Genomic DNA, 141505 nt, shown 5'->3' on the forward strand with positions numbered 1-141505 from the left:
CCTCCCTCCAGATGTAGCTGAACAGGCCTGGGCGACTCTGGGCCCCCACCCCAGCCTGTCCTCAAGGACAGAAGGGGGAGGGAGGGGAGTGAGGAGGCCTGGTTATTAATTAAAAAGCAAGTCATGTGCAGGTCCTGCTTCATTCCAATAAAAACCGTCAAGGGTATTAATTACCAGATCTGGTGATAGACATGGGGTAGGTTTACTCAGCCTGGGTACGGAGCCTGGTGGTCAGAATGTCAATGAGCACCCAGCCTCTGAGGCTCAGTCTCGGCTGAACAGGGGCTGAGAGGTGAGGGCACCTGGCGTGATGACCGATAATAAATAGAACACCACCACCCGTTACCTCCTGCCCAGCAGTGACAGAGTACTAGACAGGGGCCACGTGACCACCTTTTTCACGTGACTTCTGTCATCTCACTCCCAATATCCTCTTGAGACTGGTCCTATTTTTATCCCCATTTTGCAGCTGGGGACATTTGGGAGCAGAGAGGTTTTATCACTTGGCAAGGTCACACGGCTAGCAAGTAGCAGCCTGTGCTCTTAATCAGGGAGCCAAGGACCTAGACGTGCTGGCTGGCGTCATCAAAGCAGCCCTTCATGACAGGCGGGGAAACCGTGGCAGGAGAGGGCATCACCTGCCAAAATCATACTTCACATTGGTGGAACATAAATCATGTCTCCTCCTCACCAGCTAAGTGTGTGTGTTAGGACAGGGTGTGAGGCCCCAGATGAGCCAGGGTTTGGGGGCTGAGGCCACCTGCTCCTGCCTCCCTCCTCACCTCCTCACCGCCTCCCCTCCTCCGTCTGCCAAACTCTCAGCAGCCCAGCTGGGCTGAACCAACCCAGTACTTCTCTGTGTCAGCCCCGGAAAGCGGTCTCAGCCCAGCATTAGTCCCAGTGGAATTAAAATAGGCCTGACCTAAATACGAACACAGTGCCAGCGCTGAAAATACGGCTGTGCCAGCAGAAATGCTGACTGGGAAGGAAACCAGTGCACTGTGGGATGAACAACCCCCACCTGGGAAGGGGGCCAGGCTGCCCCAGGCCCGGGGCCAGTGAAGTCTGTGGGACTGAACACTGACAGTTCACTAAAATGTCCCCAAGTGTGGCAAAGAGGTGGATGAGAGAGGACAACTGCCCCCCCCCCCCCCCCCGTCCCCCACCAGCCTGGCCAATGGCAAGCTCTTAGAGCAAGTCAGGGAGCCCGTGGCATCGCTGCTGTCTGAGACTCACAGAGGGGAGCTAGCCACCCAAGGCCGCACAACTCCTGAGTGGCAGGGGTGGGGAGAAAGGTTTCTGGTTTCTAGTTTCTGGGAGAGAGGAGTGAGTGGGGGATAGCAAATGGGCTCCTGAAGCTGAAACTTGGGCCCATGACCCAGGGAGACCATGCTGGGGGCAATGGCTTTGACTGGCCTTCGGTGGAGTGGGGAGGGAGGCAAGCCTGAGCTTGGCCCCTAGGATTCTGGCAGAAAAAAGCAACAGCGCTGCGGGTCGATGTGCAAACAGGCAATGAGCGAACTGCTCTCGCTGGCAGGGGCAGCTTCTTGGGCCACACAAGGTCCTGTGCTCAGGGTTCCACGCTTGGTTTAATGCTCTGCAGTTGCCATCTTGAAATTCTTAATCATTTTATCTTTGAATGTGTGTTCTGTAAGTGAATCCAACGTGACAGCGAGCAGGAGCAGGACCAGGGCAGGTACTCAGGACATGTTTGTCCCTTCCGTGCCGTCATATTCACATACAGCGTTGGTGAGGCCCCATGGGCAGGGAATTTCGGTGGACCCAGGATGGGCAGTTCAGTAAGACTCAAGCAAATACAAGGTAAGTATCTCATATCAAGGAACCACTGGGGGCCGTGAGAGGCCCTGCTTTCTCTTCAAACCAAACCTTGCTCCAAATGCAGAAGGAAGGCAATGGCTTTCTAAGAAACACAGAGAACCAAGGCACCCCACCATATCCTTTCTTACTTGTTACTTCCCCGTATTAGCCAAAATGATGACACTGAAGGAAAAGGAAAGATAGGGCAACTCATAGTTTCTTTTCCTCTTAGTCCTTCCTCACATATCATAAGCCAAAGGCGGAGGAATAGTTGTGTATCAAGAAGTGAAATAAAAACAGTCGAGTTACTTGTGTGCAGTGTTTCCACTGTTGGGGTGAGAATGAAATATATATATGCACATACAAGCCACAATATGAATTGTGTAAATTTGGTGATTCTACATACAAGTTAAATGTTCTTATAGCTGCATTCAAGACTGGCATTGAACTACATAAAAATGAATGGTAAAGAATGAGATGTCGGGGCGGCCGGTTAGCTCAGTTGGTTAGAGCGTGGTGCTCTTAACAACAAGGTTGCTGGTTCGATCCCCACATGGGCCACTGTGAGCTGCGCCCTCCACAACTAGACTGAAACAACTACTTGACTTGGAGATGATGGGTCCTGGAAAAACACACTTAAAATAAATAAAAGTTAAAAAAAAAAAAGAGATGTCAAAATGTGAATAATTGAAATTTTTAATTTTTCTGTACTTAGAATGACATCAAATAGCAAATTAAAAAACAAACAAAACACCACGAGAAGTCAAAAGAGAGACCACAGAAGGAAAACGTTTTATGTTTTAGTACTTTTAAGGACACATTTTTCCTGCTTCTTGAACAGTGTACCCCACGTTTTTGTTCTGGAGTTATATAGCTGGCCCCAGCCCTGGGGCTGAACCATTCAGGGACCAGGCAGGAGAAGCGTGTCTCGTGTGGTATTTTCTTCTTTTCCCAGTTCTCTGCAAAGCAGATTGAGCAGGGGTACTGGGGGCCTGCAGGGGCCCAGCCAGGCGGCTGACCAGCCTGAGATTAGAGACTCCTTCCTGGAGGTGGAGACAAGAGAGCTGGGCCTGGAGAAGGGAACAGAATGTTGGCAGACAAGGGGGCTTTGAGGACACCTGGTGGTCATCTGTCCAGGAACCTTAGGGTTCTCCGAGTGCCGGGCTGGCCCTGGCAAGTGTGACCACCTGAGCAGCAGTTCCAGGAGGCCTTTGGCACCGGTCCCAAAGGAGCCAGAGCAGGAGAGGGTGGAAGACCATGCCTCAGAGAGGGGGTCCTCAGTGCTCCCGGTCCAGGCCCTAGACAGGCCCCTACCCCCTCATTCAATGAACACACATCTACTGAGCTTCTTCTTGCAGTGCTCTGGGTACAGGACATAGAGCAGAGAACAAGACAGGCCAGAGCCCTGGCCTGTGGGGGACAGCTAACTGGAAATGACCAGGAGCTTAGGGAGAGACGATCTCGGCCATCATGGGGGACAGGAAGTTCCAGGTTCAGCGGGGTTTGGGATAGGTTGGGCCTGGACAAACTGTTTCTCCGAGCTGGACAGTGCTGTCAGGGAGCCTGGGCAGGAGGCTAAGATGTCCAGAAGTGTTAAAGGGCACCTCTCAGGAGAGCCCAGTGGGCAGGGGGCTAGCGGCCTTGAGCGGGTGGGCTCTGAACAAATTAGAAAGTGGCTCTGCTCTGGGCAGATGCTGTGCTGGGGTCCTAGGGGTGATGGGCTGCCTGTGGAGGCAATCCCGTGCCACAGGCCTGGTGAGCTCAGTGTGGCCTGCACTTCAGCCTGGCTCACCCGCCCACAGCCTGCCAGACCACTGAAGCCTCGCATGGCCGGTCTAGATGTCCAGTGTGTCTGTGTTCTCAGGTGTCTGGCCCACCACCCCACTAGGGTCCCTCAGGCTACAGTGGGATGGGGCCCAGGCCAGGGAGTAGGGGCCTCGCAGCTAATGCCCTGGATCCTTCTACATGCCACACACCATTCTGATCCTTTAGCACTCAGGAACTCACTTCGTTCTCATGGCACCTCCTCCAGGTGGGCAAACTCCTCATCCCATGTGATCAGTGAGGTCACTGATGCACAGAGAGATGAGGTTATTTGCCCAAAGACACACAGTTAGAAAGGGCTTAGCTAGAATTTGTATTCTTAACCAGTGGGCCAATGAGCTTTCTCTTTATCTCTGGGTTCCCTTTGGTTCTGGTTAGCTGGCCCCTTTTAGACCATTTAGAATGAAGATGAGATAAATTTATCAAAATGTTAGCTCAAGTCCTCATGTTTTATTAAAACAATTGCAAAAACTGCCATTACTTTTGCACCAGCCTAACACAAATGAATGAACTGAGGTGCAGAGAGAAGGGACTTGCCTGCACTTGCTCAGCAATGCCTGCCTCCCTGCTCCGGAGGGGACCAAACAGTCCCGTTCTGTCACCTGAATGCCCTCGGAGATCTCAAAGGGTCCCAGCCTTCAGTCTTGGGGGACATGACAGGCGAGGGCCTCAGTGATTGGGCGGTTTGTACCAAGAGGCAGAAGAGGGCTGAAATCCAGCCCAAACTCAGCTCCCTGGTGCAGGGTGGGGCCCTGGGATGGGACCTGCGGTTATGGGGCTTTGGAAAGGACGTGCAGAGGGTGAGCCCCTGGCTCCTTGCATCGGTATACTGCACCCCTTTGTCACCCGGGGAACAAGGACACACGCTTTGCCCATCTCCTTGGGGACCTGAGCTGATGAGTTAGTTGAATGTATTCTCCTACATTTTCCACCTGGGTTACTTTCCCCTCTCCTCCCTCATCTCAGCAGCCCAGTTGAAGGTGCAGCTCCCACCCACCCCTGACCACTTGACAACCCCTCTTGAACTTCAAATGGACAGTTTGCAATTTGCCCTCTTGCTATTGAAACCAAGGTCATTTTCTGTGACCTTGGTCCAGAGCACTAATCTTTTTAAGATCAATGTTGATTTAACTAAATCAACATCCCTCTGGGAGGCCCACCCTGGAGTTCCGGGCACACGGAGGTGCGGAGGCCTTCCTGTGTGACATGCTTCTCTGGAGATGTGTGGGGGCGGGTCGGGGAGGGGGCTTCAGGGCATCTTCCAGGTGATGGGGACAGCGGAGTGGTGCCTCTTATTTTTTCAGGCCACAATAGTGCCTGTTAAGGGTGTATCAGCCTGATTCTAGCAAGGAGCTGAGGCTTTCTCTGGGCCTGATCAGCTTCCCAGTTCATGGAGGTTGTACCAACTGCCCAGAACCCAACAACTCCCAAGGACCACAGTCACGTGGGATGTTGGGGGCTGGTCTGTCCCCAGGGCCAGGACAGGGAAAGTAGGCAGAGAGGGGCTTCAGGCCCTCTCTGGGCTCTGCCCAGTTAGCCAAGCTCATGGGTCTCTGGCCCCACCATTCAGCAGCCCCAGGTGAGGGGACAGAAAGAGGCCATCTGTGAGCTTTCCAGGGCTCTGAGGAGTCTGGGCCCACTGCCTCCATGAGCACCAGCATTCTCTGCTCATTTATTTATTTTCAGAGCAGGCAAGTGGATTTGAAACGCTCCTTCTGAATGTTTAGCCCAGGGGGGAACGTCAGGCTTATGAATAATGCAGCACATCAGGGACTAGGGCTTGGCTGGCTCGTCCTGTCCGGGAGGCTCCAAGTCACCACAAATGGGCCCTGGACAAATCCTGCCCTGCCACTTGCTGCTCTGTGCAGTTGGGCAAGACTCTCTGAGCCTCAGAGTCCCCAGACAGAACATGGGGCTGCTGAGCTTCTCCTCATTGCTGCCTTGGCCCTCCCCTGGGGCACTGCTGTCCTTGCTCACGGCCTCATAGACTATCAGAGCCCACCAGCCTTTTCTAAACACGGACCCCATAACAGCAGAGACTGACGGGGATTCCAGGCTGTTGGGGGGCACAGGTGGAGTGAGTGGGGCTGTTGGGTGGCAGCAGCGGGCACGTCTCACCCCGTCCTTGGAGTATCTGGGTGGGCTCTCTTAAAGGGACTGTTTTTACATAGGCAGGTTGCAGTCCTTGCTCCTAGCCTAGGCCTCCAGCCTCACTTCTCCTGGGCAGAAAGGGGGTCTCTGGATGCCAGGAATGTCCTGCCTCCCAGGACCTGTGCCTACAGCAGTGGTGCTGTCCTGCTCCTTAGCCCTCTGCCAAGACCCCTCAGACCACCTCTGAGCTCCTGGGGCACTAAGTCACCAGTGAAATCCAACTCAGGTGTGGAAGAACCATCCTCTCTAGGCTGCCTCACCTCCCCGTGGAAGTCACACCACAGCTCTGGAGTGCCCTCTGTTGGTGGGGCGACAGATGATGTGCCCCACAGCCCTCAGGCATCTAAGTGGCTACTGCCTAGGCTGCAGCAGGGATGGTTTCAGTTAGACATGGGGAGGATTGTTGGGTGTTAAAATGGATGAGCAAATGGTCAATCAGCGAGTTGTCTGCAGAGGAGTGGGTGGCTTGGCGGGAAGCAGGGGAGGGACATGCAACCCTGTGGCACTCCTATTCCCCACGCGTCCCTCAAGCTCTGGGAGGCAGTGACCTCATGCTACTCTCTATCATAATATTTACCAACAGCACTGCAATTGAGCCAGGCAGCTTGGCAATTATAATCATGTTATCATTATTGCTGATAATTCTGATCATAAGCATAAATTATAAACAGAAGCGGGGCACAGTCGGTGGGAGCAGAGGCAGGAAAACCTCTGGGAGGGTGTGCGGGGGGTGAGACTGGCTCCCTCCCCACTCACTCGATCCCACCCCCTTCTGTTTCTAGCCAAGGCCAAGTGTCCTCTCCAGAGGTTGGCCCAGGGATACTGGGGGCTCCGGGTGGCATTTCCCTGCCAGAGTCCCAGAGCGGTCCTGGCCACCTCACACAGAGCCCCACTATGCCTCACAGAAACTATTAAGGCACAATTATTACAGAGACAGTCATTCCAAATTGATCTTTCAGTTACTCCACAGCTGCAACCATGGAGACGGCCCTAGCTCAATTACATGCCTCTCGCTGTTCTTGAAAGATTCCAGCGGACAGAATCAGAGGAAGAGACAGAGAGCAGAGACGACGGAGACAGAGGCACACGGAGAGAGAGAGAGAGAGATGCAGAGAGCAATGGACACAGAGACCCCCAGAGACAGAGTCCCAGAGGCAGAGACAAATAGACCTGAGTGAGATAGCTGAGAGAGATAAAGGCTGAGAGAGAGAGAAAGAAAGAGAGAAATGACAGCGAGATCACAGGAAAGACAGAGCTGATTTAGACAGAGACAGAGACAATCGAGAGAGACAGCTGGGATCAGACACGGAGAGAGTATGGGAGGGGAGACAGAGGCCAAGCCACAAACAAGGACATAGAAACAGACCCACGCACACATTGTACTGGAACTACCTAAAAAGAGCAACAAACAGATGGAGAGAAATAGAGACCAACAAGTCACCTGAAAGCAGACAGATGATGTCCATTTTCTTTCCTTCATTCATTCAGCAAACGTTTGTAGAACTCTACTGTGTGCCCGGCTGGACACTGGGGTTGCCGAGGTGCACAAGCTCCCCCAACCCGCCCCCAACTTCTGCCCTCACATGAGCTTAGAATGTAATCAGTTAGACAGGGATGAAATAATCTCTCACCCCATGTAAAGTTTTGAACAGGCCAGGTGCTCTCTGAGGGCCTGGGTGGGGTGGGTGGCCCGGTCAGTGCACTCAGGAAGGCTGAGATCTGCAGCACAAGCTGCGCTTGGGGGGCAGGCAGGTTTAGGACTGTGCATGCAAAGGCGCCATGCAAAGGCCTCCCTGATGCAAAAGCAAGGACTTGGTTCCAAGGCCTGGGCCAGACCTTCCCTTGGAGGGGGTGGGGGCTAGAAAAGGCTGGTGGGGAAAAAAGGGAGATCTGTGTGATGTCTTCTCCTGGGGTGGGGAGTGGGGGTGCAGCAGGGTCTTGGGTTCCCAGATAATCCTGGGGTGGGAGAGAACTATTTTAGCACGTGCTGGGGCCCTGAACCAGTGGGTCTTTGGCATGGAGGCTGGAGGGGGCTGTCCAGTTGGTTCACCATTCCCAGGGGCCTCTGCAATCCCCATTCCCTCCTCAGGCTGAGTCGTGTGCCCCTTCCGGCTCCAGGGCCCAGGGCCCCTTCATTGCTGTACATATAACTGCTGGCCCAGAGTTCCCAGCAACAGGGACACAGTGTACATGACGCCTGGGGCAGAGGGGCACTTTGGCATGGAATCAGGGCCCTACCTCCTCAGGGCTAGTCTGGCAGCCTGTGACAGAGGAGCCAGCCTTGAGTGCCCTGTGGCATAAGGGAGGTGGCTGTGGGCCGGTGCCGCATGGCTGTGTGGTTAGACCACAGATGCCAGAGCTCAAACGGCTCTGAGAGCATGAAGCTCAATACTCCTGAATTGGCATGTGAGTCACAAAGAGCTGGGGACTCTGTACAAATGCAAAGTCCCAGACCTCTGTACCCCTCACGTCTGAGCCAATGCACCTCCTAGAAGGATCTGGACCTGTGCGTTTAACAAGCATACAAGTGAGAAAACTGAGGCCCAGGTCCCCCAAGGTCAACAGCTGGGCTGAGATGGAAGATGCTCTCACATGACCCCCAGTTCCAGCTCGTCCACTTGCCACATCCGATCCCTATCTGTGTGCCAAGCTCTAGGCTGGGGCTGAACTCACTGTAGGCCTTGGGCTGTAACACAACCTCTTCTGCAGGTGAGAAAACTGAGGCTCAGAGAAGAAACCACCCTAAAGATGCAGCTGAGTTTCAGCTTCTTGCCGTGCTAGACTTCTAGCAGGTAGAGGGTGCCTGGCTGTTTGGTGTCCCCTCTCCGCCCAGCCCTCCACTGAGACACACACCAAGCAGAAGTCCCCCCATAGCTCTCCAACAGACCTTGTTTTTCTGAGTGTCTGGGGAAGTTGCTTTGAAGTGCTTTTCCCTTCTTTTTCCTTTTTTGGCCCTGAAGTTGTCCTAAATCTTCACTGATTTATAACTAAATTTGCTTAGCAGAGCAGCTGCCTGGTGTTTGCTAGAAAATAAAGCCTGCTGGTTCCTGCTGTGGTTGGGAGGCTATGGTGGGGGGGAGAGGGGAGGTGCTGGGCCCAGGTAAGAGGCTGGAGGTGCTGGGACCTGGAAAGCAGGGGTCCCTTGTGGGGGGCTACATAAGAGGCAATGCCTTTGTCCCCCCTGTCCCAGGCCCTCCCAGCTAGGGGTCAGGGAGGCCTCACCGCAGCCTCAGTAATACCCGCTTCTGGACAGCATGTTAGACATGACCTCAGGCACCTATCTGAGCCTATTTCTTCCATAGAAGGGGCCTGATGTGAAACGTTAAGCACCACACCTGGCTTAGAGTAAGGAGTCAATAAATGTCAGTTATTGTTATTAGTCATATTCATAAGGGCGGCTCCAGGACCCTCACTCCTGCTCCCACCCAGTGCAGCACCATGTGCACCTCTTATATCTGAGCTTCTATATGAGAATCAACTGGAAAAAGGCTCTGTGGCTTAAAAAGAGTTGGAAAACTATCCCCCAGACCTGCATGATCCAATAAGTAGCCACGAGTCACATAATAAAGTCTGTTTCATCCAAATTGAGATGTGCTGCAAGTGTGAAACAAACACTGGATTTCGAAGACTTAGTGTAAGGAAAAGAATGTAAGGTATCTTAATTTTTTAAAATATTACACGTTGAAATGAGCACATTTTGGATAGGTTGAGTTAAATAAAATACGTTATTAAAATTAATTTCACCTGTTTCTTTTTAATTTTTTAATGTGGCTACAAGGAAATTTAAAATTTCCTCTGTGGCGTGCATTTGTGGGTCACTTATTTCTTTTGGCCAGCAGTCCCCTCAACTACTCACCAGGGCCAAGCCGAGTGCCTGCGAGGCTGGCTGCAGACCTGCCCACATCTGAAAGGAAGACCTCCCTGCGTCCCAGTTGTCCCGCTCCAGTTTGCCAGGGTGCCTAAAATCCCAACACTAGGGCTTTATTTTGGGGGTTCTGGAAGGTTTGGAGGACTCTAAGCGGTCACTCTGCTGATCAAAGACCTCAGTGAAGGAAATGGTTTGTCCTCAGCAGCCTAGATAAGCCATGGAGACAAAGGTCCAGGAGAACAGAGCCCAGACGGATGAAAGGAGATGCCAGGAGGCCTGGGGTGGCCCTTCGTAGGGAAAGGGGGCTGGAGATTTAAGTCACAGATTCTGGGGCCCCCAAACAAGCCCATCCCCTACCCTTTGCCCCTGTGCAGCCCACACGACACCTACGCGCCCTGGCCGGTAGAGACAGTTAACATGGAGGCTACCACCTATGGCCACCTCGTCTGCCCTTGTCTCATGGATCCTGCATGCTATGCTGTCTTTGAAAGCATACTTCCAAATATCGAATTTTATTTTCCCTTTGGTTTCTATGATGGAATAAGAGATATGCTGCTCTGAAAATAAATATGGGTAGTTGATTCCAGAGCCATTCATCTCATTTTTAAAGGATAAATAGCAATTACCAGATAAAATCATATTGACGAAAATACAAGGAAAGCCATCGAGATGGTGAAAAGGAGTGGCAGGTGGGGTAAAGAGTCCTGAGGTCTACCCCAGCCGCTCACCCTGAGCTCCTGCAGGCAGTCTTTCACCTCTCGGTACAGCAGTGCACTTACCCAAAAGATGAGGGTGTCGGGTTCACTGTCCTCATCGTTAGTCCCTTGTGGTCACATACAGGGCATCACAGCTCCAGGCTCCCTCTGGGCTTGCCCTAATGTTCAGAGAAGGGTTACCTTGTTAGGGATGGCTGGGTTGTCTCTCTATTTCCTATCCCCATGGAGTCTTACCTTCAAGGAACAAAGAGCCAGAATTGGCCCAGAATCGTGGGAAAGGAAATGATACATGGAGGAGATCAGGGACCCAGGTCTGGGCCCAAACCGCAGGGGAGCAGGGGGTTGAGTCCATATGGACAGTTCTCCCTGGCACCCAGTTTGCTGGTCAGAGAACCTGGAACATACATGGCCAGGAAGAAGAGACCAGCTCCTTTTTCGGTCATTCCTGGGCTGATGGGGAAACAGGACGCCCCATTACATAATCATTCACTTCTGCAAATGACCCTACATTCTACATTCCCATCTGTGAAATGGGTACTGTTAGGCACACATGGTTAAGTGAACACGGGCATGGAAAGGACTTTGTAACAGGAGAAGTCCTGTGGCTTCAAGGCTGTTAAGAAGAAGGCAGCGAGAGGAGCCTCAGTTTCCACACCTGCATAGTAGGCGGGGACCTGGATTGGTGTGGGGCAGGATGTGGCAGGGCCAGTGCAAATGGGCTTCATAAGCCTGGCAGGAGAAATTCCTGAGGGTGAGGAGTAGCCACTTGCAAGTACTTCTCAACCAAACTCTCCTTGCAGCTGAGGGAGCAACTGCTGCCCATCCCAGAACAGTTCAAGCAGACTCTGAGCCTGACGTCCCTAGATGAAGCAACAAATATACTCCAGGCACCACGCTAAACATTTTTGCTGTATTATATGTCATTTAATCCTCACAGCAATTTTATGAAGGACTATTTTAGCTCCATTTTACAGATGAGGAAGCTGAGGCCCAGAGAGGCCAATTGATTTGGCTGAGGACACACAGCCAGTGAATGTGGAGCCATTCGTTATACCCCAGTTACATGCGGCTGAACGGAGCCTAGACATGCCAAGCCAGGGCCTTCTGCTGTGCCACACTGCCCACAGTCTCTGCCTGGACAAGGTTCGGTCAGGCGGGCTGTTCCCACTGGGAAGACAGCCCAGAGGCAGGAGGGTGGAGGCATCCACCCCTGGTGCTCCACTTGTATTACTGCTGCTCTGGATTTTGCATGCAGAGGGCAGTACTGACCACACAGCAAGCCTCAGCTGTCTAGGCCTTTGGCTCCAGAGGCTTCTGGCACTCTGCCCCAGGATTTAGGGTCCAGGAAGCTTTCTGTCCAGAAACCAACAGCCTAGTCAGCCAGCTCTTTCTGAGACCAGCTTCCCCCGGCCAGGCCCACTGAGGCCATGCCTTACCATCAGCACCTCATGGGCAGGTACAGATGTGATGGAGGGACCACAGGACAATGGGCAAAATGAGGACTATAGAGCCAATCCCAACAGTGTCACTCACATGTTGTATGTCCCTAAGCAAGTCACTTCACCTCATTGTAAAACGAGGCCAATAGGACCCCTCTTCTAGGCTTAGTGTAAGAACAGCTATTTGATACACACTCTGCCCAGCACCTAGTAGACGCTTAACAAGGGAGCCCATCACCACTGTCATCCACCCTGGGGCCACGCTACAGTTGACTGAGAGGCTGCAGGAAGGGGGAAGTGGAGACTCAGAGAGATGAACTGCCTTGCCCTAGGTCACACAGTGGTGAAAGGAAGAGCCAGGAGGTGAACATGAACAGTCAGGCTCCCAGCCTTGGCTCTTCCCCTCGGCCATATTGCCATACCAAGGCCAGCACAGGGCGGGTGGGGATGTGGGTCTAAGGACCACACAACAAGGTGCCTCCTGGTGATGAGGGAGAACAGGAGGTACTCCAAGGGGGCAGGGGGGCGGCGCGGGATAGAGTGAGTGTACCTCATTCTTAATCCCCACTTCTCTGGTCAATACTCTCTGTGGGCAAGCCATCCAGGGGACACCAGAGCCCCTCTGGGCTCAGCCTTGGCCTGGGCATTGCCAACATGGCCTGCCAGGGAAAAGCTCAGTCTGGTAGGCTTGTGGGCTTGCCAGGAGGAGCCCTGGCCAGCCAAGGTTAGCCTTAACCAAGTGCCCACCATGTGTTCAACAGGGACCCAGGGGGCTGGGGGGAGACCCTGCGGGTTTTGCTAGGACAGAGTAGATTCCCAATCCACATTTGGCTCTCTCCATCCAGGCCAGGAGCTCCCTGGGGTTGGGGCCTGCCTGGTTTGTGTCCCTCCCTGCAATGTCCGGCACAGCAAGGGCTTAGCACAGGGCTCAGGGCACTCCTTGTGCTGAGTTAACATGTATGGCCTTGGAGAGATGGGAAGTGTGCTTCCTGATTCCGAAGGACGCCTGGTATGGTGGGGGAAAGTGGTGGCAAAAACCTGGGTCAGGGGATCAGGAGGAGGGCTGCCCAGAGACAAGATGGGACCTGCGGTGTCCAACTGGATCTGCTGCGACCTTGGGCATGTCACTGCCTTCCTTCACATGCCAGGGGACAAAGGCTGAAAGAGGTACCTGGGCCACGCCACCGGAAGATAACCTGGGCAAGGCAGGAGTGACCAGCCGTGCTGACTTCAGTTTCCCCAGACGACGCGCGCCGGCCTACGGTCACTCCAGGCCCCGGTCTCTTCTCCTGGGATCCTCCCCGCGCCCGCTGAGTGACCTTGACCCTCCAGCCTGGTCTCTGAGCCCCGGCTTCCTAATCCGTCCGTGGCCAGCACTGAAGCTACGGAGGGGCCTCGCCGGGCAGCCAGGGGGCGCCGAGGTCGCAGCGCCCCTCCCGCAGGCCCCCTTAGTGGCGGGCGCTGGGGCGGCGCGAGCGCGCGCGCGGGGCGCGGGGCGGGGGCGCAGCACTCCCCCCGCGGTGCCCAGGCCAGGGCGCGGGGCGGGCCGGGCGGGCTAATCCCGTATGTAAATGGCAGCCAATGGAGGGTGGTGTTGCGCGGGGCTGGGATTAGGGCCGGGGCGAATGGCTGGCAATCTTACTGGGATTACAGAACAAAGAGCCTCCCCGCGCTCCCGCTCTCGGCTCCGCTCCCCGCGTCGCGCCCCGCCCTCCGCCGCAGCCCGCGCCGGGGGTGGGGGCCGCCGAGCGCCAGCCCCCCGGCCGGCCGAGAGCCCCCGCCGCGGCCCCCTCCCCGGCCCGCGCCCCGCGCCCGCCCGCCCCCGCCGCGCGCGCCGCCCCGCGCCTCCTCTGCCGCGCCGTCCCCCATTCTCCCGGATTAATTAAGGAGGCAGCGGCAGGAGGCTGCGTCCTGGCCGCGGGCCGGGGCCGGGGCGCCGCTGGCAGGAGCGCTTGGGGATCCTCCAAGGTAGGAGAAACTTTTGCGGGAGGCGGGCGCCCAGGCCCTTCTCCCCTCTCCTCCAACCTCCGTGGCCCCCGCCCCTCCCCCTCAAGGTGTTACAGAATCTGGGTCCGGCTTTTGGGTGCATTGCGAGGCACGTGACTGGGATTATAATTCGGGCCGGGGGAGGGGAGGCACGGCCGCCCCCACCTGCCGGGAGGGTGTGGGAATAGGGAGCTGTCACCCCCGGCCCTTCCGGAGGTGGGGGGCGTCCCAGGCGGGCAGCGGGCGCCCGCAGGCTGCTGCAGTTGGCGAATGAGGTCAGTTGTGCTGCCCGTGAGGCGGTCGCTCCCGTGTGGGAGCCGAGGGGGCTGGGAAGGCCGCGGTCCCCCCACCTCTGCCTTCCTCGGGCTGGGCCATCCCCTGGCCCGTGCCCCCCATTCGCAGGCTGAGTCTAACACAGCGAGTACTGGCCCAGCACACTGTTTGGGTCTTCGGGGAGGGGGCTGGCCTGAGCGGTAACATCTGAACCACTGGTGGGGGGCAGGAGTCTCAGAGGATGGCAGTGTGTGTGGGGGGGACAAAGGGTTCAGAGGAGCAAGTTGGGGCGCCCCGTCTGTGGGCAGTGTCTGAGTTTTGCAGATGGGTGGGGAGGCCAGGCAGTGGAGGAGCCACAGGGTGCGTGATGCCCACCCCCCATCCTGAATCCCTGGGAATGATGGGCTTCACACCTCTCCTGGGCTCCCCAGTCCCACCTTCAGCTAGGGAAAGGGATGATGCCCTGGGTCCAGAGGATGACCATGCATCTGAGAGTGCCCTCTCTGCGGTGCTGGAGGGGGCTCGAGCTCTGGAGGTCTGGCCCTGTGACCCAGCCTCCCAGGACCAGACCTGGGGTTGGAGGCTCCCAATCACAGCCAGAGTCAGGGAGCACAGTTTGTAGGGGTCTCCCTGCTGGGCACGTGGGGGAAGCACTAGCCTTGGATCCTTGGATGGAGGGTGGCACTGGTGATGTGGGGTGTGGGGCTGCCCTGTGATTGCTCTGGGCCTGGCAGCAGGGTGAGGGGTAGGCCCGGACAGCAGGCACCTGCCAGAGCTTCTCTTACTGCTCACGGCAGAAGGAAGGGGTGGCCAGAAGCTGTTCTCACCCTCTCCAGCCATCGTGTTCCTCTGTGTGTTTGGTGGCCGGGTGGCTAGGACTGCTCGCTCCTCAGTACTGGCCTTGGGTTTCGGGGCTTGGGAGGTGCCTCAGAGCAGCCCATTTATTTCAGCAGCGTCATTCCCAAAGGGAAAGGGCACCAGCATCGATTATTTATTCGGAGCAGGAGGCAGCGGTGGCTGGGAGGCTGGTGGCTGCTGGCTGCTGGCTGGGAGGGGATGGGCACAGAACAGCGACAGCAAGGATGGGGTCAGTAAGGTGGCCCTCTTGAGCCACCCAGTGCAGGGCCCAGGATGGTTTGAGGTGGACTTACCTCTCCTGAACAGGGACAGGTGGACCATGGGACAGGCCTGGCCCAAGGCGATAGGATGTTGGAACCCCCAACCTGCTTTTGGGATGTGGGAGGCTTAAGACCACACCCCATTCTGGAGCCTGCTCTGAGAGTGACCTAGAAAGTCGCAGCTCTGACTCAGTGGGTCCCAGAGGGCCCCAGCAGCGGAAACCAGGAGGATTGGCACTCTAGCCGCTCATCCAAAATGTGGGAGAACTTGGGGGGGGGAAGGTTGTAAAATTGGGCCTTACAGACAGCATTATAGGGGTGCACTTAACCTACTTAAGAGGGCTGTTCTCTAGATGCTGGAGGAAGGGACATTTATTGCAATGTGCTAATCACAGATACTTTTTATGTGTTCATTTAAGGCAGTCTCCCAGAGCTGGGCTAGCCCCTGACACGGTGACAGTGCTTGAAATAGTTGGGAAGGCAGATGTGAACATAGGGGGCTCGGCTCGGAGGCAGCTGTTTTTGCAGCCAGCCTGTCTCCAGCAGCCAGGGTGGCTCAGTTTGGTCGTGGCCTGGTTATCAGAGACCCTAGGTGAGGATCTCAGGGTGACATGGTGGGTGATGGTTTGGGGCGATCATGCCCTAAGTGCGACCTTGGAACCACAGACCGCAACTGCTTCATCCCCATTCTCGGTCTGGTTCATCTCCTCCAGCTCTCATCTGCCCACGCAGGCTTCCTCGGTCCCCTCATTGAATCCTGTGGTTTTCCTGAAGTGCCTTTGCACATGCTGTTCTTACCTGGAAGGTTCTTCCCACCCTTCCCCTGAGGTGAACTTCCTGTAATGGCCGTGTCTGGCGAGGGTTGGGGGGCAGGGGTTATAGAATTTGTTTTTTTCCTCTCGTTGGTCTGGTCTTAGCTGGCTGTCACGTCCTCAGGCTAGAAGCCTGAGTTGGTCCCCAGAGCTGGCCAAGGTGCTACCTCTGTGTCCCCGTGCTATCCTGTCCTTCCTCTGTCCCAACATTGATCTCACTCAGAGGTTACATGACTATCTCCTCAGTTGCCCTAGGGACAGGGCAGGAACTGAGACTTGCTTTTGATTCCTTGGTGCCCCAGGGCTGGTACCCAAATACTTGGTGAATGGCTGCTTGAGTGAGTGAATGAATGAATGAATGAAGTCCTGCTCCAGAGCCTTGGCCCACATTGCTAAGCAGACTCTCCTGTTGTTCCTCAATTCCGGTCTCTGGGGCAGGTCCCCCACAGTGGTAGGAATCCCAGGGTCTTTGTCTGAGCTTCCTGCTCATCATCTTCCCAGGGCCTCCTCGTTCCCTGTGTCTTCTGAACCTGAGCTGGGCTTTGCTGCCCAGGTATCACCATCCATCCCACTTCTCTCAGTTCTCTGACTCTTGGCCATTCACGTGCATCTCTGTTTGATGGCCGGCAGCCAGGGACGCAGTCAGTTTCTTTGGGACAATCCAGGTGCGTGTGCCCAGCATGATGGGGCCCACAGAGGCCTTAGGGGGTACCCAGGAACAAGACCTGCAGGGTCAATTCACAAACACCGGAGAGCAGAGCAGGACCCTGGGCCAAGGGCTCAGGACCTCCCAGGATGTGGGGAGCCGTGGACCTTGGGGAGACTGGAAGGGAATTCCCAGCAGGAATTCATAAGCAGGGGCAGAGTGGGGGGGGAGGGTTTGACTGTGGGGGAGAAGGAGGAGGTGAACCTGGTCAGTTTACCTCCAGTGGGATGGATGTGGCCCTTGGTGGCAGGATAACCATGGAGACGTCTGTGTGTAGGTGTTGGTGGGTCCCAGCACTGGGCCCCCAGCTTCCTCCGTGTGGTGATGTCTGGCTGGGACTATCTGATCCTGCTGCTCACCGGGGCCGGTGTTGTGTCCTTTCAGACTTTGTGCTGTGGGTTATAGTGATGACAGCAGAAGCTCAGAGACCTGGGGGGAGGGTGCTGCCAGGGGCTGAGCCTCTGTTCTCTGGGGTGAGTTAGATTTCCTGAAGGAGCTGGTGGGCTGTACTTGGTTCATACCAGACTTGGGGTGACTGGTGGCAGTGTCTCAGGCAGAGAGGAGAGCTCTTCTTCCAAACGCCATTCCTCTTGGGCTGGAGCTGGGCCTGGCTGACCCAGAGCTGTTTGCGTGCCCACCTGTCTCCCTCCTTCAGGACCACCTGCTTCGGGTTGCCAGATTTAGCTAATAAAAATAGGGACGCCCAGTTAAATTTGGATTTCAGATAAGCAACGGATAATGCGGTGTTGGGGACATCACTTATACTGAAAAGTTAACTCATCGTTTATCTAAAGTTCAGACTGAACCGGGGGTCTTGTGTTATCTGGCAACCCTACAGCTGCGGTCTGTTGAGGACGGGGGAGGGAGAGGCTCGGGGTGGCTGGGGCCTGAGCTGGGGTCAGGGCTCCATGGGAGGCTGCGGGGGGAGGGTATGGAGTGCGATTGAGTCTAATTTCCTTGGTCAGGCATTCTCCAGTCTGTGGTCCAAGGTGCAGATCTCCTGTTAGGCCTGGTGGTGTGGGGGGCTCAGGGTCCCCAGTCTGTGCAGCCCTGCTTTTGTCTTCTGTGCCACTGGTTCATACGGCACAATAAGAGATGCTGGGAAGAGGGAAGTTGCCAGGGCCAGCCTGTCAGAAACGAACTCAGGATTTGCAGTCAAGATTTGCAGAGCCAGACCTGATCACCGGAAGGCTGCTTCTCGGATGCCCACCTTCAGTGTTTGGAGGTTCTGTCCCTGGCGCCCCTGGTAGGAGAAGGTCCTTGCTGGGCCTGTCACAGGTGTGAGGGGCTATCCCTTTGGAGGGACGCTAGGTGGTTGCTGGGAATTGCTGCCATGCTGCCATCTGAGGTAGGGCCCTCCTCCCCGCACCCTCCTCCCTTAGCGCCTGTGCTGTGCTGAGGTCCCTGGAATGTGGGAGGATGGGGCCCATGGCCAGGAAATGAGGGGCGGGGTCTCATGGCTCATGCCCTTGCCACCAGTCCAGCCGTATGCTCACATGTAACATGGAGTTGATACCCCTGTCCTGCCTGAGCCCCAAGGTGGCACTGTGGTTTGAGGGGCTCAGTGTTGCATTGTGGGGACTCTGCAGCTGCTCTTGGGTATGTGGGTCACTCTGGTGCAGGTGTGGAGTGGAGACAGGCTGGGAAGCCAGAGGTAAGAGGTCCCAGCTTGAGGGCGCTCAGCCAGGCTGTGGTTGGGGAGGGCAGGGGAGTTGAGAGCGGGAGCAGCTGGGCCCACAGCTGGAAGAGACCCTTCAGGCTTCTCTCCTGGAGGCTTGGACAGGACCAGGCCTGTTTGCTGGTTGGGGTCTATGGAGGCGGGGGGTCTGTGTCTGTCTGTCCATCTGCCTGTCAATCCAGCAGCAGTGAGACTTGCAGAGGCAGCACATCTAGGGCTCTGAGGTGCTGGCATCCCACCGCAGGTGGCAGGTAGGCGGGGCTCACCTGCCTGTTGTTACATAGTTGCTGAAATGCCCAGGTCTCAAGTATGCCATCCAAGGAGATCGACCAATGCATGCTCATGTGGCCCAGCCCCTGTCAAGACGTAGAACATTCCATCTCCTCCTAAAGTTTCCTCAAGCCCGTTTATAGCCAGACCCCTCTGCTCCCCACCTCCAGCCCCTACACCCTCTGGCCTGTTTTCTGTCTCTATAGCATCTTCCAGAGTATCACATGAATGCAATCACAGTTTGCAGCCTGTTTGGCTTGGTTCATGGGGCATAATGCACCTCTCACATTGTCTCAGGTTCCTTTTGCTTGCTGAGTAGTATTCCATCGTGTGGACCCACCACATAGCTGCACCCGCTCTCCTGGGGTGGAGATCTAGCACACCTGGCTTGACAAGCCCAGCTCTGGCTCAGGACCACCCAGAGGAGCGGGTGCCCTTTTCTCATTTTCACAAAGTCACTGCCTGCACCCTACCCCCATCCAGAGCTGACCTGAACCAGGAGAACTGCATGCCTCTGTCCGCAGAGCTGGAATTTCATCCTCCGGTTCTGGTGACTCACATACAGTGAGGCCCGATGAAATTACACCTGCCTGTGGCTGCCCTCAGGGCTGAATCGTCCGCCATGCTGGTGGGCTCCTGGACAGCTGGGGGGCGGGGGCTGGCCTGAAGGGAGGGGAGCTGTCTGTGCCCTGGGGTGTCTTGCCCTTCTCTGTGTGCCCCACTCCCCTGGGAAGCTGGGGGTCTCTGGCCATGTGTTTCTGGTCTCCACTCCTGTGGCTTGTTAGCTTGGGCTAAAACTCTTTTCCTGAAACAAGGGCAGGGCTTCTGGGGGTAGGGAAGGAGGGCAGTCACAACAGGGCTGTGTGACCTCGGGCAAGTGGCTTCACTTCTCTGTGCTTCCATTTGGTCATTTGTAAATAGGAGAACAGAGCATCTGGTGTACAGGGCCAGTGTAAGACTCAGCTCCGGTAACCGAAGCCGGTGGGGTTCCTCAGAACCTTGGAGGGCCCCGGGGGCTGCCAAGGGGAAGGAGGTAGGGACGTGTGGGCCTCCAGCTCCCTGTGTCCGCCGTTGGGCCAGAGTAAGACCACTTTTGTCTGAGTTAACTGTTAGGGTTCTAAATAAAATATTAGGTTTGGGATGCACCGCTGCCTGTGGTCGGTCCTCATGAACAGTGGCGTTTCTCCTGAATGTTGGTGCACGCAGCGCTAAGATTTCAATTGGTCACGGAAACTTCTAGTCAGGCCGATTCCAGCTCTGCCACCTGCCCGCTGTGTGTGACTTGATCGGCCGCTGCATTGGCTAAGCCTCAGTTTGACCATCTGGAAACCCTGCAGGGTTCCCAGGTGGGCGTCATGACTGGCAGTGCACGAGTGATGGAGTCCAACAAGATGGTTGGGCTTTCAGGGCTCCCGAAGGAAAGGGCGCTCCCTGGGTCATCGTCTGGCTCGCATGGGTGTCGTGAGAGATGTGGTTTTAACTTTGTTTTTTGTGCAGAAATGATTGACTTTTCCTGAGGAGCTGGGCTGCCCCCACACCTCCTCCCTGCACCCCACCATTGCCCCCCCAGACCCTGTGTCCTCAAAAGCTGGACCCCTCATTCCGACCTATGGACTGTACTCAGTGGGAAGCCTGCAAAGAATGTGGCAGGTTAGCCCGTGCAGAAGAGCCCTCGGGCGCTCCTGGGTGGCGCCCTAAGCAGACAGGACCCATGCCTGCCCACCCACCCAGCTCCAGGGTGGTCCTGGCGTACTCCAAGGGGGTCTTGTGACTGGGCCAGTCTGATGTCTCTATCATGTTTATCCAGGAGCTGGTTTTTCAGGTGTGGCAGCTTTTAGCAGAGAGGCCCAGGTTGGGAGAAGTAGGGCCTTTGGGAAGGAGGTGGTTGCCCTGGCTCCCAGCTGGGGATGCAGCCCTCTGGGCAGGTGGGCTAACCAACCACATCCTCCCTCTAATTCTGGGCGATGCCCATCTGGGGCCAGCCACTCCCTAAAACACTCTTCTCAGTACATCCTAGGGAGAGATGCTCTATGTCACCCTGGGTCAGAAGCCATGCCCCTCTTTGGGGGGTCTTTTGGCTGCCTCGGGGCTTCCCCACTTCACAGTAGGGTACCATGGAACCAAAGCCTTTGAAGCCACACAGACATGGGTTCAAGTCTCAGTTCTACCACTGACCTGCTGTGTGGCCTCAGATAAGTAACTTCACCACTCTGAGCTTCATTTGAACAAATGAGGATGGTTATCCAGACATTGCAGGGTTCTTGGGAGGATGAGCACATTCAGTCTGGGGAAGCTGGTAGACATTTCAGTTAAGAGCGTGTTATCATAAGAAACAGCCAAACCTGTAAAGAATTTTTATTAGAGTTTATTTGAGCCAAACTGACATATGCTGGGGAGCAAGATCTCAAATGCTCTGGAGAATAACAGTTTGCAGTTTCTTTTATGCACCTGAAATTAGGGAGGGAACATAAGGAAGATTACATGAAGGTGGGAGAAGGCAAGGTGAGGATTGGGTTACGGAATGGTTAAGATTATATGCTCTCTTGAGGGTGGTCACACTTCAGAAGGAGGGGTCTGAATAGGGGGCATTTCAAAGGTGTGTTAACCTAGATGCACAGAAACCATGGACAGGGCTATGCTTATGGTGAAAATAAGCCTTTTACTAAAGAAGTTCTGTGCCTGGGGTGTGACTAGTCACCCACCATGACCTGCCCAGTGAGGAATTTATGATCAGATCACACTGTGAGGTTACTTTCCCTGGAACCCCTTTTTCCTCCAGAAGTGTTTCCTCACCTTGTCACATGATGACCCCAGAGGGGAACTGGACACCATCATTTCCTACTTTGCTTTTAGCCCCCGCCCCTCTGGGGAACACACCCTCTGCCCATGGAACATGGGGTACGCTGTGCCTCAGTTTCTGCTGCTGCAAGCTGGGAAAGTTCCCAGGGTAGGACTGGTTAGTGCCCTTGGCCTGTTCCCCCCTTGGAGTGTGTAAGCTGCATCATTATGAGATGGCTGGGGCTACTCGGGTATGGGCACTGCAGCTGGTTCCTGGAGAGCCTGCCCTCCCTGTAGGGCTGCAGGGGAGGGGAGACAAGCCCACTCTCAAGTGTGTCTAGGGCAGCCTGCAGGAGGTAATTTTGCTGGGCCCTGGAGGATGGGTGGGATTCAGACCCAGGAGTAGGCAGGGATGGGCATTGGAGGGGTGGGGGCAACAGTTTGAACAAAGGTCCAGAGACAGGAAATGACTGTGCATGTGGCCAAGTAAACATTTCACTACAGAAGTGGCAAGGCATCCCACAGAGACCAGCTTGGAGTATTGTGTTGAGTCCAGTGCGGACCTTCGGCTGGTCGCCTCACTCCCAGGCTGGGCGTGGCCCGGCTCTGCCTGTTTTCTGTGCCAGCCATGATGAGTTTCACTCAGTTTCTAGAAATACTGTGCTTTCCAATGTGCTGTTGCTTCTCCCTAGAACACGTTTTAATGCTCCCTGTCCATTTCAGTGGGCTAATTCTCACTTGCAGGTCTCAGCTTGGATGTCACTTCCTCCCAGAAGCCTTCCCTGATGCCCCTCCCAAGTCTGTGTTAGGGTCCCCTCTGTCCCTACAGGCCCTGAACTAACCCTGCGTAGCCCTCATCACATATTGTGTTCCAACTGCCCTTGGACTTGCCTGTCTCCTTCCAGTGTGTCGAGGCATGCTGCCTTGTCCCTCTGTATCCCCAACACCGAGCCACATAGAGTGAGCGTCCAGTACAAACTTATGATGTGAATTAGAAGTGAGCTAGGTGTCAGGGCATTTGGGGTAGGGTCTTGGAGGACGGGGGGCTTTTTCCACCCTTCAATACCAACTTCCTCTGATTCGCGCCCATGCTCCCCAAGGGCTGCCTCTGTTGGTCTGGCTGTGGCTGTCAGGAACGTCCAGAGACAGAGGTGGTGATGGTGGGGGTGCCATGTCTCCTAGGCTGGGGACAGCACAATTTTGGGGGTTTCCCCTCGTGAAGGGCAGCTGGTGTGCCTGGAGAGAGCACAAGTGTGGAAGCTCAGAACAGTTAATCCCCGGGGCTATTTAGACACACATGATTGATAGTATGCACGCACGTGTGTGTATGTGCATGCATGTGTGGTATTCTGGAGGCCAGCACTGCCTGTGCCAGATAAACTGACATTGAGCTGAATCCCAGCCACCAGCCTGGGATGAGTCGTGCCCGGTGTACAGAGCCCCCTCTAGATTCACCGGGTGGCAGAGGGGCATGAGTCCTTCAGTTAGGAGTATGTGTGGGTCCAGGTAATAGAAAACCTGACTACAGAGACTTAAACAAAGGATTTATTTGTTCCTCACAAGAAAAAGCCTGTGGGTAGGCAGTCAGGGACTGGAGTGGGGGCACAGTGATGTCTTCAGGGGTTCTTTTCCTCCCTAACAGTTTAGATTTTTTTTTCATTTAAAATTATTTTCTTTAAAATGTGCACTTCAGTGTGTTTCTATATATTCACAAAGTTGTGCGATACTCACCACTATATAATTTCAGGGCATTTTTATCACTCCAGGAAGAAATCCAGATTCATTAGGTCACTCTCCCTCTCCCCTCTCATCCCTGGCAACCACTGACTTTGTCCCTACAGATTTGCCTATTCTGGACATTTCATATAAATGGAGTCATGTATCATGTGGCCTTTGTGTCTGGCCTCTCTCACTTGGCATAATGTTTTTGAGGTTCATCCACATTGGTGGCCTGTGTCAGAATTTCATTCCTTTTTATGGCAGAATAATATTCCACATAATGGATATACCACATTTTGTTTATCCGTTTCTCAGTTGGTGAACATTTGGGTTGTTTCTACGCTTTGGCTGTGGAGAATACTGCTGCTGTATAAGTTTTGTGTATAAGTTTTTGTGTGAACTATGTTGTCCATTCTTTTGGCTAAATATCTAGGAGTGGAATTGCTGGGTCATGATGGAAGTTCTATGTTTAATGTTATGAGGAACTGCTAGACTACTTTCCAAAATGGCTGCACCATTTTCTATTCCCACCAGCAGTGTAATGAGGATGCCAGTTTCTCCACATCTTTGCCAAACTTGGTATCGTCCATCTTTTTGCTTATAGCCATCCTAGTAAGTGTGAAGTGCTGTTTCATGCGGTTTGGATTTAGCACGTTGGATTTTGTCTTCATGCTTGTGCCTCGTGGTCTCAAGATGGCTGCATCCCCTCCAACCTCACAGCCATGATTCAGGTAGAGAGGTATTAGGGCACACTCTTCTTGAAGCTTTGCCTTCATGCACACCTTCTGAGGGACTTCTCCATATTGCACAGGTCCAACCCAGGTCACATGGTGCCCCCTAGCGGCAAGGGAGCTGGAAAGACAGAGGCATCAGTTTCCTGGCCTATTGGGAGAGGACCAGGGTTGGGGATGCTTATGGGCAAGGCGACCCCTAGTCTCTGCCCCTTGTGGCCCAGGCCAGTGAGAATTCCTTCATTTCTCTAGGAGCAAGAAGAGGGATGTGGAGCCCCCCAATGGGTAGGGTGGGGACTTAGGTCATGGATGCCTGGCTCTGCTGTAGCCCAGGGTCACCGTTGCCCATTAGCTAGCCCCTGCCCTGGAGTCCAGGGGCCCACACCTTGCGGAAGACAGTGTCAGCCCCCTCCCAAGCCCCCCCGACTCGCCTGCCCACCCAGGAGTCCTGTAGCCCAGGCTCCCTCAGTCTTATCTCAGGGCCTTTGCTGCTCATTGCCTCCCAACCCAGAATGAGCTATGGGACTTCTCGCCTTTCAAACTGGCCCAGGCCAGAACTCTCATACACTGTTGATGTGAGTGTAAAGTGGCATGGCCGTTTTTGGAAGAGTTTGGTAGTTTGTTTATTATTGACGTAAAATCACACCATAAAATTTACCATTTAAAAGTACTCTATTTGGTTTCTAGTGTATTCACAAAGTTGTGCAATCATCATCACTATCTAATTCCAGAAAATTTTTATCACTCCCGAAGAAAACCCATACCCATTAGCTGTCACTCCCCATTCTCTCCCCACTCCCAGCCCCCTGGCAGCCACTAATGGTGTCTCTGGATTTTTGGCATCTTTTTATAAGGTTAAATGTGCAGTTACCGTATTACCCAGCAATTCCATTCCTAGGTATTTATCCAAGAGAAATGAAAACTTAGATTCATATCAAAACCTGAGGAGAAATATCTATAGTGGCTTTATTCATGATTGTGTCAAAGTGGAAACAATCTAAATGTCCGAGTGTCGCACGGATACACAAACCCTGGTCCATCCATACCTTGGAAAGCTAGTTGGCAGTGGAAACAAGAGAACTCCTGATACAAACAACACAGGTGAGTCACAGCTGAGTGAAAGGCATAGACCCAGAAGGCTACATTCTGTATGGTTGCAGTTATATGACATTTTGGAAAATGTTAAAACTGTAGGGACAGAGATCGGGGTTGACTAAGAATCGGGTGGCTTGACTAGAGCTACAGGGGAGTCGGGCGTATTGATGCAACTGTTCTGTCTTGAATGTGGTGGCAATTACATGATTCTGCCTGTGTGAAAACTCATAAAACTACACCCTAAAGTGAATGTTACCGTATGTATATCACACCTGGATTTGGAACCCACCCTCCCATGTAGGGTTAACCTACCCATTTGTTCTAGTTGGGGTCACGTTCCCCTTGACATGTAACTATTGAGTTTGGGTCTTTCGGGACGGCTGATGTGACTTCTGCCTAGGGCTGGGGCCCAGGGCTCCTTTGGGGCTTCCTGCCACCTTCCTCAGACACTTCTCCCTCCCCTGTTCCTGAGCCTCTTGGGTGGGGTGTGCCATCATGTGCTTATGGGCCATGACCTGTTAGAGCAGAACATGCTGACCTCTTCCTTTTCAGTTGAGGAAACTGAGGTCCAGGACTGGAGGCAGAACAGCTGGTGAGAAGTTTTGGAGCCAAGACAGATGGGGAAATAGGGGAATGAGAGTGATCAAAGGCCCCTTTGGGGCCTCTGAAACCTCCCAAAGTGGGAGAGAAAGAGTCCTCAGCTGGACAGAGTGGCTCAGATTCTGCCTGGAGGCAGGAAGTGGCAAGTGGCTGATTGCTGTGAAGTGTGGGAATGGCTATTGGCCCCTGGAGAGAGGGCCACCGATTTCTGCCCGTGGAGCCCAGGGTGTCACTTTGGGTAACCCTCCAGCCTCATTATTATCCAGCTAAATCCCAGCAGACAGTCCTCAGGGTCTGCCAGGTGGGACTGACAACCTGGACTACCTCCTGGGGAGACCTCAGGAGACCAAGGTTGAGGGGGACGGACAGGTGGATATCTTGGGTGGTGACCCCCTAGGAGGTGTGGCTCCAGTCTCGGTGACACAGGCCTCAGGTTTATCCTGGTGGTAAGTCGCTCACCATGTGTCCACCCTGGTATCGCTGCCGAGAGCTCTTGAGACTTCCATGAGGATGGGCGTGGAGGGCATGGCCGCGGCTCAGCCTGTGGGCACAGTGTTGGAGCTGGCTCACGCCCAAGTGCCCACTGCCGGCCACCCACCTCGGGGAACTAGTTTGGAGCTATGTCAGCCCCATGAGGGGGATTCTCACGCTAAATGGATCCTCGGAGCGGGGGCTTAAGGGTGCCAGGGGCAGGGCCTGTGACTCCTCCCCACCGACCTGCGCTTCTGCTGGGACAGAACTTTGGAGAAGGAGTGACTTTCTCTTCCCAGGCTTCCGATGGGGTTTCTTTGGGGGCATGAAACTTGTTCCATTTTCTTGGCTCAACGTCCACTGCTACAGACGATGAAGGCAGACTGGGCAACCTGGAGTCTGGGGTCTGCTCAGGGGCTGGCGGCTCCAGGAATCCCCTTCTGCTGTCTCCGTAACCCACCCCACATCCCAGACAGCCTATGCTCTTGGCAGCACAGGACTCTTCCTTGGGCCGGCGACCCCATTTTTGGCTCAGACCATGACATCTCCTTACCGTTAGGATCCTTCTGGTTGTCAGGGCTCACAGTGCCTCTGGGAAGCCTGCCTCGGACCTCACTGATCCAGGAGAGAAAGCCCAGCCCCTTGTATGAAGCCCCTCCACCCACTGGAAGGGGGGAAGGCCCTCGAAGAAATTCTAGCCCAAGTTCTGAATTATAGATGGGGGAACAGGCCCAGGGAGGGGTGGTGCCCTGGCTGCCCTTTGGAGAGTTAGAAGCCTGGTCTCCTGACCCCTAGCCATGGAGCATGGCTGTCCCTGGTGGCCCAGAGGTGGGTGCTGGGTTGAGTAGAAGCCTAAGGAGGGTGAGGCCAGGTGCCTGCTGGGTGGGGCCGTGAGCCCATCGTTTTCCCCACCAGAAAGGCCCTGATGCTCCTCATCCAGGTTGCTCATCCTTCTGAGAGACCTGCTTCTGTCTGGCAAGGGGGCTCTGGGGACATGATCGCCCCAGGGGCTGGCACCACCCCAGTGTGGGCTTCTTCCCACCACCTCCTGACACCCAGCCCTCAAGCGCTGCAGATGCTTCAGAACCGGTACATCTCCACCCCTTCCACTACACTCTGCTGATGAGCTGCCGAGGACCAGCCAGAACTGGGGGGGGGGGGGGGGGGGGGGCAGGTGCTGTGGTCTCCTACTGCCCAGCTGAGTGCCAGGCGTGCATTTCCCATCCAGGTTCCCTGCACATGAGGGAACAGAGATGTCACTGTCTTGCCAGTCAGGAGACCAGTGTGAGCTGGCCTAGAGCTGGAGACGCAGCGGTCGGGAGGAAGGAGCTCAGCAGATGATGTCAGTGAGAAGCCCTCATCGCTGCCGTTTCTTTAACGAGCGCGCATGATCTCAGGCCCCGTGCCAGACACTTTCCACATGGTAGCTGGCGCGGTCCTCACCATGCTGAGTGGCAGAATCAGTGGCACCATTTTGCTCATGAGGAAATAGGCACGGAGAGTTCAAGTGCCTCCATGGAAGCTACCATCTGGTGACAGCCGGGCCGGGACTTGATCCAGCTTTGGTTGACCCCAACACCCAGGCGTTTCCCCCTCATACTGAGGGGACAGCCTGGTGTCAACAGGGCAGCGGGGCACTCAGGCTGACCAGACGTGAGCGTGGTGGAGTTGGAAGAGCTGGAGGGGGGCCTTGGATGCCAAGGACACCATGTTGGCTAAGCTTCTCCCCTCCTCTCAGACCTCCAGTTCATTTTAGCTACTCGCTCACCCACCCGACACATGTGTGTGGAGTGCCTGCTGTGGTTCTGGGGCACAGCCGTGAAAATCCCTACCCCCAGGTGCACATGTCTGTTGTGGAGGCTGCCCGGCCTGGCCTTGGGTTCCGGCCTCTGACGTCCTACACACACCTTCCCATCCAATGGAATGAACCAGCCATGGGGTGGGGACCCTTCATGGTCTTAGATTGGCAGTGGGCCTGGGTGTACGGGCCTTTGGCTCAGCGTTTGGGCCTGTGTCCTGAATTCAGAGGCCTTGGTACCCATCTGGAAGGACCTGGGAGGCCTGGCCCCCATCTAAGAGACTGTGTGTGTCTCCATCCACCTCATTGGTTCTGGGTTTCTCATCTGAAAGAATGAAGCCCTTTTGAGCCCTTCACACACCCCTTCTTTCTCCACCTCCTTTCTCCCCCGGATCCCACAGCCTCCACCCCTCCCACTCCTCGCCCTCTGCGCCGCTCCCCTGCCCGCCCTGTTTGCTGCACCAGCAGTGCTGTTCCTCTAGGCTCCTTCACCAGCCTCCTGTCTTCTGATCCCCCAGCCCTCAGGCCCCACCTTCCTCCCTTCCCCGGACTCTCTGATTCTCTTGTCCTCAGTTTCCCTCTGATTTCTCCCACTACATTCTCCCTGGGCACTCTAGTCCCTTTGAGTGCTGCCCTCTACCAGGTGTTCTCAGATTTTGTCCCTTCGGCCAGAACCCCCCACAAGCCTCCAGCCCCTGATACCCACAGATTACAGGTGGCACTCAGCATCCCAGACTTGGCCTCTCAACTCCTCCCTTCTGTTCCCTGCTGCGCTGGGGATGCCATCATCCCCTCCATGTCAGAACCAGGAAGTCCAGGTGCTTCCTTCTCCGGACTCCTCCATTGATTCCATTACAAACTCTGCCCTTCTCCTCCATCCCATTGCCACCGTCTGCCTCAGACCTGGCCGCGTCTGGCCCAGACTGTTAGAGAAGTTTGCTAACTCCCAGTCCCTGGCTCCAGTCCTGCCCACCATAGTTTGCCTGCCATATCCTGCCAGAACCCCTTAAAATGACCTTGTTTTACCCCCGCTCCAAACCTTATGGTGGTTTCTATCCCTAAATGATGACCTTCTGAGGTCCTTGACCTGGCCCTAGCAGCCAAGCCTGTCTTTTCACCCACCACTTCCTGCCCTGACCTGAACATTTCTGCCACGCAGAGCCAGGCCCAGTGACCTACCCCATCCACTGACCTGCCTGAGCACAACTGCAACACGTGGGTGGCCCAGGCGGTGCTTGAGTTTCCTGGGTAGCCAGTAATTTGGCACTCTTTCAAACGGGGCTTGCTGTATTTGCTCAGCATTTATTTCCAGGAAGGTGGGCGCTGCGGGGGGCAGAGCGGTCATCCCCCTTGTAGATGAGCAGTGCTTGGGCACAGTTCCCTGGCCCTGCTCCCCCCCTGCAAACTCCTGCCCCCCCATAATGTCAGGCTCCGCTCAGCTCCGGTGTCACCTCCTCCAAGGAGCCTCCCCTGACTTCTCTACCTGCTGTCCTGTGCTCTGGTGTGTCACTGATTTTTGTCTTTAACGGAAGTATAATAATTTACTTAGAGTAAAATGTGTAAATCTGAAGTGTCCAACATGATGAGGTTTCCCCTGTGTATACACCCATGGAACCACCACTCAAATCAAGTTGTGTCACACTGCGTTTTAATCTTTTCTCCCCTGCATAGCCTTTTTGATTGTAATTATCCTCTCTCCTCCCAGCCTGGGACTCTCTCAAGGGCAGAAGCACCGGCTGCCTGCCCCAATGCCGTATTAAGTGAAATGTAATGGTGTTGGTGTGTGTGCGTGTGGCTGTGTCCCCACATGCATGACCATGAGTTGGGGGAGGAAGGTGGCAGGGGCTGTGGCTGTGGGAACTTGTGTGTTTTGAGCCTGGCCAGGGGCCCCACTGCAAGGCCAGATGCCCACTCTTCAGTAGGGAGATGGGTTGGTCCCATTCCCCAGCCAAGGGCCTCAGCTGGGAGCAGCAGCCCCGCCCGGAGAGGCCCCTGCTGGCTGAAGCCTGGAGATTAGTCTCCAAGGCCACGACGCCAGTTGCCATAGGCACGCAGGCCTGAGTCAAGATTGCGATTTCTCATCCTGGTCACGCAGGCGGCGCCTGCCCCTGCCCACCTGCCATGAGCCGGAGCCAGGCTTTAAATAAGGGGTGGAAACTTGACCCCACCAGAGCCCAGACACCCCATAATACCAACACCATCCTTCCCATCTCCTCTGGGGTGGCAGAGAAATGGCAAAACCTGAATTTGGGGGTTCCCTTCATTGTTTTAGCTCCCAATTGTTTTAGCTCCCAGAGCACATGCATGGCCCTCGCCTGGTCCCAGGGCGCCCAGTCTGAGAGGAGGCAGTCCACCTTCATAAACCTCTTCTCCACCTGTAAAGGATAAAGCCCTGCCTTCTGGAACCCTGGACTAAGGAGGAGGAGACAGGGCTTCACACTGCCAGGCCATTGGCCTGTCCTGTTCCCCAGCTTCTCTGAGGAGAAGGCGGGGGGCTGCCCTCATTTTCCCCGGGAAGCAGCATCGGGCATGTGCTTCCCTGGCTTTGCCCTTTGCCCAGCCTGGGGCCGCTCTCCTGCCCTGGGGGTGGGGCAGCTATGTGGGTTGGTTGGTTATTTTTAAGTTTCTAAGAATGAGGTTTCTGTTAGTTTTTTCCAAATTGCAAAAGTGATACCTCCTTATCTCAGGTAATTTTCAAAATATGGAAGAGTAGAGGGAAGAAAAGGCCCTCGTGATCTAGCCACTGAGATGAACAGTCTGGAATTTGAATCCCCGGCTCTTCCGTGTGTACCCGAGGTCAGTAGTCTGTACAGCGTTGCTTTCAGCCCCCCGGGGCCTCTTAGAGTGTCTGCTGTGTCCTTTTTGTGCGTGGTGCGTTTTCACGGATGTATCATTGGCTTTGGCGAAATGCCTTCGTAGGTTCGTCCTCGCGTTTGGACAATTTTCTCAGGATAAAATGGATAGAAGTGCTGGGTCAAAGGGTAGGAAACTGGTTACACCTCTGGAGATGTGTCAGGGGGACTTTCCTGTTGTCCGCTGCCTAACTGGGGATCCCAATACCTGACGTCTTTTTAAAACACTTTATTGAGGAAAAAAGCTGTTATAAGTCAATAGCTCAATACGTTTTAGAAACCGAATTGCCCAGGTAACCAGCACCCAAGTCAGTAGCAGCGCATTTGCAGGCCCAGAGCCCCGTCCATGCCTCACTTGTGTCCCCCATGCCCCCAGCATGACCGCCATCCTGACTTCTAACGTCGGGGTTCGGCCTGACTGAACCGTACACAAATGGAATCCTCCAGTGTGACCTTTTGCTCCTGGATCCTTCCATCATACTTGAGAGATTCTGCCGCGGTGTGACATGTAGGTTGGTTGGTTGTATGTCTGACGGCTTTTTCAACAGATCAGGCCCCAGGGACGGTGCAATGCAAACAAACGCGTGGGCACTACACTGAGGACAGTGCATCTGAGTTACTGCACGTTTACAAAGAAACAGTTTGTTTCCTTAAAGGACCTGCCCTGGTGAATAGGAAAGAGTCTGGAATAGCAGTTATGCACATGGGAGAGCCCACTGTGGTGTGGCATGAACTTGCACTGGGTGTGCCGAGATCAGGGGTAAAGCCTGCCCCCTCTGGGCCTTGGTTTCTCCAGGTGCACATGGAGGTGGTTGCATGAGGGTCCCGTCCAGTTCTGAACACCGTGACACTAAGTGTGTACTTAGAAGCGCTAAGAGATCATTTTTTAAAGTGGCAGAAGTTTGCTTTTGCGATCCTGTTTACTAACTTGCCTCAGTTTCTCCGTAAGGCAAACATACACTGTCCTTGACCTCTGCCCATGTTCCCCCCAGGCCAGGTGATTGGTGGAAGGATCGTTGCAGCTAATCCTGTCTCTCCTGTAAAAACATGTACAGACCCTCTTTACAGGGGTCTTGATATGTGGGCAGCTTCCATTTGAAAACCCCCTGGGGCCAGGGACCCAGTGCCAAGGAGGCAGCCTATTCTTCCATTTGGGGGGAGCCCTGCCAGCTGGGGAGCGTTTCCTTGGGTTGAGCCAAAGCCTGTATCCCTGTAACTTCCTCCGGTGTGACATGAATGAACCTGGACTTCGTGTGGGACTTTAGGAGCCAGTCATGGAATCGGATTGGCGAGATGACGTGCATTACCAGGCCTGGCGTGACAGGTGCCACTTGATAGCACTTGGTAAATGGAGCAGCTGCTCTTACTGTTATTTTAAAATTGCAGTAAAATACCTATCACATAAAATTTACCGTCTTCATCATCTTTTAAGGGTACAGTTTAGTAGTGTTAGGTACATTCATGTTGTGCAACCAATCTCCAGAACGTTTTTCATCTTCCCAAACTGAAACTCTATACAAAGAAACCACTATCGCCCTTTCCCCCCTGTTCACAACCCTTTGCAGCCTCCCTTCTGCTTTGTCTCTGTGCGTTTGACTATCCTAGGTACCTCAAACAAATGGAATCATCCAGTATTTGTCCTTTTGTGACTGGCTTATTTCACTTAGCATGATGTTCTCAAGGTTCATTCATGTAGTAGCATGTGACAGTGTTTTCTTCCTTTATAAGGCTGCATAATATTGCATTGTATGTGTATACCACATTTTCTTTGTCCATCTGTAGGTGGACACTTGATGGCTCCCACCTTTTGGTTATTGCAAATAATGCTGCTGTGAACATGGTACACAATTCTCGTTGAGACTTATTTTATCATCAACATCGCTATAACAGGATCTCTGAGAGGTCACCTCTTTCAACCCCTTGTCCAGTGCTTGAGTCTGTCTGTCTAGTTTCCTGCTGAAACTTCTTCCAGGGGCGGGATGGGAGCCCTTCTAACACCTCTGACTATTTGAGGACTGGGAACTGGAGTGGCTTAGGGTGGAGAAATGGGCTTCGTGAGCAGGATCCTGGCAGAGGGGAGGACAACCAGGCATCCTCTGTGTCTCCACATGCCCCACTAGAAGGAAGCAGGTGGGGGCTGCAGCAGGAGAAACTCAAGATTTGATGCTTGAACAAACGTTTCTTAATTGTGGAGACTGAGGGACAATGGTATTTATCAGGAGTGTCTTGGAGACGGAGGTCTTTAAGAATGGATTCCACTTCAACTAATGTTTAATCCCCCCAACAGCACAGTGAAGTGGGTCTGATTGGTCCCATTTTACAGATGAGGAAAGCAAGGTGTAGGGAGATTAAATAACTTGCTCATCAGACTGGCCCCCCAGGAAGACAGGGCTTTTAAAAGGTTGGTTGATTTTCATTTATTTTCCATCCCACCTTATTTCAGAAATTATTTGAAAGACTGATAAAGAAACACAAACTATAGTAAAGTGAATCTAAATTTGGAAATGCCTACCATGGAGTCTGGCCTTTAGGAACATGTTCAGTTATATGTAATCCGACAGATGGAAGAAGCACGGGGTTTGTGTTCTCCTGTAACGAGAAGTATGGAGGTGGGTGTTTCAGCCTTGGGGCGGCTACTCGGACATCACAGGGGTCGGCACCTCTGTTCCCTGGTTCTTCCAGCCTAGGCAGCCGCTCTGGTCATCCTGGCCTAAAGGGGCGGGAAGCATTGGGCAGCCTGCTCTGTGGGTGGGAGGAGAAGTTCAGTGGGGGTTGAGTGAAGCAGTGACAGCGTCTGCCACCGAATCCTAGATGCTCACTGTGGGTAGATCCCCAAGTGGGATGTATGCTTCGTAGCTGCCAATTGGAAAGGGAATCCTGGTCTGGTGCAAAATAAACTAGGAGACAAAAGCAAATGGATGACGTTACAATTGGTAACGGCTGACTTAACTAGGATATGCTTTTTCTTTATCTTTAAAACAATGTGATGTCCAGTGTGCAGAGTGTTTACCTGTAGATACAACTGCAAGGAAGAGAGACCTCCGCTAAAAGTGGCTTAAGCAGTATAAACTTTTATTATCCATAACCCAAAGGTGCCGGACCCAGGGTCGCAAAGGGCCATGTTCTTTCACTCGTCCGCTCTGCTGTTCTCCACATGATGGTTTTACCTCCCGGGCTGGCTCCTTTTGTCCCCAGAAGGTGGTCATGGTTGGGGGTGTCACGTGCAGGAGAAGGAGAACATCCTGGTTTGAGTTGCTTTCTGACAGCCAGGAAAACTTTCCTAGAAACCCACGTCTCCGTGGCCAGGACTGGGTTACCTGTAAGCTCCTCCTCAAACCTATCCCAGATAAGGGGATAATGGGATTGCTTTGGTCTGAGTCTTGGAGAGTCACTAGTTTGCTGCCCCAAGCACCCACCTTTAAATGAGGACTCAATGGGGCGCTTTGGCAGAGTGTGGCGAAGGACTTGGTATCTTGACCACAAGTCTGGACCCCCTGCAGCTGCTCCAAGGAGCCTGCCCGAGCAAACAGGAGAGGAAGTTAGGGTTGCGGTCTCTGTTCTCTGCCATTTGCAGCAATGGGAGGACAGTGGGGAGGGGGCAGGAATTCAGGGCCCAGGCAATCCCGTTCCCACTGGGGGCCCCTGGGACAGGAAATGGAATGTCCAGTGGGGGGTGGGGTCTCTGAGGAGGAGGGATGCCCCTGCCCCACCCCCAAGAGGGAGAGATTCCTTTTTGTTTGTTCTCTCAAGCTTATTTTTCAAGAAACACAAGCATATGGCAGCGGATGGCGCGGGGGCTGTGTTTGGGTGGTGTATACGCTTGCCTTTTGCAGGGCTGAGTGTATTTTTTCGCCGACTCCAGCACCCAGCTGGTACACAGGGCAGTGAGTCAGAGGCACTCCCCCAGCATCCAAAAAAATCCAGTTCTTTTCAGTGGGTGGTTCTGGGGTTTCCACTGGGAAAGGGATTGGAGAACTTTACAGCAAACGCAGGGCTGAGCTTTGCAGAGGTCTGAGCTGAAGGCTGTGTGTCCAAGAGTTGAGGACTTGGACCAGAATTTATGAGTGGGATGTGGGGAGCAAGGGGGGCCTGGACTCATTTACTGAGGCTGCTGACAAATTACCATAAACTTTGTGCCTTAAAACTTCCGAAACTTAGTATTTCACAGTTCTGGAGGTCAGAACAAAATCAGTACCACTTGGTCAAAATCAAGGTGCCAGTAGGGCCATGCTCCCTGCTCTGGGGGAGAGTTCGCCCCTTGTCTCTTCCAGCGTCTGGTGGCTGCCAGCACTCTGGCTCGTGGCTGCTTCACTCCAGTCTTCAAGGCCGGCATCTTCAGATCTCTCTCTGTTCATCTTCATGTGGCATTCTCTAGGTATCAGATCTCCCTCTGCCTCCTTGTAAGGATACATGCGATGGCATTTAGGGTCTACCCACATAATCCAGGATAATCTCCCCATCTCAAGGTCATTAATTTAATTACATCTGCAAAAGTGATTTTTCCATATAAAGTGACATTTCAGGCTCTAGGGATTAGGGTGTGACTATCTCTGGGGGGCTGTGTTTGGGCCTGTCCTGAGTCCCTAAGGGAAAATTTGAGCAGCCATTCTTGTAGATGGACAGATGGAGATTCCCAGCTGACCCACCCCTTCTCTTCCCATCTCAGCTCTACCCCATGGTGCTGCTTGTGGGTACCCCAAATATATCCTACAGCTGCATGCTCTGCCCTCAGGGTGTATTGGTTATCTATCACTGTGTAACAAGTAGCCCCAAACTTAGCATGTCAAACCACAGTCATTTTTTGTTTTAATCTCTCACAGTTGGGGCTTGACTAGACTCAAATGGCTCTGGTTCAGGGTCTCTCCTATAACTGCAGTCAAAAGATGGCTGGGGTTGGGGTCATCTCAAAGACTTCCTTACACTCTGGTCTGGTGTCCGGTCTGGGGAAGGGCTGGGTCTTCTCAGGCATGTCTAGATCCACTTGGCCTCTCCAGCAAGGTCTCCAGCAAGGCCTCTCCATCAGGATAGCTAGACTTCTTACATGTTGGCTCAGAGCTCTAGTGGTGAGTGTCGCAGGCAGGAAGGAGATGGGAGCAGCTCAGTGCCTTTTAGGACCTGGCCTTGGAGGTGACATGGTTAGAAGTGAGACATTGAGGCCACATACAAGAGGAGAATTCCATGTCACTACTTTACGGGAGAAGTGTCAAAGAGTTTGCAGTCATGTTTCAATCTACTGCAAGAAGACACACCAAAGAGGCCCCTGGGGACCCGGAATGGAGATTTGTTTGCCCAATGGGTTCTGGGAGCCTGAGGACCCAGAAAAGGGCCCAGGGCAGATGTGGGTTCCAGTGGGGCATGTCCTGTTAGGCTTGCAGACTGCCTGCCCTTTGGAGGAGAGCTGGAACAGGGCCCTCTGAAATGCAGGCCCAGGCTCTGGGGCCACAGGGGGGACAGTGCAGGGTGTTTCCTGCTGGATAGTCCCAGAGTCTGACCACAGTCTGGGTTGAAAGCGCTTTAGGGGTCTGCACCAGCTCCCCTCCTGCCTCATTGAGGACCCTGTGCCATATCATGCTTGCTCATGCCTCAGTGCCGGTGCCCCCCTCCTCCCCACCCACCTTCTTCATGTTTCCTGATTCTTCCAAACCTGCATAAACAGCTCCTCCCCTTGGACGCCACTCCAGGCCCAGTTCTGTGTATCAGGCCAGTACTGGGCAGACCCGGGAGGCACACAGGAGTTGGTGGTCTCGTGGGGACCCAGATACCTCCCCCCTGGCAGAAGGATAGTTGCAAGAAGGAAGAAGGAGCTATGGGTGCCCAGCCAAGGGGCAGCATGCCAGCCTAGAGGGTCAGCACGTGAACCTGTCAACAGCTAAGAGTGAACCTGGCGAAGGGAAGGGGCGTCTTACAAAGGGCACAGAGGTGCCAAGAGGCAGAAGCCAGAGGACAGGTGTGTCCAGAGGCCTGCAGGCTAGAGGGAGGGCAGTGAGGCCAGGAGCAGGGGCAGGTCTGCTCGCAGTGTATGATAGTGACTCCCGAGGGCGAGGCTTGTCCTGTTGGTCTGCTCGAGCTGAGGTTGTGCTGCTGACCTGCGGGCTTGGGCTGGCGCCTTCTCCGTGAGGGGCCCCTGTAGTCAGAGTGACTGTGCTGGGATTGGCCCAGGAGGACTTGAATTAGTACACTTGTGCCTGTATGTGTTTGCCAGTGCTTACACTCACCTCTGTGTCAGAGATGTGCTCGTCAGGTACACCCTCTGTCCCTTTCTCTCCCCCTTGCCCCATTCCAGCAAAGGCCACTGAGCATCTACTCTAACCTTAGGATTAACGTTCAATGAATACAGCCAAGCACTTCCCTTTATGCATGGAGTGAAGGTTGTGTATCTCTAAGCCAAGCTTCTTCCCTGTGCCTCTCTTCACAGAAATGATAATATCATCTTTTCACTGGTGCTCTCAGAGAACTCCTATTCACCCTTCGAAACCCATCTCAACATTCATCAACTCAGGGAAATCTTGTTTGGAGACCCCTACTCTCTCAAAGCTAAACAAACAAAATGTTTAAATAAAAGGGGGTTAGCCCTTTCCCCCGTAGCAAGATCTATTCCTGGGCGAGCTCTCGTGCTCGTCCTCATTTCACAGTCCTGTAACTCTCAGTGGTCGTGCTGGCCCCTCAGGCGAGCTCTAGGAGGGCAGGCAGTGCTGTCTGAGTCATTTCCAGGAGGTCTTTAGTGAACAGGTTGGGGTGAAGGGAGACCAGTGAATCATCCCCCTGTGGCCAGGCCTCCAGCTTCTGCCGAGCTGTTGCAGGCTGGCTACCTGCTCCTAAGAGCACATTACCTGGGAGCTGCGACCCGGCTGATGGCCAGGTGGAGGTGTGCTCTCTGTTCTATCCCAGGGTAGCCTAGCTGGGTGGCTGATGAGTGTAGCCCTTGGGGTTCAACAAGTGTGTGTGGAAGAGAGGATGGGGTACCCGACACAGGTACCCCTGATGCAGAGGGACCTGGACATGCTGGTCCGTGGGAGGAGGGCACGGACTGGGGTGCCCCTCGCTCACCATCCGCGGGATGTGCTGGTTGTAGGAGAGCTGGTGATGTTTGTTTCCTGGTTCGACTCCAAGCCAGTGGAGACCAGTGACCGTCCCTAGCCTGGTAGGACCAGGCCTCTTGCTGTCACTCTGGCTGGGGGCTGCTCTTACTCTGTGTGTGTAAAACACTATCTCCTTTCTTACCCACCCCTGTTCTTTCCATCACTGTGCTCGCTGTCACACACACACTCACCCTCTCAGACATACACTGTCACATCTGCACACACTCCAACACGCTCACTGATGCCCCTCACACTCCTGTTTCTTTAAGCCCGTACTTTGCAAGCTCTGGAGAGACTTGAGGGGTACGGTCTGGATTCCCAGTTGAGCCACTGGCCAGGGAAAGTGTCTGCCCAAGGTGGCCCTGGGCTCTGGGGACAGGTATGCTTCCCACAGGCCCAGGGAGGAGAGACAGACCCTTGTGGGGGTCTCCTCACCTGCGCCTGCCATGGGGCCCCACAGCTTGGGGAGCAGAGCTCTGGGTGAGCTCCACTCTTTGCAGTCTGCCGAGCCCGCTCATACGTGGGTATTCCAGAGGGAAGTGGACTGAACGCTGCAGCATGGGGTGAAAGGAACCCCGGTTTAGTCGGCAAGATCTGGGCTCAGGTCCTGCCTTTGCCACATCCTGGCTCTGGGACCTTGGGTCATGGTGCCTGAGCCTCCAAATCCTCTGACCTGAGGGTGGGTGTGAGAATTAGCTGTCTGCCGGGGGCCTATCTAGTCCTGGGAACTCAGGAAAAGCCCTATTGCTCCTTCCCTCCCCTGCCAGTCCCTGTCAGAGAGAATGGTGGCCAGGCCCCTGTGGCGGGTGGCCAGGCCCGCTTCCTTGGCACTCGTTAGCTTGGCTCTTGGGTCCTTCGGGTGTCCTGTGTGCCCCTTCAAGTTCCTGGGCTCATGGTGCAGATGATCGGCACCAGGGCCCCCGCCATCGAATGCACAAGCCCTGCCCCTGGTCCTCGCTGCCTCCAGCCAGGAACGCGGCCAGCCCTCTGGGTCTCGTCAGCCACCCAGCTGGCCTGTCGCAGCACCTGGGTATTAGTTCCAGTCCTCTGAATTAGGAGCCCTGCCCCGAGGAGGAGCAGAAAGAGAACGGACTGTGTGGCTCATGTGTCCCAAATCTCTTCCTGGCTTTGTCATTTGGGCAAGAATGTCCTGCCTCTGGGTCTTGGTTTGTTCACCCTTGAAGTGGGTGCAGCCCCCTGCATCATGCCACACCCCTGGTCGGAGGTCACAGATGTCAGAGTGCTTGTAAGCGGGTGGCAGCCTCCAAGGGGAGGTCGAGGCCCTGCTCAAGGGGACGCCCAGGGGCAGCCATGGTCAGCAGCAATGAGGCTGGCTCTCCAGCATGGGAGAGGAGGAAGCTGGCAGTGGAAGCAGGGCAAGGGGGGGGCGTGTTGAACCCCTGGATGAAGGGAGCATCTGGGATGGTGGGTGGGTTTTTAAATGGCCTGAGCTGGGAGGTTGGTCTGCAGCCCTGAATTTTTTGCCTCCACCCCTTCCCACATCTGACTCATTTACTTTTGCCAGGCACTGGAGGAGGTCAGGTGCCCATCAGAGCAAGCAACTGTCCCCTGAGGTGTCTAGGCCATGGGCAATGGACAGGAGAGGTGCAAGCGTCCCAGCTGGCCCGGAGTGCCCAGTGCAGGGTGTTTGGGATCAGAAAACCAGCTGAAGTGATGTCCCCTCCCCCTGGCCCCAGGGCTGGTGGGAATGGGCTTTCTGGGCCCCACCCCTGTGGGCACCTCCCATGTGGAGGCAGGGCAGCCGTGACTCAGACGGGGACACAGCACGTGGCTGATCTTTGGCTCAAGGACCGGGCTGGCCTCCAGCTCTCAGCGGCCAGCAGAGCTGCCACTGTCTGGGCAAGGAATCCCGGCAAGGGAGGGAGGTGACGCACAGGCAAAGCTGAGCAGACTGGAGTCGGAATGCTGGAGCTGGAAACATCCCCAGAGACCACCAGACTGTACCTGGCTGTGTGTCAGGATCCCCTGGGAACTTAAAAATACAGTGTGCTGGCCCCCACTGTGGGCCTGTCAACTCAGGGCTTCTGGGGCCCAGGAAGCTGGGGGGTGGGCTGGCAGGTGTTGGCAGCACCTGTGCTACCTGCCTGCTTCCCTCACAGGTGGGCAGAGCAAGGCGGGAAAGCTGGGTAATGGGGCAGGGGTCGCACAGACTGGGAACCAGGACCTTCGCTCCCCCTGCTCCAGCTCCACCTTTTGGAGCTTCATAAAACACGGCTGTCCCCTCTGGCCCATGTCTGACCCTCAGACACATCAAGAGAGTGGCTCGCTTTCCTCCTGTGACCTCCCTGGATAAAGCGGCCCTGCCTCCTCCTTTGGGAGGCCTCTTCTCTTTGTCCGCTCCCCCAGGGAGAGCCCCCAAGCCCGACTCTCACCTTGCAAAGTGAGGTCGAATATTTTGGAGCTGAAAGCAGGACCTGATCTCTTCATCTTCCTCGCTGGTGTCTGTTCCTGTTCTCAGAGTCATTTGCCTTCGTGGCCCTGCTGGTCCCTGTGTGGTGGGACGACCAACCATCCTGGTTTGCCTGGGACTAAGGGGTTTCTGGGCTAAACCCAGGAAAGTCCCGGGCGAACCAGGGCAAGTTAGTCAGCCTGACCGAGTGTTGGCTGTGGATTGGATCAGCTGGTCTCTCTGTTCCCCAAGTCCTGGCGAGTATGAGGAGTACAGTTCTCCCGCCACATGTCGACAGGAAAGGACCCCGCTTGGGGACAGACAGGCAGATGGACAGACCTCATCCCCACTGCCCATTGGCTAGGGGTCTTGGGCAAGTCCCTTCCTTGTCTCTGATGGAACACAGCTCACACACAGTGTGCTCTCCCCCAGACATTCTGACAGGTGTCTCTAGGTGTGCGATGCTGTGGGTCCTGGAGACGCTCTTGGAGGAACACCTGTCCAGGACACCTGTCTGACGTGGCAGCCTCCCTCACTTTCAGTTCCAGGGTTGTTCCTCTGGGGATCAACTACTTCCAGAGTTGCAATCTCCCACATTGCTGCCTTTTTTCTGAGAGCCAGGCAAGCCGAAAGTGGTCTGACACTTTGTTTACAGCTTGCGAATGTCCCGGCCCCCGCCCGAGTGGCCTGCTGTCACACTTGTTAGTCCTTGAATATTTGTTGAATGCCCATGAAAACCCAAGTAGCGTGTGAGGCAGTGGGTATACGGTAAACCCGAAAGGCGTGGCCTCTGGCCTCCCAGAGCTCAATTTCTAGTTGGGGAAATCAGGCGAGAAGCCCGTGAACAAGTTGCTTCAGATCCATGAAGAAAACAAAAGGAGATGAGGAGCAAGTGCGAGGGGTGGGGCTCCCAGTGGGGCTGTGTGGTCAGGGGGCCTCTGGTGGGACAAGGAGGGAGCGGGAGGAGATGACCTGGAACAGCCTCCCGCCCCGAGGAACCTCGAGTACGAGACCCCTGTGACCTGGGCCTACAGCGCAGGGAGGTGTTGCTTTCCATTCTGCGTACGGTGGGAAACCACCAGAAGCCTCTAAGTGGGAGCGTGACACGAGAGTTTTGTGGCTGCCGTTTGCAGGAGGGACCGTGGAGGCAGGGAGGGCAGTGATGAGGCCATTGCCAGGGCACAGGCAAGCGAGGATGGCCTGGGTGGGCTAGTGGCGAGGAGTGGGCAGATTTGGGTGCATTTGCCCCAGAATGTTTTAGAAGTGAGGGAGAAGGGACTCCAGGCGGAGGTCTCAGTTTCAGTCTAAGCGGATAACCGGAAAGGAGCAAATGTGAGTGGGAAACACGGGGCCCTGTTCCATTTGAATTTTTTGTTAGATGTTGAAGAGAGGTGGAGGCAGGCAGGAGGTGACATCTCAGGAGAGGAGGTGAGAGAAAAATCAAGTCACCTACACATAGATAATGTTTAATAAAGTCAAGAGATTGCTTAGCAGTAAGGGAGGGAGCTGGACAGGGAAGAAGAGGGGGCCCGGCGTTTGGCAGTCAGTGCCAGGAGGGCAGTGCCTGGGAGGTGGGAGGAAAACCAAGTGTGTGGCACCCTGGCAGCCTTGGGAGGTGTTTGAGGAAGGGAAGGGCGCTCACGGTCTCCCTGCCTGACTCTTGGCCCTTGCAGGCCTTGTGCCCCCAGGCATCAGGGGTGGCTAAAAGTTCCTTGTCACCGAGGGCTTCCTGGCCACTTGTGCCCCAGACCAGAAGCCAGACACCTACATATCACCTGCGATGTCACTTCTGATGTCCTCTCCCAGGTGACACAGCAGCACTTGGCCGTCTCCAGCCTCTCCCCTCACCTAGCTCCAAGCCCTCCGTGTACCAGTATGTGATGGCTTCAGCTGGTACCTCCATTCTCACTGTCCCCTCCTCCAGGGACTTTCCTCCTCCTTATGCTTGGGTGCTTGCCTCCTGGTGAGCTGCATATCACTCTTTGTGCTCTCTGTTCTATGGAGTTTTTTGGTTTATTGGGTGATTTTCTTCCCTCCCTCATTTGCAGTTTAGCACTAGTCCCACCTTCCAAATGAGAAAACAGTGTTTAGGTGGTTGATCAGCGTGGCTGACAGGCCTGCACCTGGATTTCCCCTGGGGGCTCATGGCCCCCAGCTCAGTGTTCATGCCCCCGTCCCTCCCTCAGCAGCTCCAGCCATGTGCAAGCTGCCCCTCGCTCAGAGGCCTGGGCATTGGCAGGAGGGCCTTCTCCCTCCATTTTCCCCAAACGCCTGCCTAGGGCTGGGCCTCCTTAGGCTCCAGCTCAGGACAGAGGGTCCCAGGAGCGCAGATGGCCAGGACAAGGGAGCCCAGCCTTCCTTCTATGCCTCCCTCACCCTCCCTCTCTGACTCCCTGAATCCTTCCTAAATGGATTATGAGCTGGCAGCCGTCTGGTGCGACCTGGAGGCAGGGCTGCAGTGCTGTCTGGTGCCTCCTGCTTTGCCCTGATTCAATTTGTGCTCCAACAGCCGGAGGCCTTTCTGGGAATGGCTCGAGGGACTGGTGGGCAAGGGGCGGCTGAGGGGAGGGGACAAGCCTTGAAGCGCCCCAGGCAGGCAGACCTCAACTGGTCATGCCACGGAAAGCCCTGAACCATGGCGCCTGGCCGCCCTTTCATGCATGTCTCTCCGTGGCCTGTCATGCCCTGAATACTGTGGGTTTCGAACTTTTATAATACTGCAACCTGGGGGAAGAAATAATTTTATAAATGTTCAGTGAATCCAAAACATCTTTTAGCCAACTGCTGGCTGGCCAGTGGTTAAGCTCAGTATTTATCCACAGCAAACAGCAGGCTTGGGCCAGGACAGGCCAGAGCCGAGCTCTAATGCTTCATCCCTAATTCCTTTGAATGCTTCTGTAACTGAAGTTGGACACCTCTTACCTTGTTACATGTGCCAAGCTCCGGTATGTGCTGTTCTGTGTCGTCGATTTCGTGAGCCACTTAAAGGCCACAGTCCATGGTTTGGACCACACTACTTTGCTCTATCTTATACATCGGGCCCTGAGCTGGGCCCTGGGGTGCAGCAGTGACGGGCAGACCGGTCCCTGGCCTCACAGAGCTTATGGTCCAGGGGCAGCTGCAGTGGTAGAAGGCACTCTCGGTTTGGCACCCTTTAAGGTGCCAGGCCCAGCTGTCACCTGCTCGGTGCTCCTCCCCACCATGCCCCTGGTCATGTGCACAGACTCCTTGATCCCCATGGGCCGGAAGCAGCGAGGGCAGGGTTTATGGCCCCCCTCTGATGCCCGCAGCCCTGCTCCTTCTCACTCCCCTGAACTGGGGCTTGTGTACAAAGTACTAGTGGAGGCTGGGCTCAGGGAGGGAAACCTACTGACCTCTCCCTTCTCTTTTGCTTGGATTGGTGAGGAGCGAGCTGCCTCAAAGGAAGGAGCTGGCACTGGGGCAGCCTGTGTGTGGGCCCCCGAGACCTGGTTCCTGAGGACTGGAAAGGGAGGGGCAGGTGGAACAGGAACCGAGAGAGGCTGACTGGTATCTTGTGGGCACCCAGGCCAGGCTGGTGGTGCAGGGACACCAGGCCCGTTTCTTGCCTGAGGTCACCCTGGTGGGGTCGGGGGGAACCTGGTCTGAGGTCGCCCCAGCACAGAGGAAGATGCAGCTCTCCTCCAGGAGCCTCGTGAAGAGGGGACAAAGTCCTTTTTGGGGAGAAACCCTCGTCTGAGATGAAGCCACCTCCGCCCCTCTGAGACCGCGTCCTGACAGCCAGAAAGGGGACTGACTTGGAGGCTTTGGGACAGTGACTTTGTCGGGGGGAGCACGTGGCTTGATACAGAGCTGTAATGGAGGAGCTCGGGGACATGGGGGGGGGGGGCAGTGAGGGCACCTGACCCAGTCAGGCAGGAGAGGGCAGGAGGTGGGGCGGGAGGGGTTCCTCCCCAGCAGAAGCAACAATTAAAAGCTGAGTGGACAGTCAGTAGATGATAAAGCAGCCAGGAAAGGTGCTCAGCGCAGAGAGAATGGGACCTGTGACAGCTGGGGAGCCATGAAGAATGTTGGCATGTTTGGGGGACTGTCATGCTTAGACGCCCGGAACGTGGGCATCTGGACCAGGAACCTTGAATACCAAGCTGAGGAGTCAAGAGCTAATGTGGGCACTAGGGAGCCACAGAGAGTGTGTGAGCGAGAGAGGGCCATGGCCAGAGCACTGTGCATGGGGAGAGTTGGCGTCTGGGGTGCTGGGCTCAGCTCTGGGGCTGCAGACTTGGGGGACGTGCTGTGGGGCACACTCCTGCCATCTGACCCACTCCTATATGGGCTGCGTGCGAGCTGCTGCACGTCCAGGCCTGTCAAGGCTCCAATTCCATCCTGCATGTAAGACTCTCAGGGCGAAGAAAAGGCCAGCTCTTGATTTGTCCCACCTGGGCAGTAGAGACAGCCCAGGGGCCCAGCGGGTTGGGGTGGGCAGCTGCCACATGTGCCACACCCTGTGGCCCACACCCACCTCTGCCTCCTCCCTTCCTCTATCCAGGTGACCATGGCCTTGCTGGGGAAGCGCTGCGACGTTCCCGCCAACGGCTGCGGGCCTGACCGCTGGAACTCGGCCTTCACCCGCAAAGACGAGATCATCACCAGCCTTGTGTCTGCCTTAGATTCCATGGTGAGTGCCCCTGCCTGCCCCTGGAGGAGTGGCACACCCAGTTTTGTAAGCAGACAGAGCTCCAATCCCAGCTCTGCCACTGAGAGCAGCCTTCACCAACCTGAGCCTGAGTCCCCACCTGCAACAAGGGTCTCTGCTGACATGGAGGCAGGAGGCGTAAGTGAGATCGAATATGTAAAAATGAAGTCCTGGGAATAAACGCTAGCTCTGGTCTGCATCCCCTTGTCCTCATTTTATCACCTCTTGCCGTTCAAGGCCAGTCCCTGGCATGGTCACAAGTCTCCCTCCCAGCAGGTCACCTGGCAGATAATGTGTGGCCGTGATTCATTAGAAAGCTGTAATCCCTGATGTTACAGCAAGAGCTGTAGCTGCATCTCATAAATCACGCCTCTGGCACCGCTGCCTGCATATCGAAGCCTGTAGCCATTTATCCCAAATGAAGAAATAATAATGTTGTTTCCCACCAGCCTTTTCCCTCGGGAAAGTTCTGTGATGGAGAAGGTAGGCAGGTGTTAAAAAAAAATCTGCTGTCAGTTAGCTGCATCCCTGCATTTTAGGGTGGTGAAGTTGAAATTCAAAGAGGGCGTGAAGTCACACGGCATGATCAGTTTTTCTTTTCTTCTTAAAACACCTGTCGTGCTCTTTTTTTTTTTTTTTTTAACTTTTATTTATTTAGGTATGTTTTTCCAGGACCCATCCACTCCAAGTCAAATAGTTGTTTCAGTCTAGTTGTGGAGGGTGCAGCTCACAGTGGCCCATGTCGGGATCAAACCGGCAACCTTGTTAAAAGCACCGCGCTCTAACCAACTGAGCTAACCAGTCGCCCCCGGGGCATGACTAGTTTTTAAAGTGAATTTCCAGGTGCAAAGTCTTCAGTTCCCCTAGGACAAAGGGGCTCCTTCCACGCTGTTGCTGTTGTGGATGGCTCTAGGGCAGTTTAGGTGGTGTTTGGGCCAGAGGTGGTGGGTACCCCTGGGGAAGCCGGCTGGGTGCAGGCCCGCCCCTGTGCAGGGCAGCCTTCCTGAGGCGGGGAGCCCCAGGAGCTCAGCCCGGGGTCCTGCAGCAGTGTTAGTTTGCTGGTAGTGGAAGTCTAGCCAACGCGGGCAATGGTGGCCAACACCACAGCCACTAGCCACAGGTGGCCATTGACATTTAAACTGTAACCAGTTAAAATTAAATAATTAAATAAACAATTCAGTTGCTCAGTCGCACTAGCTTCATTTCAAGTACCCAATAGCCACATGTGGCCAGTGTCCACAGTACTGGACAGTGCAGTCATAGGACATTTCCATCATGGCAGGAAGTTCTGTCAGACAGCACTGGTCTGGAGGGTGTTTCAGAGGCTCCAGTGACCCTGTAGTTAGCCTGGTGCCGTGAACAAGACAGGCTCCCGCGGCCCTGGGGCCTTCACTGGGTAGGGTCATTCATCCATTCCCACTGCGGATTCTAAGACCGAGAAGGCTGGAGGAGAGACCTCTCCCCGGAACTCATATCCTGCCCCCAGAGCTGGCGTGGAGGGGTCCTGGGATGGGGCACCTTCCCTGGCTCACACCCCCTGCTCCCCCCGCAGTGCTCAGCGCTCTCCAAGCTGAATGCGGAAGTGGCCTGTGTCGCCGTGCACGATGAGAGTGCCTTCGTGGTGGGCACCGAGAAGGGGAGAATGTTCCTGAATGCGCGAAAGGAGCTGCAATCAGACTTCCTCAGGTTCTGCCGTGAGTACCCCGGGGCTCTGGAGGCCCAGGGCACTGGGTCCCCAGTGCAACACCAGCGTGGCTGTGTCGGGGGATGCCCTGGACAGGAGAGGGTTGTGCGAGCTTCCCGATGTGGCCTTATCGGGGTGACCCCAGTTTTAGTTGGAATCATACAGCAGCCTCTCGGTCGATCGAGCCTGGCTGACTGAACGTCAGGGCCAGCCAGACCCAGCCACCCCCGTCTGCTCATTGACAGAAGGGGGCACTGATGCCCAGTGTTGTGGCCCAGTTGCGATGCGTCCCTGACACAGGGACCGAGCACACTTGTCCAGATAGTACTTGCTGAGCGCCTGCTGTGTGCAACACCCTTCACAATGCCAACTCATTTATCCTGACGTCAGTCTTAGGAGGTAGGCACTGTCATTGTTACAGTAACATAATCTTGGAGCCTCCTCCTGGTGGCTCATGGGGACAGAGTGACTCAGGACACGTCCAGCAGCACGTAGGAAGTGCTTGATTAGTGTGAGTGGTTGGTGTGATAGTGCTGCAAGCAGGGCCATGTGCTGGTGTTCTGTTTACTTTTCCCAGCAGGCTTAGCACAGTTACCACTGGTTTACAAAGGAGAAACTGAGGCGCAGTGAACATAAGCCACTTCCCCAGGGACACAAAGCCGACAAGAGATGGAGGCAGGATTCAAGGCCCGGCCTCTGGTTCTGAAACCCATGCTCTTTCTGCTGTGCCCCCTTCAAAATCTGGGAGATGCAGCAGGGCACTCCCGGGAGGGGTCCTGGTTGCTCTTGGAAGAAATCAGTAATCAGGGCTGTGAGCCGGAAGCCCCGAGGCAGAGGGGTCGTTCTGAAGACCCCAACTCTTCAACACCGGGCCTTAAGGACCCACTAACCCAGCCCGTGCCTCTGCATTCTGTCCTCTGGTGTCTTGTACTCACCCTGGCTGCGCTGTGCCCAAGTGCTAGCTCACCAGCCCTGTGTGTCCCTTCTTACCTCTGCCTTTGTCCTGCTGTTCCCGGACCTGGAAGGCCCTCACGCTCTCCTCTGCCTAGCAGATGCCTCCCCAGACTCCCGCCCCAGGCCCCATTTGGGCCCATCTACCCCTTGCACCTATGCTGTGCTTGCTCCCCACACCACGCCAGCCCCCCACGTGCCCTAGATTTCCATCTGCGCCTGGAGTCCCGGTTGGCAGCAAACTCCTGGGGGAGGTCAGCTTCACCTTTCTGGCGGACTAGGTACTACAGGGTTAGGGCCTGGCCCCAGCACTGAAGGCCAGCATCCAAGCAGACCTTTGAGCCACAATTTGGGACTCAGAGCAGGCCCTTGAGTCACATGCCTGGGGCCACATCCTGGCTCTGCCCCCTGCTACATACTGGGCCTCAACTTCCTCATCTGTGAAAGGGGAGGACAGTGCTACCTTGTCATGGGTCAGTCTGAGGATTAAATGAATTAACACACGGCAAGCACTTGGAACACTGCCTGGCACTTAGTTCACACTCAGTAAACATCAGCTGCTGTCTTACCATTATTAGCATTTTCATTACACCCCGGGCCTGGACCCTAGGATTAGCCATTTCAGGGAAGGCTGTCCCCCAGCATTGGACATATCATTACTGGGGTCCAGCTGCTTCCTTGGCCATTCCCTGGTCCCACTCAGCCCTAAGAGCCCGTACCCTCTGCAAGGTGCGGTGGGGGCTAGGCCAGGGCAGGGTGGGCAGTGGCGGGGTCCTTTGGCCCCCAGTTGGCCAGGCTGGGAGCCAGGCTGGGGCCTGAGGAAGGTGCACCTGGCTTCCCGGAGCCAGGCAGAGCCACTATTTATAGCGCCAGGAACTCGGCTGCTTTATTTCAAGCTTCAAAGATCCCTGGAGGAGAACAGGCTCCAAGCTGGGAGGGGGCCTCTAGGTCCTCCTCTCGTCCCCTTTTCAATACTGTTTTTAACATCTTCCCCACCCAAGGATTTACTTACACTCCTAAGCCTTCACCCTGGCCTCGCCTAGCAGGAACCTGCCTCTTTACAGCCTCTTGGCCTCCTGGTAGGTTCCCCTTTGTATCACCATTTGGCCGAGCAGAAAACTGGGGCTTTGATTGGTTAAGACAGAGCGTTAGTTTTAGTGCACAGAAAGGGGCAGATAGAATGGACGTTCGTTGAACCTGTTCTGAGCCAGGCCAGCTGGTTTCCCATGAGAGCTCACAGACTAAGGCCCAGAGAGGGAAGGGACTTGCCCAAGGTCACACAGCAAGTTAGAGGTGACCAGGGATGAGACTCAGGCCCTATGACCAGCCCTGGACCTGGGTAGGGTGGTTGAGGTTGAGGCAGGGCTTGCTCACTCATTAATTATTCATTCATTCATTTGTAGTTTGTGTTGGGTGCCCACCTTCTGGGCTCAGCACAGGGCAGGGACATCCCAGCTTACTGGACAGGTGGTGAAATGATGCTCACCACGGCCCCCGTGCTCTGTGTCCCACAGGAGGGCCCCCGTGGAAGGAGCCGGAGGCAGAGCACCCCAAGAAGCTGCCTCGGGGCGAGGTTGGCGGCCGCAACGCCCCGCGGTCTACCCTGGAGCATGGCTCGGATGTGTATCTTCTGCAGAAGATGGTAGAGGAGGTGTTTGATGTTCTTTATAGTAAGATCCTTCCTCATTCCATTTGGGGCCCCTAGGCGGGTGGGAGCCCCAATCTCTGCTCAGCTGAGGAGGCCCCCTCCTGCCACACTATGCACCCTGGGCAAAACCTCAAGGAGTGAGGGCATTGCTCCCCGCCCTTCTGCACCCCCAGGCATGGATCTTCTGACTCAGCACTGTTTCCTGAACCACCGTCCCCTCTGCCTCTGCCCTGTCATTGGTCACTGCCACCTCTCACCTGGAAATGGCCCCAGGCCTGCTTTGGCCTTGGCACCTCCAGGCTGGCTCCCTGCTGCCCACCCACCCTGTGACCAAGGGCGTCTTTCCGAAGCACAAGTCTGATCATGCTCTTCCCTCCACTGTCTTCAAGGAATCCCCATCATCCTCAGCGTGGCGTGAGCGTAAGCGCCCGCCGTAGCTCCCTCCCTCCCACCTCCCCAGCCGTGCAGACCCACCTCACAGAACTGCTTCCTGTTCTCCAGCACACGCTGGCTTCATTTCATACCTCGCCTTTGTGCTTCTGTGCCTCTTGGGACTGCTTTCTCCTCTGTGTGTTAGACGCTATTACTCTCTAAGGCTCAGCTCCAGGAAGCACCCCGCACACCGGGTTAGGGTCTCCTCTGGGCACCCACTATGCCCTGTCCCCTCACTAGCCCAGTTGTTCTCAACTGCCAGGGACTGTGGCTGCCCTTTTCTGCCGTCCCCGGCCTGCAGTTCAGGGCCAAGCAACAGCAGGTGCTCAGAGGGTGTTTGTTGAATGATGCAGTGAAGGCTGACTGTCAGCCAAGTCCAGGCCTGGCTTTTCTTGGGAAGTTTCAGGCTGCAGAGTCTCAGGGCCCAGTGGTGACCTTCTTACGCCCTAGGTGACCTTGGGCATGTCCCTAAGGGTCCCACCTCATTTATCTCTGACCTGCTTTATTCCTTTCCCTGTTCAGCCTTTGGTTCTATGCAGCAAAGTTCTGTGAGGAAACTCCTGCTGTTGTTTAGATGTCAGGAGAAGGAAGCCAAGGGGTCTAGGGGGCCCAGAAGTCCTGGGTGGGAGGACTTTTCATGCATGATTGTCTGGGCCACTGCAGACACTTTAGCCAGCTGTAGGGTTTGTGCAGCCCCCTGCACCCCTGCCCACTCTGCCCTGGCCCCCCCTTCCCCACCTCAGACAGAATAAGGTGGCAAGGAGGTGACGGGCATCTTTCTGCCTCTGGGTGGGGGCTGTAGTAGGGGGAAACAACAGATGTTCCTGACCCCTGGCCCCTTGGCCATCCCACTTCCTTGGTCCTCAGCCAGTCTCCTCTCTACTCTCCCCGTCCCTCATTTGTACCATCTTCTCAGTCTGTCTCTCCTCGCTCTTTTTCTGAATCCCTTCTTCTTGTTTCCTCTCTACTTGCTGTCTTCCTTACTTTCTCTGCCTCTCTCTGTCTTCTTTCTTCCTCCCTATGGCTTTTTCTTTTCAGTCTTTCTCCTGCCCTCTTTTCTCTCTCTCACCCCTCTCTCCTCCTCACCGTCTGCCCACAGCCCCGGGCCTACTTTCCCCTCTACCCAGATGCCTGGAGTGGAGAAGAGAAAGGCACGGGAAACCCTCAATGGAGAAGCCCCAGCCCTCAGACAATGGGGCCTTGTCCTCAGACCCTGCCCACCCCACTCCCAGCCAGTGGGGGTTATTCTGTGTGAAGTTTGCAGTTAAGTAGCCGATGGGGTCCAGTTTCTGGAAAACCAGCACCAGGGGGAGTCATTCAACATAGGGCATGCCTGGCCCCCTCCCCATCCTGGCTGCCTTCTCATACTAGGCCCTCTCTTCAACCCCCTCCCCAACAGGCGAGGCCCTGGGAAGGGCCAGCGTGGTGCCACTGCCCTATGAGAGACTGCTCAGGGAGCCAGGGCTGCTGGCCGTTCAGGGGCTGCCCGAGGGCCTGGCCTTCCGGAGGCCGGCTGAGTATGACCCCAAGGCCCTCATGGCTATACTGGAGCACAGCCACCGTATCCGCTTCAAGCTCAAGAGGTGAGTGAGTCAGCTCACTGAGAGTGGGCCAGGGCCTGGTGGCTGTACCATGAGGGCCGGGCCAGGAGAGGTTAGGAGGGTGGCCTGCTTCCATGCTGGCTCAGCCACCTGTGGTCACTTAACCCAGCCAGAGGGGAGGAAACTTCAGACCCCAAAGGGGACCCCGGTTGTAAAAGCTCCCAATCTGATGGTGGAGGTGAGCTCATGGGGCATGATCTGAGCCATGTGTTTGGTCACGGAAGTCCTCCCAGGGGACCTCTTTGTTGCAAAGAGGCTGGACAACACTTGGTTGGGGAACAAATAGCCCCAGTAGCACTCCAGATGTCAGGAACTGCCCGTGCAAAAGTGTGGAGGAGGGAAGCCAGCCTGAGGGCCAGCAGCTCAGGCCCCACCGTCAGCACACAATCCCGAAAGAAGAGGGAGGCAGTGGGAGATGGGAGACGATCAGCTGCAGCTGGAAGAACACAGCTGATAGACTGGGGCACAGGCTGAGGGGCAGGGCTGGGATCCTCCGGGACCCAGCTGTGTGGCCCTGGACACTCAAGCCCTGCCCCAGACCTGCTCCCCCACCTGTGAAATGGGACTGGTTCCTGTCCTATGTACCTCACAGTCTGTTGTGTTCTGCAGAGGGCGGGCTGAGGGGCTGGGCAGTAAGAAGACAGCCGGCAGGACGGGGGTACGAAGCCATCATGTGTCCTCTCCTTCACCCAGGCCACTCGAGGATGGCGGGCGGGACTCGAAGGCCCTCGTAGAGCTGAATGGTGTCTCCCTGACAGCCAAGGGCTCTCGGGACTGTAGCCTGCATGGCCAGGCCACCAAGGGGCCGCCCCAGGACCTGCCCCCTACTGCCACCTCGTCCTCTGTGGCCAGCTTCCTGTACAGTGCCACACTCCCCAGCCACGCCGTGAGAGAGCTCAAGCAGGAGGCCCCGGCCTGCCCACTTGTCCCCAGCGACCTGGGCCTCGGCCGGCCCGGGCCTGAGCCCAAGACGCCTGCTGCCCAAGACTTCCCTGACTGCTGTGGTAAGCTGCTGGGGCCCCCCAAGTCTGGTTGGGGCTGAGGTCACTTAGGCAGGGCCCCTTCCAGGGCACGTCAGGGTGGTGAGGCCTTCCCCAGGCTGAAGGAGGAACGTTGGGGCAAGAGGCTGCGCAGGACAGATGTGCCCTAAGGTAGACCCAGTGAGACCCCAGGCCTTCGCTGAGCCAACACTGTCCTTGGCCTGGGACCCAGAGACCCCCGAGAGGACTCCCGGAGGAGTCTATGGAGAGTAAACATGCTAGGCAGTCACATGCATTTAATGAGCACCGATTACCTACCCATTGGATTAGGGGTCTGGAAGCATCAGAGAAGGAACAGCTGGGTAGGAGAAAGACCTGTAATCATATCCTGACTTCTCTGCGTAGTGGCTGTGTGCCCTGGGACAAATCTCTACCTCTCTGAGCCTCCATTTCCCCATGTGTAAAATGGAGATGTCCGTAGTACCTGCCTTGCAGGGTCATTATGATTAAATGACAGAGCGTGTTAGTTCTCAGGCCCCGCCACAGCCCTGCTGAATCTGACGCCTTGGGGGCGGGGCCCAGCCGTCTGAGTACTGACAAGTCCATCATGTGCTTCCGTGTATGCGCAAGTTTGAGAACTGCTGTATTAAAACACACCCAATGCTTGGCACATGGTAGGTGCTTATAAGTTAAATTTACTGCTATTGTTACTATGAGAAGGGGGAAAAGGACACCATACACAAATACAAATGTGTGGGTTGAGCAGGGGGATGGGATGTAATAGGCCTGAAAAAGTGTTTCCCCCTGTCAAAGGTGGCCTCAGACACCCTGCCCTCCCTGACCTGCCGTTTGGATAGCAGACTCTGCTGAAGAATGTGTCAGGCCTCTGGTCAGGGAACTTGCCTAGAGTTCATGATCACAGGGCTCAGTTCTGGGGTGCTCCTGGTTGGTGAGACTGTTACCCCAGAGCTAGTACCTGTGCACTCAGGCTGGGTCAGGGGATCCCTTTGGGGCCCCCCTCGAACCTATACCTTTTCTCTCCCTTGTCCAGGACAGAAGCCCACTGGATCCGGTGGGCCTCTCATTCAGAACGTCCATGCCTCTAAGCGCATTCTCTTCTCCATCGTCCATGACAAGTCAGGTAGGACAGTGCCCATGGCAGCACCCTGACCAGAGTGGGGATCCAGGGCTGGGGGCGGTGCTTACTGAAATGGAAATGTGTCCACCAGCTCTTTGTGAGAGAAAGGACAGCTCTGCACAAAGGACTTCTGAGTAAAACCAGAGTGTAATAGTTACATGTTGCTACATAACAAATTGCCTGAAAACTTAGCTTAAAACAACAAGCATTTTACCTTGTAGTTTCTGTGGGTCAGGAATTCAGGAGCAGCTCAGCTGGGCGGTTCTGGCTCAGGTCCTCTCACGAGACTGTTGTCAGGAAGTTGGCTGGGGCTGAGATCATCTGAAGGCCTGACTGGGGCTGGAGGAGACACTTCCAGGATCACCGGTGTGGCTGTTGGCAAGAGGCTTATTCCTTCCGATGTGGGCCTTTGTAGGGCTGCTTGCTGTCCTCACAATGTGGCTTCTGGTTTCCTGAAGTTAGTGATCCGAGAGAGAATAAGGAGGAAACCACATGTCTTTTATGACCCAGCCTCAGAAATCACTGTCACTTCTGCCATGTTTTACCCATTAGAAGCCAGAAGCTTGATCCAGTCCACAAAGGGAAAGAGGGGAATTAAACTCCACCTTGAAGGAAGGAGTATCAAAAACATGTGGACAGATTTTGAAAGTACTTCATAGAGTACTGAGAGCAGGAAAATTTGGGATTCATTTATACCAAAAAGAGATGCAGTAAGATTTTCCAGCAGTTTTGCCTTGTGGTCTCCACCTCACCTTCAGTGAGAGGCTCTTTCGGAAAAACCTGGTTCCCTGGGATCAAAATGGAGACCTCACTGCCCCAAACAAGGTCCATCCCTGGCAGAGAGAAGACCTGGATATCCATCCAGATGGAACGGTGTCATGGGAGGCCGTGGTGGGCAAGGGTACCAGCTGGAATAGAATTTCGCCCCTACTAGCTGGGTAATCTCAGGCAAGACACTCGGTCCCTCTGAGCCTCAGTTTTCCCTTCTGAAAAATAGGAATAATATCTATGTTTAAAGGTTGTCCTGAGGGATTCAGTAGGATATTATATGTATGAAGTACTTAGCACAGATAAGCTCTTAATAAATTAAAGATGTTACTTTTATAGTTATAATGAACCAAACGATCACCCTTGTTATTCATATTAAATTGAGGCAGAGGCTTTGGTTTTATGGAAGAGGCCATCAGGGCTGGGAGTTTGGGGGAAGCTGACAAGGCCGAGGCTGGTGAGACCCCAGATGTATGAGGCACGAGGGTTTGGTCTTTGAGGTCAGGGCTCAGCCTCTCCTTACTCAGAGGGAACGTTCTCCCCACCTCCTGCTTGTCTGGGGCAGGACGGGCCCAGGATGGACAGGCTGAGCCTGCATGATACCCACTGCCTGTGGGGGAGAGCAGGTGGGGAGACCATCAGAGTACCCTGGATTTGTGTAGGGCCCCTTTCTGGAGGAGGCTGGGGTGTCAGGGTCCGAGGTGGGAATGGGTGGAAGGGCTGGGGCTCATCTCTGGGGCTCTGGAGAGGAAGGCCCAGGGCCCGGGGCTGTGGGAAGAGTGTGGCTGTCTCTGGGGCACGACCCCATCTGGGAGTGTCCACAGGGCAGTGGGGGACGGGGGGCTCCTCACGAGGTAGCCAGGCCATGAGGCCCCGTCTCCAACGGGCCCTCACTTGTACCTCCTGTGTTTTGATAGAGAAGTGGGACGCCTTCATAAAGGAAACCGAGGACATCAACACGCTCCGGGAGTGTGTGCAGATCCTGTTTAACAGCAGATATGGTGAGTGGGCGGCATGGCCCACTGTGTGGCCCAGCAGCGTGCCGAGCATCTCATTACATGGCCGTCACTTGTGTTCTCTAACGTGACAGCAGGAGCCGTATGCTGGCACCCGCGTGCAGTCAACACTAATGTCATCCCCTCTCTAGGTGGGAGGTGCTTGTGTCAATATTTCTGCTCCAGATTCTCCAAGGGGAGGGGCTGATGGCAGAGCCCCAGACCTTCACTCACCTGTGGGAGGCAGGCAGGTCAGGGGTAGGCTGTCAGGTGGAAAATGGCTGTTGACCTCACACGCTTGCAGGTTCCCCACGCACCACGCCGTTTCCTACCTGGCATGGCCTTTGCATCATTTGGGGGCAAACTCCTGCTTGTTCTTCGAGACTCAGCCTGGGCCCCCAAAGCCCTGAGGGTTTCGTCTCTTACACGTCACACACTTGATGTGCCTTATCCCTATGAGGGCCAGGACAGAGCCAGGCTCACAGCACACGTCAGCCCGCCACACTCTGGGCAGCAAACACAGGTGGTAACTGGGCAGGTGTGCCATCTGTGTGGCCAAGCTTCGTGCCCAGTAGAAAGCGCAGCCACTAGTTGGCTGGGAGACGAGGTCTCTGGGCGCCCCCACCGTACCTGTTCTCCTCGTCTCCTTGGCAGTCCTCACTCGCTGTCACTGGCTTGCTCACCTTTATGAAGCTCCATCTGTAAGCCCCACTCAGGGTCAGACACAGTGTGGTCCTGGCCGGAGTGGGTGGCTCTCAGTCACTGGGGAGATGACCACACAGGTGAGATGTCATTCAATTCCACATGAATTGTGCAGCCCCACTGTGGGGAAGTCTGCAGGATGGGGCCGGGGAGGGGACGGGGGGCACACCCCAGAGCTTTCTCCTCTGACAGAGGAGAGTCAGGGTCTCTGGAGCTCCCTGTGTGTTGGGGGTGGGGGGATGAGCACTGCACTGGGAGTCCACGGCTACCTGCCTGGCGACCTGGAGTTGGATGGTCTCCCTCCCTAACCTTGGCCTTCTCGCCGTGACTGCACCTGACGGGGTGGGGCTTTACTGCCCTCCTCTCCTCCTCCTCTCTACTTCCCTTTCTCTCATCTCGTTTCTTCTTCTTCCCTCCCCTCCTACCTTACTAAAGGAAAACTTTCTCTACTCATAACACTTCTGACACCAGAAGTGTGGGTTTTCCCAAGCAACTGGGTGTCCCACAATTCAATTCCATTCTGACACTAACTACCCAGAGTTACACAGACCCTGTAGGTTAAAGGTTCAGTCCCACAAGACTGCCCCCACTGCAGGCACCAGTCACAAATAGTGGGTTCGCAGGGTACCCACACTTCTGTGTGACTTGGCTACACATCCATGGTTCCCACGACCCCCTCTTCTGGTTCGATAATTTGCTGTAACAGCTGACAGAATTCAGGGAGACACTTTACTTATGTTTACCTGTCTATTACAAAAGATGCAAATGAATAGTCAGATGAAGAGGTACATAAGGCAAGGTCTGGAAGGGTCTTCCGTGTGGGAGCTTCTATCCCCATGGACTTTGGGGTGTGCCAGTCTCCTGGCACACAGATTCACCAACCCCTGCGAACCCTTTCATTTAGAGTTTTTATGGAAGTTCCATTAAGTAGGCACGATTGATTAATCATTGGCTTGGTCATTGGCCTTCAGTGATTAGCTTAGTCTCCAGCACCTCCCCTCCCAGGAGGTGGGCTGGGAGGCAGCTGAAAGTGCCAGCCCTCTAGTTACACTGTTGGTTCCTTTGGTGAGCGGCCCACATCCTGAAGCTAACCGTGGGCCCACCGAGAGTCACCTAATTAACATGTACTCAGGTATGATTCTCGCCCCTATCATGGGGGTGGGGGTGGAATAACAAAGGTTTTAGGAGCCCTAGTGCCAAGAACCCAAGTTGAAGATCACATATATTTACTTATTATATCACACATCAGTCTTGCTTTCCTCCTCTCTTTTTTCTACTCGTACATTTACTGGTTTGCTCACTTACCAGTCATGCATTTTGAGCCCCCCACCTTGTGCCAGGCACTCAGGCCAATTCTCGTCTCAAGGTTCTTCAGCAGTTGCCTGAAAATGTGTCTGAAGTAGCAGCAGCAGCCTGCAGCCACGTGCAGTGGTCGCAGGAGGTGGTATATAGCCGCATGATCTAGGACGTGGCAGTGTACATGGTAGGGGCCTCAGAAAGAGAACACAGGTGAGACGGTGAGGTCTCAACCGGTTTGGGGAGTCAGGGGCGGCTTCATGGAGGAGCTGCCCTTTGATCCACGCTGGGGCTGGGGAGACCTGGGCGGTGGGTTTGGCAGTTCCAGGTTGGGGTGCGGCTGAGCGAGGCCCTGGAGGCCTTAGTGAGGAGTCTGATAGCCTGTGTGCCTTTGATGTGGCCACCTGGCCCCCCTGCTCCGCCCCTCTGCCCAGTACTGCTGGTACTGGAGGGCTGTGTGCACCTGAGTCCTCCTGGCCCCGGCAGGTGTGAGCGAGATGGGCGGCAGCTGGGGAGGGCTGGCTCTGTCTGCCCTTAGGGGAGGGCTCTGCCCCAGCAGAGCTGGCAGGCAGCCACCAGTCTTCAGGCCTGTTGTGAGCTCTGGATGTTTCCAGAATGTGGAGCCTTTTCCAGACTTGAGCACCTGGCCCCCACCCACTGCCAAATCCAAGAAGTACTGGGCTTGGAGTGGTCCAGGCCTTGCCCCTCCTCAGGCCGGAGCTCCCTCTGAGCTTTCCTGTCAGCTGTCCTGGGGAGAAGGAGGTTCCCCAGGAATATTGGGGGATCCCATGGGTGGGGACATTTGGCAAGCGGAGGCCTCCCACAGACCCTGAATGGGCAGCTCCTGCTCCTGATTCTGTCCTTTCAGCTACCAGCCCTGGATGAGGTAGGCCAGCGATGGGGCTGGGGATGCAGAGGGGGAAGAAAACCAGAAGAAATGGGGGTTCCCAGCCTTCAGGAAGCCTCACGGACATTGTAACCTGGGAAGAAGTTGAGACGGGATTAGCACTGTGCATGGTGGCTTCCTTCTCTGCGTCCCAGCGGGTCGTGGCTGGAGGCTGGACAGGGTCGTGCCTCCATCCGCTGGATCTCATTGCTGCTGAAAAGACAGGCCCAGAACATCCGATGAACCTGAGTGCTGATGAATTCATGTAGACTCGAAGAACCCATCACTCGAGTGCTGGGGCTGGCTTGGGGTGTGGCTGATGATGTTGGGGGGTGGGGGGAGAAGAAATGGTTTGACAGCTGCTGAGATTTCCAGGGTTTAATTTGACAGTGAGCTAAGTGTGACTTCACAGTGAAATTCGACTGCCAAAGCCACCAACGCAGACCTGAGCTGTATCAACAGAAAAACAATGTTGACAGAGCCCCGGAGAGGGCCCCAGACTACTCTGCCCTGCCCTGCTCAGGGAATGGCTGTAGGGGGGTCCAGCTGGCACTTCAGGACACAGGCAAAGCCTGGTGGGGACACAGACAAGGCCAGGATGGGGAGGGTCCTGGGGAACAGTGAGGAGATGTGGGACCCTTGGGAAAATCAGAATGACGAGGCACAGCTGGTCTCCTGAGACCTCCCAGTCCTTGGGGAGAACAGGGAAGTGTGAAAGTACCATCAAGCACTCAGCGGGTGCTCAAGAAGTGTTTGGTGAGTGAGTGAATGAACACACGGAGCTGGGGTGTAAGTGCACAACCAACATTTATAAGACCAAACCTAATGGTCTGGAGGAAAAGAACAAGTAACCAGTCATGAGCCCAGATTCTGTCTACACTGCTGTCGGCAAAGCTGTCAGCTTCTGGCCGGGTCTCATTTATGTCACTGAAGAGTGAGAGGGGTGCCAGGCCCCTCCTTGGAGGAAAGGGCACACCTGTGCAGCAGAGGCGTCCTGCCAAGAGCCGCCTTGAGCCTGAGAGCTTCCTGCGGCCATTCATCCACTCACCAAATATGCAGGGAGCAGCTATTAATACTATGTGCTGGTCCTATTAGATCCCAGGCATGGAGCTAGAACGAATGCCCCTATTCCAGTGGACCTTAGGTTCCAGACAGTGAACCAGCGTATAGACGAGCATGTTTGTAATGTCAGGTCATGATAAACTAGGGATGAAAAACAAAGCAGGGTGGGTTAGGGAGGGATGGAGGCGGCTGTTTTATGCTGATGAGGTGTCATTTGAGTAAACATTTGAATAGAGAAGGGAGGGAAGCATATGATTATCTGACAGAAGCGCGAGTGCAAAGGCCCTGGGGTTTGTGCCTGGTGTGTGAGGGAAGCAACAAGGAGGCTGGAGAGACAGGGTGAGTAAGCAGAGGGGTGAAAGGAGGGAGATAAGGCCAGAGGTGATAGGGTACTGGTCACATAGAGCCTCATAGGCCCAGGCAGGTCTTTGGCCATCGCTGAGCTATGTGGGAGCCTGTAGGCATTTTTGACAGAAGTGAGATGACTTGACATTTCAGCATGGCCAGAGTGGTGCCAGGGAGGTGGGAGGTGCTGAAGACCGTGTCCCTGGGGCCCCTTGTGTGTCCTGCCGCCTCTGTCTGGCACTCAGCCATACCATTGCCTTCCAGCGGAAGCCTTGGGCCTGGACCACATGGTCCCCGTCCCCTACAGGAAGATCGCCTGTGACCCAGAGGCAGTGGAGATCGTGGGCATCCCAGACAAGATCCCCTTCAAGCGCCCCTGCACCTATGGGGTCCCCAAGCTGAAGCGGATCCTGGAGGAGCGGCACAGCATCCACTTCATCATTAAGAGGTGCGGGGTGAGGTGCAGGGGAATGGCCTGTGCTCTGGGCTGGGCCTGGGCTCAGAGTGTTGGGGTGCGAGGGAGGGCTAGGCAGGGGCAACAGCAGGCATGCGGCAGGGCCCTGGGGAGGCGATAATGGGGCAGGGTTGGAATGAAGGGGTTCTGTGACTTAACAGCGAGAGTTGGGTGGATCTGGCAGAGAATTCAGGCTCCTTAACCTAACAGCTGTGCAACCTCCTCCTCCCTGGGGAGGGTGTTGGCCCTTATAGCTGGCAGGGGAGTTGCCTGGACTCACCACCAAGCTGGCACCAGCAGCTCCAGGCAATGCCCAGACTTCCTGGATGCTCCCTCCTGAATGGTTAGAGATGGGGGGGTGGCCAGAGGCCATGCCAGCCAGTCCCCTGCCTCCAGGCAGCGCTGTACCAGTCCCTTCCCAGGCATCTGTTCCAGAAGCTCCCTGAGGGTGCAGCTCTCAGTGTGTTCCTGTACTCGTGTGCCTTGCTCACTCGCTTGTTGCCAGTAGACTGTAAAGTAAGCAGGGACTGCAGGCAGGGCTGTGTTTGGCTCATTGCTGATTCCCTAGTACTCAGAACAGTCCCAGGTGTGTAGGTGATACCTAGTATCTGTGGAATGAATGAATGAATGAACAAATGAATACTTGTCCAAATTCGGACTCATGCCTTCTGACTTCTTAGAGCTCAGGAAATAAACAGGGTAATGGGAGAGAGAGAAATGGATGGGGGGTCCAGGTGGAGGACTCACCTATTTAGGGTGAGTTGGGAGTTTGAGAAGGGGCAGCCCACACTGAGCTGGGCAGGGTCTGGGTGGAAGGGTTGGCCTCAGTGAGCAGCCTAGATGCCCAGGGGTAGAAGGAACAGAGGTTGGGGATCAACTTTGAGAGTGGAGATCATTCTAGAGCCATGGGAAGGACCTCTGCAGGGTTGCTAGAGGCCAGAGCCAGGGTCTGATGGGGGACATTGGACTGTGGGGAGTGGGGAGACTCGCAAGGAGGCTGGGGCAGGGGGACAGGCCAGCGTGGCAGGTGGAGGGAGAGAAGAGGCTGGATTTGGGGTAGATCCTGAGCTGTGGTGTGGTTGGCTGGTGGATGGAATGTGGGAGCAGGAAGGCAAGGGTCACCGCCATGTTTCTGAGTGAGCTCATTTTGGATACGTTAACTCAGAGAAGCTCAGGACGTGGAATTCTCAGAGGCCAAGTTGAGATGTCAGATGTTAGAGATAAAAATCTGAGGGTTGTCAGCGTGGACCAGGAAGGGATTGTGGGAGGAGAGCGGCGAGACGAGAAGAGGGCCCAGGTGGACCCTGGGATCCCACGGTAGAGGCAGGGAGAGGACAAGACGCTGAGACAAATGGTCTGGACCTCTCGATGCCTCCCAGGAGATGATTCTAAAAGTCAGCTCTTACCATGTGGGTCTCCACTCAGAACCCGTCACTGCCCCCGGCCCTCGGGGTACAGCGCACGCTCTCTGGCCTGTTGGCAGCCACCATGCCAGCCTCTGTGTCCCTCCGCCTCCCATTCCTGGGAACTCCTGCCTCTTCACCTTCCGGGCGTTTGCTGAAGCCCTTCCCTCCACCTGGACCAGCTTGCACCTGTCTGCCCACCTGTCTGTTTCTCAAGGCCCTCTTGCTTTTCTCTGCATCTGAAAGCCCTCCCCTGGTAACGAATTTTGCCCTCTGGTAACAAGTAGTTTCTTCCACCATTAGCGCGCTGCTCACCTCCTACGGCAGCTGGAGCGCATCTGAGCCCTCTTGTACCTTTACAACCCTTGCCTGACGGGTCCTGGTCACAACGGGCACTGGATAAATGATTGTGTAGGTGAACTGGGATCAGTCGCCTCTCTGTCAGTGCCTACTAGTGTCTGGCTTAAATCTCTCTCGCTGCTGCTCAAGTTGCTTTCCTTCACTTGACTCTTGTAGGGGGATAAGGGAGAAGAAAAGCAACAGGGGCACCCCAGTGTCCCCTTACATGCCTGACCGTGGTATTTGATCTCCCTGATTCAAACTATAGTGCATTTAATTCCTCACGAGTATGTGCTGAATGCCTGCTACAGACCCAGCCCTTCACTGGGCTTTGCTGAGGACTTCATGAAACAACATGCACAGTCCCCTCCTGCCCCCAGAAGCCAGTGCCTGTCATAGGGGGTGGTCACTCCTGTGATGAGTCCAGGACACATGAAATGTGTTCCCAGGTGAGCAGCAAGCCTGTAAGGCTTCCTGGAGGAAGAGGCTTTGGCATCAGGCAGACTGGGCTTGAATCCACTTGCAGCTTGATAATCTTGAAAAGCAGCTTCTCTTCTGAGCATCAGATTCCTTGTCTATAAAAATGTGACAGTGATGTTCTTCCAGGTTTTTTTCAACATAAACTGAGGAAGTGGACATAACACACCTAACATGTGGTAGATGCTCAATAAACACGGGTCCTTTTCCTTGACCTCATTAAGTAGTTAAGCACATGAGCACTGACGGCCTGGGTTTGAATCCTGCCCCTGCCACTTCCCGGCTGTGTGTCCTTGGGCAAATTACTTGACTGCCTTGTGCCTCACTTTCCTCATGTGTACAATGGGGCTACTGATTGTCCGTGCCTCCCAGTGCCGATTGGAGGCTAAATGACTGTGTGAGTAAGTGCTTAGGAGTGGCTGCTCTGTTCTGAGCCCTCTGTACATTTCCCACTATTACACATCCCAGCCTCTTCCAAGGACCATCTGAGATCATCCTAGCAGACATGGGTCAGAAGAAAGGGGGGCTAGGAAGCAGCTAAAAGGTGGAGTCTTTACCCCAGCCCAGGCATCTGCGGGGTGGGGGGAAGTCAGAGTGTTCTCCTGCCAAATGGAGAAGCCCCTTGACAAGGCCTTTGGGTCTTGTTATTGGTGGTAGGGGACTCCCTGGCCCGTAGGCCCCCACTTGTGTCGAGCTCTGGCCTCCAAATCTCCTGTGCCTCCAGGACACAGCCCCTCCTAGTGAGGGGATCTGAATTCACAACCTGAGGGGCCGACATGTCGCTTTTACCTATGGCAGAACTTCAGAGGCAACTTAAGAGGGGAAGTGTCTGGAGGGTTCCTAGGACTATGGAGTGCGCTGTGGAAGATTGGCAGCAGCCCTTGGTCAGCACCCATCAAGCGGGCGTTCAGGCTGGGCAGCTCATGAGCCTGTCCGTCACAGTCTTGGAGCCACCGTCAGACTCTCTCCTTATCATCTGCTTCCCAGCTCCACCCAGGGAGCTATGCAAGCCCCCTATCCACCTGTGCGCCCGGATAAATAACTACAACCCTAAATAACAAAACCACAGGTGAAGCTGGCAGCCTCTGGTCACTGGGTGCGGCCTCACTGCCCTGATGACCCAGGCCTCGCCTCCTGTCACTGACTTTTTTGCCTCTGAATTTTCCACTGGGCCTGCCTTAGGCATTGCCCCCTTGTATTTGTACTCGGACACCCCTTCATTTGCCCCATGTCGCCTCTGTAGCCTGGGTTCAGTGACCAAGGCCCAGCCCCCTTGTTCAGCTGTTCCTGGCACGCGGGCTGTGCTGCAGTCCCAGACCAGCTGCCCGAGGCTCCCCAGCCTGCCAGATGCCACCTAGTTGGGGCTGGGGCAGAACAAAGAGAACGCCAGCCCTGGAGGCGGGTGGGCAGGTGACCCAGCTCCCTCACCCACCTTTTCTCCATCCTCATTTTCCTGGCCAGGCTTGCATGTGTCTTACCAGCATGATTCAGGGGTCCCTGAATGGCCCCGGCGCTCCCAGCCATCCCCCCTCCAGTTCATCCTCTGTGCTAATGGAGTGATCTGATGGTGCCGTGTCCCTCAGGGGCTCCCTGTTGGCCACAGGTAGAGACCATGTGCCTGAGCATCAGCCAGCTCTGTGGAGTCCCCCACCCTTCCCTGTGCCTTTACCTGGAGAACCTCTCAGCCATCCCAGCTGAGCTTGCCATCCCCTCCTCATAAAGTCTTTCCCGATCTTCTGCTTGCGTCGCCTTGGCTTCTGAGACACATGTGAGGGGTCCCACGTCACCCTCCATGGCTGTGATCTGCACAGGCCTGGCTTGTGCAGTCAACAGAGAGCTGCTTGGGGGCGGGCCTCCCTTGTGCCAGTCCCTGAGACACAGGCGGTGTTAGGTAAAAGCTTGCGGGGCCCTGGTGGGAAAGGATGTGAGTCATTAGCCAACTGTGGCCAAGGAGAGCTTGGGGCTAGAGGAGGCCCCTGGGGCCTCGTTACCCGCAGGTTGGACCCTGCAGGACCACCCAGGGACTGGCCCATGCTTTCCCTGGCTGAGGAGCAATGGTTTGGGGTATCTGGCTATTCTGGACCCTGCCCTCTCCTGCCTACATGCATGGCTAGCCTGGGGCCCAGGTCTGCAGGTATAGCCATGCATGTGGGACTCGAGTGACTGTCACTGAGGGGACCTAGAGGCCAGCTCCCTGAGCCTGGGGGAGCCATCGGGCCTGCACCACTCTCACGCCCATCTCTCCTCTCTCCCCAGGATGTTCGATGAGCGAATTTTCACAGGTATGTGTGGGTACCATCTAGTCTATTCTGAAGCTCCAATCTGATGCCCCTAAGAGTGTTTGAGCTGCCCTTACACCGGACCCTAGGGCGGTGAGGGAGCCTGGGTGTGGCTTCTGCATCCTGGGGCAGAAACAAGGCCCCAGCTCCCAGGAGCAGACAGCCCCTCGACTTGAGAGGCCTAGGCAGGGAATAATAAAGTTAACGTTTATTGAATACCAACATGTGCCAGGCACTCTTCTAAGCTGTTAGAATATGTAATTTTAACTTAATTTAGTTTTTGACAGTCCTGTGAAGTTTTTTCTTTTCCCTGAAGCCTGGCTAGTGGGCAGTGGGAACTGGCTGCAAATCCAGGCATGTGGCCCCAGCGTCCAGGCCGTATCCTGTAGGCAGCACGCCTCTCAGGAGGAAGAAGCCAGCTCTGCCTGGTGCAACAAAGGCAGCATGAAGCTTAGGGTGCAGTGTACCCTGGCCCTCGTTCCTGCCCGAACTCCCACCAGCTTTGTGACCGTAGACAGGGTCTTATGGGCCTTAGTTTTCACATCTGGGAAGTGGGGGTGATAGAGTCCCTTCCTCTGGGTTCCTGGGGTAATTAAATGAGAGAATGGTCCCACAGTACAGCCTTGGAGGAGACTCAGCAACTTTCTCGAGGGCTCCCTGAGCCCCAGCATCCTGTGTGAGCTCAGGACCCTTCATTCCTGGCAGCTCCATCCTGCTGCGCAGTCCTCACAGATCCCTGCCCTCCCCTGGCACTGGGGCATTTATTCCTTCTCCCAGGGGACTTGGCTGGACATGGAGCCCACAAAAAGGAGGGGCAGATGCCAGACCATACCCAGGGGTGCCCCCAAGAGCTTCACATAGACCTCAGGCAGGAGGAGGCTGGAGAGCTTTTGCCCTGACTCCCCTTCCCCTTCCCTTCTTGACTCTCCACCCAGGGAACAAGTTTACCAAAGACCCCACAAAACTGGAGCCAGCCAGCCCACCAGAGGACACCTCTGCAGAGTTTTCCCGTGCCGCCGTCCTTGACCTGGCTGGGACTGCTCGGTAAGGCCCCACCCAGCTTTTGTCCCACACTCCCCCCGTCACTCTGGGCTGTGGTGGTGTCGCCTGTGGGGAGGGGCTGGCCAACGGTCTCTCTACCCCCTGACGCCCTGCACAGGCATGGGGTCAGCCCATACACACACTGTGTACCCTCACCGCACTCTGTGCCAGGGAGAATCTGAAGTGAAAGAGAACAGAGACTGCCGGCTTTCCTCCACCTGGACAACTCTTGTCCCCCCTTGGGAACAGGCCACATGTCACCAGGTCTCAGAAGCCTTCCCTGGCCCCCAAACACCTGCCCTACCTGTCCACAAAGCCCTGCATTCAATTCATGGCCCAGTCACCATTCTCCAGTGCCCCCCACCCAGGCTCCGGGCTCCTGGGGGCCAGGGGTAGACCATTTACCCCAAATCCTTGCGTCCAGCTCAGGCCTCCCCCACAGGCTCCATGAATTAACTGAATCGTCTGTCCCAGGGATTCTGCCCAGCTTCACTCCCAGCCTCCTTCCCAGGCTCCCATCTCCCCTCCTGGCTGATGGTCCCTGCAGCTCTCAGTCCTCCCAATAAACACTGATCAAACCCCCACTGTGCTACTTTGTGGGCTCCCAACCTGGCCAGAACCAGGCCTGAGGAGCTCAGCTGGTTCACTCCAGGATGGCGAGCAGGCCAGTGGCTGGGGCAACAGGAGACTGTTGTCCCAGGAGACAAGGCCCTGGGAACCTCACTGTGGGGAGGGCCGTTGGTGAGGGTGGCAGTGAGCACGGTCAGGGGTGCGTTCTGAATTGGCAGCCACCATGGGCCCTTGACTGCCTGGAGGGGAAACGAAATGGCATGTCGCCATATGGTTTCTCGGCTTCCTTCCCACAGGTCAGACAAGAGCGGGATCTCCGAAGACTGTGGGCCAGGTGAGGAGGAGTAGGACCCCGCAGTGTGTGCTGGGGCGGGAGAGCATCTGTCAGCCCCCCCGGCAGCCTTGAGGAGGAGCCGAGCTCAGACCATGAGCCTGGAGTACTAATGAGTTTCCTCTGCCTGTTCCTGTCCCATCACCCACCCCCGAGGCCTCAGAGCATGCTGGGAGGTCCTGGGTGGCCGGGGCCTGTGTGGGGCAGATGGGATGCGGGTGGTTGGGAGACCTGGATTCTGGCATCACTGCCTCCTACTGTGTCTGTGACAAGTGGCTTCCCCTCAGTGGGCCCCAGTTGCCAGGGCTGTAAATTGGAGACATTAGGACTGGCCTGAGGTCCTGCCTGACCCTCTGTTCTTGGTCTGGGCAAGAGCATGGGGGCTGATATGACTTTTCCTGGGTGCTACTAACAAGTCACACACAGAGGACTATTCTGAAATGACTTGCCCTTCCTGGCCAAGCTCATGTCCACACCTGACTGGATCCCTTGTTTCCTCCTCTCAGGAACCTCCGGGGAGCTAGGTGTGCTGAGACCCATAAAAATTGAGCCAGAGGATCTGGATATCATTCAGGTCACCGTCCCAGGTAAGGGACAAACGTCTGAAGGGCTGACCTTGCTGCTCCATCTGAACCTACAGGAATCAAACAACTCTTACAGCAGGGCTCATGGGTCCCCTTCTGTAGCACCACTGCGTCACCTTCTAGCTAGACTGGGCTGTCCTGTCTCCGAGGCCGTGTCCTGGCCAAGAAGGGGTCTCCAGACCATTGCTTTTCTAGTTTGATCCTGAGAGCAGTGGGGGAGTCACAAAGCCCTGTGTGCCAGGAGTCAGGCAGGTCTCAGCGCCACCCTTCCTAAAGGTGCCCCCCAGCCTTCACCTCTCTGGCCTGGCTTCCCTGGGATTTGGGAGGCAGGAGGGGAGAGAAGAAAAGTCACTGGAGTAAAAGGCTCTGAGTTTGACTCCAGACTTGAAACCCCTGAGCCTCAGTTTCCACGTCTGTAGACAGGAAGGTGTACTTAGCCCCCCAGGGTTCAGTGTGGGGTAACCACAGGGAGTCGCCAGGATTCCAGGCCCCGGCCTGGACTCTGGTCCTTACGGCTGCCCTCCCAGAGTTTTAGGGTATGGTTTCCGTAAAGGTCCTGCTCTGTGGGATGATAGACTGGGGTCCCTGGGAGGCTATGACAAGGTGGGGCAGGCAGAAGATTCTCTTGTCATTTGGAGTTTTGTCTTCAGACCCTTCTCCAACCTCTGAGGAAATGACAGACTCGATGCCTGGGCATCTGCCCTCGGAAGATTCTGGTTATGGAATGGAGATGCTCACTGGTAAGAAATGGGCTGGAGACCCACCTTCCTGGGGTATAACAGGCAGAGGAGTAGCCCCTAAGCTTTTCTTCATATTGACTTCTCTTAGAGGAAACCCAGTACGTGCCTGACTCCTCCAGCCAGGCTCGGTTCTTTTCTGAAAACTTGAAGCTGGCCTTGATTTATATTAAGCCTGGGTACTAGTCTTTCCTAGGAGCTCCCATTTGGATTAATTTCTTTATTTATTCAACAACTATTTATTGAGCACCTACTATGCACCAGATTTAGTAAGAGGTGCTGGGGACAGAGCAGTGAACCAGACAGATGAAAGTCCCTGCCCTCATGGCTGACAGCCCAATGTTGGGAGACAGACATGGTAAGCAAATCAATAAGTAAAACAGAAAGTCAGATGGTGGTACGTGCTGTGGGGAACACAAAGCCAGGAGGGGAAGTGTTGGGTGCAGGAATGAGCTGTTACTACAGGACTTGGTGGTCAGTGGACCTCACTGAGAAAGTGATGTGGGAGCAAAGACCTCAAGGAGCCATGCAGATGTCAGGAAAGAGCTTTGTAGGCAGAGGGAACAGCAAGTGCAAAGGCTTTGAGGTGGACCGTGCCCAGCATGTCTGCAAGGAGGCCCAGGTGGCTGGAGCAGAGTGAGGTGCGAAGGTGAGGGCAGGGAAGTGATCGGGTGGGTTGCGCAGGGCAAGTACATCAAAGGAAGGAGTGGGGACTTGATTGTGAGGACACAGGAACCCCTGGGGGGTTGGAGCTAACACTGAACATTTTAACACAGTATTTACTCTGTCAGCTTGAGAACAGACTGCAGAGGAATGGGGACAAAGACAGAAACACGCTATTGCAATAATCTAGGCAAGGGGAGTTGTTGGGCCAGTAAATAGCAGCAGGGAGGAGTGGGGTTCTATATGATTTGGTTTTCAAAAGTGAATCATTATAAAGATAAATAGTATGTAAATTCTAGTACAGAAGGTTCGTGGATATGGCAGAAAAGATACCAGTACTCAGGTGACTAGAGTTTAAAAAGCTCTGTAATAGGGATGCAGGGCCAGGCCAGAGAACATTTAAGAAAAAGGATGGTATTTGTTGCTTTTCCTGTGTGTGATGTCCAATGTGGGCTTGGTTGGGAGGGGAGAGGAGGGGCCGCTGTTATTTAAGGATACTACACAAAAGCATAGTAGATAGCATTTAAATGAATAGTGCAAAGAAAGCTCAAAAATGTAATGTTCTGTGTGAAAAGCAAGTGCAGACAGATATGGACAATATAGTATTTATCTAAATTTGGAAACATAAAAGCAGTATTGCTTAATGTTTTATTAAAAACTCAGGTGTGAATATGACCAAATGCTAACATATATTCATTCCGGCTGGTGGGTACACGGGTGTTTATTATAATGTTCTGTATGCTCTTCTGCACTTTTTAATTTTTCCTCTACCAAAAATAAACAAATGTCTAGAAAAATAAATAAGGTTTCCTGCTGGCCAAGGTGGGTGGTGCCATATGAATTGATGCTAGAATAGAGGCAGAACATTTCTGCCCCTTGTTCGCTTCCATTTTCTCTGTCAGGGAGAAGGGTCTGGAAATGGGAAAGAGTGAGGAGGACAGGGAGTCCCAGTCCTTAAGGAGATACGAGGGTCTGTAGAGCTGCTGTGGATGAGTATAGATCTCGAGCTTCTGAGCCGTCAAATCCCGGGCAGCCAACGCCTAAGATCCGCCGTCCAGAGCACGTGAGAAGTCATAGTGGACAGAAGATGAGCTGACAGCAGGAACACAGACTTCAAGATGAGGGTTTGCCCGAATTGCAGACAGGTAGACCAGGTGTCAGCCCCAGGCACAATTCTGGAACAGATTGTTACCTGGACAGCTGATTCATCAGAAGCGTGGGTTATTCATGAGGAATGAGTCCGCTCGTGGGCCTTCAGGATCTCAGCCTGGCCTTGGGCCAGCGGGGGATGCAGGGTTGCAAGGGAACCCTATCCTCCACCTGCGGGATGTTTTCCGTTCTATCCTGGAGGGCTTGGTTCTTCCTCAAATATTTATCCGTTAGTTGGCTACAGGGACGTCAGGCAGCAGGATTATGCCATTTGCAGATGCCGCGGGAAGGAACAGGCTGTCCACCGAGAAGGATGTTGTCCGTGGCCTTGACAGCCCAGAAACTGGGCTGCGATGCACTAGGAGAATTCACAGCCCAAGAAAATGTTTCGTGGGTTGTGTTGCCCAGGAACAGACTCTGAAAGGGAGTTTCATGCGGGGCGTTTCTGAGGGGCTGCCCCTGGGATCAACACCTATGTAAAGAAGGGGAAGGAAGCACAAGGGGGCAGAGGAGAGGTCAAGCCATGATGCAGCCCCAGCCACAGCTCTGCCTACCCCCTGGGGAGCTCTGGAGCCAGAACAGCCCCGCAGAGTTGTTCCAAATTGAGGCGGGATGCCCTGGCCTTGATACCCCTACATGGGGCTGCTAAAGAGGCCGTCCTCGCAGGGCATTGCCCCAGGCTGCCGGCTGACCACAGTCCCTGCCGCCGGGGCAACAAGCTGCAGGTGAGAGTGCTGCGACCCAGTGTCCAGCACCTTAATGGATGCTTGCACCAAAAAAAGAGAGACAGTCAGTAAGCAAACACATGCAGCCACAGAGAAATGAGGGCTTGCGCAGGGCATGTCCCTTTTGCACCTTTTAATTGGACAGAACTTTTGTTGAGCATATTGGGAAATAGGTACTTACACAGTTTGGTTAAGAATGCAAATGCACGAATTGCTCTTTAAAGAAATTTGTAAGCTTGAAGAGCCATGAAAATGAGCGCCCCCGGTCGTTCCAGGAATCCCATCCGAGGAGAACATGTGAAATACAGACAATGTTTTCTGCACAGAGAGGTGTTCGTGGCAGTGTTACTGATGACAATGAAAAACTGGAAAGAGCCCTTCCAACTACGGGGGCACCATTAGTGCTATCCTCCTGATGGCAGTCACTAAAATAGGCAGCAAGGGCGACTGCAGAAGACACAGCGATGCATGTGCTGCCTGGGGCTGGAATCCAGGGTGCCAACTCCCCTCCAGGGCTCCTTTCAAGGCGCCCCACTCAAAGCTGATGAGTTATGAAGATGCTGAGGTTTTCAGGACCACCATGGGTTAGAGATTGTGTGCATGCGCTGTATTTTTTTCTGTTTACACATGCACAGTGTACAATAAATGCTACAGAGCTCTGTAATACATAGAGGAAAAGTGCCCACTGCCCCCTCCTCCGGCACCCACTAGCTTAGTGTCCACCCTCCGTGTTTTCTACGCACACGCTAACTCCTGCTGTTACTGTGTGTATCTTGTGCCTCGTTTCCTCCCCCAGTGCCTTGGACGTCCCTGTGCGGCGTGGTATTCGCTGTGTCAGCATGTCCTTGATCCTTTATTAAGGTTGTTTGCAGTTTCTCACCGTTAAAACGGGGCGTGGTGAGCTCGTGAATGGGTGTGTTCAGAGGAAATAGCTCAGCCCTCCACGTCTGGGTGGAGAATCACACAAGCTCCCTTTGTTTAAATTTGGGCCCCCCAAACACCCAGGTTGTCTCCCGCTGCCTTGATAGGCTCCACAAGAGTGGACCCAGCCCGCTTTCTTCTATTTGAGGGACCCAACAAAGCTGGCAAAAACCCCTCGCGACTTGGGCTCCTATGGATGGCTGGGTCAGGTCAGCTGCCTGGCTCTCTAGATTGTTGCTACCGCCTGGGGAGGTGGGGGGGGGCACTGCACACATGGACAGCCCACAGCGGGGACAGATTCCTGGGCCAGGTCTCCGCTCTCCTGCCCCTCACAGACCACCTGCTGAACTTAATAGGTGTTCCAGGTGTGAAACCTGGGCAGCTTCCTTCACCTCGGGCCTGACACAGTACCTGACTCCTTGTCACAGGCCCCTGCCCAGGGAAACCCTCCCTTGTGGCCCTGCTTGCCTCTCTGTCCCCACCAGACTCATTTCTTCCTGCCTGCCCTGCTCTCTAGTGTTATTAGTGGGATCCCCCCTGCAGAAGCTGACCCTGGGACAAGTGCATTCGTTCATTTGGGAAGAGATCCGGGAACACCGATACAGGGTGAAGTGGGGCTGAGGCAATACAGCAGTGTTATCAGTTTACCAGGTCTGTGAGCTCTGCAGGCAGCTGAGCAGAGGGCCCATGGGAGCCCCCTAACCACACGCCTGAGTTTACGCCGCTGGGTGAAGAGGAAGCTGGGTTAGAAATCTGCCAAATCGCCCCCCATTATTGGCTGAGCTGTTTCCAGGGCGTTAACCACAGGCTCGCAGCTTGCTGGTTGTTCTGCAGCTAGTTCTTTAGACAGTCAGGTGGACCCTGTCTCTGCGCCCAGTGTGTCCATTTCCCTGAGGAAAGGTTAGGCCTAAACCCTTAAGTTTAGGCTGGCCCTCAACCTTTGCAAGTCAGCGGCTGAGCATACCCGTAGTTGAAACCTTCCAGCTCCTTCTGAGCTGAGGCCCATGTCTCAGGCTTCTTGGTGATCCCTAGTGCTCACCTTCCCTCCGTCGGTGAGCAGGCATTGACCACTGTCGGCTCTCCCAGGATTAGCCCCTTTCCTTCAGCTCAGGATCCCGTCTGGGACAGGGGACAGTGACAGGGGACAGTGCCCTGCATCCCTCAGCACTGAGTGCTCTCAAGCTGGCGGGAAAGCAGACCTGGGACCCGCCACTCCCCAGTTCACCTGCACATCTGGGCTGCAAGGGGCTGTTTAAGGGTTAGCGCTGCGTGTGAAGGCGCCAGCAAGCTTCCTAAGTCACAGCTCCCATCTGGTGGTTACAAGTGTGGAAAATCCCTCAATGCCTTTTTTACCTTTGGTGCTAAAGGGGCCACACCCCATTCACCCCACTCCCACTGTCTGCACTTGCATGTCACCCTCCAGCCAAAGCCAGTCATCTCCAGGTTTGCCCCCTGCCCCTCTCCTCCCCCTCCCGCTCCCCACATGTGCTCCTTCCTCCCTGCATGTGTCCTTCCCACTTCACTGCTTTTCCTGGACACTGGGGTCCGGCCCGGTGTTGGCCTCCTGCAGAGAGCCTCCCCTCCTCAGCCCCCCAAGTACAGCCGCAGCAGTCACCTCCCTGTTGGCTGCACTCTGGCCTTGCTACCTGGGGATAAGGTTGGATGCATTGCTGCCAGCCAGTGCTGGGATCAGCGCCCCCTCCTCGGCCCCACCCCAACCACCTGACCTCCTGTAGCTCCACGCCTCCCCCCTGCCTCTCCCTCTGTTCCCTTTCTTGCCTCTGTTTTGCTTCATGGCATCACCACCATCTGGCGTTGTGTTATGTCTGCGTCACACCAGGAGGACAGGGCTTTCTTTTTCCCATAGTGCCTGGAACGACGTAGCATGTAGTAGTAGGGACTGGCAGGCTCAGGGTGGGCCCCCCGGGGGTTACATGCCAGATCTGATGGGGTGCCTGGTCTCTGAACCTGCCCTCTTCACATAGAGGCGGGGGGGTGCCTGTACTGAATCGGGGTCCCTGCTCCCAGCTGGGGGTCACCATGCTGTGCTCCAGAGTCAGAGCCCACCAGCCTGCCGTTCCCCACCTGTCTGGCCTGACTGGTGGCACAGGGTACAGGAGGTGATGGGCATGGCTTTCCAGCTCCCTCTGTTCTCTTTCAGACAAAGGCCCCAGTGAGGATCTGCGGCCCGAGGACAGGCCCGTGGAGGGTGAGGCGCTGACCAGCTCCCACATTTCACCTCTTCTCCCTTTCGTCTCCCCTTTGTGTCTCTCCAACACCCCATTTGGGTGTGGAAGTCCCGTGGGCTACCTGAGATGGGAGGTTTGCAGACCTGTCTTCTAGGACTAGGAGGTACCTGGTCAGAGGTATAGCAGCTCTTTGTGGTAAGGGAAATTGCAAGCCTTTCTTTTTTTGTTTTTATACACACCCTGCTTCTTTCCACAAAAGTTTTAAGGCTGAGGGAGGTCTGAACCTAGTCTTCCTGAGCAAATAGAATTTAGGCCTGAAAACAAAAAGTTGGCTTTGTTTCCATCAGCCCCGCTCATTCCCTTTCTGCTGAGAGTGGGAGTAGGCTAGGAAGGGAGATCAAGGTGAGGATGGGTCTGTTTCATCTCTGGAGTATCCGTGGAATGGAATGAGTGAGTGTCAAAGGAGAGAAGTGTCACTTCCCCAAATCCAGACTGCCAGGGCCAGAGAACCGGGAAGTGTTAACAAAAGTCCACTGCCACCTGGTGGTGGCATACTCAATTTGCAGGCCTAGTATTTACTAGTTAAATCACTGAGCTGGTCCAGAGTGACACTTACCTAGAAAGGCCCATGGTCATTCTTAGTACACAAAACCTTCTAGATCTCCATTCAGGCCTGGTGATGCACTAGACTGGATTTCACAAGCAGGTATTTGAGCTCAGGAATTGCAAACCTGTGTGGGGATGCCATTTCTGAGGGAATGGGTTACTTGCCCCCACCATCCAGGCCTTCCCCATTCCAAGGTCCCACCACAGGGTCATTCTTGGTGCCAGCAGAGCTGGGCCATGAGCTGAGAAGCAGGGTGCCACTGCCACTGGGAAGGTTTAGCAGGCTGCTTTTGCCTTTCAGATAGCCATGGTGACGTGATCCGGCCCCTGCGGAAGCAGGTGGAGCTGCTCTTTAACACGCGCTATGGTGAGCATGGAGCTGGACGGGGCCAGGGGCATCCTAGCCAGCCTTCCAGCTGCTCTGTGTTCAGAGGGACTTGGGGCCCAGCCCCCCATCCCAGCTACTCCCTCTACAGCAACAAGGGGAAGGGGAGGGAGGGACTGGAATCCATTGGGAAGGGATGGGGGCACCCAGGAAGACAGGCACTGGCAAAAAACCCCACCCTCTGAAACACCGCATGCTGGCCTCAGTCATCACACTCACATCTGCCTCAGCCTCACGCTGGAGAGGCCATTTTCTCCTCTGTCAGAACTGTCTCTCTGTCCTTGTGGACACCCTCATTCAGGGTCCTCAGGAGGACTCATACATAGCAAGAGCTTTCCTTCGAGAGAGACAAGGAGAGAAAATGGGGAGGCAGGGGAGAAAGCTATTCCTTATTAAGTGCCTATAGTTTGCCAGGCACTGGCTAAGTACTTCACACAAGTTCTCTCATCCCATCTCACAAAATCCCTGTGTCCTAATACCCATTTTACAGATGAGGAAATGAGGCCTGGTGAAGTGACATGGCTTGTCTGAGGCCTCACAACTAGTAGTGAGTGGCAGCATCTGGCCTGGGCCTCAGATATGTCTTCTTCCCAAGGCATGGTGTTGGGCCACACAGATTTTTGGGGTTGTTTATGGTACTGGGGGACCTGCTGGAGGGCATTTCTTGCAACATGTGGTCACACGGACTTGGGGAGAGCCAATGCCAGGTCTTACCAGCCATCAGTGGTTTTTCCTGCAGTGCCTGGGTGAAGGCACAGAATGAGCATGAGTTTGGGGTTCACACCCCCCAGTTCCGGGGCTCTGGCACCTGACATGAGTCACATCCCCTCTGAGCTCCAGGTTTCTTACCTGGAGACTGGGTATCAGTACTCACCTCTCAGGAAGGTTGGGAAGGCTCACTGCCTCTCAAAGGGCTCTGGCATCTCTGGTCCCCGGCACAGACATGGGAGGGGGAATTGAGGCTGGTGGCCCCATAGCTGTGGGTGGCCCTACAGTAGCCGTGTCTCTGCAGCCAAGGCCATTGGCATCTCGGAGCCCGTCAAGGTGCCCTACTCCAAGTTCCTGATGTACCCAGAGGAGCTGTTTGTGGTGGGTCTGCCTGAAGGCATCTCCCTCCGCAGGCCCAACTGCTTCGGGATCGCCAAGCTCCGGAAGATCCTGGAGGCCAGCAACAGCATCCAGTTTGTCATCAAGAGGTAAGGCCTGGCCAGCTCCCCAGGCCCTCCAGGCTTGCCCAGCACTCAGGAACAGAGTCACATTACCATCTTCCTCTTCAGAGTAGGGCAGGCTTTTGTTTTGTTTTTAAAACAGTGGGGTCTTAGGGTTTGGGCACAGTTGGGTGCACACGAGGTTGTCCAGGCCCAGCCCAGGCCTGCCAAATCTGAAGCAACCAGACTGACATCCTCTCAGTACTCAGTTTGCCGACCTGTGGAATGGGAATGTGCCCACTGGCTTGCTCTCCTAGACCATTCTGAGTACCCTCTGGGCAGGTGTGTTGGTGTCCTGGGCCAGGGGGACATCAGGACACTCCTGGGGGAAAGGCCCCGTGATCCCAGGATGGCAATGGCATTTCCAGATCCTTCTGGTTTCCTTGGGCATCTCAGTTTTGTCAGTGAGGGCCCAACGGAACTGTATGCCCAGCTCAGATATGAAGTCCCTCCGGAGAAGGTGGAGGCGGCTATTAATTTTTAAAAGGAGAGGGAGGACCTTGGGGGACCTGTTTTGTGTTTGTTGCTTCTGTGTGTTACTGTCATGTTTTGTAAGTTTAGGTTTGGTTTGGTTGAAAGTGGCAAGAAAGAGGAGAGTCTTAAGGATGTGTTGCCCCTAGGGGAGCAGATGGCCCCCCAAGTGGGAAAACTCACGGTGTTCTTCACACACAGAGTGGCAGGTTTGTGATGGAGCCCAGGGGGCTCTCCCCGCGCTCTCCCATGGGGCCTGGTTTGCACTAAGGAAGGTGGTGCTCCCGGAGATGCAAATAGTGGATACCTGGTTCCTTCCTTCAACAAATACATCTTGAGAGCCAACCCTGTGCCAGGCTGTGATACAGCAGCAAATGGCATTGAGTCCTGCCCTTGAGTTGGCCAATCTCACAGAATAAAATCACAATATAATGTCAGGTAGAGATAAGTGCTATAATGCAAAGTAAGGGGGCAGAGAGGGGCAAGAGGAACCTGTCTAAGGAAGTGACATTGGAACAGATCCAGTAAAGCAAGCCATGCCAGTACCTTGTGGAAGGGTGTTCAGTCAGAGGGAACAGCAGGTGCAAAGGTGAGACAGAGACGTGCTTTTGTGTCTGAAGACTAACAAGCATGGCATGGCCGGAGCAGAGTGAGCAGGGGAAAGGGGTAAAGCCCAAGAGATAGCAAGGGCCGATTACACAGGCTCGTGGGCTGGCTCAAAGAGTTTGGATTTTATTTCAAACTTAATGAGAACTCACTGGAAGCTTTTGAGGAAGGTACGACATGATCTGGTCATTTAATTTTAGTTTCTCCAGCTGCAAGGCAGAGGAGGGAGGACCTGGGGGGATATGAGCAGGGGCAGAAGCAGGGACCAGTGAGGAGGCTTTACTCTTGCTCAGGGGACAGGGCAGCAGCTTGGACCGGGTAAAGGTAGGGTGGGAGTGGTGAAAGTTGTCAGATTCAGGCGTATTTTGAAGATGGGGCTGGTAGAATTCGTTGATATATTGGATGTGAGCTGTGAGAGGAGGCAAGACCTGAATGACTCAGAGTTGGGGCTGAGTAACCAGGCTGCTGAGGATACCGTTTTCTGAGATGGAGACAGTGTGGGTGGAGACCACAGTCAAGAGTTGGGTCTGACATGTGTTAGGTTTGGAATGCTTTGGACCTTCCAGGGAGGGATGGCAGGTGGATAACAGGATGCATAGATGTGATGCTCAGGGAGAGTCGGGTGTGAACAGAACTTTGGGTTCTGCCAGCATCCAGGCAGGATGGAGCACATGAGGGCTGCTTGCTACGACCACCCCTGTAAACCCAGACCCAGGAGCACTTGGGTGGCTCGAAGGGAGGAGCCAAATCAACAGCAAACCCTCGTGAACTGACCTTTCTTGTTGTCTCCCACAGAGAAGGCCTCTCCCCTGTGCTCCGGAGTATTTTTTAATGCTGTTTTATATTTAGAAAGGAGGCATGGGAGCCGGGTGGCTCTGTGGCAGACTGGCAGTCTCCTGGGCCTCGGGCCTGGCAGTCTCCTCGGTGGTTGACTCCCTGTGACCTTGGGCAGGTTGCTTGGGGTGTTAAGTGGGGTGCCAGTGCACCCCATTTAACCACTTTACAGGGTAGCAGTAGAGTTCAAGGCTTAGCAAAGAACCTGGCACACTGTAAGAACTCTGTCAAGATGGAGTTTGTTTGTTTAATGTCAGGTTTATTGAAGTTTAATTTACATTTAGTAAAATTCGCCCTTTGTAAATGTACAGCTCTTTGAACTTGGGCAAACTCATACAGTCGTATAAACCACCACCACAATCAAGATACAAAGCAGTTTCCAGAAACTACCGTGTGCCCCCTTTGTTGGCAGCCCTCACCTCTGGCAGCCACTGGTCAGTTCCCCCATCATGTTGCCTTTTCCAGAATGTCATCCAAACGGAATGACACGGTGTACAGCCTTTGGTGTTTGGGTTCTTGCACTTAGCTTTTGAGACTCATCCATGTGGTTGCCTGTATGAAGAATTCATTTCTTTAAAAATATATCAATTTTAAAAAGTGAATTTAACTAATTCCAGTTTCCTGAAAGCCAAGTGAAGAAAGCGATTCAAGTGGGAGAGAGTAATTAACTTTGTCGAGTGCAAGGTGAGGTGATGGAACTCAAGACTAGTTGGGGTGATTTTAAGAAATGATTAGCAGAGAGAGATTGAACGCTTGAGTATATTTATTTTGTTATTTCTTACTTTAAAAATTAGAAAATACACTGTTGGGAATATTAAGTGAAAAATAGCTGCTTCTCATTAATCTTATTTTAAAATTTTGGGGGTGATGTGAATGTTCTAGAATTAGAAGTATAGCTGCTTAAATAACTTCGTGAATATACTAAAAACCACTGATTGGTATACTTTAAAAGTGAATGTTATGGTATGTGAATTACATCTCTAAAGCATATGTGTGTGTATATAAGATATATATATATATATATAGTGTGTGTGTGTGTGTGTGTGTGTGTGTGTGTGTAGTGTGCTGGGGCTGCCATAACAAAATATTACAGATTGGGTAGCTTAAACAAAAGAAATTTATTTCTTACAATTCTGGAAGCTAGAAGTTCAAGATTAAGGTGTTGGCAGGTTTAGCTTCTCCTGAGCCCTCTCTCTGTGGTTTGCAGACGGCCACTTCCTCGCAGTGTCTTCTAATGGTTTTTTCTCGTGCATACATCCCTGATATCTCTCTCTGCATTACCTAATCTCCTCTTACAAGGATGCCAGTCAGACGGATTAGGGCCCATCTTAACATCCTCATTTAAATTTAATCACCTCCTTAAACACCCTATCTTCAAATATAGTCATCACATTCTGAGGTACTGGGGGTTACAGCTTCAATATATGAAGTTGGGGAGAGGGCACCATTCAGCCCATAAAAATATATATAAGAAATTATCATCTGCAGGAGACGTTACTAATTGACACTCCACCTGAACCCGACCTCCACATCCTTCTAAACAATACCCCAGACAACCACTACCAATCAATGAGAGTTGGCACAAAATCAAATTAAACTTTCTAATCTTTGGTCAGAAAACATTCTTAACCCAGATCCTTGAACTTGTATGCAAAATTTTCATATTCTTTTGTGCATTCTTCTGGAGAGAGGGTCTCTTGCTTTCATCAAATTCTCCAAAATTATAAAACCCTTAGGAAATTTAAAACCATGGGCAGATTTTCATGGGTGGAAGCCTGGGGCCCAGGGCAGTAGTAGTAGAAGGTTCTGTCTGATTGTAGTACTACCGAGCAGTTCTGACGCTGCCACCCAACGTTAGCAGATCCCACAGCTGGGGCCTTGCTGGCACAGGCCCAGCAAGACTGCCCCCGCTTCAGACACCAGCCCCAAGTTCAAGGGTCCCTATGCCACCTACACTTCTGAGTAACTGGATTCAAATTCAGGACTTCCCATGACTCCCCCAGGTTCAATAATTAGCTAGGACAACTCTTAGAACTCAGGGTAGGCTCTATTACAATTACAGTTGTATATAAAGGATAAAAATCAAGACCAGCCAATTGAAGAGACACAATGGATGAGGTCTGAGAGGGCACCCACATAGCTTCCATGCCCTCTACCATGAAATCCGGAGACATCACCCTCCCAGCACATGGGTGTGTTCACCAACCAGGCAGCGCCACGGAGCTTCAGTGCCCACAGATTTCACTGGGACTCATTACATAAGATCGGTGGATTATTGGTCACATGATTGAACTCAGTCTCCAGCCCCTCCCCTCCCTAGAAGTCAGGAGGTTGGGCTGATGTCAGATGGCTCAGAACTCCAGACCTCTCCTCAGGTGCTTGCACTTCCTGAATCCTGAGTCATCTCGTTAGCATAAATGTAGATGTGATCCAGGGAGCCCACCATGAGTAACAAAGACACTCCTGTCACTCTAGAAATTCCAAAGATTTAGAGGTTCTCTTCCAGAAACCAGAGACAAAGACCAGACAAACTGTTGTACAGCACTGATTCTGAATGCCCCATTTTCCGCGCAACCCTACCCAGCTAGAGTAGGCCTGTCTGGGTGGGTGGAGGTCTGGGGTCTGTGGCAGCCTGAGGGCACTGGGCAGTCAAGCTGGCCAGAGAGCTGCCCTGGCATGGTGGAGTGAGACAGTGAGCAGAACCACTCCTTCAAACCTCCCGAAGGGAAGGGATGCTGGAGCAGGGTTTAGTGTGAGGATTGGTCTGTAGAAGCTTCCCGCAGAGGTGAGCTCTCTGTCACAGGTGGGGTCCAAGCGGCAGCACAGAGACCCTGCCTGGGAGTGAAGCCACAGGCCACACTCTCAGGGCACCCCGCCCCCAGGGCAGGTGGCCAGTGAATGAGGATTTGGTGCCTGTCCTGACAGCAGGCCTCTGGGCATCAGCTCGGTGCCTGGCACAGAGCTGGGCTCCCCGGGCCAGGAAAAAAGGAGGAATAATCCTGCCTTGGACCACAGTCTCAGGAGCTGAAAAAAGCTTCAGACTGCTTTCCGTCCCCCCACCACTACCTCTCCTCCTAATGGGGAAATTGAGCCCAGAAAGTGGAATGACGTACTGCAGTCACCTTCAAGCGTCAGGAGCTGAGCTAGGCTCGCGACTCCCAGGCCAAAGTGCCTTCCGCAATCTTGTGTTGCCTCCTCAGGCTTGGATTTGTAAGGCCCGCTCCTCTGTCTGAGCCAAGGCCAGGGTTATCCCATTTCGTATGAGGAAACAGAGGCCCAGGGTGGGGAGACGTTATCCCTCAGCTGGTGACAAGGAGAGAGGCCCCTGGAGCTCTGCCCCTCGAGCTATGTGGTCTTGGACATGGTACTCACCTTGCCAATGCCTCAGTCTCCTCATCCTGAGAATGGGATGATGAAAACAGTACCTTCCTCAAGGACATTGGATGGGTTACCTCTGACCCTGGATAGTGACAGTCATTCACTGGAACTGAGAGTGATGGTGTCAGCCCTACTGGGCCAGTACTAGGCTGGTCTCACTCGCAAATGAGTCCTCAGCCCAGCGCAGCCCCCCAGATCTCACACGTAGGTCAGCAGGACACGGGGGGGAGGAGCGGGGGAGGGAACCAGACCTGGACTGTCCGGAGCCAGGAGGGCCCATTGCATAGATGTGTAGACTGAGGCCCAGAGGGGAGGGCTGGGCAGTACGGGGGAAGCCTGGAGGGACCTTGGTGATAGCCCTACTTGTGGTGTTTTTCAGGCCCGAGCTGCTCACCGAGGGAATCAAAGAACCCATCACGGACAGCCAAGGTACCCTGCACTGGGTCATGGGCCGAGGTGTGGGCTGAGCGTGGGCGGGGTCCCAGGCTCTGCCACCACCCCTCCTGCTTCCTCTGTTCTGATCCCATCCTCCCCTGGCATTCCCCCACTGCCCTCCCCATTGGGTTTACCCCTACCAGTTACCACCTTTGTCCCTGGGTCTCAGGAGCTAGCTGCCTGCTCACCCTGGCTTCTCTCCCCCGCCCCCAGAGAGGGATTCCGGGGACCCTTTTGTGGACGAGAGCCTGAAGAGACAGGGCTTTCAAGGTAAGGTTGCAGCTCAGGATGGGGTCATCTGTTCCAGCACCGTGACCTTGACCTGGCTTGGGTTTGGAGGACCAGGCTGGGGGTGGAGCTGGCCACTACCTCAGGACTTGGGGGGCTGGATGAGGTGGGCTGGCAGCCAGGAGCGGGCTGTAGCCTGCCAGCTCTTGAGTGAGAGGCTCCACAGGGGCACTGAGCAATGGGAGGGACGGTGGGGTGCAGGGTCAGGAGCTGCCCGGTATCCATCTGGGGAGTCAGCTGACCTGCCCACTGTATATTAGACAGTCAGCCTTGCTCTTACAGCTTTGAAATCAGAGGAGGCGGATGTCCCCAAGCGCAAAGAGGGCTCTCCAGAGGAGGGGAACTGTGGCTAGGCCAAGAAGGGATGGGAAGAAGTGAGTGTGGAGGAAGAGGTGTAGAAAAGGGGGTAAAGCTTGACTGAAGGTGTGAAGTGCACACCGTACAAGAGAAGCAGAAGCAAGAAGGGACCAGACTCAGGGGGGCTCTGTTCCTCCCGTCAATGGGGGTGCAGTATCACTTCTCAGCCTTTTGGTTCTTCTCTGCCCCCTCCCTGTATTGGGAGGGGGCAGAGAACAGCCGTCTGTCTGCCTGTTGGGATAGTTCTGGGTGTGGCTGTGAGCGAGTCCCAAGGGTGGGGGTTTCCCAGGTGGGCCCTGGGTGGTCACGGTGGCTCTGAGGAGAGAATGAGTCAGCGAGCCAGTGGCAGGAAGGGCCGGCCTGGAGGTGGAGGAGCCTCGAGATAGGACCCAAGGCTACTCAATGCCCAGTCTCTCACTCCTTCCCAGGCGGCTGGAACTTTTCGTGATAAGGAGAGTTGAGTCTCTCACCTCAGCCCCTGGCTCCTTATACCCAGTCCTTTTAGCAAACTGGGGTCTTCACCCCTCTCCCCACCCAAACTACCCTGACATCCACTTCCTTCTCCCCCCTCACCTCTCTCTCCTCACAGGACAATACCAGGCTGTAATCTCCCCAATGACAGGGCCCGTGCTGGCACACGGGCTCCTTAACAAACCCCCTCTGGGTGAGTGACCGTTGGGAGCTGCTAGCCTGGCTCCCTGCCTCTCCGGGGGCTGCCCGGTCACCTGAGTTCATGGGCCCCTGCTCCGAGCCCACCATGGCGTAGGCACCGCTCCTCTTCCTGGTGTCTGTCACCTCCAGGGCTTATTTATTGCTGTGGTGGTTTTCAAATGTCAACAATTCACTTAATTTCAAACTCGTTGCTGTGGTTTCAACAGTGTGTGTCCTTCCGGAAAAACACACATCTCTGTCAAGATGTTAGCTCTGAAGGACTCTGAGGGGCCCACTCCAAGGATCTGATAATTGCCAGAGAGGAGTTCCCCATAATTAGAAAATCATATTCCTTAAAAGTCACCAAGTGCCTTTTAATTTAACAGCCCATTCCATAATTGTTTTTCACTTTGCAGAGAATTATGACACCAGACTCTCCCGGATTGACATTGCCAACACGCTGAGGGAACAAGTCCAGGATCTGTTCAATAAGAAATACGGTGAGCCCTGGGCACCTGGTGGCAGGGAAGCTGGCGGGTGGGAAGAGAGGCAGGAGCTTCCCAGGTCCAACCCTGGTCACTGCTGGGAAAACCAGTCATCGCTTATAAATATTTCCGGAGCACTTACTATGTGCCAGGCACTGGAGATATAGTAATGAAGAAAACACACAGTCTCTGCTCTCATGGGTCCCATAGATCAGTGAGATGAGACAGACGTTTATCAACTATCCACAGAATCTAATACCGTGTTTCCCCGAAAATAAGACCTAGCCAGACCATCAGCTCTAATGCGTCTTTTGGAGCAAACATTAAGACCCACTATTATATTATATTTATATTATATTATATATTATAATATAATACATATTGTGTTGTATATTGTATTATATATATAACGCCCGGTCTTATGTAAGACCCGGTCTTATAATAAAATAAGACCTGGTCTTATATTAATTTTTGCTCCAAAAGATGCATTAGAGCTGATGGTCCGACTAGGTCTTATTTTCGGGGAAACATGGTAAACAATGAAGAATTGTTCTACGATCGTGCAGGAAAAGAGCAGGCTGCTCAAGAGAGAATAACTTGTGTGCTTACCTTAAATTGGGGGCCAGGGAAGGCCTCTTTGAAGAAAGAACTGAAGGATAGGTAAGGAATTAATCACACAGAATGTGAAAGAAGGACATTCCAGCTGAGGTAATGGCATGTGCAAAGGCCCTGAGGCTTGTCCTAAGAAGGGGAGAAAGCTGAAGCATGGGGATGAGGTGGGGGAAGGAGGCCCCCCCATGGAGCTGGCCAGGAAACAGAGCTGGTCATCCATGGGATCAGCTTCGTATCAGTTTTGCATTTGGTTGGGAGGGCTAAAGTGACTAGAGCCACTTTGCACTTTTGAAGTATCTTCCTGGCTGCTGTGAGGAAAGGGAATGGGTACAGGAGGGCGAGGGTGCACGCTGGGAGACCAGCTCAGAGGTTGGAGCGGTAGTTCAGGCCAGAGTAATGATCTCGGGCAGGGCCTTGGCTTCAGTGCTGGCTGGAAGAGAGTGGATGGAGTTGAGATGTGCTCAGGGGGAGAATCACTGGTGCTGAATTGGCAGAGATGGGGGAGGAAAATAGAGGCCTCCAGTTGAGTCCTGGCTTGCAGAAAACAAGCTAGAATCAGTTAAGATTTTAGTTTTTTTGGTCTCAAGTAACAAAAACTCAAACTGGCTTCAACAATAAAGGGGGTTAATTGGGTTATGATTCAGTTACTATGACTACAGAACAGATCACCCCAAAACATACTGGCCTGAATAACAATGACCATTTATTATCTCTCTTGGTATCAGTGAGTCAGGAATTTGGGAGCAGCTCAGCTGGGTGGCTCTCACTCAGGTTGTCTCCCGAGGTTGCAGTCTGGATGGCTGAGGCTGGAATCATCTGCTTCCTGACTCACATGTCTGAGCCCTGGGCTGGGGAAACAGCTGGGCCCCTCAGGCATCTCTCTTGATTTCTCTGTGATCCTTCCATGTGGGCTTTCCCGCATAGTGACTCCAGGGTAGCTGGATTTCCTGCTAGTCATTCAGGGCTCCTGAGGCATGTGTTCTGAGAGAGAGAGCCAGGTGGAAGCTGTGCGGCTTCAGAGGTCATGCCGTGTCACCCTTGTTGTGCTCTTGGTCAAGGCAGTTACAAAGTCCCACCTCCAGTTCTCTATGGAGGAGTGTCGATGTTACACTGTAAGAGTATGTGAGATGGAAGATTGGGGTAGCTCTCTTTGGACAGTATAATCAGCCATAGCTCATAGCAAGGGAAGTCCAGCACGGTGGACTTCAGAATCAGCTGGATCCAGCAGCCTAGGAATGTCCTTGGTGTCTTTCCAGTGTCAGCATCATCTCAGCCTTGCTTCCTGCTTGTTCGCAGAAAGGCTGCGGCAGGTCCAGACATCCCACCGGCACACTGGAAGGAGGGTGAGGGCTGGCTCTCCTATAGGTTTTCTCAAGGAAGCTGGGTTATTTCTTTCCCAGAATTCCCTGAGCTCTCCCCTTGTTTCTCATTGGTCCCCATTGAGTCATATGTCCATTCCTTAACAATTCCCTGTAGTAGGGAAAGGCCACATGCTCATTAGGTTACCCGGACCTGTCACCATGACAGAGGGGGAGGGTAGAGCACATGGTGTATCAAGGACAGGTGGACACCCGAACTGTCAGCCAGGGAGAAGGGGCACCACCCTCACCGATGGGGAAGTTAGAGGGGGGAGGTGATGGGTTCCATCTGCGACTTGTAGAGTTTGAGAAGTGAGTGGAGATGACCCACAGGCAAGCAGAGATACACACAGTCTGCTGTTCAGAAAGGGTGTCTGGATTAGACTAAAAAATTAGGTCATGGGGAATAGAGGAGGCACTCCTGGGGGTGCAGAGGGGGCAGCTAGAGACCCAGACCAAAGGCCAGGGCACCTGTGTTTAGAGGTCAGGTCCAGGAGGGGGAGGGGTGGCCAGAAAGAGGGGAAACCAGGAAAGTGTGGGGTTATGGACACCGAGGAGGGGAGAGTGGTCATCTGTTTTGGATTTTGCCAAAGAGTGCAAGTGTCTACAGGGTTTGCAACGTGGCGGGTACTGGTCATTGTAGCAACAGCCATTTTGGCGGCAAGAGGAGAAGTAGAGATGACAGTGTTCCCATTCGTGAATCCGTGAATCATGGGTACACATATTCCTGCTTGTCTGATTTTTTTTTGCATTAACATATAAACTAGTCAGCAACAAAGTCAAGATAAAGAATGAAAAACAGCCTGGAAATCTAGAGAGACAGAAAATAGATTAGTGGTGGCCAAGGCAGGGGGAGGGGGAAAGCTAATGGGAACAGGGTTTCTTTTTGGAGCGGTGAAACTGTTCTAGAATTAGATGGTAATGATAATTTCACAACCTTGTGAGTGTACTAAAAACCACTGGATTATACACTTTAAAATGGTAAATTTTATGGTATTATATGAATTATATCTCAATTAAATAAAACCAAACAGGCTGAAGCAATGGCACGAAGCCAGGAGTGACATGAAGACTCAGAAATTCTGTACTTGCTAGATACAGGGCACACGTTGGGCTCTGAGTTTCCTAGGAGTCAGAGCAAAAAGGGAAATGAGGCAAGTTTTACCATTCCTAGTGAGTGGCCGTGAGATAACAATTAGTTTATTGCACGAGAAAGTTCAGTTGTTCCTCCTAGTGCAAGACATATGAAGATTCCTACAGTGTCTTCATAAAGGGGAATCCTATGACACTGGGGATGATGGTCTCAACCAGCCCCTCGGATCACAGTGAGCTCAGCTCTGTCCTAGAGGGGCTCCTATAGTGGATCTCGTATAAGTCTGGGAAAGCCGTGGACTTTTGTCAGCCTCACAGCATCCAGGCTGCAGTGTCTGCACCTGTGTCCTGGGCCCTGTCAGCAGGAACTATGAGAGGACCAGCCGAGCAGTGCCTCAGAGGTGGCCCCTGACAGCAGGTGGCAGCCCTTGGCTCAGAATGGGGCAGCAGGGGCCACCCTCCACCCCAGGACTGTCCCTAGGCCAGCTGTGAGACAAAGTATTGTCACCGAGGGCATGCCACAGCCCTGCACAGAGGCTTGGTGACAGTAAGAGAAAATGCCCAGATAGGGAAAGAGGGCCCCAAGGTCTGGGACAGACCCCGAGGTCTGAGCTGCACCGGGCTGGCTTCAGGCTGCCTTCCTTGCTCCCAATTGCAGTCTGTCCTGTCAGGCCAGGCCGGTCCTGAAACAGGGTGAGGCAGGGCCCTGGGGCTGATGGAGGGTTGGGCGTTGTGGGAAAGGCCAGCTGTGCCCAGAAGAGACCATCCTTGAGATGGGCTTCATATTAGCCACTGCCTTCCCCACAGCAGCTGTAGCTACATATCCCTGCCACACGTCCGCCCGGCCCAGGCACAGACTCACACACCCAACCCCCTAAGTATCCTGCACAACATACCCGCTAACTCCCACTCCCCCACCGATTGTGCCTTTCCTCAGTGCTACCCGACAGCTTTTTCTTTCCCACTCGTGCACAGAGCACCCCCCATGCACCCCCATGTCCACACACCAGCACTGCCTCTGGCTCCTGATGACACTTTCTCTGTCCCTTGTCCACAGGGGAAGCCTTGGGCATCAAGTACCCAGTCCAGGTCCCCTACAAGCGGATCAAGAGTAACCCCGGCTCCGTGATCATTGAGGGGCTGCCCCCAGGAATCCCATTCCGAAAGCCCTGCACCTTTGGCTCCCAGAACCTGGAGAGGATCCTCGCGGTGGCTGACAAGATCAAGTTCACAGTCACCAGGTACGAAGGGGAAGGGGAAAGGAGAGGAGGCAAGACTAGGACGGGTGGGGGCTTGCACCCAGGGATGCCTGGCCTTTCCTTCAGTGGGTCCTGCCCTCCCTGATGGACAAGAGGGCTGTCCCAGCCGTCCTGGGGATTGTGGGGAGGATTGCAGGCCAGCTGGGGTGCAGAAGGCCCCACAGAGGTGAGACCAGCACCTCAACCACCATAGCAGGGGCGGCCTTCCTGGGCACCTTCTACCTGCTCACAGCACCTGATCGCTGCACTCCTAGCCCCCTGGGAGAGGTATTAGGCCTACTTCAGAGGGGAGGGAACCGAGACAAGTGATTAGCCCAAGGTCACAGAGCCAGCCAGAGCACAGCCAGTGGGAAATCCTGGTCACCCTCCTGCACAGTGTCCCATGAACACGAATCACCGGGCAGCTTGTGAAAATGACACATTCTAATGCAGTAGGTCTGGGTGGGCCCCAAACAATTTCTAATGAGCTCCCAGGCCCTCCCCCTGACACCCGCCTCTCTGTTTCTCTTCTAGACCTTTCCAAGGACTCATCCCAAAGCCTGGTAAGAGGCGCTGGCTTGGAGTGGGGGTGGGGGGCCTGCTGGCGTGGGAGCCGGCCATGGTGCTGGGGGCCAGAGGCGGAACCGAGCTTGCTGTGGGACACAGGTTGTGAGGCCCTGAAGCAGGAGCCAGGCCCCTGCTCTTCTGTCCTCCCACCTTACCTGGACACCAGCCCCAGGAGGCAGGGGGAAGGCCAAGCTGGAACCTGGGCAGAGAGAGGGGTGGTAGGTGGCATTGGCGACTTGTAAGCTTCACACAGCCAGGGTTTGAGAAGAAGGCGTCAGCTCAGTGCTCCCCACTCCTCTTCATGAAGGGGCCCAGTTGCCCTTGGTGAGTAGATGAGGTTGATGCCAGGGGGTTTCTAACCTCAGAGGGAGGAAGGTCTGCATGGGGACCGGTGAGCTTGGCAGTAAGATGTAAGAGGTGCCCACCAGCCTTAGCGGGTAAAATGCCTCTCCTGACCCTCTTGCAAGGCATCTGTGCCCCTCCATCTCCTCCATGGCCTGTGTCCTAGCCCTCCCAAACCCAGTATGAGCGGAGGCTGACCCTTGGGTGAACACACCGGGCTGGCCAGGGCCTCCAGGGAGGAGGCTGCATACATTGAACGAGTGACCCCAGAGCCTGTGTAGGAGAGACGAGAGGAGCCCTGCCACCTCACCCCCGCCCCACGCCCACCCCAGGAGCCGCTGCTGGTGTAAAGACTAGCCCGCCTGTGCCCTTGGGGAGGGAGGCTGTGCTGATGTGCTGAGAACGGCTGAGCCATCACGGCATTCCCAGATCAGAGGAAGCCAGTTCCATGCCCGGGAACATCACCTGTTACCCCCCTGCACGCACATTCACCCCCACTCCCTGGAGCTGTCCACTCCCTGTGCCAGCCTGGCTTGGTGGGCTTCTGGGGAAGGGGTATGAGGCCATCACACTGGAAGGAGCAAGACTTCCTGAGGGGTGAAGTAATGTGACAGCTGCTGTCAGGCTGCAGGGACCCCCACCCTCCCACCCCAGGGAGAGTGGGGTTGGCTGGGGAGGGTTTCCTGGAGAGGAAGTCTCCATGGTGCCTCAGGGGAAGGCAGGACTTGGAGAGGGAGGAGTAAGGTGGGTAAGCAGCAGGTGTCCGAGGCCCACCCCAAAGGTGTTTTCCCAGAGCTCTCAGACATGGGGAAGTGATGGGGTTTTAGGAAGGTGAAGGTGGTGGAAGTAGCAGCCAGATGCAGCCGTGGTGGCCCCAGCCGAAAACTTACCGAAAGATTATTGGGTATCAGACCCGCCTCGCGTGGGTTCATTTTACATGTATTTCCGAGGCCCTCCTGGGGCCAGCAGTGCTCTAAGCACTAGGGTTACAGCAGTGAACACACAGGAGGCGTCGCGTTTACTCCTCAGACCTGTGAGGTAGGTGCAAGAACCCTACTCACAGTGGGAAACAGGCTCTGCGTTTCATCAGTGTGCTCGTGTCACACAGCTAGCAGGTGGCCTTAAGGCCTGTACTCTTAGAGGCAGAACCAGGGGTCCGCCCAATTCAGGTGACCACAGTGGAAGTGAGTGTTTCCCTGGGAAGCAAGCTGGGTCCAGCAGGTACAGGGCAGGGAAACGGAGGCTCGAATGCTCGTGAGAAAATCACAGGCCTTTGGACTTGAACAGTTCCCTCCTCGTAATGGGAACCAGAACACACCTTTCCTGGTACCACCAGTCCCTCCCCTCTCTGTGACAGGCTGCTTGGCCCCAACTCTGTGGACCGGCCTTGCTGCAGGATTGTGGTCGGTGCCTGTGGTTCACTCGCCTGGCTCCAAGCCTGGTAGACGTCAGTGCTGGTGCCACCGCGTCCGCTTCCAGCCACGGCTGCCCCGAGTTGGGTTTCTGCCTAAGTTGGTGTGAGTGCTGGGCCCGGTCCCACAAGCAGCCGCAGGAAGCATGGCCCGGCCTCCCTCTGCCGATGGAAAGTAGAAATGCAGTGTGGCCGCCCCTCGGCCGCCCCTCGGCCGCCCCTCGGCTCCTCCTGTGCTCCCCAGCCCCTCCAGGAAGGGTTCACGTGTCCTGAAGTACAGCTGCTTGAAGGGCATGTACATTTTTAATGAACTTGGAAAGCAGGAAAAGAAAAGTCATTTATGACACCTTATGTATGCCAGGCTGTACGTCCAGCGCTTTGCACTGTCCCCTTTTTCTGTCGCCTTTTTATGGATGGAGGGAACTTCCGTGACTGGCCTGGGATGCCCCACCTGTAAGGAAAGGAACTGTTAGCTCCAAAGCCCGGCTCCCTGCATTCTGTGAGGGACGCCACAGATTACGGGCGTGCAGTCCATAAATCAGAGCAGCCACTGAACAGTGTGTGTCAGGCTTGGGGAGAAGCACTGCGGGCAGAGGGTCAGCCAGCCGCCCTCACGCAGACCAGAGCTCCTGCGCCCTTCTAGGGGTGACCTCTTCCACTGACCAGGACTCTCCCTCCAGTTAGGCGAGCTCAACGGCCCATCTTGTTGTTTGAGCAGCTTCTTGACTCTCAGCCATTGTCCCTGTCTCTGTGCCAGTCTGCCTGTCCGTTGACCTTCCCTTTGGCTCCTCTGTGTACAGACAGAGCCCTGAGAAATGCTTCCTCTGCCCATGTGGTATGGGAGAGGATGGCAGGCTGCCTGGAAGAGGAGATGGGAAAGAGGCCCTGGTCCCAGCCCTCAGGGGTGGAACTGCCAGCGCCTTTCCAGGCATTGGCACCCCGGGCCTGGAGGGGCCAAGCAGGCTGGCTTGCAGGCCAGCTCCACGCTTACTCAAGTCCCTTGTCACGCTGGGCTGGGAAGGTGTCCAGGCTCACATGGGCCTCCGAGGGTTCACCAGAGGTCATTGAGTGCTGTTCCTGCCCCAGAAAGGGCTGTTCCAAACCTTCCATGAGAAAATCACTGAAACCTGATACAGGCCAGCGTCTGGGGGTGATATTGGAGCAGGCACTCAGGTCATTGGGGGAGGCAGGACTTTAGCAGGTGCCCTGGGCATGTGGAGGGGTGGCAGATGATCTCTGGGGTTGTGGGTCCAAGGCAGCCTGTGGGCCGTGGGAAAGCACAGGCCGGTGCTCAGGGAGACCCAGGTTCAGATCCCTGCACCCCTCTTCCTGGCCGTGTGACTGGGCTCATTATTTCACATCCTTGAGCCTACACTTCCTCATCTGTGAGATGAAGAGAGTGATACCTGCCGCCCCAGGTGATCTGAATTGGACAAATGGTGGGCAGTGGTGGGTGAGCTCTTGAGGACAGTTTCCACCTGCTGCCCTGGGGGTTTTGTCCTGACACTCAAGTAAGATGTTTGTAAAGCCTTCAGCCCAGGACCGGCTATGGGAAGAGCTTAGCCAATGGGGGTGTTGGTTATTGTTATTCCTGGGGCTCTGGAAGGCTTCTTGGAGGAGGTGACATTGAACTGGGCCTCAGAGGTGAGCAGAACAGTGTGTGTTGCTGACACAGGGCACAGCCTAAGCGAAATCGCAAGTGTCTAGTAGGAATGGAGCTGGCGCACACAGGAGGGTAAGGCTTGTCATGAGAAGGAGGCAGGCCTTATCCCAGGCACAGTGGAACTTTGAGACTTTTTCCTTTTTCTTAACATCTCTTCTAAAAATAGGGAATGGACTTTAGTCTACAAACTCAGAAGTGCAAGACGTGTAAACTTTCTTTTCGGTTCTTCTAAAATTGAACTAGATTTCTACCAAAAGCCCTCCTTACATAGTGGCAGAAACTTAATGTGAGTCCACTTAGGCTCCCCCGTTCCCTGGGCTTATGTGCAAGTCCCAGAGGGTTCCACAGTGCCAAGAAGTAAGCGGGAGGGGGCCCATCAAGTCTTGAATGTCACGTGTCCACCCTGGTACAAAGAAGACATCACGGACAACTGTCCACTCAGGTGATTGGAGAGACGCCCCTTGTTCCTACCCACTGAGCCCCCGCCCCACGGCCCGAAGCTTCTGTGAAGTCCACCTCTGCAGCCACCTGTGCAGAGGGTTAAGCGTGAGCTGTCCAGTGCTGGGGGAGGCTAGGTCAGTGGGAGAGCTTAGAGGGGGAGGCTTGGAAGGAGGGGGACTTCCCTGGGGAGGGGAGGGACCCCAGTAAGGATGGCTGTCAGGTTTTCTAGGTCATTTATTGAAGCCTTTCCTAACAGAACCATCCTGAGAAGGTTAATGGTAAAGAAGGAAACTGTGCTTTGGAGGTAAATTGGTTGTTAAGTCTGGGCCTTTCACGATATGGCTTGGAACAATGGGCTGGCCCAGAGCAGGGTGAGGGTACGGTCATTCCTGGGCTGGTTTTGTTCTGGGTGAAAAGAGATGAGCCCAGAAGGCCTTTGGTGTTGTCCAACTGGATACACATCTGCCCTCAGTTTCCCCACTGGTGTCTGGTAGTCTGTCCTGCTTGTACTGAGTGGTGGTAGGCACCTGGCTAGAGAGGAAGACAGACTTGGACCGAGCCTGAGAGGACAGTGGGGGGAGTGCAGGCCTTGGTCAGAGCAGCTGTGGGCCAGGGGTTTCACGGGATCCCTGGGGGATGGGCATGCAGGCAGGAGGAGCCTGGGGCTACAGAGGGATGGTGGGGCCAGGCCCCCACTTATACTAGAGTGAGCTCCAGCCCTGGCTTCAAGGGGCCAAGATAACCCAGGCCTAACCCCAGGGGCCCAAGCAAGTAAGGCTGGAGAGATGCACACCATTGGTAGCTCCTTGCTGCCTGTGTAGGTGCCCCCCACCTTACCCACCTGCCTGCAGTACCATGAGTTCGAGTAGGGAGACTGGACCAGGGGCCAGACAGGTTGGTGCTAGGAACAGCAGTAGGGCATCTCTGCCCTCCAAGCACCAGGCATCCATCTGGCTCTCAGGAACAGATGTGCACCAGGGGCCACAGGTTATTGGGCACCCAGGAGGCAAGTCACAGAGCACGGCCGGGACGTTTGCTGTGGGAGGGGCTCTGAGTAAGCCTGACACAGCCCTCTGTGCTCTCAGCAGCACCAAGTCCAGGTGACCTCTCCCAAACCCAGAGGGCCCAAGGCCTCAAAAACCCAGGACAGCAAAGGAAGATGTCCGGGGTATGTTGGGAGAGGCCCTCTGCCCAAGTAGTGGTTATACAGTGTTTCCCCGAAAATAAGCCCCAGTTAAGATCTCAGCCCGACGGACACATTAAGTTAAGTACGTTATGACGATGTTCCAGAAGAAGATGACATGACTGTATTTGAATAAATGTAGATTGTTGTACATGAAAAAATAAGACATCTGCTGAAAATAAGCCCTAATGGAGGAAAAATTAATGTAAGACCAGGTCTTATTTTTGGGGAAACACGGTAGTAACAGCCACAGAACGTTCTTCTGGTAGGTCAGAAAAACCTAAGAGGAATCACAAATACATACCCATGGCAAAAATTTGGAAAATACAGAAATCTAACTGCCCAGATGGCTTTTGATTTTTATGATGATACGTTTCTTTCAGATTTTTCCACAAACTTAATTAATTTCACATCTCACTGTTTTTCTTTCTGTGATATTTACATATACACAAACTTAAAACATAAGCATTTCCCCCATGTCCTTAAAACGCTTTATAATATTCCCTCACCAGGCTGCATCATAGTTACATGATTGCCCTGTCCCCTACTGTGGACATTTGGGCAGCTCCTCGTACTGTGGACATCTAATATCCATGTGCTTGTGATTTGCCAATTACAAAGCCTTCCCATACCAGCACATGTGATCTCCCCCAATAACCTGTGTAACAGGAAGAAACAAGCTCAGAGAGGTTAAGGACCTTGCTTGATGTCACACAGCATGTGCTCATGCTCATTTTTCATCTACACGGGGGTGGCTCTTTGCTGCCCCCTTCTGGCTGACATTATAACATTGATCCTACCTATCCAAACCTTGAGGCTCACAATTAATGCTTTGGGTTCCTTTATTTGTACAACAAAAATGTATTGAGTACCTGCTCTGTGCCAAGCAAGATATGGGAATATAAAATAGACAAAAATCTCTACTCTTGTAGTGCTTATATTCTAATGCCCCAGGAGACAAATATTAAAAACAAATAGTATATTTCATAGCGACTAATGCCATAGAGACAAATAAAGCAGAAATAGGACTATCTATTGAGGGGACAATTTTAAATAGGCCACCAGAGTTAAGGCCTGAAAAAATTGAGGCTATGAGCCATGTAGAAATGTTTGAAACATCCAGGGGCTGGAACCCAGTCAGAGCAAAGGCTCTGGGACCCTGGACGTATTTTGAAAGTAGAGCCAACAAAATTGCTGACATAGAGTGGGGGGGCGTGGGGTGAAAGAGGTCAAGGATGACATTGCAGGGGAGGAACAAACTTTCCTGGTTCTTCTGGCTGGTCCAATAATCAAGTAACATGAGGCAGATTAGCAAGAGAAAATAAGCAAATTTAATACATGCATATGTATGGGAATGCCCGAGAGAGTCAGAGACCCCACATACAGTAGAGGTTCAGAGATAGAAAGGGACACTGAGGTATATCAGACATCCTGAGCCAGGAACGAAGTAAGGAGCCTTGGGGGCTTCAAAGGGTCAGTGCAGGATAAGAGCAGACTTTTAGTAAATAGAAGTTTGCTCTGCCCTGTAGATGGGTCAAAAGACGGGGAGGATTGGACCAGGGGCTTCACAGGATCCCTGGGGGATGGGGGATAATTATGGGCAAGGCCCCTAATTCAAGTTCTTCTAGGTAGTCAAGGGAGGGGCAGAACTTCCTCTTGAGCCTGTGGCCTTTAGTTCAAGACAATCTATACATACCACAGAGGCATATCTAGGGGTGACTCACTCTGAACCCCCACAACATCAAGATTTTGTCCCGAGCAGCTCGAGAGCAAGAGGGGGCAGGATCTGATTGGTGGGCAAGTTGGACACCCAAGTGAAGAGGCGGGTCAGGTGGTTAGAGCTACCCATCAGGGAGGACCCCAGTAGGCACGTGCAGTCGAGAGCCATTCTGTATTTCATGTACTTAAGTCGTGACACTGGACCAGAGGGCATGAGTATGGACAGTCAGAAGGGTTCCCAGGATGAGTCGTGGGGCGCTCCAGCATTTAGGTGGAGAGCTAGGTGGATCACCCGGAGGGATGATGTCCCGGGAGGCAAGTGAGAAGCTGTTAAAGGAGAGTGATCACCTGAGCCAGGTCAAGTAGACGAGGCTGGAAAGAGGACCATGGCAGTGAGCAGCCCGGAGGTCGTAGGCGGCCTGGTTAAGGGCAGTTTCCGTGAGAGGTGGAGACCTGTGGGCTCAGGAAAGAATGAGAGAAGAGAAATGGAACTCACCGGGACAGACGACCCTTTGAGGGCAGGAGAGAGATGGCATGGGAGCTGCAGGGTGAAATGGATCAGGAGAGGGTTTTAGAGGTGGGAATGGCAGCCTCGTAATTTGAGAGAGAGAGAGATGAGTGATGCAGCAGAGAGGGTGGGGAGAATGGTGAGAGGAGGAGCATCCCCCCAAGAAACAGGATGGGCTGAAGAGGGGCTGCTGAGAGCTTGTACAAGAGTCCCTCTGCCAGCTCCTCCGAGGGGGATGGAAAGGGTGACGGGGGACTACAGGGCCCAATGGGGATAAAAGACTATTGGAGTCAGGGTCCTAGAGGGGAGGGCTAGACAGACGGGAAGGGACAGTCAGAGAAGGATGCATGACGTGTGCCATGGAGAGGCCACCATTGTGGCTAGAGGAAGGAGAGGAGGTCGGGGCCAGAGGGCCAGGGACGTGGAAGGCTTATGTGCTTGCAGGTTGATCCCCAGGAAATAAGAGGGAGCAGTGTGGGTTTCCTAGGCCCCGGCCACCATGTGAGTTCAGTGCCAGCCACAGGCAAAGACCAGTTCCTCTTCCCCCAGGAGAACCAGATGCACGGGGGGTCAGGGCAAGCTCCCCAAGGAGCTGGGGCGTTCCAGACTGCGGGCAGCACCACACAGGTGGGCAGCCATGAAATCACTACATCCAACCTTTGCTGAGCCCACGGCATGCCGGGCCTGTGCCCTTCACACAAGCCTGTGAGGTCGAGCATTGTCATCCTCACTTTGCAGCTGGGCACACTGAGGCTGAAAGAGGCAAAAATCACATCATTAGCACTGAGCTAAAGCCATACCCAGGTCTCTGCTATTCTGGAGCCTGAACAGGGTGTGGGCAGGGGGTGTTGGGCGGTGAGGGAGGAGGGTAGCAAAAAAATGAGGCCAGAATTATAAAAGATCTTGACCTAAACGCTTGTGACTCAAGCTTTATCTGGTAACATTGGAAGTTTTTTTCAGTTGAAATGATAGGATCGGATTTGCTTTGTCCTACGATTACCATGGTAACCACACTTCCACCCACCATGGGTGGATTGTAGAAAGCAAAACGGGGGCAGTGAAGCCAGGCAGTGGGCTGCAGGACCCAGACATGGGTGGAGTTAGAACCTAGAGGTCGTAGCAGGGTGCAAGGAGGGAGGGAGTGCAGAAGGTTCCGGAAGGGTGATTGTGGTTCCTGTGCCCAAAGTTTGGTCTGCAGGCCTGTGAGACATCCAGGGCCAAATGCGGAGTTGGCGGGACCTGAGTGGTGCTTAGAGCCGACAGGATGGTGATAGGGCTGGCACGGTCAGTGTGAAGGTGGCAGCTACATCACCAGGAATGAATGTGGAGCTAGCAGAGGGCCCAGGGCTACAGCGACCTCCAGGGGACCTTGAAGGAAAAGAGTCTATAAGGAACAAAAGGAGAAGAAGTGGAAGGAAAGGCGGTGGAGGAATGTGAGGATAAGAAAAACTGTCAGGCAGCTGTTTGCCAATCTCGGAAGAGAGAGCAGAGTCCTTCTGGGCAACACCAGAGGGATCAAAGAAATAAAGAACATTCTAGAACTGTTCTCAAGTAGCGCTAGCGTAAAAAAAGCCTTGGAAGGTAGGGAACTCCCTGTTACTGGAAACAGTTGAGTAGAGGTTGAGCCTACAGAGCACATGAGAGGCTGCTTCCCACAAGGAGCCCTGCAGGAAAGGAGGGAAGGACTTTTCCAACTGAAGCTACCTTGGGTTTGTGCATAATCCACCTGCCTGTGGAGAAAGGGAAGCAAGAGCCCAGGCCCTTCAGAACCTGGGAGGGTGCAGAGGGAGGGCCCCCCTCACCCCTGCCCTCCCATACCAGATCACTTCCCTCTGCTACCCAGCCCCAAGCTTCCTCACAGCTCCCCTTGGGTCTGGGAGCCAAATGATAACCAGAGTTACAGGCCCAGCTGCCCTGCCCCAGCTTCCTCTCCTTTGGGTTCCCTCCACCCCTGGGGTACAGCCCTCCCTGCCAGCTTGAGGGAACTCTGCGAGCAGCCAGACCCTCTCCACCTCCTTCCCGCCCCAGAGCAAGGGCTCGGGCCCCAGAGACAAAACAGAGCTGCTGACTTCCTGTTTGACTCCAGTAAGTCAGGTTTGCCTGTCTGGGCCTCGGTTTCCCTACTTGTAAAATGTAAAAAGTCCCACGCTAGGGCTACCCTGGGGCACACAGCCAATCAAGGAGAAGAATGAATGGCCTGTCAAGAGCAGGAGGCGGTGAAGCGGAAAGGCCGGCCAGGCTGGAGCGAGGAGGGCCTGGAAGGCCAGGCTTTGCAGCGTGGACTAGACCCTGCAGACCCAGCCTTGGCAAGCTCTTCCGCTGATGTCTCCGCAGCCGGAGCCCAAGCACCCCCGAGGGCCAGGGCTCAAGTTCTTGGCCAGCCCTAGCTTTATCTAGGAAGTTCTCACATAGTCTACCCCATATACTCTAGTTTTAATTTAAGGAACTCAGGTGTATGTTAAATTATATTCTCCTGAGGAAAATAGATCATTCTACCTAAATCACTTCATATTCCCCAGCATTGCCTAAGACCCCAGTTTGAGAAGCTCAGCTGTTGGTGAAGGGACTGCCAAGCAAAGGGTTATGACCCTGTTTTCAGGGAGGGTACAGCAGGGAAAGGCCCTCCCCCCAAATGTCATTGTCCTCATTGGGGCCCCTGCTAGGTCAGTCTCCTCTGTGGGGCTTCCTGGAAAAGAGGCCATGAGTGGGGCCTGGGTGCCAGCACGGTGCTGACCTCAGCAGAGGGCCTGGGGGGGGGGGGGAGCTGAACAGGAGCAGGAATAGGTCCTCTTGTGCCCCTTCAGAAACTGGTTCCACCACTTCTGAGCTGTGTGATCTTAGATAAGTTAACTGTCTGTAATCTTGAATAAGTTAGCTTACTGTCTGTGATCTCAGGGATAAATTAAGTAATTGTCTCTGGGCCCTGAGGTTGCAAGGAGCAGGAATGCCCTCCATGGTGTGTCCTCCCCCGCCCCCCTCCCGCCCCCTATTCCACCGCAGACGACCTGAGGGTCATTTCCCCACCCCAGCCACACACAGGCCTCTGGCCTCGGCCTTCCCCACCGTCTCTCCACCCTTCCAACTCTGTCATGTTCTTGAGAGCTCAAAATAAAACCGTCCCTTCTCAAGTTTCTAAAGATATCACAATTCCAGCGCCAGCCACATGTTTCTCCACTTAATTATCTCTGCTTTTCTTTGTTAATTAGGCTCCAGTAATGATCTCCCTTCTGCCTTCCCCGAGGAGCTGGCATCTGCTGGGCGGGGCTTGGAGGCCTTTGTGGGCAGACAGACGCCTGGCTGCCAGGCCCAGAGTTGGCCCGCTGCCTCCTTTCTTCCAGGCGAGGCAGCACAGTGGGGGATGGAATGATGTGCTGTCAGGAGGCTCCACCCTTTTCCTGGCCTGTGGGGGCTCCGCGGGATCATTGCCTCCCCATTCTGCCCCTGGGCTGGTTGGTGGTCCCCAGTCCTGCCAGGTGGGGGTGGGGGGGACTCAAGGTTCCCAGTGGTTGTTAGATGGGCTCAGTAGGCCCCAGAAGGGAGCAGTGGGGGGCTTCTGACTCTTCTGCAACATTCCAGAAAACCTCACTGAAACTATTTCCCCAGCTGGGACCACCCAAGTTGACAGGAACAACTAGTGCCTTTATTTGGGTGGGAATGAAATCAGCTTGAGGGGTCACCAGGCACTGCATGCTGAACAGAAGCTCTCCCTGGCTGATAAATGGGCCTTTGAGCCACAAAAGTGGAGGCCTAGGCGCCAGACACTAAGTAGGGCTCAGCACCTGTGGATTACTGGGTGGATTCCATCATTCCAACCTTATGAAGAGGGGTCTGGTGACAGAAGAGGCCTCATGGTGGGGATGGGGGATGTGGAGCTCCCAGGTGTGGGGACCAGGGCAGCAGGGGCCTCTTCAAGGCTTTAGGAGCTCAGGTGCACTGACCTCGTCCATGAACAGTTCCGGGTAGACTGGGGTCAGGCGCTGGGCTGGGTGCTGGGCTTTTGACCAACACCGATTTAGAAAATCCCTGCCTCGTGGCGCTTACGTTCTGGTGTGGATGCAGCGAATAAACAATGGGAAGTGTAAAGCAAGTTAGACGTGAGCACCAAGGAGCAGAAAAGTGGATGGGAGAGGTTGTGTTTATTTTTAGGGGTATGCAATGTTACATGGGGGTGTCCAGGAAAGGCCTTGAGTAAAGGCCTGAAGGAAATGGTGGGGCGCTGGGGGGGACAAGAAAAGCACTGCAGGCATAGAGAACAACAGCTGCAAAGGCCCTGAGATCCCTAGGCAGCGTGTTGGAGGACGGAGGTGGGGGACGTGGTAGGAGATGAAGTGGAAACGGGAGAGAAGGCAGCTTGTGTGGGGCTGGGTAAGAATGACGCCTTTTGTTCCCAGTGAGCTGGAGCTGCTTCTGAGCAGAAGAAAGAATCCAATTTAGGATTTAACAGGATTACTCTGGCTGCCGGATGAGGACAGACAGGGTGGTACGTAGCAGGGAGAAACGGAAGGAGGTGAGGCCCAGTGGTGAGTCGTTGGCTCCGGGTATGTTTTGTAGCTAAAGCCAACAGAACTTGCTGATGTGGCTGAGAGAGGAGTCAAGTTTGACGTCAGGGATTTAGGCTGAGCTGGAAGGACGGAGCTACCTGTAGCTGAGATGAGGAGCACACAGGAGGAGTGGGCTACGAGGGCTGGAATGCCAGGCATTGCCTCTGGCATATTAAGTCTGGGGTGTCATTAAATCTGGGGTTCCATGCGCAAGTTGGGGGCTCAGGAGAGCCGTCCAGGCTTGAGGTATAATTGTATAATTTTGAGAATTCATTAGCATGTTGTTGGTATTTAAATCCCTAAGACAGGATGAGATCATCGGGAGAGTCAAGTCAGAGCCGGAGTCCTGGTGCCTTTGGGGAACGGGTGAGGCAGGAGGGAACCAGGAGTGGGCCGTGACCTGGAGCCAGTGTCAAACCCTGTTCTCCCTTATGGCCATGAAGAGCCCAGAGACTTGGCTGGGCATTTTGCAGGGACATGGGGGGTGGCCCTGAGCAGTGGTGGCCGCTTAGCAGGACCCAGTCTTGGGCAGAGAGAAAAATTACCCTTTGTAGGTAGAGACTCCCCCACACATACACCCTCATGCAGGATTATAAGTGCCACACAAGGCAGGGCAGGGAAAGAAGGTCCTCTTGACACTCCATGACGTAGGGAACCCTGAGATTCCATTATCTGTTCCATGAAGCTGAATAGATTTCCCATGACCTCTTTGGTGGGGACCTGGAGAATGGCAGGCAGAACACATTGCCTGGGTGAAAAACGGGAAGAGGGGTATCGGCAGAAGGTCTTGTTTGGTGGAAGGAGGATGGATTTGCCCCGTGGACAACAAAAACTTCTTAAATTTTAAGCAAGAGAATGACACAGTCAAATAGACTTTAGAAATATCCACAGGCTTACAGATCAGAGGATGGATTCAGGGAGGCCAGGTGAGAAGTTCTTGCCTCAGTGAGAGGAGAGGTGACGAGGCCTAACTCATCCTCGGGCTGGACCTGTGGGAAGTTTCTCTAGGAAAGTGGTCCATCCACCTGGATTTGTGGATGGAGGCAAAGGCACGCAAGGAGTTTGTATTAATTTCCTGTGACTGCTGTAACGAATTACCCAAACTTAGTGGCTTAAAGCAATAGTTATTCCCTTACAGCTGTAGAGGTAAAAAGTCCGAAATGCATCTTATAGGGTTAAAGTCATGGCGTCAGCTGGGCAGGTTCCTTCCATAGGCTCCAAGGGGGAATCGTTTTCTTGTCTTTTCCAGCTTCTAGAGGCCACTTTAATGCCTCAGTTCATGGCCTCTCCTCCATCTTCAAAGCTTATCACTCCAGTCTCTGCTTCTGTTGTCCCATCTCTTGCTTTTGACCTTGCTTCCTTTAAAGGACTCTTGTGATTATATTTGTGGTCCACTTGAATCACTCAGGATAATCTCCCATCCCAAGATTCTTAACTTAATCACAACCCAAAGTCCCTTCTGCCACAGGCCCTGGGGATCAGGACGTGAACAGCTTTGGGGCCACTGCTCAGCCTACCAAGGGTTGGAGGCAGCCTCAGTTTCTCTCTTGAGCACCCACATAGGAGAGTGGGGCTAGGCACCCGTCACCCATGAGAAGCCGAGGGAGGAGGGACGGGTTGGAAGCCTGTTTGGGGATGTGTGGAATCCACGGTGCTCAAGGAGGCAGTTGGGAACATGGGTTTGGGGGTTGTGAGTGCAGAAAGAGTGAGAAGGGGCTGCCGCGTGGCCAGGGTGGGAGGAAGATTGCTCTTCCCTCGCCCATGTGTAGAAACAAGGTCCTAACAAGCAGTCAGCATGGTTATAAGCCTGGGTTTTGGACACTTCCCCCTGTGCTCACAGCCAGGACAGAGAGGCTATACTACGAGGTGGTTAGGAGTCGGGGGTAAATCCTGGCTCCCCCACTCACTCACTGTGTGACCTGGGACAGGTCGCTTCTTCCCTGTTTCCACGCCTGTAAAGTGGAGATGCTCATAGGTACAACCTCATAGGGTTGTTGCACAGATTAAGTGAATGAATCCATGCAAAGATCTAAGAACAGTGCCCGGCATGTAAGAGCTTGATTTCTCTAACATTTAATGGGCGCCTATAATGTGTCGGGCATATTGTAGGTGCTGGGGCTGTAATCATGAACGGACAGCGGAAAACAGACCACAACCTCAGCCCCCACGGAGCGTCCATGCTGCTGTAGTTGGCTGTAGCCTTGGCCGCCGCTGCTGCACAGTGTGAGGACGTGTTCTCAGAACCATCTAGGAGACGTAGGACAGTGTGCATCCTCGCTGCCCCAGCCTATGCGGTCACCTGCCCAAATGTGTCCCTGTTCCCAGGAGAAGGCACTGATGCCCTGCTCGTGGTGCTGAACACACAATATTCTGGGCCTGGCAGTGTGGCCACAGCTCTGCCTGGGCCTGGGCCGGCCTTGGGTCAGGACTATCCCTGGCTGGGTCAGCTGTGTGCTGGGACCTCGGAGGAAGGGAAAGGAGAGGGAAGGAGGCATTTTCCCTTGGGAAGGGCCACGCATGCGGCTGGCCCCAGGATTGTCTGTCCAGGACAGACCCCCAAGACAAAACCTGGTGCCTGCTCTGCCCAGCCATAGGGCTGCAGGACAGAAGATGCTGGGCTGTTCTCAGACAGGAATGCAGTTCCCAGGGGTCAGAAAGACCTGGGTTCAAATCCTAGCGCCACCGATTGCAGACCACGGTCCTTGGTGGCTTTCAAAAGGCGCCTTGACTCCTCTGAGCCCCAGCTTTCTTATCTATACAATGGGGGACACAACACCTAAAGGTCAGGCTTGTTGTGAGGAATAAAGGACATCACTGTGTATGTTTCCAGCACAGTCTCCGGGGGGCATGTAATAGGCAGATGTGGGATTTGCTTCCCAGTGTTGGCAGCTAAAGGGGCAGTGGAAGGGCCTGGTAGCCCCAACAGGGGAGGCCCCAGCCAGAGAGCCCACTGTCAGCCACTGTTCTAGCCCAGAAGGCTGGGCTCCAGGGAGGGACATAGAGCACCTGCCCCAGCGGGTGTGGTCCCCTACCCTCACCCCAGGGAAGGGAGATGGATTGAAGGGGGCACAGAGCCGGCCTGAGGGAACTGTCAGAGAAGGCTTTCTTCCCTCCCCAGTGGACCTCATGCACTGATCACATCAATGATTCTGCCATTGATCTCTGCATGTAATTATCAAGTGATTGCTATAACTTTATTTTGAAATAATTTTTAATTTACAAATAATTGCAAAGGTAGTGGAGTTCCCAAATACCGTCTGACCATGTAGGATGTTAACATCTTACATAACACGGTACATTTGTCAAAACTAAGAAATTAGCATGGATTGGTGCAATGCGATAAACTAAACTACAGTCTATTTCGATGTCATCAGTTTTTCCACTAATGTCCTTTTTATATTCCGGAATCCAATCCAGAAGACCACATTGCACTTTATTTATTTTTATTCTTTCATTCATATCCCCTCATATTTGTCTACTCACTTGTTAATACATCCTACAAAGGACACCCCTGAACCCAGCACCCGTCTGAGAATTAGGACAGTGCCAGTAACGTACTCCTGCCCACATGCTCTCCCTCATCCTGTCCTCCTCTCTCCCTAGAACAAATATCCTGAATTTTATGTGTGTCGTTCTCTTGGTTTTTGCCTCCAAAATTTCAAAACTGCAGGAAAATAGTGGAAGAAAAGTATAATGACTTCATATATCCTTTCTCTGCATTCATGCATTCTTAATATTTTGCCATGTTTTTCTTTCTCTTCCCTCCCTCTCTCTCCCCCACATGCAGACCCCACCCCATTTATTTCTGTGTCTTTGTCTGTTTCTCCATTTGAAGTAAGCTGCAGACATCTTGACTCTTCACACCTAAATATTTCAACACACGTCTCCCACGTCGCCTCAGCACAATGCTATTTTACATACCCACAATACTATTATAACACTTATGAAACTTAGCAACTCCCTCTCATCTAATACAGTCTATATTCAAATTCCCCAAAATGTCTTTTATGGCTGTTTTCTCCCATGATATAATCATTGTTCACAGGTTGATTTTTTTAAATGGTTCTATTGCATATAGCATTTTTCTGAACAAAAATTGTTTCATTTGCTTGTTTTTTACTTTTCTGACCAAGGTATGCTGTTGTAGCAAGTCTGGGCTTGATTTTGTATGTAACCTTCTGTAACGTAACGTGGAAATGTGTAGCTAGCTATAGCTCGTTTGTTTTCACTGGTCCATCATATTCCACCCAGTGACTGTTCCACCATAGTTTTATGTATCCTGTCCTCAGCCACTTGGGTTGTTCCATGACCTTGCTGGTCGCGCCCTTGAACATGTTTCTTTTCGCACGTATACAAGTTTCTCTTGGGTACATGAGATCACGGCCTGGGCAAAGGCCTCCACCCCACTGCAGCACAGCCATCCCCTCTCTTGAGCCTCAGTTTCTCCATCTGTAAAACAGATGACGGAATTCCTGCTGCACCAACGTACAGGCCCAAGAAGGGGCTACAAGGTGAACCCAAGCGCACCTTCTTATTCTGGCAAAGGTCTGGTGCCAGGAAAGGGAGGTATTGTACGAGCTGCAGGCCTGAGAGAGGGACGTGGCCCTTCTGGTGGTCCCCGACCTCCACCCCCACCCCGGCTCCCTGCCAGAGGCAGCTGTGCCGCCAGGGTGGAGCATTCCAGATACCCACCCACCCTCTGTCCCTGGAGGGCCAGGCCTGCCCCGACCTCCGTCATGCCTCCATCATGCCTGGATCGCCCAGCCCAGGCCCGGCAGAGAGGGGAAAGGAGGATATTTATTCCCCTCTCTGGACAGATCCGTCTCCCCCGACGCAGCCTGCGGTCGCTGCTGGCTGCCTCTGTGCCTGTTGTGATCGCCATCAGCCTATGGTCCTCAGTCTGAGCTGCAGCCTCAGACGCGGCAGAGAAAGGCCAGGCTGTTCCGGGCTCTTGTACTTTGCCCCCGAGAGGGCTGTGGGGCCACCCCAGGCATCACCCCGAGCTGATTGGCTTAAAATTGTATGTCCAGCATGGCTGTGATTTAATAAGCTTGGTTGCTTTCTTTCCCTAGGCAGAATTCAGTTAATCCCAGGCTAACAGCAGATTAGAAGAGCTACTGGGGCAGACAGTAGTGAGACACAGGAGACCAGGAAACGCATGAGCAGGAAGTGGCCGGATAAAGGCTGCAGGATGGGGCAGGGACCGTGGGGTGCAGGTCACTGCTGCAGGGGCAGGCTCAGCAGCACTCTCTGGATGGCACTGGGGCACAGATCATGAGGGTGACCTCCCCCCAACCCCCATTGTGTGCTTAATAAGACCAGGGCGTTTTAGAAAACATTCTACCCAAAATGGGTAAAACAAACTCAGAGAGAATAAATTTCCTTTATCTGCAAGAGTCTCATGTAAAATTTAAGTTTCTGAGACTACAGGATAATTGAGGCATTATCTAGTACTAACATCAACATCTTGACTTTGATGGCATGAGACCTTAAACTTTTTTATATGTGATATTATTGGATCCTCCCAACAGGCCAGGATGCCCATTTGAAGGATGTAGAGACTAAAGTCCGGAGAGACTGAGTGATTTCAAGCATCACACAGCATTAGGGGTACGATCAAGATTGCCTTGCGGTCTGCTGGGCCAGCGACCTTCCCTGTCACTGCGCCTGGGGACCCCCTTCCTCCCCACTGTATACAGGCATTCAAGCAGGTACATTAAGGACACACACACACACCACACTGAGCCCTTGCTATGACATTTCCAAATGGGGAATATTCTGAAGTGTTTGCAGCTACTGGTGACTTTTACAGCCACCCTGGGTACAGGGAGCTCAGGAAAGTCCCCCCAGAATAGGTTTGCTGACTCAGGGTTCAGAACAGTAATAAGTGGCCTTCAGACCAGGGAGTGTAGCTCCCCTCCCTCGCCCACCCTTCGCCCCCGGGGTCACCAGGGAGCTGGGGCAAGCTTCATCGGCCATGGACCATGGTGACGATTCACGTCAGGGGAGTGGGACCAGCTCTGTCCTGCGCACCTCCGAGCCACATCACGAGTGTTCAGATTGGCATGTTGCCCTCTCCCCTGCATGGAACTGGGCAGGATGGATGGGGGCGGGAGCAGAGACGTGCGGGGCTCCTTCACCTCTGCTTCGGGTTCCCTCCCAAAAAGTGGGTCAGTCCCTTGGCCACACAGCCCAAGGAGCTGCCTCCTGTTTCTTCTGAGTACTCAGAGGGGCAGGGGCACGGTCCCCTCAAGCCCCCACCAGAACCTACCCAGCCCAATTCATTCAGCTGATCCTTTAAGAAAAATGGAACTTCTTCCTCCAAATTCAATAAAAACAGGTGAGGAAAAGCCGAGAGCATCCTCTCTGAGGCCTGAAAGTGAGCCAGGAGAACCCAGTGATGACATGTGTTGTGTGCCTGGCACAGTCTTCACGTCGCATGTGCTCGGTACACAGCAGCACCTGTGGTTATTCTCGGTACTACCAGAGGGTTCAGGACACCTCCCGGTGCCACCACCGTCCCTGAGACAGCCCTGGTCCCACTCTCCTGACATTTAACCGACCCCGCCATTTCCCGTTTACTGCTTAGGACTCTAACGCATCTCCTGTAGGCTCCTCCTGGTGGCATTTCTCCCTGTCAGCTGCAGCCTGATTTGAGGTGCTCTGCCCGTCAGACCAGGCAGGACTTGGAAGGAGGGGAAAGTTTTCACATGTTTTAACGTGTTGAGCGCCCATCGGAGGCCTGGGGCCCTTGTGCAGATGAGGCCACACAGCCACTGCCTCCTCTGGAAACCCTCCCTGACCCCCTCGGGCTTGGGCCCCCCACATGCTCCCATGGCCCTGCACTGGCAGTGTTCAAACCCGGCGTGTCCCCAAGCGTTCCTCACCATCTCCTGCCTCTAGCTAGGGCTGTTTTCTGTGCTCTGTTAAACGCCGAGGAACAGGACCGCGTCCAAGTGGGACCGTGCTTTTGAAATACCTGTTCAGGGGACAAATGAGCAGTGAGCAGGGACACTGAGAGGTGACGTCACATGACCCACAAGCCCAGGTTTCTGACTCCAAGTTCTGAGCTCCTTTGGGGCCTGGCTTCACCTCTCCCAAGGCAGGGCAGCCTCGGCTTGGCCTCTCCCCACCCACACAGCAACAGGAGCCGCGAGGGGCCGGCGGGGCGGATGCATGAGGCGTGTGCACTCGCAGACACACCCGAGTGCACAGAGATGGCCGTGCCCGGCAGCCACGACACCCTGCGTTGGGCTCGTCTTCCAGTGCTGTCCACTTTTAATCCAGCAGGCTTTGTCGAGACCCAGCTGTAAGTGCAGCCCTGTCCTGGGCTCAAGAGGAGATGAGATATGGAACTGTGAGCTGATAAAGCTAGAGATTTAGAGGAAACACCTTAAAAATCAACTCTTCTTTTTACAGATGGGGGAACAGAGACTTCAGGAAACCCAGGGTTCATGGTAGAGTGAAAAAGCGAGATCAGACAGAGTGTTCCTGGTACTTAGCAGCTATGTGACCTTGGGCAACTTTCTTAACCTCTCCAAGCCTCTGTGTCCTTGGCTGTGGTGACAAGGGGCCATGATCGTGTCTGGGAGAGTTGCCAGCAGAGCGTCTGGCACCCACTGGTGTGAATCCAGGCCCTCCTTTCCATGTCCTGTGTAGTGTGCCAGTGCCTGTGCAGAATCCTGGCCACCAGAGGAATTCCTAGGGGCAAGGGGATAGGTAGAAATTGCTGCCTCCCTGTAGGCTCAAGGTGGCCCTGGGCCCAGAATTCTGTCACAGTAGTCTGCCTGGGACCTGGAGAAGGGTCAGGTCAATTCTTGCCATGTCTAGGGTCTGAAAACCACCTGGTGGGGCCACGTGTAGGAAGGAGGGTCCCAGGGGGGCTGAGTTTGGGGTCTTGGTGTGGCTGAGAAGGGCCGTCACTTGCCAACACAGGGACATAAGAGGAAGCTTTTGGCTGATGTTTGCAGTGTCTCAGGTTGGTCATGGTTGAAGAAAGATGCAGCATCTCCGAGACATGGCAGCTGTAGATTCCAGAGTCAGGACTGTGGCCATGAAAGGGACCAGACAAGGGACAGTGGGATTTTGGCGGCGCAGGGCAGGGGGTGAAAGACTGCTGGGAGGAAGGGCATCGGGCAGTGCCGAAAGCTCTCTGACCTGAGGGGCAGCCCCCAGACAGCATGGGCTACTCCCAGGCAGTAGGTTCATGGGACGGGCTGGGCCCCCCCACCGGGGTGTGGTGTGCAGGCAGGAACAGCAGACACAGAGGCACAGAGCCTCTGCCTGGGAGACGCCTCCTAAATGGAGCTGAGGTTTGTGCCATTTTCCAGATAAAACCAGGAGTTGTTTTTCTCCACAAACCCATTCTGTCTGTTCTGCCCCTTATCTCCCAGGCCCTGGCTCCCTGCCTGTGTCCAGCTCCACCCCCGTCCCAGTGTGATTACTGTGTGTGTGCAAAGTGCCCTTCCTGGAACTCCAGCTCCATCCCTGACCGGCCACAAGCCTGGCTGCTCTGGCCAGCACCCGCTCTGTCCCATTCCTCCCGTGGACTCTCCCACTCTCCACATCCCCCAGCCCAGCCCCAGCCCTGTCTCTGGGGCTCCCCTGACTTCAGCTACTATAGGCTGAGGAGAGGGGTGAAGGCTGCACAGGGTCCAAGCAACAGTGCCCACTAAGGACTGCCCTGGGCAGAGGGCAGCGCCCACACTCAAGGTGCTCTGGCTCCCCGCCACAGGCCTGGGGCTCTTGGTCTGCAAGGCAGCCAGGGTGGGTGCCTGCTCGCCTAGCTGGATCACACCAGTGCCCACAGCCCTCCCCTCACACCGCCCTGTGCTTCAGCTGCATCCAGCATGCTGTGACCTTCCACCGTTTGCTGCCGTGCATGGGCCAGTCCTTCTGCCTGAGTGTCTTTTTGCAGCCCCACTCCATCCATCACACACTTGTGCCTGCCATATGAGAGACCACTTAGACACCCTGCTTTCCCAGGGGGCCTCCCCAGACTTACACAGATGGGGTGAGCACCCAGATTCCTGCCCACGTCTCCCTGGAGGTGTCTCCTGTTACACTTGACTGTGTGCCACCCCCTCTAGTTTGTGAGTTCCTTGGGGGAGGGGCTCTGCCTCCCTCTCCTGGGGTGCTCCATGCCTGACTTTGGGCATGTGCTGCGGGAGCTGTTCAGAGAATTTGGGATGGATGGGTGGATATGCACACAGACAGCTGCGGCCAGAAACCGGCTGCAGGGGTGTGGGGAGGTCCTAGAGAGACCGCTCCAGCAGGTGAGGCGCAGGGACGTCGCAGGAGAAGGAGCAGGTCCAGTGGCTGAGCTGGTGCCTACCCTCATGCCCCCTTGTGTCCCTCTTACAGACGAAGATGACGCCAACAGACTCGGGGAGAAGGTTATCCTGCGGGAGCAGGTGAAGGAGCTCTTCAATGAGAAATACGGTCAGTGCCCGGGGACGGTCTGTGGGGCCAGTGTTCCTAGGTGGCCCATCCTCCCTCTGCAGCCAGCCTAGCCTCTGGCTGCCCCCAGCTGGCCTGCCACTCCCTGGAGACAAAGTTCTGCCCGTGACTAAAAGAGCCCCAATCTGTGGTGCGCGGGGCAGCGACGGCAGTCAGCATTTCTGTTCCTGTAGGGCTGGGTTGCACGGCACAAGCCATGGCCCATGGCCAAGAGCTTGTTCATGCAGATACCCTTCTGCCCACAGGCACTTAGCCTTGAGGACTCCAGGGGAAGGAGTCTGCTCCCACCGTCAGGGAGCTCGAAGTCTACGGAGGGAGATGGACATGGAGTAGACGAGAGCCAGGAGGTGCTAGGCCCTGTGCTGAAGGCACCCAGGGTGCCAGGGCAGCACCCAGGGTGGCACGGTTAACACACAGTTACACACGATACCGTGCTTTCTGGATTAATGAGGACTGGGCTGGACAGCTGTGCTACATACGTTTTATTTGTGATGAACTTAGTATGATCTCCATTTTGCATTGTAGCACAGGAGACATAATAGTAAAATTTTTAAAAGAAAAATTTCAGAGAGTGAGAAAGGAAAAGGAGAAAATGCAGTCATGTGAGCGAGAGCGCTGACGGGTCGGAGGTGTGGGAGCTGTTCAGAGAATTTGGGATGGATGGGTGGATATGCACACAGACAGCTGCGGCCAGAAACCGGCTGCAGGGGTGTGGGGAGGTCCTAGAGAGACCGCTCCAGCAGCAAGGCCTCTCTGGCTCGATGAACAGGAAAGCCCCTTGAAGAAGGGACATTTTAGCTGAGACTTTAATGTCAAGAGAGGACAAACGTTCGAGGGAAAGCTTGCCGGGCAGAGGGAGCAGCTGCATGACGGGGGACCAGCGAGAAGCCCAGAGGGCCCAGAGCAAGCAAGCAAGTGGGGGAGAGGGGGGCAGGCCTCACGTGACTTAGGGTTTCATTTTGAGAGTAATGGAAAGGCTCTGTGGTTTGTGCTGTTGTCTTTTTCACTTTTTATTTTGGAACCAATTTTCAAACACACAAAAACAGAAAGAATGACATAATGGCCCACCATATACCCCAAAGCCGGCTTCTGTGATTACCACACTTTGCCAATCTTATCTATTTCCACAGACTCACTTTGAGATTTTTAGTACTTTAAAACAAATTCAAAGCATCATGTTATTTTATCCATAAATACAGAAGTACTTAATTTTTTCTAATACATAAGTAGTGGATCTTAAGCAGACATCAAGTCCTCATTTGTCCTTTCTAGGTGTGCACATTTAACACATCGTTGAACCAGGCACTCATGTGCTGGTATTTATTTCATTATGAGCATTGGGTATTAGATTTTTAGTTTTGCTAATTGGATTTTTTTAAATGGTGTGTGTGTTGACTTTTAAACTCTCTCAGGGGTGTGGTGGCTTCTGAGCTGGGCCATGCCAGGTTCCAGCCCTTTCCCAGATGGCTTGGTCTTTCACAGGGGGTATCCTGCCCTTGCCTTGACCCCCTGTGCCTTCCAGGTGAGGCCCTGGGCCTGAACCGGCCTGTGCTGGTCCCATACAAACTGATCCGAGACAGCCCAGATGCCGTTGAGGTCACAGGCCTGCCCGATGACATCCCTTTCCGGAACCCCAACACGTACGACATCCACCGGCTGGAGAAGATCCTGAAGGCCCGAGAGCACGTCCGAATGGTCATCATCAACCAGCTCCAGTGAGTGCCCCCAGCACCCAGGCAGGAGGCAGAGTAGGGAAGGGTGCTGCATGGATTCTGGAGGGGAATCGCCAAGGAGTCCCAGCCAGGAGTTGAGGGGAGGAGGGGGAGCGGAGGGAGAGAGAGAGAGAGAAAAAGAGAGAGGGAGGCTTATGATGCACTTGCACAGAATCCAGGAGACTTGATAATTGAATACTCTCATCTTAAACATGAAGAAACTGATACCCAGAGCAAGGAAAGGGACAGTGTAAGTCACAGTGGGTCAGCTTGGCTCCAGACCGGTACTTACTCTATCCAGGGTGCTATTACAGAATACCACAGACTGGGTGGCTTAAACGACAGAAATGTATTTCTTATTATAGTTCTGGAAGCTGAGAATGCACCGGCAGATTCGGAGTCTGGTGAGGGCCCACTTCCTGGCCATCTTCTCACTGTGTCCTCACATGGCGGAGGGGACAAAGGAGCTCTCTGCGGCCTCTTTTCTAAGGGCACTCATCCCATTCACGAGGGCCCCACCCTCATGACCTGATCACCTCTCAAAGGACCCACCTCCTAATACCATCATATTGGGGGTTAGGTTTCAACATAGGAATTTGGGGAGAGCCAAAACATTCGGCCTATAGCACCAGGTGTCCTGATTACAACCCCTTTCTACTGAAACACATAGTCTCAACATTCATGGGTGTTTGTTTATTTTTAAAATTTTAATTAAGTTTGACTTTCTGACTATCATTAATTTTTACCCATTTTAATATATTTATTATAGAAAATAACATTCATTCAGTACTCTCATTGTCCAGAGATAACCACTGTTCCTATTTTACCATATATCCTTATAGTCTATTTATTTTATTTTATTTTTATTGGCGAATACTGGGGAACAGTGTGTTTTTCTAGGACTCATCAGCTCAAGGTCAAGTCATTGTTTTCAATCTAGTTGTGGAAGGCACAGTTCACTGGCCCATGTGGGAATTGAACCTGCGACTTGGGTGTTAGGAGCACGGTGCTCCAACCAACTGAGCCAACCGGCTCCCCCCTTATAGTCTTTTTATAAAATAAAAATAAAATAGTTTATTTGAATGTTTTCAGATTTAAAAACAATACACACAGCAAACTATAGAAATCCAAAAAAGTAGAAAAAAAAATAACCCATAACTCTCCTCTGCAGAGTTAACGCTTTGGTGTGTTTCTTCCATATTTTTCCTCTACACATATTTTCTTTTCAATTGTATATTAGATGTTTTAAAATTAAAATAATATTTGCATGTGTCCAAAAAAAAAACAAATTACCGGTATTCAGAAAAGTCTCAAATGAAAAGTAGAGGTTTTCTCCCTCTCCCACCTGCAGTCCACTCCCTGAAGTAACTACTAGAAAATACAGGAAACCAGAGAAGAAAATGCCACCCCGCCCTCCAGGTGGACCTCCCAGAGAGAATCACCAGGGACATTCTGGGGCTTTCCTTCCATATTTCCACTTTTTTTTTCCTTCTTTTAAACTTTTATTTATTTTAAGTGTGTTTTTCCAAGACCCATCAGCTTCAAGTCAAGTAATTGTTTCAATCTAGTTATGGAGGGCGCAGCTCATAGTGGCCCATTTGGGGATCGAACTGGCAACCTTGTTGTGAAGAGCACTGTGCTCTAACCAACTGAGCAACTGGCCGCCCCACCACTTTTCCAATTTTCTTTTAATGCCTGTTAGATATGCTTTGGGGGAAAATGAAACTGAGCTCATACAATATTTATCAGTAGACAGTAAATAAAACTTGATGTCTCCTGTCTGGCTGTCTTGAATGTACTTGAGTGTTACCACATGTCCATGACAATTCCCTTTAATGACTGTACACATGGACCATATTGTCCTCTACTGATGGACATTTGGGTTGAGTCTGATTTTGTGGGTAGGTCCTATAAATAATGCTGCAAGTAAAATAATCCATAACATTAAAAGATGTAAAAACGAATATTGTGATGAATATCCATTTGTATAAATCTAGACACATATTTCTGATCACTTGGTCAGACAATACCCTCGCTTTGTAGCTGAGGAAGCCAGACCCCAAGGGGTTATTTGCCCGGCACAGCACTGCCTGCTCTGTGGGGGTGCTGACCGTTTTCACCCCTTCGGCACTCCAGCAGCAGCAGCATCTCATCTCTTGAGAGACGTCGCCCATATTCAGGGCGCAGGTGAGAAGGAGAAGAGAAAACCTCATTTTCTAACTGGCACCTCATTTCTTTCTTTTTCAGACCTTTTGCAGAAATCTGCAATGACACCAAGGTACCAGGTAAATCAGAGGCTGAAGAAGCCACCCTTCTACCTCTCAGGGACCAGTCTGTGGTGACCACTGAGAGAAAAATGTGTGCTCCCTCCACCAAGTACCTCTCCGGGGAGCTGCAGATCTCCCTCTGCAGGGCCAGTATTCCCAGAGGCCCCAGGAAGCTTGCAGGTGCCCTTCGGAGGGGGGCCCCGCCACAGTATGGCTGATGGTATCAGATCAGCTAGAGGGAGAGGATGAGGGGCAGGCTGGAGTCAGGAGGAAGGGACATCAGATAGGATCACGGAAGCCACCTGGAGAGCAAAGGGGTGACATTTGACTGGCAGGTGTAAGGCAGGCAAGTGCTGCCCGAGACTAGCTGGACCCTCTTGATTCTGCCTGCTTTTGCAGGGCACACCCCTACACCAGCACTGCACTTTTAGAACCTTTTGGTTTGCAGACACCTGGGACGTTGTCTGGTACAATGGTTCTGATTGAGAAAATGTGCGATAGAACATGAGAGGATGGACCCCTGGGTGATTGGGTGGTGCACCCTCATTGTACATCTGGGAAACGGAGGCCCAGAGAGGGAAAGAGACTTGCCACGTAGTGAGTTGGTGGCCACCTAGAGCCCTGTGTCCAGACCATCTATCTGAACCCCTGGCCACTGTGAGCTGCAGGCCCCAGTGTGGCTGCTCAGTGGGGACAATGATGGGATTTAGCAAGGCCTCCCCACCCCAGTCGAAACCTGAGGTCCTAACTCCACTTGGGTCCTGGTTCATTTGGAGCTCCACTGCCTGGAGTGGCACAGCCCAACCAGAGGCCACGTCTTTCTGTCACGTGCCAGGCAGGGCACCAGGTACCTGGGGTAGGGAGGTGAGCAGGTTTGGGAGCTGCTCCCAGGTCAAAGGCAGAGATGGAGGAGGCCTCAGGGAGGAGGAGAGTCTGGGACAAATTTTCAGAGGGCAGAAGCCATCACCTACATCTGCTGCTCCCACACCAGGGCCATCTTTAGGCTCCTATGGTGACCCCGGCTGGCCACAGCCCTGGGCCAACACCTCCGACTTTTTCACGTGGAGGTGAAAACGGTCTCCTAGGTTCCTGCGAACTGAAAGAGTGTAAAAGCCCAGGTCTTGTATAAGTATGTGCCCTGCAAATACAGATGGACTCCAGACGGCCCAGGCTAGCGGATGCCTCCCACAAAATTCCCTCCTCCCCAGCTCACAGCCAGGCTCCCCCTGCCTCCAAGCCTTCTATTTCCCGGGGTCTCTATTTATACCACAACACAGCCCCCGGGCTCTGGTTTTTCTTCACCAGTTAGACGAACATTTGCCGCCTGGACCCAGGCTGCCCTCACACTGTGTCATTAAGACGCTTCTGGTGGGCTGTGTTAGGTTTCTACTCAGTAACCTGTCCACTCAGTCAAGCCTCAAACCCCACTTAGGTAGCACACAGTTACAAATCTTTTTTATAAGTCTTACATATTCACATCAATTCAATTCAGCAGCAACAAACACCTGCTGAGTCCTGCTCTGCGCTGGGCTTGGTACTGAGTTTTTTCACCACAATTTCCTTTGAGTCTCACATCACACTGTTATCCCCTTTTGGCTCAGAGAGGTTAATCAATTTCCCAAGGTCACACAGCTAGTAAGTAGCAGCAGTGGAATTCGAACTTAGGACTTCTGACTCTAAACTGGAGGGGTTTTTTTCCCTCCACTGGGACACTGCCTGTCCACTCATTGTACCTGTGAACTGTCATCTGTCACAGCATTATCAGGGTCATCACACATGTGCAATAACAGTAGCAATATCAATGATACCAGTTCTCAGTTTCTGAGCATTTACTGGGGGCGAGGCATGTTATCGCATGGGACCCTCCCAGCAACCCTGCAGGATCTTATGCACATTCTACTCACAAGGAAATGAAGGTGCAGGGACATTGAGTGACTCTCCCCAAGGCCCAAGTCTGTGCTGCCCTGGAAGCCATGCTCTGCACCCTGGGATGCAGGGCCCCAGAGGGAGCTCTGGGGTTCTGGGAAGGCTAGCACCTTCTGGCCAGGCAGTCTGGGAAGGGCCTGGGGAGGCCTGCCTGCGGGGTGAGGATATAGTACTAGCAAGGCAGGCAGGTGAGCAGGAGCAGGAGCAGGAGGGAGGCAAATGGGCTGTGGGGCCTGCTTATGGGAAGGAGGCTGCAGAGATGGGCCTCAGTGGGTGGGTCAGAAGCCTTGAATGCTGAGAAGGGACTTAAAACCTGAAAATAAAGGCCTCCTCCAGGGTTGCCAGGGAGGCGGAGACAGTGACCTTGGCATCCAGTGTCAGCAACTTTTTCTCCCACCAGCCAAAGACAGCAGCATCCCCAAGCGCAAGAGGAAGCGGGTCTCCGAAGGGAACTCTGTCTCCTCTTCTTCCTCGTCTTCCTCTTCCTCGTCCTCCAACCCGGAGTCTGTGGCATCCACCAACCAGATCTCACTCGTGGTAAAGTTGCAGAGATCTGGACCTGACCACTCTTCTCTCTGGCCTTCGCCCTGCACTCGGGCAGGACCCTCCACTGTGGGGCATGGGTTTGGGGTGTGGGGAGGCAGTGGGCTCTGAGTGGGCTCCGCAGCCTCGGGGTCACAGACACATCTGCCTGGTCTCCCCATGAGATAGTCCGCCCCTCTCATCAAGGGTTCACAGTTGTAGGGGCAGGAAGTCACATCCCCATTGGGCAGGTGGGCAGGCTGAGACTGGGAGAGGCAGGGACCTGCCCACTGCCCTCGGCAGTGCCAGAGCAGGGCCCTAAGCAGAGTCCAGGTCCTGGGACAGGGACAGTCAGATGCTAGGCTGATCTCTGTGCTCCCATCATGTGCTCCCAGCCCCACCACAGCCCTAGGAAGTATGCGTGTTACCCGAAGTGTGTAGACGAGGAAAAGGAGCGTCAGAGACTGGCTGACTGCATCCTCACTGCGGTCAGTGGTAGATGAAGAACCCACCTGCAAATCCTGCCTGTTCTGCCATGTGGCTGGGTTTGGTTCTCTCTCACCCAAGAAGAAAGCCTTATTGGGGGCATACACATGAAAGTTCTTTCTGATTTCAAAATATTAGCTTTGAAATCCTGAGTCTAAGTGGGGACATTGTTAGAACACATTTGGAATAGATTTTAGGATTCTTTTTTTTTGACGTGTAATTGACATACAACATTCTATTAGTTTCAGATGTACAGCATCATGATTCAGTATCTGTATATATTGTGAAATATCATAATAAGTGTAGTTAACATCCGTCACCATACATAGTTACAGAATTTTTTTTTTCTTGTGGATTTTAGGATTTCTTTATCCTTTGAACCTGTTGTTCCCCTTCAACACCTTCCCGGAAAATCCCCGAGTTCAGTCGGCCTTTTTCCCTGCCTGGGTGTATGAGTGCACACGGAGGGTCACTAGCTCCTCCCTCCCACCCCACCCCACCCCAAGACATGACAGCTTCTTTGGAGCATGAGGCCTAGAAGGGCTGAGTTGCTCGGGTAACCACCTGTTTCGAGCCAATCCCCACTTCCCTTTGGCCTTCATGTCTGGTCCACATGATTAGCCCCTGGGATATATGTGGGAACAGGTCAGAAGGCTCTGGCCCAGGCTCCATGGCCACTGGTGAAGTGTGTGACCTTGGACAGGTCACATCCCTTGGCCTTCAGCAACCTAAAGATAAATAGCATCTGACGAAGCCCTTCAGAAAGCAAAGCTAAGTGTTCTAGTGTTCTTTCCGTGTCACCTAGAGTCCTAACCCGGACCATTTGTCCCCCTCTCTCTAGCAATGGCCAATGTACATGGTGGACTATGCCGGCCTGAACGTGCAGCTGCCGGGACCTCTGAATTACTAGACCTCAGTGCTGAATCAGAACCTCACTCAGAAAGACTAAAGGAAATGTAATTTATGTACAAAGTGTATATTCGAATATGTATCAATGCCTTTTAGTTTTTCCAATGATTTTTACACTATATTCCTGCCACCAAGGCCTTTTTAAAATAAGTAAAAAAAAAAAAAAAAAAAAAAAAAAAGCATTGCTTTTTCTCTTAACTGTTGACTGTTCTCTTTTGGAATGGCGGCCGCAGCCATCCCTGGGACGAGGTCAGGAAACCCAGCTCAGCTGGCCTACCAACACCTTCTGTCCTTGCCATAGCAGAAGCGGTGTTTCTGACCAGTAGGCCCTGGGCTCTGGGTACAAACTCCACTCATTTCTCTGGTGCTGGGCCCATGTGACCTCAGGATGATGTGCCATGGAAGGCCAAGTACTAGACTGGTCCCTTGGCCTCATGGAGTACATGGTAGGAGCCTCTCTTAGCCCCAATACCTCAGGTGAGGTCAAACATCTCAAGCACGATCAAATGTGAGATCTCCATGGCTGGAGGGAAAGCATCGTGGAGAAGGGGCTTTGCGTTGGGCCTGGAGGGTGGGGTAGATTTTAATAAAGCTCAGGGCATTTGAGCAGCAGAGGGATGGGTCACAGCTGTGTCTCAGAAAGACCACTTCAGTGGCAAGTGGAAAGGTAGAAGGAGGGTTAAGACTGGAGGCAGAAACACAAGTCAAAAGGGCCTGGTCATCATCCGGGGCCTGGCACACTGGCTGCTTCTTCACTCCCAGCGGGTAAGATAGGCATGTGGGCCTAGTGTCCTGATGGGGAAGGACAGGGTGTCCTGGGAGCACAAGGCAGAACCTCACCTAATGCAGAATCAGTGAACAATCCCTGAAGCTGAGACCTGAAAAGCGTATTAGAAGTTGGTGGGACAAAGTGTGGAGGGGTGGGCAGACAGTGTTCTGGGAGAGACCCACATGCAAAGGCAAGGAGCTTTGAGAACGAGAAGGAGTCGCTGGAGCAGAGGGCTCAAGGAGAATGGCTGGAGGTGAGATGGAGAGATTGGTGGGGGTGGTCAGCAGGCAGTGAAAATGGTGCTACACTAAAGGGGTGAGTGGGGACAGAAGTGCTGCCTGGGTTCTGCTGATCCAGCCGTTTACTCTGGGGCCAGGCTGCATCCTTTTTCTCACAGGCGTGTGTGTGTGTGTGTGTGTGTGTGTGTGTGCGCGCGCGCGTGTGTGTGTGCGCCACAGCACGGTACCAGGGGAGAGCCATGCATTTTGGAAGCATCAGCCTTCCTGCAGAGAGAACATCAGAGGTGAGAGGAGAAGCTGGAAGACCACATGGGAGGCTCTTAACAGTTGTTCCAGTGAGAACTGGCAGTGGTTTGGGCCAGATGGAGAATAACAAGGTCAGCCAACAGAACTTGAAGGTCAATTGGTCAGGAGTGCTGGGGCGTGGAGGGATCAGGGTAACCGCAGGAGCCAGCCAAGGTCCAGCAAAAAGGCCTAAGACTTGGCGGAACAAATTCTGAGTCACCTAAGTACGTGATCCAAATAGTCCAGGAGCTTCTGCCAGCCCTCTGGGTCAGACCCGCACCCGGAGCTGGGAGGCAAGGCCCTCTTCTAGCCTTCCAGATTCTGCTTCCTCCTGGAAAGATTCAAGAAGTCTGAAACCACAAGCTTGGCACAACCCACCCAAACTCTTCCTCTCTCTGCTCGTGTCACCACTTCCTCCCATATCCCGGTGGCTCCAGGACTCGCCAGGGCCCTCCACTCCATCCTTGGGCTTCTGCTCTTGGCCGGGCTTCCTCTCTCCAAGATCAACGGAAAGTCGACCCCCTACACTGACCACCAAGGCAGAAATTGCCCATGAAATCAAGGCCAGCGTAACAGCCGACACCTTGCCTTCAGCCCCCTCTCCTAGAACCGTCTTTCATTCAACCCTCTCCCTGAATTAAAGACCTCCACGCTTTTCCTACCCCACAGCACTGAGTGCAAACTTCTAAACCCCGCGTTCCAGGCTCCTCCGGCCGGGTCCGTCCCCCTCCCCTGCCTCTCATCCCACCGTTTGTCCCCTTTCTTCTCCACGGCAGCCACTGAACAGTGAGTGGCTGCAGCCTGGGCACCGGCCTCCCTGAGCCCGCCTGGGGATTGGGTCCACCTGGCGCCCCCGCAGCCCTCCCGGCGGCCGGCTGGCGCCTCTCGGTAGTCTAGACCAGCCGGGGCCGCCCCCGCCCCGCGGCTCAGATCTGCGGCCAAAGCCGGAAGTGGCTCCCGCCGGGCTAGACAGGCGAAAGGAGGCGCTCGCGGGGCTCTGCCTGCGCGAGACGGGGCCCGCCGGCCTGCGCCCCCGGCGGCTGCTGGGAGAGGCGGGGAGCCCAAGGGAAGGTTCGGAGGTCCCGGATCCAGCGGCGCTGCGGCCTGCAGAGCCTCCCCCGTCTGTCCCCTTTCACTCTCACTACTGACGCGTGCAATTAAGTGTGTTGGTGCAGCAAATCCTCGAGCCTTGGCGCCCCGACCTCATTCCATAAAATCAGGAGGGGATAACACACACACACACAAACACACACACACACACACACACACACACCGTCAAAACCTTTGAACCAAGCGGCGGCCTGTGTCAGTTTCTCCTCCTGTTCGCGAGCTCTGGGCTTTGGCAGGTGTATCCAGGCAGAGGGCAGAGATCAGAGGATAGAGGACAAACGTGGGGGCCGCTGGCCACCCACCCGCCTGGTCGCTTTGCTCAGGCCCTGTTCCTATGCGGACGCCTTCCCAAGTGTTTCCTCGCAAGCAGGCCCTGCTTTCTGCAGAACAGCCCAGATGCTGTTTATGCAACCTCTCCAGAATCTCAGTGTACTGTACTTTTTAAAGTGATTTGATTCAAAGCATTCATTCTTTAATTAAACTTCATTTAGCTGCCATCTGTTGGGGTTCAAAATGGCTTCGTGTTTTGCAACTCTAAATGAGAATTGTTATTGGATTTGTAAACACATCCACACACAAAAAAAATCACAAAACACTTTCAAAAGTAATAATTGAGGAATGTGCGGAAGGAGTGTAAGGAGCTGCGTCTTAAATGTTCTAATTGCTGGGGAATGTATTCTGGCGGGTACATAATCATTTTATATACAAATCTTTGTATAAAAATCTGGTATCAACGGAAGGATCGAGATTATAGAAAGTGCCAGAATTATATCTGACTGAAAACAGTAATAAAGCAATAACCAGCGCAGGGACGCAGGGACAAAGCTAGGGTGAGGCGCGGGGAGGGAAGGTGATGGGACAGGTGATGATGTAGGGGCGGTGCTCTCACTGCACCTGCTCCTTGGCTGCAGCCTCCCTCACCACCCAGGTGCCTCCCTTCTGCAAAAAAAAGGGGGGTCATTCTGAGCTCCAGAGACAGTGGCTTCACAGCAACCCTGCCCATGTACTTTTTTTTCCCATAAGAAGTCAGTTTTATTTTTTCTCCCTTTCTTCCACCTCTCCCCACTCCGGATCAAGCCATTGTTTCTCAGTCTAGTTGTGTAGGACACAGCTCCCTGGCCCATGCTGGTGTTATGAGCCTTGCGCTCCCCCGGCTGAGGCAGCCGGTCACCGGTTGTCCGTCAGCCGCTCACAGCAGCTCATGGCAGTTCTCCCCGGCTGCCAGCCACTCATGATGGCTGCCAGCCACTCACGCTGGCCACCGGCCCCTCATGGCAGCACATGGTAGCCCACAACAGCGCACACCGAGCTTTGGCTGCTCATGGCAGCCCAGCTCCAAGGAGAGCCATTGTTCACAATCTTAGCTATAGAGGGTGCAGCTCACTGGCCCATGTGGGAATTGAACCGGTGACCTCAGCGTTAGGAGCATGGCGCTCCAACCACCTGAGCCACCGCCATGCTCCAACCACCTGAGCCACCGGGCCGGCCCCGAAGTTTTGTTAATGGTAGTCTGGCCCCAAGATGCAGGGTCCCCTCCCTCCCACCTGGCCCAGGCAAAGAAAGAGAAAGAAGAGAAGAGAGGGAGAGGAATGACAGCCCCTCTTTTAAGCCTCATGTAGTGGTTCAATGAAAGATGAATGCTTTGGGAGAAAATACTAATGATTTTTCAGTAGGGAAATTGAGCCCCAAAGAGAGTGAAGGAGCAGTGCTGGGGGCTGATGGTCTCTGGGCAGGCAGCTCTTAGGCTACAAGCACTGCTCTTGTTGGCAACGTTTTGGGTGATCGCGGTTTGAGGATACAGGAGTGGGAATTGCATAGAAGTTGAGATGTGGAGTAAAACAGGACCCCAATAATCCGGAGACTCTCTTTGCACGATCTAGCCTCTGCCCCATGCTTCTCTGTCTCATCTCCAGAACAATCTCCACAGCACCAACTTTCTGTCACATGGGGTTGAGTGTCCTTTCATTTCCTCAAAACAGCCTCCTCTTTCCAACTTATATGGCAGTTCCTTCCTTTTTTACCTTCCACTGAAATGTCGCTGAATGTCCCCTCCTCAAAAAGGCCTTTCCAGAACACCCAGTTTAAAGCAGAGCCCCACCACCTCATAATTTTTAAAATTTCATCCCTTTTTTACAAATCCTGTTATTACTACCATGTGTAATACTTTATTTTCTGTGTGGTTATTTTCTGGCTATCTGCCCTGCTATAGCTTTATGATGGCAGGCACGACATCCATCTGTTCGTTGTCATAGCCTAGCACCTACCACAGACGTGGGACATGGGAACTACTCACTAAATGTAAGCCACATAGATGGAAGATTAAACTACACCCATGTCCATAGGAAACAGAAAATGAGTGCTCCCTTAACTCTAAATCCTCCTTCCACGATGATTCCAGAAATCTTGCCCCAACCCCCCTCCCAGATCCATATATGGGAAAACCATGACTGGTGCCTCTGCCTGTTCTTCTACCATTAAAGCTTTCTTCATTTCTGGTCAAGTGTTTCAACTCCAGAAGCCGTAGATTTCAAAATCAATTTCCCTGAGACAGCCCACATAAGATGTAGGAAATGGGACCCAGGATAAACACTAGGTACGGCAGAAGCAGAGGCAGCCTCTACTAGAGGTACCAAAAACACTCCGCCTTGCTTACATGTTTGCAGGTAATAGTAAAAACAAGTACTATGTACTTGACGTATACAACATCAGGGCCATTAGGCAAGACCTTTCGTGTGCAGTTAATCCTCACAGCCCTGCTAAGGAAATGTTTCTTCCTTTTACAGATGAAAATCTGAGGTTCAGAAAGATCAAGGGCTATATCCTGGGTTACACAGCCAGCAAACATTAAGCACCAATCCAGGATTCAAAGCTAGGGCCCCTGACTCAAAGACTCAAGCCACTAAGTCTATACCAGGGTGGATCCTGCCTGCAGCTGCCCTTCCCAGCAGGACTGGAAAAGCAGTGGCAACTTGAGCTTGGGGGGAGTTTGTTTTCTGATTTCCCTCTTGTTTGAAGAAGAGAGGTACATTGGAAAAGAAAATGAGTGGATGCCAGCTGCTTCAGGTTTGCTCAGACTGGACACTACTCTCAGGCCACAGAAAAGGGACATCAGTGGGAAGCCAGAGCTGGAAGGACCAGAGGAATACACACACACACAAACTCACACTCATACTCACACATGCATACACTCACACATACACCTACATACACGTATACTCACACACATACACTCATATGCAGTCACATGCACTCACACACACACATGCACACACATTCACACACACACATATAAAAACTGTTCATAAAAGGTGTTGCCATAATCCCTAAGTATAGCATAGTGCTTGGCTCACAGATATTAAGAAACTGGCGTTTGAAAAACAGAACGCAGCAGTGAGGAGCCATGTTTACCCACAGCTCTGAGCATGCCCCGTCCAGACTTAAGCCTGGCTCTGCTGGCCTCTGCTATCCCAGCAGGAAATCCGCAGGCCTCACTCTGGCATCGGCGGCCCAGCCCCCAACAACTCATTGCTGTATCTCCCAGTGTGCCTTGGACTCCAGCCAAACCATGTCCTCACTGTTCTCAGAACTTTCTGGAACCTCTCAGACCTCCATGCTGCTGCCCAGGCCTTGGGATGGCTGGCCCTTCCCCCACCTTTTTTTTTGTTTGTTTGTTTGTTTTTGCTTGACAAGGATCTGCCCTCCCTGCTTTATAATCCAGCGGAAGGATCCTCTCTGCACAGACCCAGGAGGTGCTGGTCCAGCAGGTGCTCTTAGCACTTAACACAATGTGCTATTGTCCTCTGAAAAATAGCTTATCGATCACATGGCCTGAAACACAAGCTCCAAATATCTCCTAAATATCCCCCAGGAAAAAAATAAGGTCTTTTATTTCTTCTCTGTCGCCTTCCAGACATCATGCTGTATGAGCGTGCATATCGAGGCCTTCTTTGCTCAGGAAATGTGCCATTCCTCTCGAAGCCTCTTTTGTTAAGCACATCGTGCGTTATATCCCCAGGACCTGCTTATTTTATAACTGGAAGTTTGAATCTTCTGATCTCCTTCACCTATTTTGCTCAACCCCCCTACCTCACCCCAGCCCACAAGTTTGGTTTTCCTGTGTTGTATTTTCAGATTCCACATATAAGTGAAAGCATACTGGTCTTTAATTTATTTCACTTAACATGATGCCCTCACATTCCTTCCGAGTTCCATCCATATTCTCACAAATGACAGGATCTCCTTTCTTTTTCTTTTCTTCTTATTATTTATTTTATTTATTTATTTTTAAAGATTTTATTGGGGAAGGGAACAGGACTTTTATTGGGGAACAGTGTGTACTTCCGGAACTTTTCCAATTCAAGTTGTTGTCCTTTCAATCTTAGTTGCAGGGGGCACAGCCCACCATCCCTTGCGGGAGTTGAGCCCAACCAGCAACCTTGTGGTTGAGAGCACATGCTCCAACCAACTGAGCCATCTGACCACCCAGGAGCTGAGCGGCAGCTCATTGACTTCATTCTAGTTGCGGAGGGCGCAGCTCGCTGGCCCATGTGGGAGTCGCACCGGCAGCCCTGTTGCCCAGGGTTCGCGTTCTAACCAACTGAGCCACCCGTCCGCTCCTTTTTTTTTTTTTTAATATTGGGGAACAGTGTGTTTTTCCAGGACCCATCAGTCGTTGTCCTTCAATCTAGTTGTGGAGGGCACAGCTCAACTCCAAGTCCAGTCGCCATTTTCAATCTTAGTGGCAGGGGGTGCAGGCCACCATCCCATGCGGGAATTGAAGCGGCAGCCCTGCTGGTAAGAGCTCATGCTCTAACCAACTGAGCCATCCAGCTGCCCCTCCTTTCCTTTTTATGGCTAAATAATATTCCCCTGTGTACATGTACCACTTTTTATTTACCATTCACCCAACAGTGGACACTTAAGTACCTGTTTCCAGATCATGGCTATTGTAAGTAATGCTGCAATGAACATGGGGGTGCAAATATCTTTTTAAGTCAGTGTTTTCATTTTCTTTGGATAAATACCCAGGAAAGGAACTGCTGGATCATATGGTAGTTCTATTTTTAATATTTTGAGGGAACTCCATACTGTTTTTCATAGCAGCTGCACCAATTTACACCCACCAACAGTGCACAGGGCTCCCTTTTCTCCCAGCCTCGCCAGCATTTGCTGCTTCTTGTCTTTTGGTGACAGCCATTCTAACAGGTGGTTTTGATTTGCATTCTCCTGATCATTAGTGATGTTGAGCACCCTTCCATGTACCTGTTGGCCATCTGTACGCCTTCTTGCGAAAATGTCTATTCAGGTCCTCTGTCCAGTTTTAAATCGGATTGTTAGTTTTTTTGCTATTGAGTTGCATGCATTCTTTATATATTTTGGATACTAAATACCCTTTATTTTCTCCTAGTCAGTAGGTTCTGGGAGCCTCATGTTTTTTGGTCTCTGACACTTTGTCCTTCCACAGAAGCTCTCCCTGCTCTGCCATCCCATGAGGTACTGCAGTTGATCAGCTGCAGTCTGGCTCTACTCCCTTGGTTTCCGCCTCTTCCCTTCTCTCACTCTTGCTGCTGCCCCCGCCTCCTATCAGAAGAGAAACTCGTGGGGCTCCGGGCAGGCACACACTTGCCTTGCCCAGGACCTAATCTTTGGATCATGGGCATCCTCACAGCCTAGGCACCTGGTTCCCTGGGCCCAAAGGAAGAGAATGGTTTGAGGTGAATCTGGAAAAGGGCGAGGGACCTCAGAAGCTGGGAGGAGTCACTTGATGTGGCTTCAGTACATTTGTGAGACTTGGCCCCTTGGTTTGGCTGTCACAGCCAGGAGGTGGTGTGATCACCGTGTCTCCCGAAAGGCCCATTAGAGAGACAATTCATCAGTTTATTTAGTCATTAAACAAGATTCATGAAGCATCTGCCACATACTCTGCCAAGACTCTGTGCCCTGTTACTGATGGACAACATGCAAGTAAATAGCCAACATGTAACTACAAGTGAAGACCAGAGCTGTGAAGAAAACAAACAAGGTGTAGGGACCAAGGCTAGGGCCTGCCAGGGAAGCCCTCCCTGCAGAGACAGGGTGAAGCTGAGTCCTGAAGGGGCAGTAGGAGTCAGCCAGGCAAAGAGCAGAAAGAAGGCAAACCCCTCCAGAGAGGGGGAGCAGCGCCTGCCCGTGGGCCCTGAGGTGGGGGGTGGGAGGAGAGCTTCTTCTTTCTGTGAAGGTGGCAAGTGGTGGGTGAAGGGGAGAGAGTCACAAGGCTGGAAAGGTGAGCAGAGGCAAGACTTTTCTCAGAGCGCCCCAGGACATCACCATCAGGGAGTGACAATCCAATTGATGTTTTTTTAAAAAATCATCCGGGTTGCTGTGTGGAGAATATAAAGAACTCCTACAACTCAGCAACAACAAAAACACACAGCCCCACTAAGAAATGGGAGAAGGATTTGAGTGGTCATCTCTCCAAAGATAATATACAGATGGCCAATCAGTACATGAAAAGATGCTCACCATCATTACTCACTGGGGAAATACAAATCAAACCCACAGTGAGATGCCGTTTCACATCCACTGGGATGGCTATTATGAAAAATAAAGCAGGACATAACAAGTGTTGGTGAGGTTATAGGGAAATGGGAATGCAAAACGGTACAGCCACTGTGGGAAACAACTGGTGGTTTTCCAAAAAGCTAATCATAGAATTATCATATGACTCAGTGTGACAGTGTGATGTAATAAGGAATACATGTTTTGGTCTTCACTTGCTTTCCTGGCACCAGCTCCCAAAACCCTTGTTATTGCTTAAGTGATAAGAACAACAAAGGTGTCATTTGTCATTCATAACAAGTCCTTTCAACCATCCCTGAGTTTGTGTTAATGAAGTGACTTTTGGACAGCACCTAAGGATGGAGTCTGGTTGCCAGGCGAACCAACCATGTGATTAGAGGGTTGGAAATTTCAGCCCCACCCCCAGACCTCCAGGAAGGTGGGGGATGGGGACAGAGATTGAATTAATCACCACTGGCCAGTGATTTGATCAGTCATGACTACACAATGAAGCCTCCATAGAAAACCCTACAGTACAGGTTCAGAGAGCTTCCAGGTCGGTGAACAAGAATGCATCCACATGCCAGGAGGGTGGCACATGTCAAACTCCATGAGGGACAGAAGTCCCTGTGCTCTGGACCCTTCCTGACTTCGGCTTATGTATCTCTTCATCTGGTGAGGATGAGGGGAAATGGGGACCTTCATTTGTATCCTTTAATATCCTTTGTAATAAACCAGAAATCTAGTAAGTAAACTGTCTTCCTGAGTTGTGTGAGCCACTCTAGCAAATAACTGAACCCAAGGAGGGGGTCACGGGCACCTCCAATTTATAGCCAGTCTGTCAGCACAGGTGACAACCTGGACTTGCAATTGGTATCTGAGGTGGTGGCAGAATTGTAGGACTGAGCCCTTCACGTGTGTGATCTGAGGCTATGTCCAGGTAGATAGTGTCGGAACTGAGTTAAATCATAGGATACCCAGCTAGTGTCTGAGACTTGTTTGGTACGGGAAGACCCCACACATTTGGTGACCAGAAGTGGAGAGTGTTATAGTAGAGAAGAAACACAGGAAAGTTTTTCCTTTTCACCCAGCAATTCTTCTCCAGGCACATACCCTAAAGAATTGAAAGCAGAGACTCACACAGATACTTCTGTGCCAATGTTCATTGCAGCATTATTCACAATAGACAAAAGGTAAAAACAACCCAAGTGTCCACCAACAGATAAACTGATAAACAAAATGTGGTCTATCCATACAGTGGAATATTATTCAGCCACAAAAAGGAACGAAGTGCTGACACGCTACAACATGGATGACTCGAAAACATTATGTTGAGTGTAAGAAGTCAGTCACAAAAGGACAAATACGGTATGGTTCCACTTATATAAGGTATTTAGAACAGGCAAATTCAGAGACAGAAAGTAGATTAGAGGTTACCAGGGGTTGGGAGGTGTGGGGGGAGGAAAAAACTCTCCTCTACCCTCAAGGTTCTTCTGGCTGATCTAATAAGCAAATAGACATAAGACAGATTAGCAAGAGAAAATAACCAAATTTAATATATACGTATGTATGGGAACCCCACATACATGAGACTCAGAGACCCCACATGTACAAGAGGTTCAGTAGAAGGGGGGATTGAGGTATATAATGCATCCTGAACTGAGGTGAGGTTAGGTGCCTTGGGGGCTTCAAAGGGTCATTGCAGGATGACAAGAAGAGCAGACGTTTAGTAAATAGCAGTTTGTCCTGCCCTATAGGTAGATCAAAAGAGGTGATCTCTGATAATCTTTTATTATAGTCAAGGCCCTTAATTCAAGTTCTAGGTAGTTAAGGGAGGGACAGAAGTTTCTTTTGAGCCTGCAGCCAAAGTTGCCTTTAGCTCAGAACAATCTGTGTACCACAGAAGCACATCTTGGGGTGACTCATTCTGAACCCCCACAGAGGGAAGGGGGAGGAACAGGGAGTTATTATTTAATGGGTACAGAGTTTCTGTTTGGGTTGACGAAAAAGTCCTGGAAATAGCGATAACGGTTACACAACATTGTGAATGTACTTAATGCCACTGAACTGTACACCTAAATAATAAATGTTATGACATACATCTATAGAGGGTGCCAAAAATGTATACACGTTTTAAGAAAGGAAAACTGTAAAAATTGTAATACTCAGTATATACCAATAACAAAAGATGAATGCAAGTCACATTTGACTTCTGCAATTACAAGAGGCGCTCAAAGTGATTACCATCAGCGTCCAGACACTTCTGATTACGGAGAACTACTGCTTGAGCAACGCTGACCAAAGTGTCGACTTGTATGCATTTTTTTGGCACCCCTGGGAATTTAAAATTTTAAATTAAAAAAAAAATAAATTTGTTTTTTAAAAGCACTCTGGGTGCTGTGTGGAGAATGGTGGCTTCTAAATTACCCCCTTAGTCATCAACATCCAATTCTTTCCTTCCCTTTTTCCTGCTACTCATCCATGCTGGAAAAAGCAGGTAGTATTTATTGACCAGACCAACCCCAGCCTGCCATTCAGAGACGCCCACTTCGGTCTCATCCCTGCTCCAGCAAGGATCTGAAGCCCTGGATAGGTGAGCGTCTGGGAGACCCGAGCTTGCCTCTATCCAACCCAACCCAGCTGGTCCAAGGAAAGCAAATCCCTCCAGGACGCCTTACTGTTCACGAAGCTCACCGCCACCATCCTGGGGGCTGCAGGAGAAAGAATGGCTGCATAGATGGCTTTCTGTTGATAATGGCAGTGCCACCGCTGGGTACTGTGAGAAGTGCCATCGCAGCCGATGCTGCTCATAGTCAGGCCCTGCAGATCCCTGAGCAGCCCCTGGCACCAGACAGAGGGCAGGTGCAGGGCCCCGGGGGGCCGAGTAACTCCATTTGAAGGAGGGAAGCAGAAATTCTATCTCCCTGGATCACAGGGATCCATTTTCGTGTCTGTGTCCTCCACATGCCAACTGCTGGCCAGCTGCTCAAGGGCCCAGGAGTCCTGCTCCTCTCCCAGGCATCAGTCTGGCACACAGAAGGGGTATTCAGGACAGGTGCCATGAATGAATGACTGCTGGAGGCCACAGATGCCAGCCTAGGAGCCAGGGAGGCCCAGCCACTGCCCAGAGTGACCCACAGAAAGTTGGTGCCTGAGCCAGGATTATAATACTCAATACATTTTTCCCAGGCCCCCTCCTGGCCTGGCCCTCTCTCCCAGGGCACCAGTCTCTGGGCCCACAGGGGGTCCCCCAGCTCTCAGACCCCAAGGGCAGCTGTGAGTCACAGACATGCTCTCTTCTGGGGATTTCTTTTTTCTTTTCTTTTGTGCTGTCTCCTCCTCCCCCTCTTTCCTTGCTGGGAAATCTGATTAGAACTTTGAAAGCTGAGCCATCTTAGGATCAGGTTGCCAGATTTAGCAAATAAAAATACAGGAAGCCCAGTTAAATGTGAACTTCAGATAAATAACAAATAATTCTTTAGTGTTTAAGTATGTTCCATGAAACGTTTGAGACATAACATACTAAAAAAAAATTATTTGTTGTTCATCTGAAATTCAAATTGAACTGGGCTTCCTGTATTTTTCTGGCATCCCTACCTTAGGAGCAGACTCTTATCTGCAAACAGAAGGCCTTTGAGTGCGGGGAGGGAGGAGGAAGAAGAAGCAGAGCAGACAGGCCCCGGGCAGGAAAATGGCAGCCTCCCTGCATTGGATCCCCCAGAACCTAGCTGGGCCCTGCTGAGCTGAGGAAGTGAGGGGCACCGTTCCTTCCATGCTGTACCTTTGAACAATCCCAGAGGCTCTCTGCTTGGCCCCAGCTGGAGTTTTCAAGAGGAGAAGCAATCAGACCCTTGCTCTAAGATGCTGAGAGAGAAAGAAGGAAGCTGCTCAGACAGCCAGATAGGACAGGAAGCCTCTGGTTGCCATAAGAGAGGAAACTGGAGCAGACAGGCAGTGGTGGGGAAGGCGGTCCAGGACCATAGCACTATCACCCCACCCCCAACCCCTTGGCTACACAGAGTGGGTGCCATGAAGGCCCCAGGAAGCAAGGAGCCACTGACTAAGAAGACAAATCATGAGCACATCAGCTGTACGATTTTTTGTGCTTTGGGCTGAACACCTGGCTTCTGTGTGCCCTGGACCTGCTCAGCTGCATGAACAGTGGGAATCAACTGTAAGCCCAGGCCTCAGGAGCAGGGAGGGTAACTGAGCCCAGCTTCTGAAAGTAAGAACCCCTCTCTGGGGAGCTCAGGGCCAGCCTCACGTACCAGATCTCTGCTGAGCCAAAGGTCAGGGCCCCTGCATTTTATCTCCTTCCCCTGGACCCCAGCTTCCCCTGGACACTTCCCTCCTCTACTAGGCTACACCTTCTGCTCTGGGCCTCCTGCCCTGTGGGACTCCGATAATCTGAGGGATGCCTGCAGTATTAGGCTGCTGGGCTGGGGCCTGACCCTCCATACCAAGACCTGTCGAACAACTCTGAAGCTGGTGGTGTTGGCTCAAACTGCAGAGCTCTGCTGACACTTCCATCCCTGCCTGTCTCCCCCCACAGTCTGCCCAGTATTTGCCAAGTCACTGGAGCCGAGCTTGCCTTGAGCCTGAGCTAGCTGAGTGATGACAGGTAATTCCAGAGCGCTTTCTTTCTCTCTTTTTATAAGGGTTTTGGACATTATTATATTTTTCACAAAATTAACAAATGTTTGATATAATAATGTAAACAACATAGAGTAAACATAAAAACTTTATAATCTTTCCTTTGCCTTCAATCTTATCCCTTGCTATTAACTGTCAGTGTTAATGGCGAGATATGTATCCTTCGTCTTTAGGCTCATGAAGCACATATACATGCACATGACTTTTCTCCTTTTCCTTTTCAATGAAAATGGGTCATAAGGTAATCAGAACTGCATTCAGCACCTACACAGTGGCTTAAATAAGAAACGTGTTTCATTAGATGGTGCAGGTTGCTACAGCCACTAAAGCACATGCTTCATCTCCATATGTTTCCCCATCCCAAGGGTGACTTTGGTCCCCACAGTCACACGATGGCTCCAAGCATTAAGTCCATGTTCGAAGCAGGAAGAAGAGGGAGGCAAAAGACAACAGGCACATACCAGCTGACTCTGATTAAAAACGTATGTAATACATGCTACTAAAAAAAAACTAATAGTTTTCCCAGAAGTTCTTCCCTGTACATTTCCACTTGTATCTCATTAGCCAGAAATATGTCATGCGATGGTGCCTAGCTGCAAGGGAAGCTGAGAAATCAAAATTTATTTTTGAACCCGGGTACATGACCTGTGAATAAGGAAGCAGGGGCGTATAGGTAGTGGGGAGACACATTTGGCAATGCCTACCCTAGATACCATCCATCTAGGTTTCTATACTTTAGTATTTCTCCCTACTTGATATGCCATGACTCTTTCCAGACTAATGCATATAGGTCTACCTAATTCCTATCGAAAGCTGCACAATAGTCCCACAGAATGATACCACCATAATTTATAATTATATCCAATATTTTTCTAAAATAAAGACAGTGGCAATAAACATCCTTGAAGATACATCCCTTGGTGCTGGTACTTCTGTTTCTGAAGTTTAGATTTCCCCAAGTGGCTTACTGAATGAAAGAGTGTTGTATCTATTGCTGTTATCCATTGCTATGGAAAAATTACCCTGCAACTTAATACCTTAAAATAACAAACATCTACTATCTAATAAACGAGATTCTGAGGGTATCCAGGAGTAGCTTAGATGGATGGTTCTGTGTCAGAGTCTCCCAGGATGTTTCCCTCAAGCTGTTGGTTGGGCTGCAGTCATCTGAAGGATCCATTGGGGCTGGAGAATCTGCTTTCAAGCTCATTCACCCGGCTGTTGGCAGACCTCAGTTCCTTGATGACTGTTGGCCAGAGGTTTTGGTTTCCTAGCACGTGAGCCTCTCCATAGGACTGCCACAACACGGCAGCATTCTTCCCCCAGAAAGAGTGATGCAAGAGAGAAAGTGAGCACTGAAGACAGAAGCCACAGTCTTTTTTATAACCTAATGTCATCACTTCTGCCTTATATTACTGATCACACAAATAAACCCTAAGGTGTGAACACCAGGAGGCGGGGAACATTGGGGGCCATATTGCCCCAGTGGCTGGCTACCACAGGGGAGCACATATTCTTTTTTTTTTTTTAATTTATTTTTTAAATTTATTGGGGTGACAATTGTTAGCAAAATTACATAGATTTCAGGTATACAATTCTGTATTACATCATCTATAAATCCCATTGTGTGTTCACCACCCAGAGTCAGTTCTCCTTCCATCACCATATATTTGATCCCCCTTACCCTCATCTCCCACCCCCCCACACATATTCTTTTATATTCCCTTTTTCTTTGAAAAACTTATAGTTTTTACCCTGACTAAAAGTCTAGTACATGCTAAATTTAGAAAAATTGGAAAACAGAAAAACATAGAGAAGAAATTTAAAAAACCCCTAATCCCACTGCTGAAAGATAATTGCTACTTATGTTTTTATACATTTCCTTCTTTCTTCTATGCATATTGTATACTGTTAGGATGCCTTTGTCAGATAACAAAAACTACCCTGACTCAAAGAAGCTAAAATACGAGAGCTGTTAATGATCTCGGGGGGCAGGAAACACAGAGGCAGCCAGGTGTTAGGGTGTTGGAGGTTAATGACATCCTAAAGGAACCAGGTGCTGTTTCCTGGGTCATTCAAACATTGACTTCATCCCAAGCCTTATTCGGCAACAGCCCTACAATGGTAGCATCTCTTTCACCTCTTAGAGCAGAGAGATGATTGAAGGGGCTAAAAGTCTTTCCCTTCAGTCTGATTGGGCCAACCTGGTTCACTCCTGAGCCAATCACTGTAATTGGGAATGCCATATGCTAATCAACCTGTATGGACCAGATAAAGGGGTGGGATTACTGTCATTAGCTTACAGGAATCATCCCCAGAGTTGGGTCAGCTTCCCTGCGTTACATGGTCTGTTAGGTTGGAAGAAGAGGAAAAAGAGGCTGGGGTGGCTGCCAACAGTGTCTCCTACACAGATATATTTAGATAGTTGATATGATACAATTTTGTATACTTATTGTTTTAACTGAACATCATGTTATGAATATATTCTTTATAATTTAAACGTTTTTACAAACAAATAGGCATATATCAGTCCAACAAGTAGATATAATTTACTTCTTATAACAGTTATATTGAAATACAATTCACTTGGTTAAAACTATACATTTCAATGGTTTTTAGTATAGTCACAGAGTTGTGCAACTATCATCACAATCAATTTAGAATATTTTTATCACCTCAGAAAGAAACCCCATATCCATTAGCAGTCACACCCCATTTTCCCCCAACTCCCACAGCCCTAGGCAACTATGAATCTACTTTCTGTCTCTATGGATTTGCCTATTCTGGACATTTCATGTAAATGGAATCCTACAATATGTGGTCCTTTGTAACTGGCTTCTTTTACCTAGCATAGTGTTTTCAAGGCTCATCCCTGTAGCATGTATCAGTATTTTATTTCTTTTCATTGCTGAATAATATTTCATTGTGTGGATACATTACATTTTATAAAATCTATTCATCACTTGATGGACATTTGGGTTGTTTCCATTTTGGGGCTATTATGAACATTTCCTTAGTTTATTTGGGCTGCTATAACAAAATACTAGGTAGCACATACACAACAGAAGTTTATTTCTCACAGTTCTGGAGACTGGGAAGTCCAAGATCCAGGTGCCAGCAGATTTTGTGTCTGGTGAGAACCCACTTCCTCTCTGAGGGCGATCTTCTCATTGTAATCTCAGATAATGGAAGAGGGAAGGGAGCTTTCTGGGCCTCTTTTAACACGTTGCCTACGGATCACGAGAATCTTCACGAGGAATTTAAACCCCGCTGTACGCAACGTGTTAAAAGGACACTAATTCCATTCATGAGGGTTGCACCTTCATGACCAAATAACCTACCAAATGCCCCACCCAGCTCCATATATGTTCATGTTGGGGGAATAGGTTTCAACATCTAAACTTTGGAGGAAGATAAATATTCAGTCCATTGCAAATATGTCACTACGAACATTCATATACAAGTTATGGTGTGGACATAATGTCTTCACTTCTCTTGGGTAGAGAGAATACCTGTGAATGGAACTGCTGCATCACATGGTAACTCTGTTTGACCATTTGAGGAACTACCAGACTACTTTCCAAAGTGGCTGCACCAGTTCACATTCCCACTTTCAGTGTAAGAGGGTTCCCTTTTCTCCATATCATTGTCAATACTTGTCACTGTCTGTCTTTTTCAGTTTAGCTATCCTACTGGGTGTGAAGTTGTATTTCACTGTGGTTTTGATTTGCATTTCCCTGATAACTAACGACGTTATCATCTTTTCATGTGCTTATTGGCCATTTATATCGTCTTTGGAGAAATGGTTATTTAAGTTATTTGCCCATTTTTTAATTGGGTTGTCTTTTTATTATTGAGTTACAGGAGTTCTTTATATATTCTAGATACAAGTTTCTTATCAGAGATATGATTTGTAAAAATGTTCTCCCATTCTGTGGGTTGTCTTTTCACTTTTTTGATGGTGTCTTTTAAAGCATAATTTTAAAAAATTTAATGATGTCCAGTTTATTTTATCTATTTTTGATTATGCTTTAGCTGTCAAGCTGTCATATCATCTATGAAACGACTGCTTAATTCAAGGTCACATAGATTCACTCTGTTTTCTTCTGAAACGGTAACGATTTCCTTACATTTAAGTCTATATCCCATTTTGAGTTAATTTTTGTATATTGTGTGAAATAGGGGTCTAATTTTATTTTTTTGCATATACATATATACATTACATATATACATACATATATATATATATATATATATATATATATATATATATATTTACATATATTTATACCTATATAATTGTACCAGCCCCATTTGTTGAAAAGACTATTTTCACCCCTTTGAATGGCATTGCCACCCTTGTGGAAGACCAATAGACCATAAAAGTGAGAGTTTATTTCTAGGCTTTCAATTCTATTCCTTTGATAGATACTACGTCTATCCTCGTGCCCGCACGGCGGTCTGTTGATTACTGAAAGTTTATAGTAGTTTTTGAGCCAGGAAGTAGTGAGTCCTCCAACTTCATTCTTTGTTTTGGCTATTCTGGGTCCCTTACATCCCCATATAAATCTTAGAATCAGCTTCTCAATTTCTGCAAAAAAACTAGTTAGGATTTTGATATTGATCACTTTCAAACTATAAATCAATATGGGGAGTACTGCCATTTTAACAATATTAAGTCTTCTGATCAATGAACATGAGATATCCTTACATTAATTGAGGTTTTCCTTAAATTCTTTAATGGATGTGTTGTCTTCGGGGTAAAGATCTTACATTTCTTTTAAAAAATTTTATTTATTCCTAAATATTTAATTCTTTTTGATGATAAGTAGAATTTGTTTCTTAATTTCATTTTTGGATTGAAATACAATTGATTTTTTGTATATTGGTTTGTATCCTGCAACCTTGCTACATTTATTTATTAGCTCTAAGTGTGTGTGTGTGTGTGTGTGTGTGTGTGTGTGTGTGTGTATGGGTTCCTTAGGATTTATATGTACACGATGATGTCATCTGTAAGTAGAAGTAACTTAGTTCTTTCTTTCCAACCTGGATGCCTTTCACTTCTTCTTCTTCCCTAATTGTCCTGGCTAGAATGTCCAGTACCAGGTTGAATAGCAATGGCAAAAATGGATATCCTCATTCTATTCCTGATCTTAGGGGAAAAGCTTTTAGTGTCTCACCACTAAGTATGACGTTAGCTTGCCGGGGGAGGGGTTTGTAGACAACTTTTATCAGGCTGAGAAACCATAACTTACACTTAAATGGTAATTTTCATATAAAGTCATGGGTATAGTGTTGGCACAGAGTAAGCCATGAAGAATGTTAGTCATCATCATCATCATCTACTTAATCATCCTCCTACTGTGGGACGTTCACATATTTCCTCTATTTGACCATTAAGATAACTCAGTAACCATGAACACCTCTGCCGATCCCTGTGCCTTTTAAAAACCAAATAGTATTTCACAATGTATGTAAGTCAAGTCATTATGCTGTAAACCTTAAACTTATATGAGGTGTGACAATTAAGTTTGCGAACTCATTCTAGAACAAGTGCTATGTACCTCATTGCTGAATGTCACTACGCTCACCTTCAAAGTACTCCCCTTGGGAAGCTGTGCACCGACACCACCACCTAGTCTACCCTTCAAAGCAATTTTGGAACTCTTTTTCTGGAATGGCCATCAGAGCTGTCATCGTATTACCCTTGATGTCTTGAATGTCATCAAAATGTCTTCCTTTCAATATTTCTTTTATCTTCAGGTAAAGAAAGAAGTCATTGGGGGCCAGATCAGGTGAGTAGGGAGGGTCATTGTTTACTGGCTAAAAACTCCCTCACAGACAGTGCCATGTGAGCTGGTGCATTGTCGTGATGCAAGAGCCATGAATTGTTGGTGACAAGTTCAGGTCATCTAACTTTTTCACGCAGCCTTTTCAGAACTTCCAAATAGTAAATTTGGTTAACTGTTTGTCCAGTTGGTACAAATTCATAATGAATAATCCCTCTGATATCAAAAAAAGTTAGCAACATCATTTTGACTCTTGGTTTGTATTGATGTAATTTTTTGGTCATGGAGAATTGGCTGAGTTCCACTGTGCATTTTGATGCTTTGTTTCAGGGTCGTATTGGTACACCCAGGTTTCATCACCAGTGATAACATGGCCCAAAACATCATTTCCCTCTCCAAAATGTCTTGGCAAACTTCGACTCTTCTTTGCTTTTGTTCATCGGTGAGCTCCTTTGGGACCATTTTTGCACACACCTTTCTCATGCCAAGATTTTCAGTTAAGATTTTCCTAACTGCTTCTCTATCAATGTTTACTTGGTCTGCTATGCTTCTCACAGTCAGCCAACGATTTTGATTCACAATTCGACAAATTTTTGCAATGTTTTCATCAGTTCAGCTCGTTACTGGCTGCCCTGACCTCTCTTCATCAGTGACGTGTTCACTCCCCTCTGAAAAACATTTAATCCATTTGCACACTGCCATTTTCTTCATGGCATTATCCCCATAAACTTGGACTAACATGTCCCTGATTTCACTTCCACTCTTGACAAGTTTAACAAGAAATTTAATGTGTGTTCGTTGCTCTATTTCAAGCTCAGATATTCTCGCGATGGCGCACAAAAACACGCAACAACAACAACAATGAACGCCACTCAGCAAGACATCGTCACATGTCGACATGAACACAGCTGTGAGACACTGATATATCAAGGTTATGCCAATGTAAATGCACGGTGGCAAGTTCATGAACTTAGTTGTCAAACCTCATACAGTGCTGTATGTCAATTACATCTCTATAAAACTGGAAAAACTTAGTAGCCTCCAAATCTGAAATACTATATCACATCTGCTTCAACTTCACTCATGAAGCTTAAGAATGAAAATTCTGCCACTCCTCCAGCAGTATTATCTCCAAATCTTCTCCATAACTGTTATGGGTTGACTTGTGTCTTCCCAAAAAGAAGTCCTTCCTAACCTTTCCACTGCGTTAATTGATTTCAAGTATGTTCTCCAAAATGTGTCAAAAATACACAGAAAATAATTACAGTATTTATACTTTTAAGTAAATACAGTTAAGGTGCTACATTTTATTAAAATAAATGATTACTTTTAAAGTATAAAAATTTCCTATTGCTATTCTCTCTTGAAAAACACAAAAATATAGAAAAATGTGCATCTGCTTTCCTAAACTTCCTTTCTGGCACACTGAGCTCGTGGGGTAAAGTCGAACGCCGCAGTCAGTGGCATGGAGATATAGATATCATTCGACTATAGATGAAATCGCAGCAAAAATGCTAACCCCCAGTACCTCAGAATGTGACCTTATTTGGAAATAGGGTCTTCACAGAGGTAATTAAGTTAAAATGACTTCTTGGGAGGGGGCCTAAAACAATATGACTGGTCTCCTTATAAAAAGGGGAAATTTGGACAGAGACAGACACGCAGAGGGGGAAGACACACTGTGAAGAGACACAAGGAGAACACTATGTGAAAGCAAAGGAAAGCCAAAGGTGGCTGACAAACCACCAGAAGGTAGGAGAGGGGCCTGGAACGGAACCTCAGAAGGAACCAATCCTGCTGATATGTTGATCTTGGACTTCTAGCCTCGAGGACTATGGGACAATACATTTCTGATGTTTTAAAGTCACCTAGTTTCTGGTCCTTTGTCACGGCAGCCCTAGGAAATGAACACAATAACTGAGATGGGGAAATGGAGATATTGGGAGGCAACTGGCAGTGTCTGCGGCTCATGGTCTGTAAAGGAAACTTTACTTCCCATGTTGGATTTCTGACACAGATGTGTTACTATCATGTGCACACTACCAGTTCTGCTCTGGGTGACGGATTAGCTGTTGTCGACTTTGCATGCCTGACGCTGCCTGGAGCCTGGCACTTCCTCAGCCTGGCATAATGTACACATGTTGGGGCTGGACTTGGCGTGTGGAGCGAGAACATGCCAGGGCAGTGGTAAGGCAGCTACGGCTCCAGCACACACACAGTCACTGCGAGATCATTACTGTGAGAATACTTGTGTGGAAAAGTTTTTAAATGTCTCATTCGTGCACACCTGCATCCATCAAACACAACTGAGCATTGCTTGACACACTCTGTTCAGCACAGGGGCATCCGAGATGAGCAGAGCCCATCCTTCTCTGAGAAGCCAGTCCGCTGGCAGAGATGGGCCTGCATGTGGGCAATTACATCGTGGGCAGCAGCAGTGAGACTTCATACCAACACACTGCTCTCTCTGTGCCATGCCCTGCTCTCAGCACCTGAGGAACAGCAACGCATTTCAGGCTCACAACAACCCTTTGAGGTGACACGATCATCTCCCTTTTGCAGCAGAGAAAACTTGCCCAAAGTTACACAGCGAGTGATAGGACAGCCAGGACTGGGACCTGGAGTGGGAGCTCTTAGCTCTCACATTATTTATTCCCTCTACAAAACGATCGCCGCAAAACGAATAAAGTGCTCTGGCCGTAAATACGGGAACAATAAATACGACCCTGGCAGTGGGCAGAAAGTTCTGCAGAAACAAAGAGGGGGATGCAACCCACTCACTCCACCTGGATGAGTTGAAGGACGTTGCCACCAAGGGGCCATTCCTTTCGCTCAGCCTTTAAAAAGGAATTCACTGGAGCCCAACAGTGGAAAGTTCATTTCAGGTACGTGTGAGGCAGACAGGCGGGAAGGGGCAGGCTGTGTTCAGCCAGTGCAGGTCTGTCGGTTACAGAAGTGCTCTTAGAACAGGGATGAAGAGCAACAGGGAATGGTCTTCTTAATCATGATGTCCTCTCTGCTCATTTCAATTACACCTAAAATATTTCTTTCTTGAAAAAGAAATACTTAAAAATGTAAAATGTTTACATTTTTAAATATTTTTAAAAGAAATATTGTTTCTTGATTTCTAGTCGTATTGTTTCTCTGATACTCTATCCACTTTTGAACTGATCCACAATGACATGAAAAACTGCAATTTGCAGGCCAAAGAGTCCCAGGCGTTTTGGTTTGAGGGAACATTACACAGCAGCAGTGACTAGAGGAAGACTCTGGAAGACAGCAAACATGGATTCTTGCCCAAACTGGAAGTTTCTAAAAATTTTCCATGAGGTGGCAGCAGTTCTTCAAGTAGTTGCAGAAAACGTGATCTTGCTTGAAATTTTCTTTTCTTTTCTTTTTCTTTTGCCACTAAAGAGATCACTTTTATATGCTTTAACTTTGCCTATCTTTAAACAAAACCTGTGATTTAAAAAATCCCTCGATTTAAAAATTGAAATTGTTTTGAGGTGTCGCTATTTTCTTGATGGTATTTTCTACCAGCTAACACAAATTGAGGTTCTTCTATCTTTCAAGGTCATTTCCAAACCAGTCTAATGAAGATGCAAAATTCGATTCCCACCACAGCTTCTGGAAAGCAGTATTTAATTTTAGCCCTGCCAAACAAAGTGAAGCAAGCGGTAAGTGATTTTGGCATCTGGAAGTGTTTCATGCTTCAAGGCCGACTGAGTGTGTCCCTGACTTTCCACTCTTAGGCCGGCTGCCTGTTAATTTCTATTTTCTCAGAAATTACACTGATCTCAATTTACACTGTGATTTTAAAGAGAGAGAGAGAGAGAGAGAGAGAGAGAGAGAGAGAGAGAGAGAGAGAGAGAGAGAGAGAGAGAATCAAGCTAGCTAAATGGCAGCAGAGAACAAAAAGTAGAATGGGTGGGCCCTTACAGAAGAGAATTGTTTCAGACTCAGAACAAAGGGGCAGATGGATTAGGTGAGTCTGAGCCCTGGTTCCACCTCTTACCAGCTGGGCCCCTCACCTGATCTCTCTAAACCAGTTTTTTCAAATATAAACATAATGACAACAATACCTATTCAGAGGATTGTAGAGTGCAAAGGGGAGAATGTCCTTGAAAACACTTTTAAACCTCTTAAATCCAGTTGGAGTTACAGCAAACGTTTATCAGGTCATCAAAATATTTTTATCCACCGGCTTTTTTTCCCTTAGCCTGTCACCCATACAAGAAAGACAATGGAAGTAAAATCAAAGTTGTCATCCTCTTATCAATCAATTATTGGCTGGTTCTCACACCTGGCTTCACGTCAGAATCACCAGTGAGCCCTCACCCCACTCCGCCACAGTCCCTCTGCGGTGGGCAGGGACCTTGAAGCAGCCACTTTGGAAGCCCTCTGAATGTCCTTGAAGGGACTCTGCCTTACCCTGAGTGGTCACATGGTTTCCTTGCTGAGGACACTCAGCCAAGAAACCAAAGCTTTTGCTTAAATGAATCTGCTAAACAGCTGCTTCAAATTCAACCTAAGAGATTGCGCAGAATATAAGACTGGCCTGACCTCACCGAGTTAAATGGGTACGCTCTCATGCTGGGATTCCAGAAGCATTTTAACTAGCATCTTTGTATAATTATTCAACATTGAAAGTGGATATCTGTGGCCTATAATTTGAGAGATCTTTCATATAATTATAAGGACACTTCTGAAATTAATGTCCAAATAACCAAAGGCACTAGATGACTACTCCAAATCATGATTTCAACACCTCCCTCCTCCTTTCTCTCGTCTATCTTCCTCAACGTGATGCTTAAATTCTGAGTTTTTTAGTAATTTAAGTATTTTATTTATTGCAACTGAGTTTATTAAACTTCTGTAATGAAAATATTAACAGCTTTTGGTTCATTTTAAGTCAAAGGCATTCGTTAATAAGGAATCTTCAAGTGTGAATATTCCAGAAAATTTCTCCATGCCATATATGATCAAAAAATAATTTGCTGTAACATTATCTTTCTCTGGAAGCTATCTGCATATATTTGAAATGAACTTGTAATTTTTCAAAATAAGACCTACATTTAAAAAAAACTGTTTTGAAGGGTGGCCGGTTAGCTCAGTTGGTTAGAGCGTGGTGCTAATAACACCAAGGTTGCCGGTTTGATCCTCGCATGGGCTACTGTGAGCTGCGCCCACCTTAAAAAAACCCAAAAACTATTTTGTATTAAAACCAAAACAATGTTCATACATACACC

At 52.5% G+C, this 141505-nt stretch overlaps 1 protein-coding gene and 1 long non-coding RNA gene across 6 annotated transcripts; one reads left to right on the forward strand and one right to left on the reverse strand.

Annotated features, from left to right (window-relative positions):
* Positions 1-2605: 2605 nt before the first annotated feature.
* LOC109460000 (uncharacterized) lies at positions 2606-13343 on the reverse strand. Its single transcript, XR_002139471.3, has 3 exons — positions 12988-13343; positions 10441-10535; positions 2606-2888 (listed from the first exon to the last, which is right to left on the reverse strand). It is a non-coding gene; the product is annotated as an uncharacterized LOC109460000 (long non-coding RNA).
* Positions 13344-13631: 288 nt separating this feature from the next.
* Positions 13632-117043, forward strand: GTF2IRD1 (GTF2I repeat domain containing 1). 5 transcript variants are annotated; one of them, XM_019754983.3, is made up of 26 exons: positions 13632-13784; positions 44718-44846; positions 46417-46558; positions 49014-49169; positions 50979-51162; positions 51874-52184; positions 53212-53301; positions 54984-55067; positions 59617-59800; positions 64282-64307; positions 65240-65348; positions 66212-66249; positions 66753-66833; positions 67481-67570; positions 73187-73234; positions 74122-74187; positions 75218-75401; positions 81082-81131; positions 81351-81407; positions 82850-82933; positions 87038-87221; positions 87753-87781; positions 108957-109034; positions 110575-110767; positions 113012-113049; positions 115358-117042. In XM_019754983.3, the coding sequence occupies exons 2-26, from the start codon at positions 44724-44726 to the stop codon at positions 115609-115611; spliced, it is 2883 nt and encodes a 960-aa protein (XP_019610542.2). In that variant the 5' UTR covers positions 13632-13784; positions 44718-44723; the 3' UTR covers positions 115612-117042. The 5 variants fall into 5 exon arrangements, with proteins under 5 accessions (XP_019610542.2, XP_019610543.2, XP_074184534.1 ...); XM_019754984.3 differs by lacking the exon at positions 13632-13784 and adding an exon at positions 13970-14077; XM_074328433.2 differs by lacking the exon at positions 13632-13784 and having other exon boundaries at positions 115358-115494; positions 116807-117038.
* Positions 117044-141505: the final 24462 nt, after the last annotated feature.

This window comes from Rhinolophus sinicus, chromosome 3 (genome assembly GCF_057876585.1).
Source record: "Rhinolophus sinicus isolate RSI-liver-muscle chromosome 3, RSI-T2T, whole genome shotgun sequence".
Classification (NCBI taxonomy): Eukaryota; Metazoa; Chordata; class Mammalia; order Chiroptera; family Rhinolophidae; genus Rhinolophus; species Rhinolophus sinicus.

Bases quoted from the DNA above. Each gene is read 5' to 3' on its own strand.
- GTF2IRD1 (XM_019754983.3), top strand. From the start codon at position 44,724: ATGGCCTTGCTGGGGAAGCGCTGCGACGTTCCCGCCAACGGCTGCGGG. The intron at 44,847-46,416 runs GTGAGTGCCCCT...CTCCCCCCGCAG, and splicing joins TGTCTGCCTTAGATTCCATG to TGCTCAGCGCTCTCCAAGCT. The intron at 73,235-74,121 runs GTGAGGCGCTGA...TTTGCCTTTCAG, and splicing joins CGAGGACAGGCCCGTGGAGG to ATAGCCATGGTGACGTGATC.